The 124,374-nt window shown below is 41.5% G+C and overlaps 1 protein-coding gene across 17 annotated transcripts; it reads left to right on the top strand.

Moving 5' to 3' along the window:
* The first annotated feature begins 3,002 nt into the window (after positions 1–3,002).
* Positions 3,003–116,859, top strand: dgki (diacylglycerol kinase, iota). Of its 17 annotated transcripts, none has more exons than XM_078165252.1 (34): positions 3,003–3,451; positions 63,928–64,036; positions 68,778–68,873; positions 72,933–73,007; positions 74,370–74,426; positions 74,570–74,638; positions 74,717–74,785; positions 76,051–76,167; positions 76,622–76,696; positions 78,219–78,314; positions 78,988–79,070; positions 80,655–80,715; positions 80,801–80,914; positions 88,117–88,242; positions 90,842–90,920; positions 91,183–91,238; positions 92,829–92,891; positions 95,285–95,358; positions 96,283–96,394; positions 96,477–96,563; positions 99,053–99,165; positions 102,990–103,052; positions 105,919–106,019; positions 107,563–107,642; positions 107,922–107,966; positions 108,534–108,603; positions 108,805–108,845; positions 108,940–109,064; positions 110,569–110,594; positions 111,273–111,310; positions 113,005–113,125; positions 113,527–113,563; positions 113,798–113,897; positions 116,210–116,859. In XM_078165252.1, exons 1-34 carry the CDS (start codon positions 3,228–3,230, stop codon positions 116,318–116,320), a joined length of 2,913 nt encoding a protein of 970 aa, XP_078021378.1. In that variant the 5' UTR covers positions 3,003–3,227; the 3' UTR covers positions 116,321–116,859. The 17 variants fall into 17 exon arrangements, with proteins under 17 accessions (XP_078021378.1, XP_033470974.2, XP_078021385.1 ...); XM_033615083.2 differs by having other exon boundaries at positions 113,527–113,572; XM_078165250.1 differs by having other exon boundaries at positions 3,080–3,451; positions 72,936–73,007; positions 113,527–113,572.
* The last annotated feature ends 7,515 nt before the right edge of the window (positions 116,860–124,374 follow it).

Here is a 124,374-nt window from a genome sequence, read left to right as displayed (position 1 = left end):
CAGGAGATCTGAAGTCAAAATGTTGACTTATTTAGTCAAAGTCAGGAGAGACAAAATCAAAGTTATGTGGAACTAAGTCAAAATTAAGAGATACCAAGGCAAAGTGATGAATTATTGATTAAAAATTAAGAGATACACAATTAAATTTATTATTCTGAGTCAAAATTGAGAGATAATAATTAAAAATTAAGAGATACTAAGGCAAATATTGAATTATTTAGTCTAATTTTTGAGATAGGGAGTAACATAAAAAGATTCAAAGTCAAAATGTTGAATAATTAAGTTAAAATTAAGAGATAATCAGTTAAATGTATGATAGAAATTAAAAATGATGTGGTACTAATTACACATTGATATTATTTTGTCAAAAATAAGAGAAACTAAGTCAAAATGTCGACGTATTTAGTCAAAGTTAAGAGATAGAAAGTAAAATTTATATGATACAATGTCAGCATTATGTAATATTAAGTCAAAAGTGTGTGATTTTAAGTCAAAATTATAAGATATAAAGTTAAACTGTTGATTTATTGAATTAAAATTAAGAAATACACAGTCATGCGTGTGTGACTTTAAGACAAAGTGTTGACTTAGGTCAAAATGTTTTTACTAAAAGGGTAATTATGTAATTTCACATCAAAATCATGCAGTGCTATGTCAAAATTTGGTGATACAAGGCCTAAGTTCCTAAGATCTTCAGTAAAACTTGTCCTACAAATTAAAAATTCTGATACTTAGTCCAAATTATGAATTATTAATTTAAAACTAAGAGAAACTAAATCAAAATTTTAACTTATTTAGTCAAAATGAAGTGATAGAAAGTAAAATTTATGTTGTACAAAGTCAGACTTATGAAATAATACGTCAAATTATGTCATAGTAAGTCAAACTGTTGACTTACTGAATCAGAATTAGGAAATAAGTCAAATTTAAGTGATACAACATCAGACTTACGTTATTGTAAGACAAAATGTTGACTTATATCAAAATGATGTTGAGATGAAAAGAATGATTATGTAAAATCACATCAAAATGATGTGATATTAGGCATAAGACAAAATTAGTTGACACAAAGTCAATAATTTTCACTTATTAAGTCAGAATTAAGAGATACAGGTTCAAACTTGTGTGATACAAATGTAAAGATGTGATTTCATGTACATGTGGTGTGTTTGGTGAAACGACTCGTGGCTGATAACTGCAGAGAGGCTGCAGACAGATGCTCCCCTGCAGAAAAACAGGGACACAAAGGTCACACAGGTCACCTCGGGTCACTGATGACTCTGTAAATATGACGGCTCAGCGCAGTGAGGTGAAGCAGGAGGAGGACAGATGTGACCTGATGTGTGACAGCCAGAGACAGTGAGGAGTTAATGTGAGAATATTATTATCATCATGACAGAGCTGACATGCACAGTACGTGAATGCAGCATATGGACTGTGTGTGTGTGTGTGTGTGATTAGTGTGTGAGAGTGAGATCCTGAGAGGGGGGTGCGTGTTTGTGCGTGCACGCTCACCCTCTGCCCTACTTTCTGACTGATGATGCTGCAGAAAGGAGGAGGAGAGGGAATATCCCACAATGCCGCGCTGCTCGTCCCGTGGGCCGGATGGATGGACGGACGGATGGATGGAGGGATGAGCTTATAGATGGATGGATGCTGCGGTTAGTTGAAGTCCCGCACACACTGAACGTGTTAATTGTCGCCGCCCTCGCGCTTTCGCAGTTTTTAAAACCTGTCGTGTTACACAAAGAATAAAATACTCCACTTCCGGTCACATCTTTAAAAATAAAAGCTTCTTAAAAACAGAACCAAATCCCAAGAAAAATTGTTGTGCAGCAGTTGCAGCACAAAGTAGAGTGAGTGCAAATATAAAATATCAATAAGGTGCAAATACAGACTGCAATAATAAATGATTATGTCCAAGAAATGAGTCAGAGAGTTATAATTAAAGTAAGGATGTTAATGTTTGGACACCACTTGTGGCCACAGTGACTTCACCCCACACTTCTGCAAGTTAATTACAAACAAAGGTTTATTTATTTAACAGGGACAGTGCACTGCTAATTAGCTGCACCAGAGACAGCTTTAAGCTAATTTTCATCTGTAGTCCCTGGGCAGGAAACAGAATAATTTCTCTGCTAAAAGACACTATTGTCTTAAACTTTAAAATAAATAAATAAATAAATAAAATAAAATTAAACAAAATAAAATAAAATGAAAATAATTACAAAGGTTCAATGTTCAATATTTTAAAATTGTTAATCTATTAAAACATTGAAACAAATCATCCAGTTCTGATTTCCAATTTATTAAACAACGTTTGCACTTCTAAACTTGAGAATTTACTGTCCTGACATTTATACATGATTAAAATTACTTACTCAATTAATTATTAATTAATTACTACAGTTGTAATTCATTCTTTTTAAAACTTTAAAGAAAATTTTGAATGTATAAAAAGTTTGTAGGCTATTTGTCAAAATAAAAAATAAACAGAAATGGAGAATGGGAGCGTCGCGGCCCTTTGCTGCATGTCAGTCCCCACTCTCTCTCAACCTTTCACTCTCTGTCCTGTCAATAAAGGCAAAAAGCCCTTAAAAATAATCTTAAAAAAAAGAAATTGAGAATGTGTATTTAAAGTTAAAAAAAAGAATACCTTACAACTTTTGACTAAATAAAGAGAATGTGTAGGCGGCAGGGTGGTGCAGTGGTTAGCATTGTCGCCTCACAGGAAGAGGGTTTCTGGCACTTTTTTTGTAATAATAATAATAATAATAATAATAATAATAATAATAATGATAATAATAATGATAAAAATAAAAATGACTTAAGGACACAGAGAAAGGTCCATAACATACCACACAAAAAACCCCATCATCTCTATGTACAACTATGAAAAACTTTTATTTTGAAGGATATGACGCTCTACTTCCTGGATGACGTCCCCAGCTTGACGCGGCTCTCCTCCAGTTGGTTTGGGGCTCGTGAGTGCAGTTCAGTCTGTTGTCCAGGCGGCTGCGCGTGCTGGCGTGCCTGGCTGCAGTATATAAAGGCGGCCAACGGTCAGAAATCACAACGGTCAAGCCGCTCAGAGACGTTCACGGCGCCGCTAACACTCCCCCCCAAAACCCGTACAGTCCTCCGCTCCACCACCGGCACCTGTGTCCCCTCACAAGCCGGCAGAGAGGGGGGTCCAGAGCGGGGCGACACAGCAAGGACCGACCAGCATGGACCCCCAAGCGAAGGAGCGAACCGGCCCGGCGGCGGGGGGCTTCAGCGGGCGCCTGGCCTCTCTGGGAGCCGACGGGGGCGACTCGGAGTCCGGAGCCGGCTCGGAGGAAGCTGGCGTGGGCTGCTGCAGCGACACGTTCAGCAGTCTGCCCGACATGGAGCAGGAGACGCTGGAGGAGAAACTCAGAGGACTGGCGTTTAGAAAACAGACCTCGTATCGGTGAGTGGGGAGGCTGCTGGGAGGATGCTGGGACAGGATACTGGGCAGAGGAGGATATGCTGGTGTTTGTACTGGTCTGTTGTGGATTGTGCTAGCTCTCATGTTTATTTCATGTGAGCTAATGCTGGTGTAAGAATGACATGTAAGCTATCTGAAGCTTATGGACACAGACACAGGGCACGAGCAGAGGAGGGATTATAGCAAAGGTTATTATTTTGCTCATTTATGATTTATAATTCTCATGAAGCTTCACATGCTCTGGTGTGGTAGCTTGTCTGGGCTAGCCATGTTATGGTCATGCTGTCAACAACATGGCACACACACACACACACATACACACCAGCAGCAGCCCATGTCAGTGGATCAAAACAATTTTGCATATGCAATAATGTGTGTGTATGTGTGTGCATCTCTGTTGTGTTGGAGCATGTGAAGGGGGGGGAGGAGAAACAGTATTGATTTTTGGGCAATGTGTGTGTGTGAGATGAGTGTGTATGTGTGTGTGAATGCCAGCAGCAGCCTGACACCCTGGTGCGAATGGCAGCTGCTGTTGATAGTGAAAACTGGCCAGAGCCCAAACACACACACTCTCACTCTCACACAGCAGTTTGGTTGTCAAATGTCACTGACAGGAATGTGTGGCATCTATCTGTCTGTCCATATATCAGTCTGACTGTCTGTCAGCCTGTCAATTTAGTGCTTGTTTTGTGGCTCTGTGTGTCAGCCGAAATGATCTGCGTTTAGAGATCGGATCAATCGTTTTAACTCTGATTGACTTGTTTCGGGGAGCGGTGGCACAGTAGAGCAACAGTTTGTGTGTCTGAAATCACCGAATCCAGGTCAGCATGTAAATACTAGTTGATTTTGGACTCTTTTAAGGTCTAGTGTGTAAGATATAGGATATTTTAATGGCGTCTAGCAGTGAGGATTGCAGAATACAACCAGGTGAAACGTCTCCTGGTTAGAATTCCTTCATTGTTCATTGTTCAGGAGGTTTTTACCAGGGGCTGAATTATCTGCAGAGGTCTCCTCCTCTCCAAAACAAACAGACCAGGTGGATTAAACCAGTGAAAACACTAAATAAAGCAGTTTCATGTTAAAAATCAGTGTTTCTGCTAGGGATAGACCGATATGGATTTTTTAGGGCCGATGCCGATACCGATTTTTTTCCATCACCCTTAGCCGATGACCGATTATGGACTGCCGATTTTCTTGAGCCGATATTTGGGGCCGATACTGCTTTTGCTCCCGCAATTTACATCAATAAAATGACACAATGATAACAAATATTACAGGTCTCAAGTTTAAAATAAGAAACATTTATTGAACAGTAAAAAATACTAAAACAAGATGGAAAGTTGAGGTAGAACAGGTAGAATATTATTATTATTATTATTATTATACATTCAAATAAAAAAAGAGTTCAGTGCTCTTAAATCTTCCAGTAATGTATTTATAAAATAAACAAATATTTAAGCTGAAGCATAAATAAAACAACAACTACTGTACACAGTAGGATTCGCTGCCTGTGGATGCCTGTCTGTAAATCATGCCAGGGAAAAATAAATCCGTGAACCCATGTGCGTATCGGCCGATGCCGATACAAGTAAAAAACTCAAATATCGGCCCGATATATCGGCCGGCCGATGTATCGGTCTATCCTTAGTTTCTGCTATGCTGTTTGGCATGTTGCAGATGGGCTGCTAGCCCATCGACGGCTTATATGTGCTCACCTTTTTTTTGATCAAAACATTCAGGAAGATTTAACCAGGAGCCCAGTTATCCTCAGAAGTCTCTTCCTCTCCAAAACACACAAACCCATTGACTTAAACCCATAAAAGCACTAAATGAAGCAGTTTCATATTTAAAAAATCAGTGTTTTTCCTATGCTGTTCAGCTTGTCATATAGAGGCTGCTAGCCCAGCTCCTGCTAATGTGTGCTCACCTTTTGTCTCTAATAACTTAAGCTCCAGATGTTCAAGAGGTCTTTACCAGGAGCTGAATTATCAGCAGAGGTCTCCTCTTCGTCAGATAAAACAGATCAGGTGATTTAATGTGGTACAAACACTGAATAAAGCTGTTACATGTTAAAAATCAGTGTTTCTGCTATGATGTTCGGCTCTTCAGAGACGGTTGTGTTTAGGTTGTGTTTAGTTTGTCCATTATGGGCTACTGTAGAAACATGGCAAAGAGACATGGTAATCTCTGTGGACGTGGACCTCCTCCATATTTAGATATAAATGGCTCATATGAAGGTAACAGAAACACAACTATTTTTATTTTTTGGTGATTATACTCAAAATAAAAAACACTTATTATTTTATATTCCATTCATGCCAATATGTCCTTCTAAATCCTACACACTGGACCCTTTATACTTATTTTCACGTTTCATCATAATCTATTTATTTTAATTTGTGGGAAAGCAAAATATGTGTTCTCTAAATTATAGACAATATTAAATAAATTTCAGATAAATGTAAAAGGAAAGGTTCATATTAGATTACATGGGGCCTTTTGTTTCACCAGTAATTAACGTGTAAATCAGATTAAATATGCATCGTGTAAACACATTAAAACATAATGAACTGGCCATTTTGGGACGGATATTCATCTCATTTGAAAAAGGGATGGTGCAGTATAATCCTATTATAATCCATTTGGCAGATCATAATTTGTCCGGTTTATTATACTCATTTTTTTCTCTTTTTTAACGCCCACGTGAGCTACATGTAGTGTAAGGCAAATACATTACCAAGGCAAGACTCACCGCTCTTTCACTTTTATTGTGTCACCATTTTTCTCTCTCTTCCTCTGGGTGTTTTCCACCGGGGGGGAAACCGTCCTTGGTTAAGTGAGGTTTCCAGGAGATTGTGCATCGCGGGGAGTGCCGCAGCTGGTTGGCCCTGTCCAATTTTATAACAGCAGGGGTAGTTTGTTCTGATAAATCTGTTGCCTCAGTCAAACAACACAAAAACACAGCAGTAAACTGGTGAATGGGTGGATTTGGAATATTGGGCATGTCAGGGCTGACTTCAATCCACAGAACTCCAAGTCTTTCACAGATTTCTATGTTTTATTATCATCTGACTGCCATAATCTGTGCTGCTGAGTTTCAGCATGATGTTTCATTATTTATTCAACATAAATCCAAGAGATGAGTGACACATTTGGGGTGTTTAGAGCTGTGCTTGTAGATACACTAAATCTTCCAGGTTTATTTTGTGTATAACACCAACAGACATATTCAAATCCAGTCAGATATGAATGTGTGAAAAAGACAAAACGTTCATTTTTGACATGTGGGGAGCTGTTAGCAATGCTTCAGATATTTCGACTTACTTCTGCCTGTATAATGGTCACTGATGAGTCACTGAGACTTGGTGTTCTGCAAAACGATTTTCGATTTGGCCATTAAAAGCATCTTAAGGGACTATATTTGTCAGGTTGCTCTTAAAGCTGTTGTAACAGCTGTTGGATCTGTTTGAATGTGTGCAGTCGAGCGGCAGACTACACCTCAAAATAACCGACTGTCACTTTCTTGCAGAGAGTTAGACGAGGACTGATGCAGCCAGTTAGCTTAGCTTAGCATAGAGACTGGAAACGGAGGGAAACAGCTAGCCCGGCGCCGTCCAAAGATGAAACAAATCTGCCTCCCAACACCTCTGAAGCCCACTAAATGACAGACTTTGTTTAATCAGTGGTTTGTGGTTGTGGTTTTGAAGGGGATTATGTGCTGGACTGTGTCTTCTCTCTGCCGGTTGCCTGGCAACCTCAGTGAAGACGATGCTGTATTGGATATTTCCCACTGTTCCTTTTCTGTACAAACTGGAGTCAGATACTAGAGCTGAACGATTTTTAAAGTTTTTATTCGACTGATATTGATGTTGCGATATGATTTGTGGTGTCAGGTGGAGTGATCATTTCTAAATCATTATTCTCACTTTCATTAGAAAACATGTTAGAATGATTATGGTGTGATTTTTGCTGTAATTTGCACCAAACAAAGATGTTTTTTGAAGTCTGCAGAATATGATGTGTGGGACAGGACATCTCAGGACATCTCTGCAGCACAGAAACATTTCTGTAAAACTTTTTTTTTTTGACACGTATTTTGCCTTTAACGAATATTTGGAAAACAACGCAGTATCTCCAAACAGCCATAAAACACAGATTAACAACAGCATGGTTTAACAATGGTATCAAATTCAGCTCAGTAGTAACTGTCAAAGTTCATAGTTCATGGACAAAGCAACTGTTTTCGCTAGTGACCCATTATTAGCTTTAGCATGTTTACATTGCATACATTAGCTTAGCAGCTAGCTGACTTTTTTCCGCTACTCATAGCTTAACAAACCACATGTAACGTTATGATTTTTCTAACTCATTGTTGGTTAAAGTCACCAGCTCCGTTGAATTTCAGCCTGTATGCACGTTTTTTCAGCCCAACATTGTTAAAACACAGCGGCTAATGTTGCTGTAGTGACAAGATAGCGGAGCGAGATGGCCGTTCAGGCGGGTAATGGGTAACGCTACGTTGTGTTTTATCTCGTAATGGCATTGTTTATGTACGGCATGTGTTCTGTCTGTTGTCTCCATTTTTTGTCGTAATCCAAATTATTTCCACACTACTGATTTATTCCCAAGTAAATAATGTTATTCTCATTGTCTTTATCTTGGCTGTTTGACGGTGGCACAGACTGTCTAAATAAAAGCGTATCCTAAAGATGACACTAGCTATGTTTCCATCCAAAAGTGATTTGAATCATTGGGAAATGCGTATTAAAAGAAATACGAATCCTGTGTGTTTCCATTAAATGTACGGACTTTGGTGAAAACTATGAACTCGCGTGAGTTTTCCGCAGAACCGGAAACAAAACAAGTCTTGCATTCTTCTTCTTCTACGTTTTCTGGCGGTTGGCAACCAGCTTGTAAATGCATTACCGCCTTCCCGACCCAGAGTGTGGATATAACTATGGAGAGAAGTGCGCTATGTCAGACTTAATTCGAACATAACTGTTTCCATCCCCCGTTTTGCGAATCAACATTTTTTCAAATCAACCAAAACCCAGCTAAAGCAAGCGTATTTTAGTTTGTGCGAATCAGGGGATTTTAATTTGAATTTTGGCGTTTCCATCATAATTTTTCAATGCGATACTTGTAGATGCGCATCTAAACAGGCTGATGGAAACATGGCTAGTATGGATCGATGTTGTCACTTCGCGTTGGTGATACTGGATCGTTGATCTTTGAATTGATATTGATCCAGATTGATGGATTGTTACACCCCTAGTAGGTATCCCTCCTGAGCCAATTTTGGACATCCAGGGATGGCGTGTCAATTTGTGCTTATTGTCTCTTTTCAAAATAAACATAACAAAAGAAACAGTTTTAACAGAAAATTTACAATTTGTGCTTGTTAAATGCTACAGTCTTTTTGAAAATAAACAACTAAAGCACATAGATAGGTTTAGCAAAAAAAAAAAAAAAGATTTGTCATAAAATATGTGAGCTTGTTACTCACGTAATGTAACGTCATGTGACAGACATACGTCACATGACGTACATCACTAGCATAGTATGCTACACATACTAGCACACTGTCTCATTATTAAAACATGTAAAACGACTTTTGGCTTCACACTAGACATGAACAGCGGCCTCCTGGGCTAAAGTCTGGAGTTGGTTTGACCCACCTTCCTCGCCTCCCACCCACCAAAGGCAGACTTTGTTGCTATTCACACACTCACACTATGATAGTTGCTCAGGTCACCTCATACCGCTGCCAAGTTGTGCCTCTGTGCATTGGTGTCTAACGCCAACAAGCTGACAGAGAAAATTGCAGTTGTCCATATTGCGATTTTGATTAAATCTTGATTAAATGATCATATCAGGTGCTACAAAAGGCTCACTTAAAAGTCCTGCCTGTCATTCACTCACTTCACTCAGCCCAGGTTGTTTTGGGTAGAGGCTCTGTAATAGTCAATATGTCAAATATATATATTTGATTAAAATGGGATTGGGAGTAAAAGTGAGAGATCAATATGGGTGGAAATCTGCACCCTGGATAAAAAAACAAAACAGAATGACTGGGCAACGTTGGCAGAATATTTTCCACCCATGTGCCACCCTCTGTTCTGTATCATTTCCCAGTAATATTATTCAGTGCTTGTGTACTGCAAATGGCCTCATTGGAAATCCCCAGTTGGATTAATTTCATTTGGAAAGAGAAATTTTGGCTCATGTTACTGCAGCTACTGTTTGCTATTGTTCATAAAAATGTATTTTGGTGAAATACAAGAATTTTACTATTACAGAAGAAGTGCACCCTCACTTATTTCTAATGGATTTTTTTTTTCATAAATCCAGAGAATAGACTGCATTTAGGACTACAATGGAAATAATCTTCTGGCTTTATGTTTAATCCTCCGCAGTATGTTAATTGTATGGTTGGATGAATGCAGTCTGGCATCTGTAATTGTGTCAGATAAAAGTGTCTGTTCCTGCACTTGTCTTCTGTACCAGTCGTAGGGGCGCGTAAGAACGTCGGTTACATGCCGCCAAGTCTTGGTGTTTTTTTTTTGACCTTTGGCCTTATTGGATGAAGCTATGTATAATCTGTGAATTCTCCTCTTCATGGGATCAGCCATGTGGAGGAAATGGCATTAGCCGGTCAAGGGAGATGGTTTGTAAGAAGGTAGTTTACATAGCTTTGAAGTGGCCAGTGCCAAGAAGTGAATTACCATATGTGGCAATATGAAAGAGCTGCGAAATGATACCGTCGAACATCAAAGACTCAGTGTGTGAGTGTGTGTGTGTGTGTGTGTGTGTGTGTGTGTGTGTGTGTGTGTGTGTGTGTGTGCTTTTGCGGTATTATGTGTTTATGGCAGCGTAAGGCACGTGTAACTTATCTGCCAGACATTCGTCACACTTTGTCTGTGTGTGTGTTCCCAGAATACTGTCCCTCCTTTTATCTATTCTTAGACATCTCACCCGTCTGCCTGCATGACAGTCAGAAAGACAGTTGCTTTGTCTCTGTGTGTGCGTGCGTGCGTGCGTGCGTGCGTGCGTGTGTGTGTGCGTGCGTGTGTGCGTGCGTGTCATGCCAACCAGTTAGTCAGCACGGCAGTTAGTCTGTAAGACATTACCAGCTGGACACTCAATCTGTAAGTCACTTCCTGTCTTTCTGTGACAGTCGGCTGGTCAGCAGTTCATTTATACGTTTTTGGACAATCCAGCTGTCGTGATAGGTGGTCATCAACAGGACCAAATGGATTGAGCTCCTGCGTCTTTACAGCCTGTATTTTCACAATCCGTCATCACTGAACACGTGAAGTCCTAATGGACCTAGACGTCTTCAGTATTTACAACCTTACTGGAATGCCCTATTACTGATGCCACAATTGACTGATGGCTGTAATGAGATAAATATATGAAATATTAAATGCAACTTGGCTGGTTGGGCGATTGGAAGAATATATTGGGGAGGATTTTTGTAATTTTATTTAGCTAATTTAATGGAGTAAGAGTGGAGGGGAACACACTTGTGCGTATATATTGAAATTGAAGTTTCTATTGGTTTGAAACGGCTCAGTACATGGCAAACATGTATTATTTTCCAGGCATACAAGAATACAAGGCTCTTGATTTTTAAAATATGGAGGTGGACTCCAGTACATTAAGAAAAATTACCAAATAAGTCCTTGGCGTCGAAAGGGGTCAGTTGAGGTGGTTTGAGCATCTGATCAGGATCCTCCTGGGCGCTTCCTGCTGGAGGTGTTCTGGGCACGTCCCACTGGTAGGAGGCCCTGGGGTAGACCCAGAACACGCTGGAGGGATTACATATCTCATCTGGCCTGGGAACACCTTGGGGTCCCCCAGGAGGAGTTGGAAAGAGTTGCTGGGGAGAGGGACGTCTGAGGTGCTTTGCTTGGCCTGCTGCCCCCGCGACCTGGCCCTGGATAAGCGGATGAAGTTGGATGGAACAAATAAGTCTAGAATAAGCCCTGTTTCCACCAAGCAGTACAGTACGGTACTGATTAGGTACCTGGAACCAAAAAAGTACCCTTTCAGATACAGTACCCTGCTAGGTACCCCAACAGAAGGGGTACCAAAAATGGTAACGGTACGGAACGGTTCCATTGGTACCATCCACAACTTTTTGCAGTGGAAACCAAAAAAAGTGTACTGATCTGAACTGAACGGCTCGGTGGAAACAGGGCTAATGTGTCAGCCCTGTGATAGTCTGGTGACCTGTACAGGGTGTACCCCGAATGAATGAATGACTGAACCTGTAATACAAAAAATAAATAGAACAAAAACCTCCATTCGTTAGCGTTTAGCTACAATCAGATTTAAAAGGTAAAACCGCATGACTTTATAATCACGGTACAATTCTATTAAAAGTTGATGCATGTTAATATTGAATTATGGCTCAGCCCTTTTGCTGCTACACAACCAAGACAAACAGGAAAAACAATGACCACCTCCTCAAATACCAAATACGGTGTGAAAGAGTTCTGCCATGATCCCGTGTATGATTCTCCTGTGACGTCTCAAACCAGTCGAGTAGAACGTGGATCCACTTTGAGGCATGGAGAGCTGCCTGTGTTTGTTAATTTTTGTTTGTCCACACACAGATTTATTTGTCCCACTGTCAAACACTGACCCTGGCTTCTCCTTGGATGTGTCACCACTGTCAAAATTCACATTTGAGCCGCGCAGAGCCACACATGGCGTGACTGACTTTTAATAACTACCTGAACCCTCCACCTGGCAAACTAACCAGCTGGCCCTCACCATGACTCTGCTGGGTTAAAAATGCGACCATGGACTGTTTGCCCAAGGGGGGGGGGGGGGGGGGGGGGGGTACATAGAAACAAACACTTTGTTTCGTCACCCAGCTTATCATGTGGCGAGATTTCACCACCGCCTTTGTGGGAAACGGTGCAGAAACTAACTGCCACAGGACAGGATGTCGTAACATTATCCCCCCACTATTTACAGCCCACTTCACAAACAACAGATCACAATAAGTGCTTGTCATACCACCGTCCAATAAACTTTGGGTTTCACGTCTTCTTAGACTGCGGGACAGTGTACTTTAGGGAGCGGGAAGAAAGAGCGGCAGACGAGTAGAGAGGAAAAACATAAAAAGATATGAATGTATCTCATGTTGCTACTGCTGTGTACCACCTGCAGGGGTAAACAGTGATCAAAGGCCTTTCATCATCTGATGCTGGCAGAATATAAAACTCTCTTTTCAGCCTTCAATTAGGACAAAATACAGAGTAGAGCGAGGGATAGAAAAGGATGGGGAGAAAGGGAAAGGAAACATGTTGGAGACAAAGTCAAAGGTGTGTCACGACTCAAAGTATATACACAAAAAAAGGAGAAATAGCGACAGATTGGTGCTGACGCATTTTAAGACGATTGCTGTGTTACCCAATGGAGAACTGATGCATTAGATTTTGCAATAATGTTTAACGTGCTCTAAAAATAAAACTGATAACTTGCAACATGGTCCTCAAGCGCTAGAACAAGTCATGTAAGGTCCCTGATTTATTTTTAACAATGAGAGCCTCAGCTGCTGCTTATCGATGCTGGACTTTCTTCATGCCAAGTACTTTAATTATGTTTATCTACAACATTTACATTTTTTAAAATCTTTCTACATGAGGCTTTGCACTTGAAAGTGTACAGTAGGGAGTTGTGTTTAAGTTGAGCCTTAATCAGATTTCATAGTGGTACTTTCCTCAGGGCTCTTAAAGGCATTCATGAATTTTTAACCTTGTGATACATGTCTTTAGTTCTTCTATATAAACAACGAACGCGGGTCAACAGCCTAAAGGAAAGAGATATCTCAGATTGAGAAACCTGTAATGCCAAGCTGCGTACAGTTAATTGTCTAACCAAGCAATGCATCACGGTGCAGTACAATAGCACCGGCTCCCTCCCCGAGGGAAATTAAGTTTAAAAGGCCAACACAGAAAGAAATACTCATTAAACACAACAGGAGACAACACACAAAACATTGACTTCATCACAGGGAGCGCTTGCATATCATCTTGTTAATCTCCTGGTACAGAAAGTGAAGATGTTACAGATTTTGCTTTTGTGTTTTTGGTGTGAATAAGAAACGCAGAGTAATTATACATTTAAATATTTAGAGAAATTGATGGTAGGGCATAAAGGACGAGGATGCAGTATAACCAGAGGTCCAAATATAAATTTCACACTCACATCTGTCAGACTACATGTTTGAAAGGCAGCAATGCTTGGTTTGCTAATGCAGGATTTATACTTTTGCATCATCGAATCGACGCTGTACGCTATACCGTATCCTGACGTGCACCTCCTCAGAAATGTAACTACAGGCCGCTGAGACGCGTGATTTTGTAAGCTGAAACCATTTCCCTGAAAGCTTTTATTTACTTTAATTTCACAGATAAGAAATAATAAATTGTGGAGACAATAAATCCTCCTGTTATGGCTGTATGTGTTCTGTGCTGCTGTCCCTTTTCCCTCCCTTGTTGATCTGCTCAGGTGTGCTGCATTACCTAATGAGGTGCAGCACTCCTGGCATGGAGGAGGTGTTTAAGAGGCCGTTTACATGTACACAGTGATTTTGATGAACGGCGACATCTTCCTTCGTTTGTGCCCTTCGTTTACACGCAAACGGAAATTTCTCCTCTGAAAACAAGTCTTTCTAAAAACTCCGGCCAGAGTGGAGATTTTGGAAAACTCTGGTTGCGCGTTGGCATGTAAACTGAGATAAACAGAGATATAGGCAGCCGACGTCACAGTATGCCCCGGAACTTGTACCTGTGTCAAAAGTGCGACCTATGTTGCTATGGTGACAGTGGATACATGGAAGGCTTGAGCTTCTCGTTACACTGCCACCTACAGGTTTGGCATGCTCTTGTATACACGGGTAAGTGTAATCGAAGATCTTTTTGAAAACGGAGACGGTGAAATGTCCGTTAATGAAAATAACCGGCAACGTGTAAACGGCCTCTAAGAACTCCTGCGCCAGCAGCAGAAAGGAGAGGCTCCGGTGTGGGGACTGCTGGTCCTGCTGCCTCTCACCATGGGGTTTTTGTTGTCTTGTTTGTCTGTTTTAATTCTAATAAATCCCATGGATTTGAATGTTTTAAAGGTGTTCATGTGATTATTTTGGGTCAGTGTTTGGAGTTTTGTTAGCCCCGTAGGGCTGTCTAAGGGTGGGGCATAACACCTCCACAAAAGTAACATTTTAAGTCTTGTGTGTGATTTATCCTGGCTTCATCTGAGCAGAGGAAATCTCTGCTCAGCGCTAGGCTATTTATACAATGTAAAATGCCATAGTCTTGTGCTAATAACGTTAGCATGTTGTATTTATTTGGAAAACGTGTTTAGTATAAGACAGTTGTTTTGTCAGTGAACCTTGTGAGTTGTAATGGAGCCGAATTTTGTAACGTTGCCTTTGTTAAATGTTGCTGTTGTCCCTGGCTTCATATGAGTAGAGGAAAAGTCCGCTAGCTGCTAGGCTAATTTATACAATGTAAAATGCCATAGGCTTGTGCTAATAACGTTAGCATCTTGTATTTGTTTGGAAAACGTTAGTATAAGACAGTTGTTTTGTCAGTGAACCTTGTGATGCTAATAATGTTAGCATGTTATATTTGTGGGGAAAATGTGTCCAGATAAAGACAAGTGTTTGTCTGTGAATGCTGCGAGTTATAGCGAAGCTGATTTGTGTACTTGTGTTTGAAATAGTCTCTATTAAGCCATGTTAAGTGTGTGTTTAATGTGTTTCCAATCAACTAAACTTTACAGCATTTCACTGACACCACAAAATTTTACATATTCAGCCAAACATGTCCACCAAAAGACAAGTGCTTTGTCTGTGAATGCTGCGAGTTATAGTGAAGCTGATTTGTGTACTTGTGTTTGAAATTGTCGATCCCCTGACGTTTCATCTTGTGCTTCTTTTATGTCTCTGAGTGATTGAATTAAGAAATCCCTCTGTAACAATAATATCTAAGATGAACTATTTGTAACTAGTAGGTCTCTTCATCCTTTGTTTGTCTGCTGATTACTTCTGCACGCTCCTCTTTATCTCCTCTCTCTCGTCAGGGCTACGGTGGATTTAACCAATAAAATCAATGAGGAATGAGAGCTCTCACCTGGGAACACCTGTACACTCAGTATAGCAGCCTGTAGAAAGAGCTGTTTCTTTATGTTTTATACAAGCAGTGTATGAGTCGGTTTTGTAGCTCAGTCTGTGTTAAATTCAGTGGAACGCTTGGCTCAGAGTCCGGGCGGCTTAAAGACACTCATGAATTTTTAAGCAGACGATCAGAGCACCAATTGTTGATGAAATACAAGGCTCACTGACACAATTTTCCCACTCTCATCGTCAGGATGGATGAACAGATATACATGCATATTTATGATACTCTTTTCCCGTTAGGAGGAGTAGGAGTAGTAGGAGGAGGTGGAGGTGGAGGTGGAGAAGAGTAAGCTGTATGGATGTATGGATAATTCAAAAGACATCATGGGTCAACAGATGAATTTTTAAAACCAGTGTATCATCACTGTGTGCAGCTATATAAAGCTGTGGTTGGCTTTTTGTCAGCGGTCTTGTTAATTCCAGTCATAGCTGTCCGTTTTATTGGACCACTGTTACGTATCACTGGAGAGCTTTAGTTTCCCATGGTTTACTTTGCAAGACTGTTAAATTTTTTACTGTCAAATACACCAGAGAAAGCCTCATAAAAACTGTCATTAAGGAAGTTTAACAAGATTGTTTTGATGATCACTAAATCTGTTTATTTTCTCAACCAGTGGATTACTTATCTGATCTATTAAGTGTTAGAAAATAGTGAAAAATGTCCATAACTATTCCCCAAGCTGGAGGTATGACATTGCTTGTTCACTAATCGTTTAAAACTTGCCTGGGTTCAGATCTTGGAATGCGTTAGTGCTGGGTATCGTATGAAAAAAATTATGATACCAGTACCAATACCAGTACCCTTAAAGTGATACCGATACCTATAGAGTCATTCAATGCTCTTTAAGGCACGCTAAGCACCGTTGGGTGATGTCATTTCTATTTACGTTCAACAGTGTTATCAAACACAACGGAGCTAGCTGGTTCTTTCTCCTGTTCCCTCTTCTTGGCCAGATGATCATCCGAATGTCTCCTTTTTGGTCGCGTGTCGGCCATATAAAATCTCAATAAATGTCAATAAAACACTAATCGATGTGACGCTGTCTCTAGCTAATGCTGCTTTGTTTTGTACTCGGAGGGCGGAAGTCGGAAGTGGGAATGACGTCGCCTCCGAGTTGACAACAGTTTTTGCATTCTAGTTGACAATGGTGGACAAGTCGGATGAACGCAGCAGATGTGGCTGACCTAATGTAAAACAAATAAGATAAAATTGCTATAAACAGCACTTTAGCAGAGTGTTTACCCTATGGTTTACTCACTGTGTATGTGACCGGTAGCCATCTTGAATTCGTAAGTCGGGGTTGATGCAGTTGCTCCGAGTTTCCGAGTTGGAAATCTGACCTCAGGGTGCGTTCGAGTCTAAACTTCCGACTGGGAACTGGGAATTTCTGACCTCCAAGTACAAAACGAACGCAGCATAATTTTCTTCTTCACGGTCCTCTCATCTACTCTACTCCCCACCCCCCTTCATGAGCACGCACGCTAACCCCCAAACCCCACCCCGCAATCGGTGATTGGCTGGTTGGTGCAGCCCGGACCAAAATGTTTTTGTTACCATTTGCGGAGCCTGGGCTGCCTACAGAGGCCAGACTTTTTCACAGCAGATTCAGAGGACATGTAGCTAGTGGATCGTGAGGAGATGTTTGCTGTATGTGACAAAAACTTTTCAAGCTTAGGAAGACTTAGAGAACCTTTAATGTGAATAGACTGGCGTGTAGTACAGCCATAATTTTGAATGCTTTGGTGGCATCTTGGCGACTAAGCTGCCAACTCTTTCAAATACACTGCACTTAACTTCACCACACTACTGACTGTTGGGTTGTAGCTGCTGCTGTGGGAGTGTGAGCTCCACGCCTGGCCACACACACACAGTGACAGAGCTAACTTTTAGCATCACATGGTTAAGTGACCTAACAGTGACTAATGGGTTTAAAGACAGGGTGGAGCCACTTCACTGTCTGTGTGAGTTTGTAGGGAGTGTTTAAGGGCTCTTTGTTGGATGTTAGCTGCTGCTGCTGTTGTGTTAACTCATGCTAAATGGGCAGATTCACAGGGAGGAGAGTGGCAACAGCAGAAATTTTGTTGATCCAGCAGGAAGTTGGGACAGTCCAGGATCAGACCCCCACAGCAAAAAGGATTTGGCTGGAGAAGGTTTGATACTATTTGGTACTGGCTTATTTTCGATACCTATCCTTAGAATCCTCCCACTCCATTGAGTTCACTGATGTTTTTTTTTTTTAAATATAAAACAGTCCAATGAGCGCTACATGGGGGACTAACGATGAGCCAATCAGCACCACGAGGAACTAATGCCATTGTCAAGCTACTGTCAAGTGTTGTCAAGCGGTGCCCTAGAACCAATGACAAGTAATAACAACAATGGCGAACGCAATAGACAAGATAGACGCTGCTGTCTTCTTAACATCTCCCAACATTGTAGTTTGCTTTTTCTTTGCCCCACTCCACTCTTACAGCAACACAAGTATGTCAGCATGGCTACTTCCTGTGTGAACTTAAGATGACATATGTTGGTCTCTGGTGATTAGTTAGGGAAAATTGATTCCCTCTGTCCCATTGAAATTGGTGAGAGTGGATGCAGTGTTAAACTGATGATTGAAACAGAGCGTAACAAGTTGACAGTTCTGTCTGATATCAGGCAAGTTCAAAACCTGAAGGTCTTCCTTTACTATTGTAGATGTGTAGAAAACCAGCGATCTATAATCAGTATCTGCATTGTTGAACAGGTTATTTCAACTCCAGATGTTATGCATGCAGATTTTTAGGTGATAGGTATGTACCCTGTGCGATATTTTTTCCTCTCGACTCTGAACCTACACAGTCAGTCAAGATTTAACAAAATTAGACCGCTGTATAAAGTTCAAATGTGTCTATCACTAGTTTCATGCAAAACTCTTCATCCTCTGACACTTTGATGTGATAAGACACATTTTAAGGCAGTACTTTCCTCATTAATTTTCCTCAGATGCACTCAGAAGCAGCCATTATGAGGCTGTTTATGGAGTGTACAGACACCTCAGGGTGCAATTTAGCTTGTTAGTTGAAAATGATGAACTTAGCTTGTTAACTCTCCGGGGCAAAACATTCAACGCTGCCCGCATTTTCCAGAGCCTTTTAGGATTTTGTTGAGTGAACAGATGAAGTACGATGCAACCTATGAAGCATCTCAATCACTGAAACAATTTTTATTATTTCTACATTTTTTGGCACAAAAACAACTTAAAGTTCGTCTTAAACAGGAAGAGACTGCCCACTTAGGGTGAAGGTGAGGTCAAACCGAATATGAGCAGTTAGTGTAGGACGGATGCTGTGATACTGAGTTTACCTTTTCCTGGTGAATAATGTCAGTGTGAGCGTAAGCCTGCGTTAATCATGATGATGTTGGTGTGTTTCTCTGCGCTCTCACTTATTTTTCTGTACACACACATTATAGACAGAGGCATGAGTACATCCGTCCCCTACCTTCTCTGAGTAACGCTGCTCTGGTTGGCTGGGTGTGTGTTTGTGTGTGCTTACGCATATCAGTCATTTTCTGCTGAGAAGAAGAGAAACGATGATGTCTGTTTTAGAAACTCTCTCTCTCTGTCTCTCTTTTCCTAGCCTTTTCAGGAGTGTTTGAGAGTGTGACTAGTGTGTGTATGTGTGTGTTGGGGGGTTATTTTGCCCATAATGCAGTGTGCTGAGGCATTATGGGGGATTGGCTGTCAGGAGCCGCTCCTTATTAGTCGTCTGGCTGGCCGTAAGAGGCTTTTCCTGCTTGGAAATGGAGCTGAAAAAAAAGAAAAAAGAGGGTGAAAGGCAAAACAGGAGAAAAGAGAAGTGGATCTTCCTGGTGTAATCGAGAAGAAGAGGAACCTTGTTGAAGAGAAACCTTGACGGGATGGAGATTAGTCAACGACTTCCTTCTCCATTAGACAGAAAGGATTCTGCAAGACTTTAACTGTAAATCTATGTTCAGAAAGAGACCTGTTGTTAAAAGTCTTGATATATTTAAGGAATACTGCACCTCCTAAATGACCATTTGTAAATCAGTACTTAACCTCTTGATACAATGAACTCTCATACCTCAACGGTAAATGAAGAATCCAAAAACAAAGAATATTCTCGATGAATGGACCCTTTGCTAAATCCCGCCCCCGGACGCAGACTGGTCAATCATAACGTAGCATCAGGCCGGCTCAGACCAGGGTCCGACAACAACACAGCTGTGCTTCATCGTTTCAGATTTCCTTTGTTTTCAGGCTGGTTTTGTGGATTTGGAGCTAAATGTTGTGCCTGGGGCACGTCGTGTATTAATGATACTCGTTACCTGGAGAGGTTGGAAAAAGATATACGTTTCTTCCCTGTTCCAAAACCAAAATCAGACCCTGAAAAGTGTAGGGTTAGCTAGCTAGCTACTGAAGATATAGCCTACTGAATGTATACACATGCTGCTTTTGCTTTGTCATGATTATAACAGTGAAACAAAGACCGACCCTGCTGTACAGGAACCAGTGAAGGGAAGCAGGGAAACTTTGCTGATATTCAACCAGCTGTGTGTCATCACAGTGTGCACAGATGAATGTTGTTTGACTTCCCCCAGAGATCCCTCCCTGGCAGTGGCACGGGGCTGAAGCCAAACACTGTTCATCTGCACACACTGCGATGACACACAGCTGGTTCAATATCAGCAGAGTTTCCCTTTATATTCATTGTCTTGTGTGGCGATCAGCAGTGATGTGGTGGTTCACTTTTACACTGTGATCTGTAGCCTATAGTTCGGCTTTAGCTTCTAACTATCTTTGTCTTTTTAACCTGTTGTTGCTGCTGAGTCAGTTTGACATCCTGGATATATCCTTCAAACACAGACTGTAGACCCCTCTGTCTGCTTCTCTCTGGAATCACTCTTTCATTTCTCCAAAAATATGATAATATTACTTCAGGGAGTGCAGTTAGTTACAGTGTGGGCTCCATGCTTACTTCAACAGCTTGTCAGACTATCACAAAGGGGCGGGACTTAGCAAAAGCTCAGTTCAAGTCATAGGGGTCCATATTTCACAACAACAAAACTGTATTAAAAGCATCTGTTTACAAACTCTCACACAACTTGTACAGTATAATCCAAGTCTCATTTACCCAGTCGTATGCTCAGTACTTTCAGTTTCATTCTCCGACCTGTAGGGTTGGGATCCAGATCCGGTTCTTTTTTGGAACTGGGTCCAAAGTTCCGGTTCCGGAACCGGTTCCATCACATTTGGAGTAACGGTTCCTGCAAACGGTTCCTAGATTGTAAAAAAAAAAAACGTCACATGCATTTCCATTAACGTGCGGCACGGGCCGCATATTTCTGTCCGAACCCGACCGAGCCCGACATTATTTAATTACTAAAGCACTGAGTTTGTGTCACACAGTTGTCATGGTTACAGGCTATTTAACAGGCTGGGCGTGCGCCGTGGGTGCTCAGCGGAGAGGGAGACCTCCGTGTTTGAGACGGGAGCGGGCAGCGGGAGGTCCGAGGCTTCCAGCGTGAGGAGCCGTAGAAACAAACAGCCAATGTGTGTATGTGCGTTCTGTTCAGGTGTTGTCACGTAAATAACAGTGCCCAAGCATGAATGATTATAAGTATTTTTTATTACATTGTTGTGGTTAATTTTAATAGTGTTACTGTAGAAATCAGAGAATCACTTTTTGTTGTTATATATTCTCAGGGAGATGATACAAGCTCTAAATCTGAAATACACACCACACACAAATGTGTATTTTCATCTAATTGTGCTGTGCAACAGTTAGAATACAGTTTTTGTATTTGTATGATTGCATTTGTATTTATTATATACTTGTTTAAGTATAGCAAGTGTAATGAATATAATGGAGGCATCGGTAAGAGGAATCGGTAAGGAATCGGACCATTAAGAAGCAGTCGGTAAGGAATCAGAATCGTTAAAATCCTAACGAGTCCCAACCCTACCGACCTGTCAGTAAACACAACAAAACTACAAACTGTCTCCTCTCCAGCTACAGAAAATGACCTTGACATAGAGTATAATCACCAAAAATGCAACAGGAAGGGAACTAAATTGACTGAACCAATGCCAGCATTAGAACTACAGTCATCTAATGGTCCTGAATGTTCTGTAATGCAATGAAAGTCTTGTGATTTTTTGGTGAAAGACAGGACACCCTTCCCTGAACGCTCCTCCCTGCAGTGTATATGCTGTAGGTGTCTGTTTACATTCCTCACATGTTAAAGAAAGAGGCACAGGACAGGAGTATGTTGTAAATTTTGTCAACGTACAACACAGTGCAGTATTGAAATACACAGTCCATACACTCATCGTAGAGTTTCCCATTGAAACAGACAGAAAAGCGAATACACTAGAGCAAATTCTTTGTTATATTTTTACTTAGCTCATGAGTCACTGTTCAGAGTGATTAAGCTGTAAATATTAGAATGAAGTAATTACCACTCTGCTAAATTATCATTTTCATCATACACAACACATAAAATGTCATGACAGCGCAGAGCTACGGTACCTGCTGGTTTTTTTCTGTTTATAATTGACGTTGACTCGCTGCTGTATAAAACATGACCTGAGAGAAGCTGCCAGTAACAGCCGAGGTCTTGCTGTGATGCATCAGGTTGTTTTGAAAGGTTGCGCTGATTTGATTTGTGTTCTGTATATTAACGTTCATCATTGAAAACAACCAGAGCTACACAGGACAGAGCCGGCGACATTTATATTGTGTAAACGTGGCTGGACAGACAGCTGGCTGAATGATTGATTGAATGGCTAATTGACTGACTGAGTGAAAGGACTGGGTCACTACCTGCTGGCGAGATCGTCTCTGTGCTGGAGGTCCTTGGATGATCGTCTCTCTGGTTGGTGTGTTTGCTGGGTGTGTGGCTGGTTGTGTAGATGTCGGGCAAGATACAGTAATTATCTCTTTGAATCACTTTTTATTATTGGATGAAGCCTTGTGGCGATCTAGTGGAAGAATCAGGATCGCAGGTAGACCTAAAATTGGTTATCTAGTTACAAAAGAAACAGGACCAATGAGGGATTTTAAGTGTTTGCCTTTGGCTTGCTTTTGTTCTAGTGTACTGTATATATATTTACAGCCTCGGCAGATGGGCTGGTATTGTTTTGAACTTGTGAGTGTATGTGGTCTTGGGGACGCCAACTGTTAAAGCAACCACCCCAGAATCCTATACATAAGAATGCTTGTACCATACAGAACCCTAACGTGTACTCTGACTTGGCTTTAAGGGTGCTTTCACACCTGCCCTGTTTGGTTTGGTTCAATTAAACTCAAGTTTGTTTGCCCCCTCAGTGCGGTTCGTTTGGGCAGGTGTGAACACAGCAATCACACTCAGGTGTGCACCAAAACAACCAGACCGAGACCTTCTTGAAGAGGTGGTCTCAGTCCGGTTACAAACGAACTCTGGTGCGGTTCGTTTGTGGTGAGAAGGTGTTTCGACCTGGATGTGAAGCAACTGCAGTCACATGACACATTGTTAGGGTTAAACATGAGCATGTTACAGTCCTGGAGGATTATTAATGTGCACCTCCTCCTGTACTGCCTTAATATGCACATTCAGCACATCCAATGCATCAAAACATTGTTTTCTAGTTGGAGCCGCGCCTCGTTTTCAAACTGTATGGTTTGACTAAAATGAACAATGACAGCAATATAGTCCACGATGAGCAGCGCTAAAATCAACCTGCGTAGTTGTCCCTCCATTGTGACATTAGAAAGTGTCACATTTATCTTGCAAATGTACTCTTCTTCAATGTTTGCTTTACTTCCTGGATTTTTCCTGCATGGAAATTCTGACCAATCAAGAGCAGCTTTCTCACACAAGGCATTTGATCTGGTCCGCTTGTAAATGCTGCCATGAGAACACGAACCAACTCTAGACAATTATACAACTTTGTACAAAATGAGTCCCTGATTCAGACCAAAGGAGACGACTCTAGGTCTGAAAGCAGCCTATAAAGTACCAGCCTCTAAACTATTGTGCAGCCAAGTAATCAGCAGCCATGTTTCCATGGTTTGTACTCTTAAAGTAGCACCTCCTCTCTCACTTCCAGCAAGCCCATCTGTCTCATTCGAGCTGATAATGAACCTGTGGAGTCGACCGCTGAGGTGACACTGACTCCATCACTGCAACTCTGTCTTCCCTCTGTCTCACTCCTCTATCAGTTTCAGCTCGGCATGACGTGCAGACATTTGTGTTGCCTAGGAATATTCACAGGGGAACTGAAGATTGGCTTTTTTATATATAGCTTTTTAAAAAACATGAAATGCTTGTTTTTTTTTGTATTTTTGTAAAACTACACAAGAAATGTATTTTTATTCCACTGGAGGTAGAGCAGACGTTTTCCACATGCCTTCACAGTTTTAAATTCCCACCACGATTAACCTCCCTCACGTTTCTGACCTCTGATTCTTTCATGTGACTTCTTATTCGAAGCTCTTCTGCCAGATGGATTCCTCAGCCGAGGGACTGACAAAAGGGCATTTTATTTTTAGACTTCATTCTCATCGCTTTATTGTCGGGTGTAATCATCTTTTAAATGTATTTCAAAGGTTTTTGATGGATGAGAGAGAGATCCGTGGCTCCGATGCCAAATGGTTGCGCTGACTAATTTGGTGCGAGCTCACAGCCAGCTGCTCCGTCAGCTCCACATCCACAAAGGAGAGATTTGGGTTTTTATTCTGGCCGGTTTGTTCTTACTTTTCATTTTGGTGGAATATACCAAACTCTGTGTTACACACTCTCTTTCAGTTTCCCTCCGTTACTGGACATCTGCATCCCTCTCTATTTATAGGGCTCAATTAATAAACATATACACTAGCATGATTGTGAACATGTATGTGCTGCATGGATTAACAGCAGGCTTTTGGAAGTGTCTCTTGTGCCTGTGCAGTGTGTGTGTGTCTATGCAGGTAGGATTACTGAGCACCGATCATCTCTCAGCTCTCAGAAAGATGAGTCCCCACTCAAACTCAAAGCTCTCTCTCTCTCTCTCTCTCTCTCTCTCTCTCTCTCACACACACACACACACACGCACTTATGTGCGCACACGCACACACACACACACACACACACACACACACATTGCAATATAACTCTACAATTAAATATCTTTGTTTATAAATTTTTCTCTGCAATTAATCGTTTCCTTTGCTGTTACATTTTGTCCCAGACATAGACACACACACACACACACACTCACACACCCACACACACACACACACACACACACGCACACACACACACACACACACACACACATACACACATTATAATGCAATTTTCTACTTAAAGGTCCAGTGTGTAGGATTTAGGAGGATACATTGGCAGAAATTCAATTTAATATAATAAGTATGCTTTCTTTAGTGTATAATCACCTGAAAATAAGACGTTTATATTTACATAGTGAGTGGGTCCATGTCCATGGAGATCAGCATTTTGCACTGCCATGTTTCTACAGTAGCCCAGAACGGACAAAAAAAGACACTGGCTCTAGAGAGGGCCATTGGTGTTTTCACGTCAGCCTCAGCCGATAGCAACTCCTTCGCGACAAGAGGATTTTTGAAATGTTGAACTGCTTCATTCTGTGTTTTTACCGGTTTTTACCAGTTTAAAATCACCTCTGTGGATAATTGGGCTCCCACTAAAAACTTCCCGAATGTCTAGAGCTTAAGTTATCAGAGACAAACAGTGGGCACACATTAGCAGGAGCTAGGCTAGCAGCCTCTTCATGACAAGCTTAACAGTGTAGGAGAAATATGATTTTTAATGTGAACCTGGTTTATTCTGTGTTTTTACCGGGTTAAATCACTGGGTCCGTTTGTTTTGGAGAGGAAGAGACCTCTGAGGATAATTCGACTCCCGGTAAAAACCTCCTGAACGACTGAATCTTAATCAGAGAGCAAAGATTAGCACATATTCGCAGGTGCTAGCCTGTCTCTAACATGCTGAATCGCATAGGAGAAACACTCATTTGTAACATGAAACAGCTTTAATCAGTGTTTAAGTGGTTTAAACCACCTGGTCTGTTTGTTTTGGAGAGGAGGAGACCTCTGTAGGTAATTCGGCTCCCGATTAAAACCTCCTGAACAATGAACAGTGAAGGAATCTTAACCGGGAAAAGTTTCAGATTGTTGTAATCTGTAATCCTCACTGTTAGATGCCACTAAATCCCTCTAAAATCTTAGACACTGGACGTTAACTGATTTTCATTTTGTCCCTAACTCAAACTGATGCACAAACACACACGGACTAGCTCACCCACACTCACACACACACACACAAACACACACACACACACACACACAACCTAGCAGACCTCAGCTGCAGAGACACGCTATAATTAGTGAGACGGCATCTCTAGCTCGCTCTCTCTTTCTGTGTGTGTGTGTGTGTGTGTGCGCGCGCGCACTAATTGCTCAGGTTAGATGAGAGTCATTAGTAAATAATTAATTTTATTAGGCAGCTGTAGCCTGAGGTTACAGAGACAGTGCACTTACCTGCTTTCTTTCACTTTCTCTGTTTATACTGTAAAGATTTTACATTTTTAGGTAATTATTCTTGCTACTCGCTCTGGCTTTCTGTCTCCGAATTCTCGTTTTGCCTCTGCTTTGCTTTCCCTCTCTCCTTTTCAGTTCACTTTTGCCCCCCCCCCCCCCCCCCCCCCCAGCTTCTGCCTTTTCTTCTTTTATCTTGTCTCTCCATCTCTATCTGTTTCTCATTTTCTCTGCTCTCCTTCTCTCTTCTGTGTGTGTCTCTATTCTAAGCAGTAAAGGTCAGATACAGATGCACAGCATGGATCTGATGCCTCCCCCACATTACATGCTCACTCTCTCTCTCTCTCTCTCTCTCTCTCTCTCTCTCTCTCTCTCTCTCTCTCTCTCTCTCACACTCACACACACACACACACACACACACACACCACCATGCATACACACTGACTGTGTAATTATGTAGGTGTCAGAGGAAGATGTGAGACAGAAGGAGAGTGAGGGTGAGGTGAGGTGAGGGTAGTATCACTCCTGTGTTCTGCCTCTGGTTCATGACATGTATTAGCTGATTGTGGAGTGGAATATATTTTTATATATATTCATACTATACATTTTATCATTGCTGTGACATACCACTTTACACATCTGTTTGAGTGTGTGTGTGTGTGTGTGTGTGTGTGTGTGTGTGTGTTTCAGATCAGTCAGAACATACTATAAGTGAACAATCTGCATTGAGACGTAATGCTCCTTTAATTATGTTTAAGCTATTATATAATACTTTTCTAGCTAACCAGTTATGGGAAGTAACTAACTATTTACTCAAATGCTGTACAGATGTAGAGCTCTGTGTAGCCCTGCACTAACAAGATCAACTTTGAGAAGGGAAAAATATCTGTCTGCTGTGATTGGTTGCTCCTCGTCACATGACATGCTGTGCGTGCTGCTGCATTCCAAAAGGTGAACTCGGTTTATCTCAGGGCGCGAGGCGAACAGAGCTCCCTGAAAAATAAGCGCTCAAGGGCGGATGCGGCATGTGTACGGCCACTTATACTAATACTCCACCATATTGTGGAGGCAAAAATTGTACTTTTTACTTCACTACATTAAAGTTTTTGCAAAGTTAGATATATAAACAAAATATAAATTGAGTATGTATCAGGATGTATCACACAAAGAAGTGTATATCTCTGCTTCTGAACATGATATTTTCTTGTAATTTATATCTAAACATTAGTTTTTTACGATGTTCTTTCACATGTAACCATCAGATATCACCTGTTCTTAATCTGTATGTGGAATTAGGGGGTGCCTATCAATCAATCAATCAATCAATCAATCAATTGCTTTATTTGTCCCCAGTGGGGCAATTAGTTTCCCCGAATACCCCGAAATGACCTTTTTTGAATCCAGAATCAGTGAAATTAGGTCATAAAGCATATTATCATTCAATTTTCAGCACATACAAATGTATTTGTTCATGACAACCATGATGCATGATGGCCTAGACCAGGGCTGTTCAATTACAAATTCAACTGGGCCGGATTTTTCAACCAGAAAATGACAATGGGCCACATTTTCAGCAGCGAGCAACATATCCACTTTTTTTTTTTTTTTTGCTTGTACATGTATGTATGTATATCAGCAGCAGCCAACTGATCAGAATCTCCATCTGTGTTCCGTGTCACAGAGCATGCAGCCAGTGCTTAGCAACGGTTGCTAAGCTGCAGAGGAGCTTTAGGGGAGGGGTTTAGCAGATGGTCTGTTGCTTCGATGACATCACATTCTAGTGTGCCTTTGTGACATCACACAACACAGAAAGCAACTAGGTAAACAGGACCTTAGGTTAATAAAACAAGAGGCACGCCCAGTTGGGGTTATTTTTGAGGAATCTACATTTCTGGACAGCGTAAATCAAAAGGACTGAATTATCATTGACCCTACCCATCGAAAGAGATAAAATGCAGGCACCCCAGATTGGAGTGGATGACCTTCGTCCTTTTATCGATGGATTTTTACAACGCCTTACAAGAACCCAGTACCAACAGCTGAGGGATGGCAGAGCTGATAACGCCACTAATCTTATGATGGCAGATATGCTGTTGGAGCTGATAACATTCACATCAGACTCCATCGTGGCCAATGTCAGCGACAGGACCAAAAAGATAAGTGAGGAGTATGTTGAGTACGAGCTGGGCAACACTGTCCCTGAGGCTTTTGCTCAAGCTCTTTATGTAGATGCGAAAGATCCCGACATTGACTCAGAGGGCTTCAACAAGATGATGTCGGCTCAGGTCACTAGATGCGTTAACTCCGCTCTCGGCATGAGCAGTCACATGTCGTCATTTTCATCTTTTGACGAAGTGTGTCTCTCTGACACACTAAATTACATGATTAAGCACACCAGCTCCATGTTAAAATCAGTCATGCACAAAATGACATCTTTTTTGTGCAAACTGTCACCTTCATCTGAAGATCCCATAATTATCAATCCAGATGATGATTATGATGAAGATGATGATGTTGGTGACGCAGATGATGAGTACTCCGATGATGATGACGATGATGACAGGGACCTCTCAATGGCTGTAAACATAGGAAGCATTGACAGTACCGCAAGTAAAATATCTGAAGTCCAGAGCATACTTTCAAAGGAGATGGGCAGCATCATCGACGTTTTTCTGGGTGACGCCTGTGATTCGGAGCTTGATGTGCTACTCAGTGACTCTAGCCACAGCTCTGACAGTGTTGCAAATGAAATCAGTGAGTTGACTGGGTCTGAAGAGGAGTACACTGAGAGCTTTCAATTGAAGAGCAAAATACGGACATGTCTGGTCAAACAGTACATGAAACAGGCAATTCATCGCACTGCAAGACAACTGCGTAAAAGTTTCTCCTCTAACTCTGATGGTGTAAGCAGGGAATCACTGCAGGCCTTTGCTGATAATGTTGACAGACTGCTTTGGCCACAGGGTGGTGAGAAGCAGCAAGTTGGAAAGCACCTTTCTGAATTGACAAGATTACAGAATATTTCCGACGGTAAAGACCCGGCTTTCAGGAAAGCACTCAGTGATCTCCTTTATCTTTACATCACAGAGGGGATTAGTCGTGAATCCCTGGGACCACAAACACGTGATAACATCCGTGATGTTATAGACAGGAAAGAGAAGCATTTTCAGGTACTGCTAAGGTGGTGGGCGGTCACTCAGGCTGACATCCATTGTGACAACATAATACGGGCTTTGAAGAACATGGAGCCAGCCTCACCGCCACCTGCAGCAACTGAGACAGGTCGTGAACCTGTGCCATGTGTAACACCAGAGCAGGACTTAGAGACAGAGAAAAAGAAACTATCTGTCTTAATACTTGTAGAGAGAGTGGTCATGAGAACCTTTAAGAAGGCTAAGGTGAACAGTAGCTTCCGCGACCCATGTACCATCATTGACAAGCTTTTCAAAAAGATATGGGCTGTAGTCGAGGGAGTTGATTTTGAAATCACCCCCGAAACTTTGAAAAGCATGCACAAGGCCATTTTTAAGGACCTCTGTCAATACCGGGGCTGCGCAGAGCTTGTGATGGTTTCAATGGTTCTTGGAGGACCAGAGGCTGACCAAATAGCTGGCACCTTTAAACAGCACCTGATAGCACCACCAAAGAAACCTAATGCCATATGCAGGTTCTTTATCAGTCTGGGCAAAAGCATCTCCAAGCCCTTTACTTGAGCCTTCAGATGCCAAAGAGTGAGTCCTGTTTAGGTGACAGGTCACAGGATTCATGTTGAAGGGAAAAAATGGCGTGAGGCTTTTTTCCTTCAACATGAATGTGATAGCGAGTTCATGTCCTGCCTCCCATCCAGGTTTCCTCCAGGTTACTTTTTGCTCCACTGGCTTCTGCCCTGCAGAGGCAGGGCAGAAAGTCTGAAGTCTGCTTGACTGTCTACACAGGCAGCGCATTTCTCCTGCCATTTTCATCGTTTTTTATAACGTAATAAGTTAATGACAATTTGTCATTGCATGTCCATGTATTGAGCATGTTGGGTAAACACTGAATGAATAGGGCATATTTTTTGCAGGCACGGAAAGCAGCTGTCCCTCCCACTTATCTCTACCACCTTTGCGAGTTGTGTGTTGTTGACTCTGGGGGAGAGGGTTTTCTCCGGGTGCTCCGGTTCTCCCGCTCTTAAAAAGCCATGCAGCATGAGCTAATTGGTTTTATGTTTAACAATTAGGAATTAAAATTGAAAAACATCAATAAAAAAAGAAAAATTGGAGAATTTATCTCTGTCATCATTATCTGTCATAGCTGTAAATATTCAACTCAGGCTGAACTTCTGCTGATTCAGTTTCACTCAGGTTAAAGGTTTTGTGTAGAAAATACAGAGAAAAGAGTTGTTTAGAAAGCTGTTTTTTTCCTCATGTGAAAAGCATTTTTTTAGCATGAAAGTTTGCTTTGATACTTTAACTTTGTTTTTCTGATAATACCTCTTCTAGCAAGGTTCTGTTTCATAGTCAAAGTTTTAAAAAGTTTTTTTTTAAGTGTAAAAATCTGGATCATGTGATTTAAAAAAAAAGTGAAAAAAATGTATAAATAAATAAAAATAGACTATATACAAGATTACAAAATATTACAAAGTTCATCAATAACTTGTTTGTCTTTTGAAAAAACAATAACTAAATAACTTCAATCTGTTTGCAATGTTAGCATCCTTTAGCAAATATTACAGCGTGCTAACATGCTAAACTAAGAGCTGAATATGATATATATACACTTGCTAAACAGTCTTAACGTTGGTTTTACTCATATTACTCCCAGTACTAGGATACACAAATAAATATACTGTTATTAAGAAATGTTTGTGTTAGCATTAAATACAAAACAAACATTTCATTATCCTTTAACAAATGTTAGCATGCTAACACTTGAAATTTAGATGGTGAACATGGTATATACAGGCTATCTGTTAGACATTTTATTACATAACTTTTACCAAAGTTAACCAAAACTTTAAAAAGTAACGATAAGAGCCGATAGCATCAGAGCTTACTATTATTACGGTCTTGATTAAATTTGCTTCGGCCAATTTAATACCGGGTCTCGGTACCAATCCCTACTTGGGCCACTCAGAGGTTGCTTCTGGGCCACGTGTGGTCCGCGGGCCACTAATTGAATAGGCCTGGCCTAGACCAATAAAACACGATCACCACGGATTTCCCATGTTTTCATCCGTAACAAATAGAAGTTTCTACTACTGCACCGCACGTGTTTCCTGTCCCATCCCATCTAAGATGCACAGGATGTCTTTTTTCTGGTACATCATCATGAGGCACAGCGTTCTGTATTGCTTTTGCAATTTATTTAAATTGAAATAAATTGTTTTAAGTCAATTAAAAAAGTAAGATGATGACAATAAGAGTAAAGGTGCTGATAGAATAGTTGAACAGAATATAGTAGATTAGAATAGTTAGAATAGACACACTGTATCTCCACGTCAACCCAACCCTTCACCTCCCCTGCACTACAGTCCCCTACATAACTCTCAAACTTACGCCAAATGATGACATTAGAGATACAAAATATGTACAGAATTAGTTTAGATGCACCCACAGCAGTGTGGCACAAACTGTAAGTGGGCAATTTGGAAAAAAAAGGTTGTTGTGCAGCCATACCCCAAAAACAGGTACAATACATAAGAATATCCTTTTAAAAGGTGTTTTATTGAAAAGACTGACCCCAAAAACTTAAGAAAAGACACCAGATATGTTGGATAGGTGCACAAAGGTATACTTTCAATATACGATGCAGGAGAGTATTAGGACAAATAAAAAACAGAGACATTACTATTGCAGTCTCTCCTAGGTTGGGCCCATTTCTGAGTTAGACTGACTGGACTACCAGTCCTCGCTCCATACTTGGACCATATGGGGACTTGATCTGGTGACCCTCTGGTTCCAAGCCAAGTCCCTGTGGACTGAGCTACATGTTTTTAATACTTTTGAGACCACAGGAATAACATGTATGAATTCTGAAAATGGGTTCAGTTCCCCTTTAAGCCTCCCAACAGCCAGTGGAGATGTTTCCTGACTGCTGGTGCAGAGGTTTGCCAAAGGTGGAGCCACATGCTGAGATTGTTAACCTGATTATAGTTATGATTTGGGTCTTGCAACCAGTTGGACCAAGTGGGCGCGAGCCTGCTCTCCTCTGGGCCGGCTGGTGTTGACAGTCAGGAGAGAAAGTGATTCATGACTCCTCTGATCTGGCTGCTGCTCTTTCTCCTCATTAAGACTATTTTTAAATCTGAACAAACTACCTGAAAATGGTGGCGTAATGATAAGCCTGATCTGTCATACTACCTGACTAGTGTGGCAGTTTGTCATGATAATCCTGGATCATGGCGCAAACAGTGCTTTATGCCATGAGTGAGTGAGTTCAGCAGGTTTCAGTGCATATTCACAGTTCACATAAAGTGCACCTCGTTCTTACGTGGTTCCCCCACCTCCATCTTTCTCCACAGAGCTTAGTCCTTGTTTCCGATGTTTCTCCGTCCACCTTTTCAACTGATCTTATTGGCTCGTGTACTTTCTTTCAACTGTCAAGGTTTAAAAATCTGTATATGTTGGTGGAAGCAGTTACTATGTGTGGGGAGTCTAGTCTCAGTATGTGTCAATAATCTTATCAACAACTTAGTGTGTGTGACAGCTTAGAAATATGTGTTTCAGAACTTCTCAGGAACTCCAACAGTTTCTAAACTCCAGGCCCTGCTCTTTCCGTCTCTGTCTCCATGAAGCTGTGTCATAACACAAGTCTTTGACTCCATTTGCATCTGTTAACATCCATTTGCATCTATTTGTGTCTTCCCATTGACTTTGTGTGCGTTTGTGTTGTCTAAAGTTTGCATCTGAACACACCTTTGGAAGTGTTTGTGTGTTTAAAAGTCATGGAAGCTTTCGAGTCTTGGTGATGGAATGGTTTCACCTGTGCAAACATGCAGGCTTAAAGCAAACAATCCATAGTCCCACCGCACTCGCCTCAGAAATGCTTGGCACGAATATGCAAAATGAATCACAAGCGAGAAATCTAGTCAGTGTCCTGTCATGGTGTTTGAAGAGGTGTGATTGCTGAGTGATGGAGTGTGTGGCCAAAATTGTTCATTTTGTTTTGTGTTATTTGAAATCAATATCTCTCATTTTTTGCCTCACAAGTCTGCAGTAATCACCTTGAGTGTGTGTGTGTGTGTGTGTGTGTGTGTTTTATCAACAGTTGATTTAGAGAGTGCAGTATGTTTCTTCAGGCACTAATGTCTCCTGCTGGGGCTGACATTGACAAACTGGAACATTACCTGTCTATTACACCCGTCTTGTTGTCGACACTTCGGTGAGGCGAGTATAACATGTGGCTAATTATAAATGGGTACCCAGTTTAGTATGACTTCATAAGCCGTGTTCTAAATCAGCCTCACACCTCTGGAGAGGAAAAGGTTCTTCTTTTACGTGTGAACGTTCATAAAGCTTGAACACTTATGGCTGTCACTTTCTTCGTCTTTGCCTTTTCTACAGTAAGATGTAATTTATATTACTACACGTCGCGGCAACGCAGACCTCCTGTCTATTTCTGTAAGCTGAAACCATTTCCCTCAGTGGAAACTAGGGTTGGGACTCGTTAGGATTCTAATGATTCCGATTCCTTACTGATTCCTCTTACCGATTCCTCCATTATATTCATTATACTTGCTATACTTAAACAAGTATATAATAAACACAAATGCAATCATACAAATACAAAAACTGTTGCACAGTACAATTAGATGAAAATACGCATTTGTGTGTGGTGTGTATTTCAGATTTAGAGCTTGTATCATCTCCCTGAGAATATATAACAACAAAAAGTGATTCTCTGATTTCTACAGTAACACTATTACCACAGCAATGTAATAAAAAATACTTATAATCATTCATGCTTGGGCACTGTTATTTACGTGACAACATCTGAACAGAACACACACACACATTGGCTGTTTGTTTCTACCGCTCCCCTTGCTGGAAGCCTCGGACCTCCCGCCGCCCGCCTGCGCCTTGATTAAAATGCTGAAAATTAAATAAAAGAGGGAGACAGGTTTTTCCTATTTTATCTTACTTTGTTATATTTCTCCCTCTCCCCTCGCTGGAAGCCTCGGACCTCCCACCGCCCGCTCCCGTCTCAAACACGGAGGTCTCCCTCTCCGCGGAGCACCCACGGCGTACGCCCGGCCTGTTAAATAGCCTGTAACCATGACAACTGTGTGACACAAACTCAGTGCTTTAGTAATTAAATAATGTCAGGCTCGGTTGGGTTCGGACAGAAATATGCGGCCCGTGCCGCACTCTAATGGAAATGCACATGACCTTTTTTTTTTTTTACAATCTAGGAACCATTTGCAGGAACCATTACTCAAAATGTGATGGAACCGGTTCCGGAACCGGAACTTTGGACCCGGTTCCAAAAAAGAACCAGATCCAGATCCCAACCCTAGTAGAAACAAAGCTTTTATTTACTTTAATTTCACAGATAAGAAACAATAAATTGTGAAGACAATAAAGCCTCCACTAAAATAACATTTTAAGTCTTGTGTGTGATTTATCCTGGCTTCATATGAGCAGAGGAAATCTCCGCTTGTCGCTAGGCTAATTTATACAATGTAAAATGCCACAGGCTTGTGCTAATGACGTTAGCATGTTATATTTGTTTGGAAAACGTGTTTAGTATAAGACAGTTGTTTTGTCAGTGAACCTTGTGAGCTGTAATGGAGCTGAATTTTGTAACGTTACCTTTGTTAAATGTTGCTGTTGTCCCTGGCTTCATATGAGTAGATGAAAAGTCTGCTAGCCACTAGCTAATTCATACAATGTAAAATGCCATAGGCTTATGCTAATAACATTAGCATGATGTATTTGTGGGTAAAATGTGTCCAGATAAAGACAAGTGTTTGTCTGTCAATGCTGTGAGTTATAGTGAAGCTGATTTGTGTACTTGTGTTAGAAATTGTCTCAGGCCATGTTTAAAGTGTGTTTAATGTGTATTTTGAATCAAACTTTACAGCACTTCACAGAAACCTTGCCGCCAACTAGTGTTTTGGAGGTGTCACTGCAGAGTGACACAGACACATCACCGCACAAGTATAAAAACTCATAATGGTGTAGGGCACGGCGTAGGGTCTGTGGCACAACTTTAAATCCCCCTTAATACTGTGATATTATCCCACTGACTTGTGCCGGCTTTATTCTCCTTCTTTTTACAAACCATCACTCTTTGTATCTGTGTGTGTGTGTGTGTGTGTGTGTGTGTGTGTGTGTGTGTGTGTTTGAGCATTATGTTGAGTTGACACTCCACTCCACCACTATGACTGTTAGTAGTCAGTTCACAGACAGTAAGCAGTTCTCTCACTCTCGTCCTCTCTTTCTTCTACTTATAGAAACAGAGTGGGTTTTCTGAGTGGGAGTTTTGGAAAAGATACTCTGCTGACTCTGCTGGACAAAGAGAGACAGACAGAAAGAAACGGCTGGTGGTGAAGCAGCAGTCTTTGGCTCTAAAATATCAGCTCTGACAGTGAAAGTTTCAAAAAGCGTGGGTATGCATTTCAGTTTTTTGTGTTAATTTCAGTAAAATTAAAATAATCTTTAAAACTAATTGAATTCTGACTTTGTTGACCAGTTACCAAGAAATCTTAGCCTGGCATCGCCAAACTCTGAGTTCATTTTCGATTACAAAAGGGGCGTTAGCAATGACTGTAGACCAAAATGCCCCTGGACGTAATCAGATAGACCTGTAACCAATCAGAGCATTGCAATGTGACATAGCGCTAAGCAACGTACAAATATAAACATACTACAGCATGCAGAGAAGAGCTGTGATAATGTAGCATCAATATGCCTGGGTACAAGTCCTTTTCTATCAGAGTTTGAAAACACTACTTCAACAGAAAGTTTTCCTATCAGCTGCAGCCATCTTGGTTGTTTTCGAAAATGTGTTCTTCCTTGCTAAGCTAGGTTTATGCTTGCTGTCACGTCCCTGGCACAAGAGAGCACAAACCAAAAATGACCGCATCATGTGTTTAGCATTGGGTGCCAAGGCTCTGCAAGTTTTCAGTCATTGTACCAAACCCAGTCTGTGCATACTTAGTTCCGCGAGGTGATACGGTTGGTAGGTTTAGTCTGATAAAAAGAAAATAGTTCCTTCATGAAACTGCTCACAACAAGGTCTGTGGATTATCTTGAGTAACCAGGTCATGATTTCTGGAAAGAGACATTGCTGTTTCTTGGCGCTTTGAGCACCACAAAGCCATTATATTGGAGAGAAGGCAGACATCTCTACAGCAGATACAATATCTCCAACACTCTGCAACTCACGGCAAAACAATCTAGACTGATAAACAGCACTACAGGTAAGAGGGAAAATATGTATTTTTGATTTTGGGATGACTGTCTCTTTTGAGGATTGTAGTCTGGTTTCCATACAGAAATAGTCCAAAGTGACTTGAGGCACATCGTGTTTATTAACATTTCATTCAGGAGAGACAGAAGAATGAAGTTAAGATAATATTTAATACAGAATATGAGTGTACAGATTAACAGATGATTTAATAGAATTCTTTGGACACCAGAGGGAGATATTTTGTGATGAGTGACATCTGAGCTCTCATGGAGCCCAGATACTGGTGGTGGTGGCTGATGACTCTGAGGCTGCTGACTGCTGAGGCAGATGAGGCTGATGAATCCGTAAAGACTAGGTGGTCTTGGGGAGGTGGAGGGCGTGCACGACAGCAGCAAGAAAGAATTACAGCAGACAAAAACCATATTTAAAATGAGGAGCAGTAAGATGATAGGCTGACAGAGAGGGTGTGTCACTGTACTATCAGATTGTGAATCAGCTGATGACTCAGTTGACAGACCCTGACAGCCTGAGCATAAGAAGTATTGTCTTCCTGACTGAACTTTAGCTTGAGCTTCATTTAACAGAAACCATAATCTTTCCTTAACCTTAACCAGAGAGCTTCTGTTGCCCAAACCTGTGCACAGACAGGAGTCTGCTATTTAAATTTGATTTTACTTGGGTTAAAAGCCACGTAGAAAGACATGATTGCTTGTTGGTTGAGAGATACTTTACACAACAATGGCCGTGGGCATATATTTTACACTTGTAGCAGACTTCTGGTCCATCATTTCATGTTTTTGTTCACTTGCTGGTGTGGCAGCTTTTCCGATGATGGAAGAGATTAGTTGGTATTGATTTCAAATGTCAGATTTGGCCTCTGTGTTTGGACCTTGATGCTGTCTGTCTGTCGTGTTATCAGTGGATGGCCACACAAACACAAACCACACAAACTGTAGCATGATTTGCTGGATTCTTAATGTTGCAAGAAGCTTATTTAATGCAAATGTCATCATGATGTGGTTTTATTGATTGTTTTATTGGAGCTTTATTTCAGCTGAATAAATTCTAATTTGATTTTGAACCAAAAGAGTGAGTGAGTGAGGAAAAAGATGAAGAGAAAATAGTGGGAGGATGGAGGGATGAAGATGTGAGCAGAGAGGTAGATGAGGTTGAGGAGGGGAAGGAGAGAGAGCAGGACAGAGTGAAAGTGTGAAGGAGAGATGATGATGATGATGCTGAGGAGGAGGATGAGGATGAGGAGAGAAGCCAAGGCCTTTGGGCAAAGCCAAGACCGCCTACAGATGCTCTCTCCTTCACTCCCTCTCCCGTCTCCTTCTCTCTTCTCTCAGTCATCCCTTCTCCTCTCTCTTCACGTGTCCTCTTGCCCTCTCTTTTTCTATTTCACACTCATTTCTCCTCCCGTCCTCTCTAATCTGACTTTCCCTCCCCTCTCTCCTCCTCCTCATCCTCCCCCAGAGGAGGAATAATGTAGGCCAGTGGAGAAGTGAAGTGAAGGGCAGGCAAACACACACACACACACACACACACACACACACACACACATGTGGACCTTCACCTTGTCCAGCGGAGGACAGCATCAGATGTGAACATGTGGTCTGTGCTGAAGTCCTGAAGAGACGTAGAAATATTCAGACATAAATTGGAGCATGGTTTTTGTCTTGTCATGCCAGGGAAGCAGATTGGAAGTGAACAGAACTGAGAGAAAGGCAGAGACGTGGACTGTGTCCTAACTCCACAGTATATAGTGATTCTGTGCAGCGGACAGCAGCGCTTTGAGGCGTCAACGCGCTAATATGCTCACATTGTCAATGTTAAACCTGACAGCAGCGGAAACAAGTCATATATCATCACCTTATATCACCTTTATCCCATTCATGATAATACCGGTATCACTTTTGATGTAATGTGAAAATTCATATCGTGCTACTCGCGATATTTCGACTTGTTGACATGTGATGTCACACTGTTACCCACAGCAACAACAATCATGGCTGAAAGAGAAATTATTACCGACTCCTTGGTGGTTCCAAAAAGAGGAGCAGCTTCAGTAGTGTGGAATAAACTGTGGCGTCCTGAATGTTTTATGAACAGCCCCAGACTCTTTTAGTGACTTACCGCTCAGAGAGAACTCAGTCAGTGGCTCCTCTAGCAGCAGCACAGCGTCTCTCCCTCTCCTCTCTCGCTGTGTCGTCGAGTGATTTTGTCATAAACCTTTGGTAGTGTAAACCTACGTGATGCTCACGGCTTGACAAAAAAAATCCATATATGTGACTGTGTGATAGTTGTGGTATCATAACAGCCTGTCACAGGTTACAGCGTGATGATAAGAGGAGAAATGGCAGAGCAAGGTAAGGGGGGGACAGAAGGATCTTGCCTCTAAGCTGGGAATGGCGGTAGTAACGGAGCCAAAACGAAATCTCTTCTCCACGGGCGGTCTGAAACTTTGGCACTGTGACACTGTGTTGTGTGTCCACTAGGGGTGTCCCCGACTAAGAATTTTCATAGTCGAATCTGATTTGACAGATTTTTCCTTTAGCCGACCAATCGTCGAATCATGTTGTTTCCCCCTCATTGATCAATGAGCTCATTTGCGTCAGTTTCCGCTCCAGAGAAAAGAGCTAAAACACCCAAATCAACAAATTTAATTCTTCAGTTGGCCTAATAAAATAATAATAATAATAATAATAATAATAATAAAAGTAAAAGGGTTATCATTTTATCTTTATCTTTATTCCTTTCACTTCATCAAGGTATGATGCTCTAGATGAGCCCAGACGCGCTGCCCAGCCGGGGACAGCCCTCCATTCCATAACACCGCTGTTCTGAACCACCCCCACTCTGAAACTGATTTTCAAGTCCATATCGAGTTTCCTGCATCAAACACTTCCGCCCGCTCACCGGCCGCACTCACACAATTCTGAAATTCGTTGTACTACAAAAGCTTGAAATGAACGTTCAACTGTCTTCATTTATTCTGTATAATTTCGCTAGCAGCAAATACATTTAAAAGCATGTCAAGTCTTTTTACGCGCGCTGTCCTTGGTGCTGAAATTCCCACTCCTGGCCTCACTCGCACAACACGTGTTGTACCCCCCCCCCCGGTCAGACGGACTAGTGATAATAAATAAATAAAAAAACAATCAGCTGTGAAATTCGTTTCAAGACACTTCAGGTAAACGAATTATAGGACATTCTCATCTCCATCCATCCTTTTCCTTATCTCACTCATTAATCACCGTAGGCCTCGATGCTGCTCTGATGGTCCTGCAGCGCACTCACTCACCTCAGCTTATTTGGATCAAGCAACTGGGTGATTCATTCCTGCGTAGTAATGATTATGCCCACTGATTAAAAGCGTGCATCATTTTCAATTTTTAATTAACAGAAATTAGGCTGATGTTTGTATGAAAATAGGCTATATATTATGAATTACTAGAAAACAAATACATTCTATGTCAAATCAAGATGTTCAGCAGCAGTGAGCACCCCCATATAGTCAGAATGGTACGGTCTTGTTTCATAACCACATTTTGCGACGATTCGACGGCGAGACTGGCTGTCAAATCAGACTTCTCCGAATCGAATCACCAAATCATCGACTATTCGGGGTCACCCCTAGTGTTCACCATGGAAAACTTAAAAAGCAGTTGTTAGCACATAGCGGCTAACTCAAAGAAGAAGAAAAAATGCAAAGGGGGTACAAAAAGGGGACTTCATAGTGGCTCTATAGCATGATCTGTATGTAAAAAGGGCTGTAGACTATGTTGACACCTATAGACCAGTCTATAGTGATACACCTACTTCTGGAGCCAGCCTCCAGTGGCCATTCAAGGAACTGCAGTTCTTTGCAACTCTGTAATGGCTTCATTTTTTTCCGCCCAGGGGGGGCGGAACCAAATTTAATAGCGATCCATCCAATAGTTGTCGAGACATTTAACCTAAAACCAAAAATGTAATCCTCATGGTGGCACCAAAGGAAAAGTCAGAGGATCATCCTCTGGTGAACATTAATGACTGACAGACATTGTCATCCCTGCATGTGCTGCTAGTGTGGCTAAAAAAAGTCAAACAGCAGTGTAACATCTCAGAAACAACAACAACAACAACAAAAATCTGTAGCTTATCTGTGAAATTGATTTGGCAGTAGTTTGACTGACATGCATTAGTTCTTACTAACTGGAAATAATGAGATTGAAATACTGTTCACTATATGATACAGTCATAAAGATTAAATTCAAAGTATAAGGGCACAGACAGTTGAGAGGGTAAAACTGACATGCATGTTATTGAGAGAGAAAATGCTTATAAATAGAGGGAGGAAGGTCAGAGGGAAAGAGTCAGACTTCCTGTATCCAGCCTCACAGCCGGATACACACACACATGCACACACACAACAATGTAAATGTGTTCCCAGTTATAATAGATTTTTTTAAGAGCTTTTATTGTTATGTTCTGTTCTACTGCCGTCCTCGTCTGCTTCTTTGTCATACACTTTTTCGTCCAAAGAAATGTAGCAAAAACTCACATTTGAGAAGCTGGCACCAGAAAATATTTGGCAGTTTTGCCTGAAACAATGAATCAGTTATCAAAATTGTTGTTGATTTTTAGCTGATGATCAACTCAAAGATGTTTTTTACGGCACGTATATCGTCTCTCAGCATCTGTGAAACTGTTTGCTTTGCATGTACGTCTTCAATATTCCTGCTATACGCCTCTTTTTCAGTGTGTTTGTGTGTTATTGGGCTCATTGCACTGGCATTCACAAGAACAGTGTGTTGTCCAGAAGTGCCCGCATGTTAACTTTGTGTGTGTGTGTGTGTGCGCGCGCGTGTGAAGAGAGTGATCTAATAAGAGTTGATAGTGTACCCGGCTGCAGCTGCTCTCACACACCCACTCCCTGTCAGAGACACACAGAGAAAAGAAAAGTAGCCTGTAATTAAATATATTATACTTATTAAAGTAGAGTGGAAAAACCAGCTCAGCGAGAATCAAACTCAAGAACAGCTTATCTATAGAAATATGAGCACAGGCAGCAGATTACAAAGCAGCACTATTGAATTCAATCAACGATAAAACATTTATTAATGCTGGGGATGCACTGCGGTATCGGCCGATATTCCTCTTGTTGACTACCATCAGCCTATCAGCAAGTAAGATGACATTCCCCGCTGGCAGAGTCATATTGGTTTTGCACAGGCTGAAAAACAGAGCTTGAGACGGCTTCCTGTCATCCATAGGACAATAAATATGTGTTTTGGACCAGAAGAGATCTTCCTTGGGATGCGTTAAGGACACAAGGACGCAGTGAACTCACTGTTAACCCGAAAAACAAATCCGTGTTGACGTCGGCAGCAGAACTAGTCATCGTTGGCTGTTAGCAGCCAGTGGCAAGAACTAAAAGCTCATGGAGGTTGCATTGAGTTACAATATGATGCATTCAAGGTCTGTTTCGTAAAAATGAGAATTCGGCAAAGGTACACAATATAGAGACACAAGTATTCGGACGCCTGACCACTACACCAAAAGGGACTGTTATGACATTGTATTCAAATACTTTAATATGGAGTTGGACCCTTTTGCACCTATAACAGCTTCCACTCTTCTTGACTTTCCATAAGATTTTTGAGGTTTTTTTGGGAATTAGTGCCCATGAGTAATTCTGTACAGCATTTATGAGGTCAGGCACTGATGTTGGACGAGAAGGCCTGGCTCGCCATCTCCGCTCCAGTTCATCCCAAAGGTGCTCGATGGGGTTGAGGTCAGGTTCTTCCACACCAAACTCATCAAACCATGTCTTTATAGTCCTTGCTTTGTGCACCAGGGCACAGTCATGTTGGAATAGAAAAGGGCCTTCCACAAACTGTTGCCACAAAGTTGGAAGCATAGCATTGTCCAAAATGTCTTTGTATGCTGAAGCATTAAGATCGTCCTTCACTGGAGATAAGGCGCCCCCTACCATTATCCCTCCTCCACCAAACCTCACAGTTGGCACAAGGCAGTCAGGCAGGTAATGTTCCTCCGGCATCTGCCAAATCCAGATTCACCCATCTGACTGCCAAACAGAGAAGCGTGATTTGTCACTCCACAGAACATGTTTACTGTGCCACAGTCCAGCGTCGGTGTGCTTTACACCACTCCATCGGATGCTTGGCGGTGGACTTGGTGATGTGAGGCTTGCACGCAGCTGCTCGGCCATGGAAACCAGTTCCATGAAGCTCCTGTCGCTCAGTTTTGTGTAGTTTTTAAATCTCTTAATTCACTGGCTCCTGGCTATGTATCTGATATGTTGCCCTAAGATCCTCTACCTTTAGTCTAATAAATGTCCTCCAGAGAAGAACTAAAATGTACGATGATGCTGCGTTCAGTGTCGCTGGCCCTTGTCTCTGGAACAGCCCTCCAGAGGACGTCAGACTCTCTGATTCAGTAGAAGACTTCAAATAAAATCTTAAAATCTTTTTAGACTTAATTAATTGGTCTCAAAGCTAATTCATATTTTTTGTGTGTTTCTGTGTGTGTGTGTGATTTGTGTATCTTATAACATCTTTTATGTGTATTTTCTCATTTTATTACGTAAAGCACTTTGAGTTGCACTTTCTGTATAAAATGTGTTATGCAAATAAAGTTGTTAGAGGCAATTATGTAGGACTGCACCTTCAAAGTTGGAAATTTGAGTCGGTGACCCCTAAGTTGGCATGGAGTGAGCGAGTTTTATGATACTCTGGTACAGACAGCTGCAGACACAATGCAGCAGCCTGGAGCAGGAGAGGCTGCACCCCGAGGCTCCCAGATGACATTATCTTAACTTTTCTGCTGAGAAGTGGTGAATTTACAGCTCAGAACAACTTAACACGACACAGTCTCTAGCTTTTGTTTTATATCTAGTGTCTGCAAGAAATGTTGTTGCTCATTTCCAGTCCGCCGTTAGCATAGTTAGCTTGTCGCACTGAATGCTGAGCCTGTCCAAAATTAAAACTTTACATGGGGAAAAAACATGAAACAATTGTCTAATATTCATTTTAACCGACAAATCTGATTTGACTGGCATAATTTGGAGTTGGATACAGCCCTAGAATTATGGTATATTATATGTAGTATGAAGGCCTTTCTAATGTCACAATGGAGGGACAACTATGCAGGTTGATTTTAGCGCTGGTCATCGAGGACTATATCGCTTGCATTGTTCGTTTTAGACAAACCATACAGTTTGAAGAGACCACCTCTCTTCTCTTGGTCCAGTTGTAATTGCTGTGCTCACACTTGCCCAAACGAACCGCACTTAGGGGGCAAATGAACTTGAGTTTGACTGAATCGAACCAAACCGGGCAGGTCTGAAAGCACCTGAAGTCCCAGTGTCGAAGAAAAAAAAACAATTTTGCAAGTTGGAAGAACAGAGACAGACAGTGCTGCACTGCGGGTCAGACATCAGGCTAAAATTAGTTTGATAATCACCAGTTGGACACATTTTATCAATGTCTCAGTGCTAGAGGACCAAATCTGAATCTAGGACACCTCGCCAGGCCCTGACGGAAACACTGCCATGTCAAAATTTATCTTCTCCACTGCTTCGTCATGACCCTGATCCCCAACAAATGTGTCTCCTGCCTCTCAGCCAGGTCACCTCTACACATCATGCAGGTGGCGGTCAAGACTCAACGTGTACTCGCACATGTCTGATATCCAGGTCACAGCAGGGCCGTGACCACCTGATCAGACAGTGACCATGTGGAGAGACGGCGGTGTTGTGTTGGCTGATCCTGGTGTAATTGCGCCGGTTTGGGGCTTTCACGGCCCGCAGGTGCATCAGGTGTTTTATTTCATAGATTAACAGTGTGGCTTTGCAGGGTGGGAGAACAGCTGGGTGAAAACATTCAGGCTGGTGGTCAGTCGTCGCTGCATGGTCACCTACAGACCCAAAGAAGACATTTGCCTCGCACATGACACACACAACCAGGAGGTGGTTTGCAGAGGGAGAGGTACAGCACACACTGTGCAGGCGGACAGACAGACAGGGAGGAAGACAGACAGACAGGGGAGTGCTGTATGCTAAGATAAAACTGGGAAGGAAGTCTGAGTGGGGTTGCCATGACAACCACACCCTGCCCCCCCATTTTAAACACATGTACACACAAACACGTTGACCAGTGTACAGCAGGGAGATGGGAAATGTTTGTGTGATTATTGCAGCGTGTGCGTAGATAAGAAAGTGTTTTGTGCAGATTGACAATAAATTACCACACGAAAAGAAGAAGAAGAAGCAGCACTATCTGTGGCTCGCCATAGTTACTCTGTGTGTGCATTAGTGTATTGATGTCTTCCTGCTATTGTGTGCAGTCACGTTCCTGTGTGTTTCTGTGTGTATGTTTGTGTGCTGTGGGGTCAGACTGAGGCTGGAGCTGGAAGCCACAGTGTTGTGTCACTCAGCTGCAGGGTGATATATAGGTTGTGTCTGCTCGCATTGTTTTCTGATTTCCACGTTTGTTCTTGCTCGTGTTCTTGTTGAAAAACCCAATGAATTATTAGAAGATGAAATCTAATCCAAGATGTCCAGTTTGAGTTTGAGCTCCATCAGTCTGAAGGCTTCTTAGCTGCCAAAACACTAGTTCATAATACTATCATTAAGACAGGATTTTACAGCTCTATCACAGCAGCGGTTATTGTATCCTCCGCCTCGACGATTGCAAGATAAACAATTACACCATTCACGTTCTGACAGGAACTCACACTTACATGTATTTGATTGGCCAATGCAGTGCTTTGCTGCATGACTTTGTTGCACTGTGCCAAAGTTCTGCAATGTTATTGTTGGTCTGAATATAGCCTTACGCCACACAGCCTGAAGGCAGCACATTGTCTACATGTGATGCGTTCAGGCACAGTATTGAGAGTATGTCATCTGTGTTTTGACAGTGTTAACGTCAGGGCCCAAAACACAGTTAGAGCCAGGCTCAGCCAGATGGCCTCCACAGTATCAGCTTGTTGCAGATATATTGGTGTTGGTATATATAGTCTGAGAAAAATTGTAGTTCAGAAATGCCGAACTTGTTTGGTAATTCAGAAAAAGTGTCACCATTTTATAGTCCACTAGAGTGTGAATACCGATACCAGTTAAATTCCACAACTCTAGATACCCAATTCATCAGTCATCAATCCCAATCCTTTATTAAAACATTTAAATTAGATTAAATTTAGATTTTATTATTCAGTTATTCATCCCTAAATAAATGATTTTGATGTATTGATATATAGCCTACAGTATATAAACATATTCCTTCTCCATTGTTGTTGTTGTTTGGCACTTGTACATGTAGAGCAAGATTAATACTTTGACACCATAAACTACGCAGTAGCCTGACGTGCACCTCCCCAGAAATGTAACTAAACGTTGTAGCGACGCAGACCTCCTGTCTATTTCTGTCAGCTGAAACCATTTCCCTCAGTGGAAACAAAGCTTTTATTTACTTTAATTTCACAGATAAGAAACAATAAATTGTGAAGACGATAAAGCCTCCACAAAAATAGCATTTTAAGTCTTGTGTGTGATTTATCCTGGCTTCATATGAGCAGAGGAAATCTCTGCTAGCTGCTAGGCTAATTTATACAATGTAAAATGCCATAGACTTGTGCTAATAACGTTAGCATGTTGTATTTGTTTGGAAAACGTGTTTAGTATAAGACAGTAGTTTTGTCAGTGAACCTTGTGAGTTGTAATGGAGCCGAATTTTGTAACGTTACCTTTGTTAAATGTTGCTGTTGTCCCTGGCTTCATATGAGTAGAGGAAAAGCCCACTAGCTGCTAGGCTAATTTATACAATGTAAAATGCCATAGGCTTGTGCTAATAATGTTAGCATGTTGTATTTGTGGGGAAAATGTGTCCAGATAAAGACAAGTGTTTGTCTGTGAAGCTGATTTGAGTTCTTGTGTTTGAAATAGTCTCTATTAAGCCATGTTTAATGTGTGTTTAATGTGTGTTTTGAATCAACTAAACTTTATAGCACTTCACAAACGTTTACCGCCGACTAGTGTTTTGGAGGTGTAACTGCAGAGTGACACAGACACACCACCGCACAAGTATAAATGCTCACAGTGGTGTAGAGGACGTGTGTAGGCTTTGGCTTTTGCATAGGCTCTGCACAAGATGTGAGTTATACTTTGTGGGAGCCTATTTGTCCCACCCCTCCTCCACTGTGATTGTGAAAGTGGCAGTGACAAGTGCAGCGTTTTACACCGTTTTAAACGGACCTTTTATTTTGACGGATTGAGGCAGAGCTGTCACTGCTTGTTGCCATCTTCCACATGTTCTTCTTTTTCCTTTGTGCTGGTAGGCGTTCTCTTTCTTCCTTTGGTGTTTAACGGCAGACGACAACACTTGTAGGTGTCCATACTGCCCTGTCAGGTCTGGAGGAATTACATCCCGGTTACCTATGGCACTGCAATGTTGGTATCAGTTCTCATGACATCCCCAAAAAGCCACTAGTTGGTTTTTCAGCTTCAAAATGTTCCACACAGTTTGTATTTGGGTCACAATATAAAAAAGAACGTATCCAAGGTTCCGTTTTAAAATTGTTTGTTTATGTAATGTGTTTCGTAAACAAATTGCAGTATATGGGCCGATATCAACTGAGTATTTTGGCTTTCCCTTCTTTTGCTGGAAGTGTGTTAGCATGCTAAACTATCTGAGCAAAACATGCGTTTCGTTGGTTCTTCGTTTAAGACAACATATCAGTTTGTTTCTTGTTTCTTTGTGTCTTTCTGTCGGGCTTTTAGGTCTATGAAAAGTGTGTGTGTGTTTCTTTTTTTTTTATAATATGCTAAAAATGACAGCCATCGTCATGAGATGCTCGAACCCTCCTGACTCCTGTCTGTGTGTGTGTGTTTGATGTGGTGATCAACCTTTATCCATCACAGTCCATTACCTGAGGCTTTGAGAGGAGGTCTGTAGAGACACAGGCTCATACTCTGTCTCTTGTCTCTCTGCACACACACACACACACACACACAGACACAGACACATACACACACATGTACACACTCTGGGCATGCTGTGTCACCAGCGGCAACGAAAGAGCCTTTCACAATGACCCACATAGAGCGAGAGAGAGAGAGAAGGAGAGAATGAAAGGAGGAGAAATTGGATTGAGACAGAAAGAAAGCGGAAGATTGAAAGGAGAGAGATAAAGAAACAGAAGTGGAGCAAGAGAAGAAGAAGAATAGAGCGAGTGTTTGTTAGATTGTACTGAATGAAGGACGGGCTGCTGAAGTGTCCTCAGCTGTCACCTGTAATGTTTGAGCTCCATGTAAATGATGATTTAACATCTGTGTGTGTCCATATAAAGATAACGGCTGAACCTTTCTGCTCAAACACTGCAAGTTATGGACGCTACAAAGCTGGAGGTCACACTGGGAGTCACAAAGGATCTTATCTCACCACTAAGAGCTCTTCTAAATGCCATAAAAGGGTTTTTGGAGGGAGTTTTTCCTTATCTGAATCGAGGCTCTAAGGACTGAGGGTGCACAGTAAAGCCTGTTGAAATGTGTGATAAAAGGCTATATAAATAAAATTGACTTCACCAAACTAAGAGTTTTCGTGAAGCTGCCAGGAGCAAGTTTTACTTAAAAACTACAAACTAAGAGAGGGTTGAAAATTAGCACCAAACACCCGCCAAACGCTGGTAAAATATGCAAGTGGCTGTTAGATTTGCTTCACTCACCAGCCAAAAGAAAAAACATGATAATCTATTGAGTGGCTGCTAGATTTTAGAATCCACCACCCACAGTTGTAATTGGACAAAAACAAAAAGTTTCCACTGTGAAAAGTTGTGGAAGGTACCAATGGAACCGTTCCGTACCGTCCCCATGTTTGGTCCCCCCTCTGTTGGGGTACCTAGCACACAGATCTGGTACTAAAAGGTGGAGCTGTGAACACTGCAGTCTGATTGGTCAGTAGAGGACGGTCACTCTGCTCAGGGCTGAGTTGTGTCTGGTTTTGAGGCTCATGTAACCACTGTTCATACTGTGTAAAGTTTTATTAGTAAACTGTAACTATAAAATGAAAGGATGTTTTGCTGCCTCTCACAGCAGCTGGAGTCTGAGAAAAAATAACTTCATTCACTGGGCCGACTGCCGGAGACTTTTAAGGTGGAATGTCTACTTGTAATCTTACTCAATGCATGAGGTGACGACGTGAATCCATCAGCACACCTTAAATTTCCCTGTGACAACTTTGACCATTACTTTAGTTTTTTCGACCGGATTATGTGAACCCAGTCTTCACTCTGAGAAAAAAAGCGTTGTGGATCATCGTTCCTGTGGGCTACAGCAACACTAAACCCCTGAGCTTGCCTGAGAAGGATGAAATGCACAAACCTGCTTTTTTTTAAATATCCCATGGAGAGAGACTCTCACTGCAGCCTGTTCTGCTTTGTTCTGAAAATGTCGGCGTGCAGCCTCGTTCTGTGGACAATAAATGAGGTGCAGACTGATAAAGGAGGAAATACAGTGAGTGCTGGACGGAGCAGTGAGTGACAACATCCCCGCCCACATTTAAGAGGACTGTTTGTGGTGGAAACACTAGGGTCTAGGTACCATGTCTGAAGGGTTACTGTTGGTTCCAAAGGTACCATACTGAAAGTATTTGGTAGAAACGGGACTTTAGATAGAAGAACTTGACTCAAGCGGCAGGGAAGTGCAGCTTGCCGCAGGAAACATGGGACAACATGTCACAGGAGTCATAGGACTGTTAAACTATCCCAGACTCTCAGTTGGCTGCAGCTCGCTGAGCTTGGAGCAGCCGCCACAGCTGTGTGTTTCCAGCTGTCACCGTCTCTCACTTTGGAGCAAAAGTATACGTTTGCTGCAGAGTTGTTATCTTCAGTGTTATAACGTTTTAACCCTATGGGCCCGAATGATGCATAGTGCGTCCAAATTCACACTTGTTCTTCTCTTTTGATTTTCTCCGCGACACATATCATGTGAAACAGCGGAATTGTAGCTTTCCGACAAGGCCAAGCACTTGTCGGTAATCCAATGTTTTCACATCGAAAAACAATGATAAAGTTACACTAAAATGATGTATAACAGAGCTTTCATACAGCTTTGCACACACATTACTCTTGGATGGATTACTCACGAATCCAGGCTCACACTGAAATGCCACGCATATCACATGAAAGTGCAGGAGCAGAGCTTTCCAGTGATACCACACACATCATTGTGCTGTCATCCCACCATGCTAGAAATCCAGATTAATTGTCTACAAAATAAAAACCTGACGAATTTCTTTACAATCCATTATACAGATCTTGTTATCAGTCACTTCATATAGTGAGGAATATCGTATCTTACCACGTCTTAGGCTTGCGTGTGTTTCTCCCTGTCTATCCACATTTGTAGTCTGGCTTTCAAGATGCAAATATCTCCATATTGTCCAGTTGACACGCCATCAAACTTTGTATGACAAAACCAGCCACTTCACCTTTGCGCACCCAGACAACTGTAGCCTAATGTATGCTGACAGGGCTGTAGTCACCATATACATTGAGGGGGACACGTGCCCCCCCCCCCCCAATGCCCAAAATGTCCCCCTAATATATAACTGAAACTGAAAAACAAACTTTGTTTACTGCAAACAAAGTGGCAAATATTATCTTGGAGGACATCATTGCACTTGGGTGACTATTTTTCTATGATCTTAGATGTAAATATTGCATGTTTCTTTCAGATGAAACACATTTTTGACTTGTGAATGAGTCAATGGAATTTCTTGCAATAATGATAAAATACTGGCAATCATGTCCGCCTGGCACAAACCACATGTTTTGGACAGCTGTGAAGTGAGAGAATGTCCCAGCATCATGGTTCTTATATTGCCAGATTCCAGAGAGTCTCCCCTCTTCATATATGGTAGAATATGTCTTTTTCCAACTTGCTATGGTGAGATACATGTAAAAATGTAAGAATTTAGTAACACGGATTTGTTTTTTTCATTGATATAAAAATTAATATAAAATACAGGCACATAGAAGGACATGAAATGATGGCAAATCTGGTTAGCCCAGATTGTCCTGAAAAAAAAAACAAGATATAGCATGTGTATGTAGCCTTTATAATGACTGTGATGTGAGCTTAAAAGTAAAGGCAGTAAAAATACCCCTTGGTGAGCCAAGTCCATCAAAATATGGACGGCTTATGAGCAGGTCTTAGTGACTTTGGATGTTGTGCACTGCCTCTAACGTCACAGGATGGATAATGAATATGACATGAATATGAGGTTAGCAAGTGCTTTGTCCTTTTGCTAACTTACGTGCCAAATTGCTGTCCTCCTGCCTTATGGAAAGGATGAATATAAAGCTATAAGTGAAAACAGAAAATACTTATAGTTGGGAATGTGTTGCACAGTGGCACAATTTAAGAATAACTTTTATTTTATTATTTAAGAATGAGTTTCATCAGCACTTTAGCATTTAAACCTTGAAACCTGCTTTTTTTCCGCACTGTCAAGAATTAAATTCTCCATCAGCATAAAAGGCTAAAAACAAGTCTTCTTGGCCTTTAAATCCCCCTATCAGTGTAACTCTGCTGCACAAACATTCAGCTAAATGCCTCTCCTAATAGACCTGAGAAATGTGTGTGTGTGTGTGTGTGTGTGTGTGTAGTAGAAGCATGAGCTCATGTATTTGTGTCTGCGTGTGTTTCTCAGGTTGCCTTTGCCAGGTTATCTCTGTTACGTAATGATCTAAAAATAGAGCAGATTCACCTGTAAGGGAACGAAGGGGGAGAGGAGACATAGAGGAGAAGCAACGAAAGAGCGGAAAGAGGGGTGAAAAACAGAGGGAAAAAAGTACATTTTGTCAATTTATAAAACTAGAAACTGTCGATTTATCAGGCAACATTTTAAACCAATGTCATGATCTTAACAATGTGATGGTATTTTGGGATGAATACGATGTTACTGGTCTCTTTGATATCGCTAACCCTCTTTAATAATGGGTTTAAAATGTGGACTACGTGTGTGCGGATTTCGTTACTGTCTACGTCACTTCCACTAAACGTCAAAGGGCCCCGTGCACAGTTATTACATCAGCTTTAGTGTGACAAAGGTAGAGGAGAGTTGAGGACGGAGGTGAGGTGTAGTGGATCCAGTGTCATAGTTCACTGGACACCACTGCTCTCACACTCACTATTGTTTCCTCCTCCAACTACATTCATTTCCTATGATCTTAACCTTAATCCCACCACTGCTTTGGCCGTCCACAAACCTGACACATAACCTTAAACCGAACCATCGAGCTAAATCGTAACTCTGAACTGCCTACGTAAAGTTCAACCCTTACCGAATCAAAAAACACACACACACATTGTTACACAGCAGCGCCGAGCTCAGATGACTGGTATCAGGTCTCCGCTGCCTGTCATGTTGATTGGCATCATTACCTGACCTGTGCTGCGAGTGTGCCGGGGAATAACTGTCAGTTGATTCAGTCCGGGAGACGAGAGGATGTCAGCGGCAGAATAAGTGAGAGAAGCTTTGAGGATAATAATGATAAATGTCGGAGCAGGTGGACGAGGAGGGAGGAGAGGGAGGGTGAAGAAGGTGCGTTGGTTTCACCGGCTTCTTGGCTACAGGTGAGTGAGGAGAGTGGCTGCCAGGTTCACCTCTGAAATTCTGCCTGTGACTGTGTCTTTTATAACCACCTTCATATGATGTCTTTCTCTATTAACTAGTAGTGAAACACATTAATTGTTGAGATGTTGCTTCGTATGCCCCAGTCTGAATGTCTTTTTTGTTCAGCCTGTGTTGGTGCTGAATGCTTGTATTAAATGCAGAAGTGCGGAGATGTTGTGGAAAACGCACCTTCTTGGCTTTTACTCATATCGTAACTGAAACGTCTGTAGGTCACTTTTAGTTCAGCTGAGGTTAACTCATGTTTAAACAAACCAGGAGCGAAGTGTGCCCGTGTGTCAGCGTGGTGTCAACAGCACTTGTGTCTCTTTTACAATCAAAATATAAGATGAAATCTGGACGGGCACACTGTTCATCTGCACACACTGCGATGCCACTCATAAACAAAATCGGGGAGTGCAGCAAAATGCTGCCTACCTACTTTTGTTTACACAGAATGCGTCTTTTTCGGGGCATTTGGGGGTGTGAGTACGTAACAAAAGTGTAGCTCAGCGTGTGACGTAAACAGTGACGTGGGAGGGAAGCTGCGGCTGGTCAGTCCTTCAGCGAGTCTCTCGTAAGTTGGCCCGTTCTTCACCGTCCCCGTCATCTGACAGTTAATGGCCTCTTTGTTTGCGAGGACAAGGACGGCACATGTGTGGCGTCATCAGCAGCTCCTCCCACAAATCATCAACAGCCCCTCCTGTGGCTGAAGGTTGTTCTGTTTAAACCAAAAAAGGTTCCGGCAATATGACTACCCTACGAGGTGGAAAATCGGGCACCTCGGATCAACTCGCCAATCCAGCTCTGTGTGTCTAAACGCTCGCAGCTTGCCAGCAAAATGGCCTAACAATCGCGGAAAATCGGGCAGTGTAAAAGGGTCTATAGCATATACCTACAGGTGAGGGAGGAAACTGCGCTTTTACAAAGACAGGTTCTCGCAAAAGGCCAAATGTTGGATTCATGTTAATGTGTATTTTCAGACAAATTTTAATTTTAGAAGAAGAAAAAAGAGGTCCAAACAATATTTTAGGAATCGAAACAATAAATTGGCAGCCCCCCTGCATTAACCCTGACAACCCTCTAGGGGTCCTGCACCCCACTTTAAGACCCATTAGTTAGAAAACTTGCAAATATTCACATTTAGTTTTTGGCATTAGCTTGAAAAAAAGATATAATAACTGACAGTTAAAGTCTCACCTTCAGTTCTCATTGATGACTAGACAACCGGTGTTGACTGCCTCTCCCCAACCATGTTCTCATCCAGACCCGTTCAACCTTCTGCTTTTGTTGACATAACAGCAAGTTCTTGCACCACGTCAGGTCAGTCTCCATTTTGTTTACATCTGCTTGATTTGCTGCGAGACGAAACTGTTTTAGAACGTTGCAGAGAAAAGTTGCAGCGGTGTGAACCGGCTGCTCTGAGCTCGACTCAAGCTGGCTGATGGTGTCACCTGCAACTCAGCTGGTCAAATTGCCAGCGGCTGGTTTTAGAACGTGAAGTAGTCAACTGTTTCATCAGCCAATCGGCTTGTAGTGAAGTCCACTGGTAAAGTCAAAATGACCATCAATGGCGTGTTTGCTTGCTGCACACACATTGTCATTGACAAACTAATTGGTGCTGCTGATTTATATGATTGTGGCATATTTATTATGAAGACAGTCCACCTGATGTTCGTTTTTCACTGTTCCATCACTACTACAAATGCAGCTGTAGCCAGTATCTCACTATTACTATCCTCATTCATATTTTAAGAAGGTGCAAATTATATTCAGCCACAAAATAAGTCTGAAAAGCTGCAAATCAGAACAGAAGTACAGAGAGTTGTTGCATAGAGATGATACACCATCTCATCTAGTTGCATAGGTGTGAACCGGCAGGTTTTTAGAACGTTGCAGAATGCCCCATTGTAAGTATTTGCCTTTGTTCTGAACTTGGCACAAGATCATATGAGGTGGTGATAATAATAAAAATACCCCATAATGTGAGGGGTCAGCTATATTTACTGCTCTGAGTAACATGAGCAGTGGTTGCATTATGATTTGGACTGATATACATGTCTCTCCTCAAAGAAAGTAGAAGCAGAAATAAAAGATTGTGGTTGTTAAAGTATTGTATAGTCACATCTGGAGCACACAGTGATGACACTGCATAAAACTCCACCACTAAACATGACAATGACTCAGTCATGATCTGAATTTAACACTTGCATGACTCTTTCACATTGTCAGATATACTGGCACAATTTCAGACGAAGAAACAAACATGTCTCTCACAGAATCTTTAACCACACAAGAAGAAAATGGTTATGAAAGCATAAGTTACCACATAGTTAAACTTCTGTTTAAAAAAAAACTGCAAACTTTGAAATTTCCATTATCCCCCGAACAAAGATTTGCCTGCACAGAGAAACTGGTTTAACACCAAACCCACACTGGTGCAGTTGTGTCTCTTTTGTCAACCAACTTCTTCCCACATATAATCACAACATCCTCTGCTCCACGAGTCAGAAGATGTTAAATTTGATTCCTCCCACTTGCAGCTGCCTTCTCGTTGGTGCCGCGTTTACTTTTGTTCTTACTTTATCATTAATCACAAAGTGTGTGTTGCCTAGCTGTGGCGAGGCACGCTGAGCAACCACAGGCTGCTTTAAATGACTGGTTTGGGGAGGATTGCACCCGTGTGGGCTTGTTACCCTTTGTTTCCACCTTAATCACCAGAATACTACATAAACAGTTCTGCTGTAGTAACTGCCGACCCCTCCCTTCATGGTTACCGAGGATCTGTATTTAGAAAATAGTCGAGGTATTGCACAGATTACATCATCCTCAGAGTGTAGGCTGTAGAATGAACACAGTATATGTGCTGCGTATGAGTGTATAAGTATATACAGCGTGTGCACACACACATACACGTCATCCCACATGAGGTGATGAGGCTTCTGTCAAAGTAACTGCATTTACAGTTTACTGTTAAAGTTGCTGAAACACACACACACACATGCACACACGCATGCATAGAGCAGATTCTCCTCCAATGTAATTACTGGATGAGCTGCCGATGCTCCCGCTGTGCCGTCGCCATGGCAACGCTGACAACCCACCTCTGCTGGAGGAGGAAGAGGAGGAAGAGGAGGAGGAGGAGGAGGGAAAAATAAGGAGAGGAGACAAGGCACAGGATGAGAGAGAAGAGCAGAGGAGGAGGAGGAGCGAAAAAAGAAAAGATGTTGGATTAGAGTGACAGGAGGAGGGCGATGCAGAAGACAGAGAGAGTTGAGGAAGAGGAGGAGGAGGAAGAGGAGAGTGGAGGAGGAAGAGGAGGGCGATTAGTTCCAGAGACAGCAAAGGGTAAAGGGCCAGATAAAGAGAGAGGAGAGAGTAGGTGGTGTTGGAACTGGGAGCAGCTGCGTTCAACTCCACTCTTCAGGGTTCAATTTAATCTGCTCACCGGAGGCTTTAACACACTCAGCGTCAGTTTCTCTCTCCCCCTACCTGACCGGGTTTAGACGTGACATCAGCTGAGCAGACGCCACTCTCTCAAGACCTGAAGAAATATGTACAGATGATCATTCTGCCATTATTTTAACTGTTTGACTTTAATTACTTTAATCTTATCGAGTCTTGATGCTCTTCTTTGCTGTAAATATTTGATATTCCAGAAACGTTATGTGTTGTCAGAGTTGACAGCTATAGTTACCACATACTTCGTAGTTCAAGGTTTTGTATAACTATACATGAGGTCAGTTTAAAAGTATAATATATTGCTTTAAATAAACTCCTCAGAGATATATAAAGAAGTTAAAGGAATACTTCACCCCCCAAAATGATTGTGTGTATATCAGTTACTCGCCCTGTGTTACGTCTAATTCTTTTAAAAAAACTTTGTTTTTCTCGCATGCCTCTACGGTGAATGAAGAATCCAAAAACAGAAAATTCTTGATGAACTGAAGTCATTGGGGTCCACGTTTAACAACGGCAAATCTATATCAAAATATTAATTTACAAAGTCTCACACAACTCGTGCAGTATAATTCAATATCCAGTCGTATGCTCAGTGCTTCCCAAACAGACGGCCTTTTCTGATGAGGAACTAAATGAAAAGTGAAAATTCAGAGCCAGACTCCATTGACAAAAACAGAAATTATACCTTGCTGAACACAGGAGCTAGCGGTCTACCACTGCCTCTTATGGTTAGTTAGTGTGTGTTATTTTGTGACTCTGGTGTTTTAAAGGGTTCGTTAAGATTTAATCAGTTGGGGCGCTGGTGGCTTAGTGGTAGAGCAGGCGCCCCATGTACAAGGCTGTTGCCGCAGCGGCCTGGGTTCAACTCCAGCCTGTGGCCCTTTGCTGCATGTCACTCCCTCTCTCTCCCCCCTTCACGCTTGTCTGTCCTGTCCATTAAAGGCTAAAAAAGCCCCAAAAAATATGTAAAAAAAAAAAAGATTCAATCAGTTAAGAAAGAATTTCTCAGTTTTTGGATTCTTCGTTTCATGCTAGAAAAACAATGTTTTCTTTTTAAACAAATTTAGTGTTACACAGTGACTAATGCTATGTTACCATTACAGGGTTCAATTCCAATTATTTCTCCAGATCTGATCTTTCGGCCTAAACTGTTCACATTCTCGTTTGAAGTGACCCAACAGAGGAAACGCCTCACATGTGTTTGAACAACAGTGTGGGAAAAAATGAATGTCATAGCCAGTGTTGGGCTCGTTACTCTAAAAATGTAATGTAGAACTCATTACTCATTACTTTTCAAAAGTAATTTCATTACTTATCAATCCCTTCCAACAGTAATTCATTACATGACTTACTTTTCTGTTACACCCCATAAAATGGTTATTGAGTATCTCCCCAAAATTCAGGTGCGTACCTCTGTGTGAATGTCAGTGTAGTTGCCGGTAAGTGTAGCTAAGGCGAGATAGCTTCTATTTACCTGGGGGGTTTCTGTGGCCTGTGACCAGTATTTCTCCAATGCTCTGCCCAAGAGTCACTCATGGAGCAGCATTTTATCCACCCCATATCCAACCACAAGGTTCATCACTTCTTTGTAGCTGCAGCTGTCCACAATGTTTGGTTGTTTAGCCAGTGTAGGGCTACAGCCGACCTCTGTAGCCGAGGACAGCTCACCTTTGGTGGGGTGTATTTCCTGGAGCTTCACATTGTTGTGTTGTCGGTCGTATTAGCCGAGGTGTGTCAGACCGGAGGTTTGGGGACATGTTGTTCGCAGTGGGGAGAGTTTTAGTCCGACTACCTGCAGCAAAAGTGTTCTTGTTATCTTTCCACCGGACAAAATCAAAGTAATGGGAATATTTCCAGACACGCGTGCCGTGTGTGCGCAGTGTGACGATTACTAAAATGAGTCCGCTGATGTTATGTTGTATTTCAAGTCAGTAGTGATGTCTACTTGTCAACTAATATGTCTATTATTTCTTCGATTAGTTGACTGATCATTTTATCAAAAAATGTGTTAAAATGTTGGTCTGTCTCTCCCAAACCCCAAAATTATGTCATCTAATGTCTTGTTTCGTACTCACGCTGAAGGGTTTTAGTTCACCGTCACGGGAGAGTGTGTAAAACTGCCAATATTTGAACGTAAGAAGCTGCAGTAAGAGTATTTTGGGTACTTTTGTAGTACTTTTCTATGAAAAATGACTCAAACCGATTAGTTGACTTCTAAAATAGTCACCGATTATTTTAATAGTCGATTAGTCTTCGATTAGTCGACTAATCGTTGCAGCCCTATACATATGTTTAATGGAGATGGCTTCATAACAAACATGTAACCGTTTATGAAGTTACTATGACGAACATTGTCAGAGGTCAAGGTGGACCGATACAGCTTGAGTAAACGTCCCGACCTTTTGCAACACTGATGAAATGGTTTTTAATTTCACGTCATAATTTCCCATAAACACCCTGGTATCTCAACAACTCACTGCGTCTAATCTCTCTTTCTGTCTTTCTTTTCTGCTGCTGATAATTCCCATTTTTTTCTCATCTGTTCATGTAAACATTGCAGTTTGACATGCAGAGAAAACCATGCAGTCTTCGAGTATGTTTTTTCTTTAACCGGACAGATGATTACATAAAAGATAACAAGAAACCGCGCTGATATTCTTGGGTGACGTGGTGTGATGTGCTTTGTTTGGCTGTCACTGCTGTCATTCATCTGAGTGCTTTTAAACCTTTATTTTTAGATTGATGCTGCTTTTAACTGGTTTTTTTTTTTATGGACAAATCTACTTAAAATAACTCAGAGGCAAAGTAAGTGAGTGTGTGTGTGTGTGTGTGTGTGTGTGAGCAACATGGTCTCTGTGTGCAGGCCACAGAAAAGCTTCACACTGCAGAGTTTTTGTGTGTGTTTAGATTTTAGGAGTGAGCCTTAATGCCTATGATCCTGTCTGCTTTTAGTAGATTAGGACTCACTCAAATATAGTGTTGCCCCTTGACCTCTGAATGAGAGTGTGTGTCTGTGTGTGTGTGTGTCTGTGTGTGTGTGTGTTTGCATATTTTACCTTGTTTTGTGATGAGTATGTCGAGTACATTGATGCTGCTGGGTCTGTTTTGTAGAAGCTCTGTCTTTCTGCCTGTCACACACTCAGGAGCACTAGTTTCATTATGAATAAACATTCAGCGCACACACACACACACACGTACACACAGAGTCTATTCATTCATATCTGATCAGCCATAATCAGTTTATTATAATCCACACCGCTCAACACTCAGATACGGCAATAAGCAGCAGGGTTAAGTGTGTGTGCGTGTGTGTGTGTGTGTGTGTGTGTGTGTGTGTGTGTGTGTGTGTGTGTGTTCAATCAGGATCTTATTTCCATAGTTTCGGCCATCATTTCTACTAGTTACACTCATATTTTACTCACCAACTTAACAACTGAGAGCAGCAAAACTCTCAGTCAGTCAACATAATTAATTGCAAGTGAACATGAAGGTGAAAACACTGGAATTATTCTTCTCAGTAATTCACTGTGTTGGAAAAAAATATGCGTCCATAACAGGAAGTAGAGAAGGTCAAAGCTGAGTCAGAAAGTAAAACGTTTTCCTTATTTTCACTTCCTGTTTTAATGTAGATTTTCAAGCAAACCTCACATGGGCACAGTGATGGAAAGTAACAAAGTACACCCAAATGCTGTACTCAAATATACAGGGTTAAAGATGTATTTCCCCACTGGAACGATGGTCTTTTCATGAAACTGAGCCGTCTGTGCAGGAGAAGGATGCAGATACTTTTGAAATTGGTGCTACATGAGAAGAGGAAACAGAGGAAAAGGGCTGTGGTGTTTGCTTTTGCTCAAGAGGTAGAAAACCTACCAGAATGCACTGCAATGCACCAGATTAATAAACTCCTGCTGGTGGGGGATGTAATGCAAGCTGCCCATTCAAAAAAAATGGCTGGTACCAAAGATCTCATATTACAGTTAAACAGTACGCTAAAATATTTTTCTGAAAACATCTGAGATGAGAAATATGCAGCTCAGTAGCAGAATTCTGCCTCTGTACAATTTGATCTGCTTTTTCAGCCTCTGTTCACAGACTTCCTGTTCACAAATTCTCGTATTACAGCCAAACAGTGCACTAAAATATGTTTCTGAAGACATTTTAGGTAACAAATTAGGGCTGCCCGCTAACAGTCGACCAGAAAGGTCATTAGTCGGCAAGCTTTCATTGGTCATTAATTGGTAATTTCCATGGCTGGTGCCTGCGGTTATTCCACAGGCTAGTTAATAACATGTCGGGCAGGAAATCCAAAGTGTGGGATCATTTTGAGAAGGTGAAGGACGAACCCAAGGTGATATGTAAACTCATCTTCATTGGTCGACTAGAAACATGACGTATCATCTGAAACATGGAAGTAGCTACATGCCCATTAGCCCACAGCGTCATTAACAGGTGTGATGTGCACTTGTAGATGAAACGGTGCATATCTCCTTCCATGTTGGGAGAGAGTTACTGCCTCAAGTGAGAGAGTTCAAGTATCTCAGGGTCTTGTTCAAGAGTGATGGTAGAATGGAGCGTGAGATGGATTGGCAGTTTGGCCCAGCACCTGTGGTGATGCAGGACCGTCGTGGTGAAGAGGGAGCTGAGCCGGGACGAAAGGCTTTCGATTTACTGGTCCATCTACGTCCCAACCCTCACCTATGCTCATGAGCTCTGGGTAGTGACCGAAAGAATGAGGTTGCTGATACAAGCAGCCGAAATGACTTTGGGCTCAGTCTTAGAGATAGGGTGAGGAGCTCGGACATCTGGAGGGAGCTCAGAGTAGAGCCGCTGCTCCTTCGTGTCGAAAGGGGTCAGTTGAGGTGGTTCGGGCATCTCATCAGGATGCTTCCTGGGCGCCTCCTGCTGGAGGTGTTCTGGGCACGTCCTAGTAGGAGGCCCCGGGGCAGACCCAGAACACACTGGAGGGATTACATATCTCATCTGGCCTGGGAACATGTTGGGGTCCCCCAGGAGGAGTTGGAAAGCGTTGCTGGGGAGAGGGACATCTGGGGTGCTTTGCTCTACCTGTTGTACTCACAACCCGGCCCTGGATAAGTGGTTGAAAATGGATGGATGGATTTTGGACAAGGTAACATGATTTGGCCATGACTTGCTCTTCTGGTGAAGTGACTTTTACTCACCTGAAATTTTGAATTCAGGGCTTTTACTTGGAAGGAAGTATCCTCAAACAAAACTCAGTCAGACTTAAAGCTACATGAAACAGAAACTACAGCAAAGATTAATAAATATATTAACAAAACAAACGTAGTGTGTCTTTTCCATCCTGCTCACGTCATACTAACTGCGGATGTCACACACTCACTTTCTGCCTCTGGTTTCACTTCCAAACAAGTGGTTTCAATAAAACTGTGGCTTCGTTAACACGACCTGTCTGATCGTCTGACTGCTTGTGTTACTTCCCTTAATGGACTCGGCGTTAACGTGTTTCCATGTCCTCAGATGTCAGCGGACTGCGAGTTATTGAACCTGAAGGAAACGATGACCAGGATTGTAAAAAATGAGAAACATCCTTTATCATTCCATCCAAACATATATTTATCAGGATTAATTAATGACATTAGACTTGTGATGTGTGTGTGTGTCTGTGTGTAGTTATATGTGGCATATGTCCAGTCACCATACGTCCTTGCATTTGTGCTGTTGTCACCCACGCAATGCTATTTTTATCCCCAAGAGTCGTGAGGGTGTGTGTGTGTGTGTGTGTGTGTCAGGGAGTGTCATCAGGTTACAGTGTGTGTAAGTGGACTCCTCTTTGTCCCCTTTGATAATTTTAGACAGACGGCCGCTGAAACTTTCAACAGGGGGGTCAGATGCTCCTGTGCAACCTTTTCCACTGACAGACAGACAGACAGACGGATGCACACACACACACACACACGCACACACACACACACGCACGCACGCACACACACACACACACACACACACACACATACACACATTCACTCATTACCATAATTACCAATTTACTATAAAAGTTGAGTCTTTGAATTCAGGAATTCTGAACTCCTGGAAAACAGTAACTCAGAGTGAGATTCAGATTCTTTTACAATATTAATAGTTCAACAAAATAAAATCTACCTCAAATTACACATTTAAACAGCTCCCAAATACAAAAAAATGTCCCCTGGGATCTATATATATAAACCAACAGGTGATATTTTTCCACCTGGACTTTTATGCTCTGCCATTTCTCCTCTAATCATCACGCTGTAACCTGTGACAGGCTGTTATGATACCACAACTATCACACACTCACATATATGGAGTTTTTTGTCAAGCTGCGAGCGTGACGTAGGTTTACATCACCAAAGGTTTAATCAAGTTCTGCTTGGTAATTCAGGAAAAATTTGAGTTTATGAGATTTTTATTTTGTTAATTCAGAAAAACAAGAGCAGATTTATTTTCATGAAAAGTTTTCTCATAATTTTAAAATAAAAATCTCTTTAATTCAGAAAAACAGAGCAGATTTTCTTAACTTTTATCTTTTTTTTAATCTTTTCAACTTTTCTCATTTTTATCTCAAATTTTGAGGTATTGATCTCATTGAGTCAGAAAAACAAGAGTAGGTTTATTTTCATGAAACCTTTTCTCATAATTTTAAAATGATTATCTCGTTAATTCAGAAAAACAGGAAATTTATTTTTTCATGTAAACTTTGCTCATATTTTGAGATAATTTGTGTAATTAAAAAAAACAAGATTTTTTTGATTATTTTTTGTTAATTTAGAAAAACAGCAGATTTTTCTAAACTTAATCTTTTTTTAATCTTCAATTTTTCCTCACAGTTTTGAGATATTGATCTGATTGATTCAGAAAAACAATAGTAGATTTATTTTTTCATGAAAAAGTTTCTCATAATTTTTAAGTAATAATGTTATTAATTCAGAAAAATGAGAATCTATAAGATTATTTTCTCTTTATCTCATAAAAATGAGCAGATTTATTTTTTCATGTCAACTTGTCTCATATTTTGAAATGATAATCTCATGAATTTTAGAAAAATTTGATTTTTAAGACAAATTTTGTAGATTCAGAAAAACAGATTTTTCTTAATTTGTCTGTTTTTAATCTTTTCAACTTTTCTCATAGTTTTGAAATATTGATCTCATTGAGTCAAAAGAACAAGAGCAGATTTATTTTTTCATGTAAACTTTGCTCATATTTCTATTTCTATTCAAGAATTTTTTGACTATTTTTTGTTAATAAACAAAAACAGCAGTTTTTGTTTTACTTTATCTTTTAAAAAATCTTTTCATCTTTTCTTGTAATTTTTTCAAGTTTTGCGATAATTTTGAGATATTGATCTTGCTAATTCAAAAAACAGAAAAATAGCAGATTAATTTTCCGTAAGAAACTTGTCTCATAGTTCTGAGATAATGATCTAATTAACGCAGAAGAACAAGATTTTGTTAGATTCTTATTTTGGCAATTCAGAAAAACAGAGCAGAACTTTTTCATGAAAAGTTTTGTCACAACTCTGAGATAATAATTTTGTTGGGCAATTTTTTTCTTAAGTGGATACCATAGAAAAGTACAGATTGAAACACCAGTACAGAAGTTTGTCATGTGACATAACCAAAAATCATGAGCAGAAAGTGTCAGTGAGAGTCTGATTGAGAAGATATGTTCAGGGTCTTTAAAGACACTCAGTTGTTACTGATGGATGCTGGATGGACAGTTAATACATGAATGTGATGGTGAAGAAATCAGAGCACAGAGAACAGATAGATAATCATATAGGTGACAGGAAATGGTAAGAGGATGTATAGCAGAGCGAGAGTCAGACACTGTACCACAGCGAGAAAGAGCGATGAGTGCTGACTCATCCTCTGTCAGAACAGATCTGTCTCCGTCACCCCAAAGTGCTGCTGGCAGTCTCTCCTCCAAGCTGTTCCCACTTCTCCTCAACCAAATATCTGCAGCTGAACCCACTGAAATGTGGTCTCACACCATGAATAATTAATTTACATCCTAAATTATACTGAAATCTAGTTCTCTGTGATTTAGCTGCTGTGTGGTGAGAGGGCTGTGTCAAACACGACGACTGACAGAGCTGATTTTTGCATCTCTCTTTAGGGCTTTTGTTTGTGACTGTTAATAAAGTTTTCTTTGTTTCGTGTTGTTTTCAGGAAAGCGATCTCCCGTTCAGGCCTCCAGCACCTCGGGCCACCCCAACCCTGCCTGCCTCCTGCATCCAATGGGCCCAACAAGGAGCTGCGCACCTGTGTGGACTGGACGGTCAGAGACATGCACACACACTTTCTTATTTATCCGTATTTAGTGCATTTAAATGTATGTTTTAATCTAGATTTCACACATGCACATTCTTAAAAAAACCTAAATGCAAAATGTTCATCGTGCATATATTCAAATGCTGCACAGAGAGACAGTCGTCCCTGTCTCCGCTGTCTTTGTTCTGTCTGGCTGAGTCACTGAATGACATTTGGATTTTTTCATGCCAACAGATTTGTTAGCAGACTGCTTTCAACAGCCGTATGTTCATGTGGAAATGAAAAGCAGCAATTTTCTTTTGGGTTTTTGATCATTACGAGAAAATGCTTTGATAAGCGAGCGTGGGAAAAAGAAAAATTTTATGTGTCAGGACTTTATTGTACGTGACTTTTCGCTGGGCTTGGATTTTAATGGATTTCATTGATGCAGCACCTCACAAACGCTCTCTCTGCTTTGAAATGTAGCAAAGGCCCGATGCTTAGAGAAATGTCAAGTTGAAATGGAAAGTGCTCTGAAAAATGTCACGAATCGACTCTGCAAATTAGACGGCAGTGGTCAAAAAGTGCAACGAGGCGTCTTCGTTTCGAGTGAAGTCCGTGTGAATGAAAGGAGGACATTTGTAAAGCTGTTTCACCTCACAAAGACGATGACGAAAACTCATTTCAAACCCGATATCTAGAGTAGTTCATGTTTCTGTGCCTCACTCACAAGACGGTGTGATGTTGTAAAATGCCTGAATTTCAGCAGGGAAAGGTCAAATCAAGGGAAAGTTTAGAAAAAGTTGTGTAATCTGTGACTTTTTTCCTCATGAATTGATTTAAAATCTTTACCTCTTTACCTTTACCCTAAACTGACCCATCTGAACCAGGCCTTATCATGATAGTTATCAGCTTATCATGTGATATATGGACCTCAGTCATTTTGCTGACCTTGATATTGCCCGTTTCTTCACATAAGAATGTCACCAACATTTTAGCCAAAGTGACACCAGAATAAACAGCAGGGTTTTCCCGACCATTTTAAGACTCGGGCGCAGCGATTCTCCCTTGTTATGCCTCCACACTGGTGATAGCTGTAGCCAGAGGCTTTATGTCTTCGGGTGGTCCAGCCGTCCGCCCCTCACATTCATGTGAATTCGATGTCTCAAGAACTCCTTGAGGGAATTTTTGCAAATTTGGCACATATTTTAACTTAACTCAGCGATTAATTGATTAGATTTAAGTGGTCAAAGGTCACCATGACCTTGCATCCATCTCACACATGTGAACACGATATCTCAAGAACTCCTCGAGGGAATTTGTTTAAAATATGGCACAAATGTCCACTTGGACTGAACGATGCACTAGTTAATTTTAGGTGGTTATAGGTCCAGGTCACTGTGACCACTTGCACTCAAGGATGAACTGATTAGAATTCAGTGGCCGAAGGTCAAGGTCACTGTGACCTCGTCAGTCGCTTTCTTGTGAATGCGGTATTTCAAAAACACCTCAAGAGAATTTCTTGAAATTTGGCACAAACGTCCACTCACACAAGGATGAGCTGATTAGAATTTGGCGGCTGAAGTTCAAGGTCACTGTGACCTTGTCCTCCACATTCTTGTGAATGCGGTATTTTAAAAACACCTCAAGGGAATTTTCTTGCAATTGTCCACTTGGACTCAGGGATGAACTGATTAGAATTCGGTGGCCGAAGGTCAAGGTCACTGTGACCTCGTCAGTCGCTTTCTTGTGAATTTGGTTTTTCAAAAACACCTCAAGGGAATTTCTTCAAATTTGGCACAAATGTCCACTCACACTCAAGGATGAATGGGTTAGAATTTGGTGGCTGAAGGTTAAGGTCACTGTGACCCTGGGTAATGACATGAACATCTTATTGTTCTGCAAAAACACTTCTGGCCATTACTCAACGTCTTAACTCAGGAGCAGTCAGATACTGAATTGGTGACACTAATCTTGGGAGCCCACCTTGAAACTGCTGATTTTTTAGATCTTTCCCTAGGACACTCTGTCTAGGACACCCTGGACAGGTCACCAGACTATCACAGGGCTGACACATAGAGACAGACAACCATTCACACTCACATTCACACCTATGGACAATTTAGAGTCACCAATTAACCTGCATGTCTTTAGACTGTGGGAGGAAGCTGGAGCACCTGGAGGAAACCCACACTGACACGGGGAGAACATGCAAACTCAGCACAGAAGGGCTCCCCCACTCTGGGTTCAAACCAGGAACCCTCTTGGTGTGAGGCGACGATGCTAACCACCACTATTTCTGAGGCTTTATCATCAAACAACATACATTAAATAACTACCTAGACATGAGTTATTTAAATGAGTTCTTTTCAACCAAAAATTCAAGCAATGTAACACAAACATTTGTAGGTTGCACCATAATCTTTCAGACAACCCACTGCACACTCAGTCACTCTGCTCTGCAGTCATCACAAAAACAATCTACGATCCTGTGAGAACTGATTCTGATGATAGTCTGTGCAGAAATAACTGCTGCCAACTTTACCTTGTTTGCAGTGGGCCCAGCGGAGGGGAGGCAAAGCTTCTATTTTTATCTGATTCAACAAGAAAAGCACGGCTGTGACAGAGGGAGGTTTTTATTCCGAATCATCAGTGTATGAGCATCTTCAATTTGGATCAGGCAGGGCTCAGAAAAGAAAACAAAGACGGCACTTTGGGCACCAACACGGCATCGTGAACACTTCAGACTCATCGCAGAGAATCAGGAAAACGGTCAAAAATGCATCCCGTGGAATCATGTTTAAAAACAACAACGTCAGCGTGGACGACTTAAAGTCTCACTCTTGTAACAGTCTGTTGTGCTGTATAGTTCAGCGCAGCGTGAATCATACATGCATAATGAATATGAAATAAAACATGCTGTATTATTAATTTGAAGGTGTAAGTAGACAAACCCACATCTGAGATTTCCCCCTGGCTCCGTCTGCAGGGACACTTCCAACACGTCATCGCTGGCCTTTAGCTCTCTGCACGACACACATACACACACACACACACACACACACACACACACTGATCACACAATCATTGTACTTAATCACTCATTAATAGACACTTAGGGGTTGATTTACTATGGCTTCATGGCTCCCTTTTAGGTGCTAATGAGTCACATAGTGTTTGTCTTTTACTCACTGTGAGGCCGCTCTGAGGTTTTAGCAAACTGACAGAAGACCTGGAAATGGAAGTATTTGCTGTTATGTGGGAGAGGCAGTAACGGCTGTGGTCTACCATCAGAGGGAAGTGAGAGACACTGAGAAAGATCAGAAAGCTTTAGCTCTTCTTTTCTCTTCATACTCTTAAGCTCATTTTGGTCAGGGTTCCTGGTTTAAACCCTGGGGTGGGGGAGCCCTTCTGTGTGGAGTTTGCATGTTCTCCCCGTGTCAGCGTGGATTTTCTCCAGGTGCTCCGGCTTTTAAGGTTAATTGGTGACTCTAAATTGTCCGTAGGTGTGAATGTCCAGGGTGTGCACCGCCTCTCACCCAGTGTCAGCTGGGATAGGCTCCAGCCCCCCCACGACCCCCAACAGGATAAGCGGTTACGGAAAGTGAATGAATGAATTTCTATGACGTCATCACTTAGGAACAGAAGGGGAGACATTTGGGCCCAATCCCATTTCTACCCCTTAGATCTTCCACTTGGTTTTGAGTGCCCTCGTTTGTGAGATAACCCTTGATGAGGGAAGTGAGAAATATTAGGGCAGAGATCTTTCCCTAAGAAATGAGACACCACTTCATGCAAATCGGCACGGCCGATATGCAGGCATACTTCACGCGTAGTAGCGACACAAGATACCGGTAGTCATTCATGTTCGAAAATGCCGGCTCTAGCGATTGGAGGCGCCTATGACGTCTTCTAGGTCCAATCAATTTTGTTCGGGTAAGCTGCTTTGTTTAAATATTTTGACGCTGTGTTCAATCAAGTTGCTGATGAGTTTACGCTAGTCCAACCATCTGTTGTTTGCAGTAAGAAATTGTTTTCCAAAACTTGCCGAAGTTGCTGACTTCGCAAGGTGTTCTGTTAAATTTCATCTTCCACTTCGTTGAAAGTGTGGGTTGGGGCTCCCTTGAGATCTAGGGCAGGTTTTAAGTGTTGGAAACCACTTCCACTACCTCCATTCTGTTTTGGGACACCACTTGCCTAAATGTGAACGCGCACAACCAAGTGCAAGTGGGTATTTCTAGGGGAATTGTGGGTATTGGGACAGGCCCTTGGTCAGATACTGAATTGGTGACACTTATTTTGGGTGCCCAACTTGAGACTGTGTTGATTGTATAGATCATCTATGCTGCTGGGGGGAATATGTGTGTGAAACATCCATGTTTAGCTGCATGTGTACATCAGTCATGACGGCTGTACAGTGAACCTAGTGACATCCTTTACTGACGCACACATACATGCAGCCATACACACTGACATGTATGTGTGTGTGTATATGTGTGTATTTGCACTTGAATCAGTGGCTCCTGTAGTGTTTTGATTAGCGCTTTAAATTAACATGCACCGTGAGATTACCCACCCACTCGGCAACGGTAATTATGTGCTTGACACACTTGTTGACCGCTTTCACTGTGGAGTGTTTATGTGCATATGGTTACAGTTTAATGTGACTGGAAAAAGATCTTGAGTGAGAGATGCAGGAGGATAATGTGAGTTATTATATCATTGTTCCCTCTGTGTCACCCCGTCTGTCTCTGTCGGCGACTCTGCAGGAGAACGCAGTGAACGGGGATCACCTGTGGATGGAGACCAGTTGTTCAGGAGAGCTCTGTTATCTCGGAGAGGACACCTGCCTGCTAAAGACTGCAGTGAGTAGTGAACACTCTGACCACTCCTTTGTGTGTGTGTGTGTGTTTAGTTTTAAATGGCTATTGATTGACATTGACAGCAGACATCAATTAAATTCCCTCGTTAAAATGGAAAGAACCGTTGACTTTTAGAATCAGTGGGATGTTCAGATTTTTTAAAGTGGGAAAAGGTAAACAGTATTTTAGCCTCCTAAAAAAAAATCAGTTGTTTGTTCAATTAACATTTTTCTAAGTCCCGCCCCTTTGTGATGGTCTAACAAGCTGTCGCAGTAAGCATGGAGCCCACGCTGTAACTAACTGCACTCCCTGAAGAAATATCATCATATTTTTGGAGAAAATGAAAGAGTGATTCCAGAGAGAAGCAGACAGAGGGGTCTACAGTCTGTGTTTGAAGGATATATCCAGGATGTCAAACTGACTCAGCAGCAACAACAGGTTAAAAAGACAAAGATAGTTAGAAGCTAAAGCCGAACTATAGGCTACAGATCACAGTGTAAAAGTGAACCACCACATCACTGCTGATCGCCACACAAGACAATGAATATAAAGGGAAACTCTGCTGATATTGAACCAGCTGTGTGGCATCACAGTGTGTGCAGATGAACGGGGTTTGGCTTCAGCCCCGTGCCACTGCCAGGGAGGGATCTCTGGGGGAAGTCAAACATTCATCTGCACACACTGCAGTCTTTGTCTTTGTCGGTCTTTGTTTCACTGTTATAATCATTACAAAGCAAAAGCAGCATGTGTATACATTCAGTAGACTATATCTTCAGTAGCTAGCTAGCTAACCCTACACTTTTCAGGGTTTGATTTTGGTTTTGGAACAGGGAAGAAACGTATATATTTTTCCAACCTCTCCAGGTAACGAGTATCATTAATACACGACGTGCCCCAGGCACAACATTTAGCTCCAAATCCACAAAACCAGCCTGAAAATGAAGGAAATCTGAAACGACTGCTTTGGAGTCAATGGAGCACAGACCCTGGTCTGAGCCGGCCGATGCTACATTATGATTGGCCAGTCTGCGTCTGGGGGCGGGAATTATAAGGGTCAGTTGTATGTGATATTAAGAATATTCTAATTGCTTAGTCTTGCTGTCTGCAGCCCATACCATCTGTGTGTCATCAATGCCAAACTCCATTGACAAAACAGTAATTTTACCTCACTGAACACAGGAGCTGCTGGTCTACCTCTGGCTTGATCATTTGGTTAGTTTGTGTTACTGTGTTGGTGAATCCGAGCTAACTCTTTTAGAAGCTAAAGACACACAGTAACACAAACAAACTAACTGATCGAAGCAGCAGTAGACCAGCAGCTCCTGTGATCAGCAGTGTTAAAATACTGGTTTTCCCAGTGAGGTCTGGCTCTCGAGAGCTGTCAGACAGCAAGGTAGGGGTAAAAATATTCTAAATATAGTGCAGACTAAAGGCCTTTGCACACTGAGTCAGTTTTACTTTACTTTTTACATCAAAATGTGCGCTAAAGATAAGAACATGCTGAACTTCCATTTCTATCATCTCAAGTTTCTAAAATCTATATGCTAGTATATTTTGGATTTGTTTACTGATGCCGACTGATGAAGTCCAATCATGGTTGCTCACAGTTCATGCACACAGCACGTAGTCCCGGCGCTCTGTAAATAAAGTAGGATTTATCCTTCCAGTCTGAAATGCAGTCAAGTTATTTTATACAGGATGCCAAACTCTTACTCTGATGATCCATGTCTACAAAGCAGCTGAAGAAGTTACTCAGATACAGAGGCAGTGAACTTTCAAATGAGCCTCGAGTGCGCAGAGTGATGCAGAAAGTGTTTAAATTACAGGTATTATGGACCCTCTCTGAGTCCACACACCCTCTTACAGAGAATAAGAGCACTGAAAATGGAAAGCTGAGAAACAACCTTTAGCACTGACAATGATATAATGGCATATGTGAACATTTTCACTAATGGTACGTAATTACAGTGCGTGTACAAGAATACTGTGAGACGGCTGCCTGTAAGACGGAGCAGCAGCAGAGAAAACAAATTCACTATAATCTCTCTGTCACATGTTTAATTAGATAAATATTCCATCAGAGCCGATGCTTTCAGCTACTTAAGAGAACAGCGTAACCTCTGGGATTGCTTTGACAAGTCACGGTTGACACGAGCGAACATATTCCTACCTGTGCTCGGCGAGATAAAGGCTGATTAAGTCTTCGTCATCAAGGAACAAGCTGAGAGTCTGAAGGATGCTGCAGAGACTTAAACTCATGCGAGAGTCACGCTGCAGAAGATGCAAGACGCAAAGGGCTGCACGGTGTGAGGAAAATATACAATAGTGTCAGACTTCTTTTCCCTTTCTTAAACATTGTGGCCTCAAAGGACCTCCTGACTCACTGATATTAATTCTTTATATCAGCTGTCTGCTCAGAAACTTCCTTACAACCATGATTGTAAGATCACGTAAACCCTCCGCCCAAAGGAGTCGTGAAGATGATAAAGACACACCCTCGTGTGGTAAACAAGTTCCTCCATTGACGCTTTTGCAATCTATGTGTCCAAACCCATCGTTCCCCTGCGTCTTATCAGTCAGAGCATCTTCAGAAAGAACATCTTGCTTCCTTAATGTAATGTATTTCTTGTTAAAGGAGAGGTTTGTGGTCTGTGTTTTGCACTGTGAAAACACCCAGAGCTGCTAACCAATGAGAAGGAAAGACTATTTTTTTAATGTGAGAGTAGCACTGTGTTGCCGTTAAGTGTTGCCCGCTTTAATGGTTCAGAGTGAACCCACTGACTGGAGCTGAGACCGCTCAGTTATCAGCTGTCTTATTATTGAACCGTAATGAGTAGTTTATGTGTTTAAGAGCAGGGGCAGCAGGGCAATATGATTTATTTGAGGCAAACAGCACTTAGCTTGAACATTTGCCTATTATCTTTCATCACCAATCAGACTGAGATAAATGGCTGAGGTTATCTCTGAGCCATCTTACACCTGCATATTTATTGTTATAATTGGCCATGTTTACTCAAAAATAGTGTTTTTTTTTCAGTAGTTAAAGGTGCAGTGTGTTAGATTTAAGTGGATTTAAACACACATAATGTTCCTTCAGTGTTCATTTTTCAGGAAGATTTTACCAGGATCCCGAATTACTGCAGAGGTCTCTTCCACTCCAAAACAAAGGGACCCGGTGATATAGGGTGCTTTCACACCTGCCCTGTTTGGTTCGGTTCAGTTGAACTCAAGTTCGTTTGCCCCCTCAGTGTGGTTCGTTTGGGCAGGTGTGAACACAGCAATCACACTCAGGTGTGCACCAAAACAACCACACCGAGACCTTCTTGAAGAGGTGGTCTCAGTCTGGTTACAAATGAACTCTGGTGCAATTCATTTGTGGTGAGAACGTGTTCTGACCTGGATGTGAACCAACTGCAGTCACATGACACATTGTTTGGGTTAAACATGAGCATGTTACAGTCCTGGAGGATTATTAATGTGCACCTCCTCCTGTACTGCCTTAATATGCACATTCAGCACATCCAATGCATCAAAACATTGTTTTCTAGTTGGAGCCGCGCCTCGTTTTCAAACTGTATGGTTTGACTAAAATGAACAATGACAGCAATATAGTCCACGATGAGCAGCGCTAAAATCAACCTGCGTAGTTGTCCCTCCATTGTGACATTAGAAAGTGTCACATTTATCTTGCAAGTGAACTCTTATGGAGCGCAGTTTAATGGAGCTGCAGGTGAAGGCAGTAACTGTGTTCACCCGTACATGTAATGGAAGCTTAAGTCATTTTTGTTGATTCTGAATCATGACTGGTGCAGGAAAATAACAAATTGTCACATGTCAAGGTGTCACTGTGCTGTTCATGCTGTTCAGACTGAATGGGAAGAGACGTGAAATGTGTGGGCAGCTTGAAAACATCTCTGTGTGTTTTTGTGTGTGCTTTTATCTGTGTCTAACAGGGTATATGTATCATCAGTGCGCCTTCCTTCCCTGCTGCTGTTTGTTGTGTTGTTTGTTGTTGTGTATCTCACTGCCCTCTGTGCTGTGTGTCTGTTTTTCTCCTTTAAGAAGTCGGCTCCCAGGAGGAAATGTGCTGCCTGTAAGATCGTTGTTCACTCCGGCTGCATAGAGCAACTAGAAAAGGTATCACACACACACACACACACACACACACACACAGTTAAGGGGATTTATACTTGTGCAGCAGACCTGACACCCTAGTCTACGCACGTGGCCTACACCGTTGTGAGCATTTATACTTGTGCGGTGGTGTGTCTGTGTCACTCTGCAGTTACACCTCCAAAACACTAGTCGGCAGTGGAGGTTTCTGTGAAGTGCTGTAAAGTTTAGTTGTTTCAAACACACAATAAACACACATTAAACATGGCTTAATAGAGACAATTTCAAACACAAGTACACAAATCAGCTTCACTATAACTCGCAGCATTCACAGACAAACACTTGTCTTTATCTGGACACATTTTCCCCACAAATACAACATGCTAACGTTATTAGAACAAGCCTTTGGCATTTTACATTGTATAAATTAGCCTGTCAGCTAGCGGACTTTTCCTCTACTCATATGAAGCCAGGGACAACAGCAACATTTAACAAAGGTAACGTTACAAAATTTTGTTCCATTACAACTCACAAGGTTCACTGACAAAACAACTGTCTTATACTAAACACGTTTTCCAAACAAATCTAACATGCTAACATTATTAGCACAAGCCTATGGCATTTTACATTGTATAAATTAGCCTAGCAGCTAGCAGAGATTTCCTCTGCTCATATGAAGCCAGGATAAATCACACACAAGGCTTAAAATGCTATTTTTGTGGAGGCTTTATTGTCTTCACAATTTATTGTTTCTAATCTATGAAATTGAAGTAAATAAAGCTGTGTCTCCATTGAGGGAAATAGTTTCAGCTTACAGAAACAGACAGGAGTTTTGCATCACCGCGACGTGGAGTTACATTTCTGGGGAGGTGCACGTCAGGCTACGGTGTAGGGTACGACGTCAGTTCAATGCAGAAGTATAAATTCTGCTTTAAGCTTACAGTTTAATGCAGACTTGACACACTGTCATTGAAGATAATTAAATTTTCTGCAGTATTGTCCTGTCGAACCACATTTGGGCTTAAAATGATTGCAGGCAGGTTACGTACTGTAGGACAGATGCATGCTGGGTAACTTGCACAACGCTGTTGCAGGCGATGCTGTTCTCAGTAGACCTGTCAATGAAAAGAAGAAGTGCAGTTTCACAGATTGTGTTGCCAAAGCTACCCACAGTTATGGCTATTTATAGCGCCTGTACCACTAAATCATCACGTCAACCCTCCATAACTGTAGATGATGTATTAATGTATTCCAGCTATTGAATACTCATGAGGTCATATCACATCCTGGTGCCAATATTTTGGAATAAAACTGATATCATGTGTTATGTTGTGCCAGTGTTCACTGTTTGTTTATTGTTGTCTTTGTTTCTGTGTCTCTCTCCAGATTAACTTCAGATGTAAGCCAACCTTCAGAGAGGGAGGATCGCGGTGCCTCCGAGATGTAAGTGTGTGTGTGCGTGTGTGTGTGTGTAAATATGTGGGTGACTCTGTTCAAGAGAGACAAAGAATTTTGCTTCTCGTGTTCTCTTTATACTTTGTGTGAAGAGGAAACGTGAGCGTGACGAGCATTTCTCCCTCTGACAGCAGAACATCCTGAGACATCACTGGGTTCACAGACGGAGACAGGAGGGGAAGTGTCGACAGTGTGGAAAGGTAAACACACACACACAGACACGTTGTTATCATTGTTCATACAGACTTACTTTGGTGTATTTCTGTCTGTTTCTGCAGAGTTTTCAACAGAAGTTCTTCCACAGTAAAGAAATAATCGCCATCAGCTGTTCCTGGTGTAAACAAGCGGTGAGTTAACACTAAAGATCAGGGCATGTGTCCCTCATAATAACATTGTGGCCACTTTATTAGGTACACCTGTTCAACTGCTCATTAACGCAAATAGCTAATCAGCCAATCACGTGGCATGTAGACAATTGCAGTGTCTCAGTTCAGGGGCTGCAGCCTTCGAAGGCCGTCCCACTCTGGAGGCTCCTTCGAATGCTGCCGAGAAATGCGCAGCTGGTTGCTAGGTAACAGTAACGCCAACGGGTCAGGGCGAGAACAACTGGTGACGCAACTAGGAAATCCTCCGCAAACCAGACTGTCCGATTTTGGAGACTGCTCGGTTTGGCTGATGTGGTTTGCAAAGGATATGGCCGACGTCGACCGCAAAGGCTGCAGCTCCTGAATTGAGACACAGCTATGGGGTTCATCCCTACATCCCTCCTCGACTCCTCTATCCTCGATCACTTGACCTAAGCACTTAAACCCGCCATCTTGAAGAATGTCTCAATACGCTATAGAAGGAGTCGAGGACAGAGGAGGCTTTCATAGAGGAGGCAAGCAAGGATACATGAGTGGAGCCTTTGCGGAAGTCTCACACTGACCAGCATGGGATATCAGTTATTGATTGGACAGTGCTGAAGCTGATCGGACTGATCTGATACATCCCAACATCAGTGGAGTTTCATACCAGAGAGAGGAGGGATAAGAGATTAAACCGAGTGTATCACTCCCAAGTTATATGTTTTGTTTGTTTTCTGAGTCACCATTAAGTAAAAAATCTGAACAAGAAAAGGAGCACAAACTATCTTCATTTATTAGAAAGACTTTTTTTCACAAGCTTTTATTTCTCTCATCAACTTTTATTAATTGCAATCAAAGTCAGAGAGTCTGTCTGTCACCAGGAAACACTTTTACATCAGTGATCGTCATGTGAGGCTGATCATTCCTGAGCGTCAGGGTGATGAGTTACAGAATTTCCATTTTTCCTGAAACATTCAACCTAATAAATCATTAACAGTGTTCAAAGGACACCACGGTCATATTCTGAGAAATTAGATAATGTACTCACAATCAGATGATCAATAGATACAGGAGCAAATAATGAATAGATTATACAAAGGCATTCTGTGACTGAATAGGACTCTGTAAAATATAAAACGCAGATTCATGTGTAACAGAGACAAAACATAGGTACATGTTACTGGGTGAAATGAGCCTTTAACATTTATTTCTTTAAAATAAAATGATTGATTAATAAATAATAACAGTGAGTGTTTTTGTTTCAGTTCCACAATAAGGTGACGTGTTTCATGCTGCACCAGATTGAGGAGCCGTGTTCACTCGGGGCCCACGCTGGAGTCATAGTACCGCCCTCCTGGATCATCAAAGTCAGGAAACCACAGGTGCACACACACACATATATAAATACACACACACGCACACACATTCCCATCACAGACATCCCTCACCAGTTGGTCCACTGGTTAATAAAGTTCACTAGCTGTCAGTTTGTGACAGTAATGAGAAACGACTTTGTTGAATCTAAATATAAAAACTCTAAAAGAAGGCGTGTGTCAAAAAGTGTGTGTGTGTGTGTGTGTGTGTGTGTGTGTGTGTGATTTTGGCTATGATGTGATATGAGCTGACACATGTCTGATCTGTCTGAGGGAACTCTGGGTTTGTGTCTCCTTCATGGCGCACACACACACACAGACATGCACACACATACACATATATCCCTCAGTCACATCACATGCTTCATTGCACTTTTAATTACCATCACAAGGGACATGGTGACAGTGAACTAACCACTGAACTCTGTGTGTGTGTTTGTGTGTGTGTGTGTGTTTACCCTAGAGCTCACTTAAGAACTCTGCCAGGAGAAAAAAGCGGACATCTTTCAAACGAAGGACAAGCAAGAAGGGACTGGATGTAAGTAACACTATGAGGACTTTATGTGCTCTTTAAGTGTGTAAACACAGAGGAAGGTTCACATTTAGATTTTCCTCTCACCTCAGGCTGACAAGTTTTACTTCCTGTTCAAAATGTCTTCACTGACCTGTCTCCTGCCTACACGTGTTTATGTTTGAGTGAATTTATTTAACTCAAAATAAAATCTTAGCCACAGAAAGTTTGTGAGCCGCCCAGTTTGACAGCCGACAATTCAAATAATCAGTCAGTGAGATGGAAGAAGCTGCAGACACAGACCCAGGTTGAGTCAGAGTGAGACAGAGGAGGCTACAGACACAGACCCAGGTTGAGTCAAAGTAAGACGGAGGAAGATTTTGACATAGACCCAGGTTGAGTCAGAATAAGACAGAGGAGGCTACAGACACAGACCCAGGGTGAGTCAAAGTAAGACGGAGAAAGATGCAGACACAGACCCAGGTTGAGTCAAAATAAGACAGAGGAGGCTACAGACACAGACCCAGGGTGAGTCAAAGTAAGACGGAGAAAGATGCAGACACAGACCCAGGTTGAGTCAAAATAAGACAGAGGAAGATTTCGACACAGACCCAGGTTAAGTCAAAGTGAGACGGAGAAAGATGCAGACACAGACCCAGGTTGAGTCAAAGTGAGACGGAGAAAGATGCAGACACAGACCCAGGTTGAGTCAAAGTAAGACAGAGGAGACTACAGACACAGACCCAGGGTGAGTCAAAGTAAGACGGAGAAAGATGCAGACACAGACCCAGGTTGAGTCAAAATAAGACAGAGGAAGATTTCGACACAGACCCAGGTTAAGTCAGAGTGAGATGGAGGAGGCTACAGACACAGACCCAGGTTAAGTCAAAGTAAGACCGGGAAAGATGCAGACACAGACCCAGGTTAAGTCAGAATAAGACAGAGGAAGCTGCAGACACAGATCCAAGATGAGTCAGTGTGAGATGGAGGAAGCTGCTGACACAGACCCAAGGTGAGTCAGAGTGAGATGGAGGAAGCTGCAGACACAGACCCAAGGTGAGTCAGAGTGAGATGGAGGAAGCTGCAGACACAGATCCAAGGTGAGTCAGAGTGAGACAAAAGCAGCTGCAGACACAGACCCAAGGTGAGTCAGAATAAGACAGAGGAAGCTGCAGACACAGACCCAAGGTGAGTCAGAGTGAGATGGAGGAAGCTGCAGACACAGATCCAAGGTGAGTCAGAGTGAGACAAAAGCAGCTGCAGACACAGACCCAGGTTGAGTCAGAATAAGACAGAGGAGGCTACAGACACAGATCCAGGTTGAGTCAAAGTAAGACGGAGAACGATGCAGACACAGACCCAGGTTGAATCAGAGTGAGACGGAAGCAGCTTTCACATAGGTGCTGAAGTCAAAGAAGAAATGTTGAATAATGGCCATATTTACAGTGTGAACAGCAGTTTATAAGCATGATCATTTATTGGAGTGTCAAAAGTGTGTTTCCTCGTCTAACTTCTCTCTCTGTTTCTGTCTCTTTCTTTCTGTCTTCAGGAGTCCAAATGGCGTCCGTTCATGTTGAAGCCTCTCCCTTCACCTCTCATGAAGCCCATCTTGGTTTTTGTCAATCCCAAAAGTGGAGGCAACCAGGTCAGCAAACTTTAAAATCTTTCTGTAATGTATATAGTTTTGTAATATTCCAACTTCACTGTAATTTCAGAGGATATTTTTAGAGAATCCACTTTAGTTTATCTGCATCCCGGTTATTCTAACCTGCATTATTCAGCACTATTTTCTCCATGTCTATAAATAATTTTCATTGATAATAAAAATTGTGTGACCCCCGAATTTTAACAGCTTAACAGCCTTTCTGTTGAAGACTATTATACAGGAGATATCAACATGCATCATGACATTATCGGATTTTAATAAATGATTGTCTTTTATTAATTTACACCTCCATTGTACAGGTCTCAGCAGGGAGTCAGTGTCTGATTCATTTAATTTATTTAATGGTGTAATGGAACCTTTGTGCTCAGCCTCCATCAGGCTGTTTGAGCCCTGAGTTATTACGGTCTGCCACAACATTTAATTAGGAAGATGACAGTTCAAACAGGATTAGTTTAATCAGATAACCTGAGTTTGCTTCATCGTGACATCATGCTGGGTTTAAATTACAGAGATTCTTGGGTGTAATCACAGTAACAGGAGCTTCATCAACAAAAACAATGCAGTTAGAATGCGGTTTGACAATTGTTAATGTACTCATCGAGCAGTTGTAGAAGAAACCTTAATGTATGTTTCTCTGTGTGTTTCTCTGTAGGGTGCCAAGGTGTTACAGATGTTCATGTGGATCTTGAACCCTCGACAAGTGTTTGACCTGTCACAGGGGGGGCTGCGAGAGGCGTGAGTACCCTTCAGATGGGACAAAGTTTTGTTTTTTTTAGTTAAAATCCATCCCCTGTACCACATTCTGACTTTGACTGTCTGAAATAGACTGACTGACTTTTGTACTCTGCTTTATTTAAAGGGGACCTATTGTGCTTTTCTGTATTTTCTTTCATATACGTCATGTTACAATGTTAGATGTTCATATTGAATGTCGCCAAAGTTTCAAACAATGAGTTAAACATATATAAAAGTAAAGAGTGATCAAAAACCTCTACTCTCAAGATATTATTTCTTTACATGGTGATCTGCTCTAGGTACGCAACTGCAAGTGTTTACGTTACATACACTGCTACATGTAGCTACATGCTAACGTCAGAGAAACCTGTAATCTTGGTTGCTGATGTTAGTAGTTTCTCCCTGATTTTGGATCATATTCCTTAAAAGACAGGTGCTAAACCAGAGTGTCTGAGGCCATATCCACACTTATAAAATACATTTTTAAAATGGTTTTAAAATTTAACATATAATTTTTTTAAAAATGTGTAAAATTTTAAAGCAAAACCTATTTCTGTGCACACAAGAGTTTCAGAAATTATCTCTGTCTGTGCTAACACGCCTGAAAATGCATATCACATGGAGATTCACGTACACTAGACATGTGCATGCTGATGTAAACAGGAAGCAAATACTCTACTCTGCGGTTGGTTGCTTCGTTACAGAAAATACTTGACAGCAGAGATTTCTTTGCTCGTACTGACGACGTAGCTGAATGGTTACTAAAAGTAAGACATGAGTATAAGGTGGCCAAGGTGGTGGAAAACAAATTAGGAGTCTTTACAAAGCGAATACAGCGACATGTCAGAGCAGTAACTGGATCAGTATGCAAGACTGGAGGAAGCCACGGCGATGATAAAGCAGTATCCAGACAAGATAGATGAAATCACAAACTGTATTTAGACTTAGCTGCAATGTTTTGTATTCTGACCAATCAAGAGCAGCTTTCTCGCACAAGGCATTTGATCTGGTCCTCTTGTAAATCCTGCCGTGAGAACATGAACCAACTCTAGGCAATTATACAACTTTGTACAACATGAGTTCCTGATTCAGACCAAAGGAAACAACTCTAGGTCTGAAAGCAACCTATGAGGAAAGTAAAGTGTTTATTTGGCTATTAACACACGTGAACATGCTCTGGTAGAAACCCAAAATAAAAGTAAGAACCTGAAAAGCAGCAGAATAGGTCCCCTGTGACTATAAGACACTTCATGAGTGTGTAACGAATGCACTTGTGGAGAAACTGTTTTTTTTTTTGTTTTTTTTTTTTTTGTAAAGCAATTTTGTGATCATTTCCCATTTAAATCTACATTTTACATCACACTTTTATCACAATCCACCCCTGAGGGAAAATGCTGCATCTTCTCACTTGAGTTTCAGTCATCATCCTCTTTTATTCAAAACTCGTGGGTCCCATGGGTCGAGCAATTTTTCATGAAACTTGGACCGATTACACCCACTCAACACCAATCAGCACTGCTTTCTGCTGGAGAAGCCTCTTTTATGCTACAACCAGGCCTCTCTCTGCTTTGTGCAAACTGTCAGGTTGGAGTTGTATCGGAAAGTGCCAAATCTGAGGATCCTTGCCTGCGGAGGGGACGGCACGGTAAGACTCTCTTCTGCTATGATCTGTTTCTATATGCTCCACCATAGATATCTGCAGCTCATACTTTCTGTGTGTGTCTCTGTAGGTGGGGTGGATCCTGTCCGCTCTCGACGAGCTGCAGATGAACCCCCAGCCTCCGGTCGCTGTTCTTCCTCTGGGAACAGGAAATGACCTCGCCAGGACGCTCAACTGGGGTGGGGTGAGTTGCTAGCCTTGACTTGTGGGCGGCAGGACGTGGCAGCTTCTCCTCCCTGTGCATATTCATTCATTTTAGTGTCTGTTTAATGACTTTGAGCTCAGGTCGGGATTAAAATAACTTAGATGAAAGTGTGAGTATCGCTGTGGGGTGGTCGCAGCTGGAAAATGATATTAAGATACGTTTAAGACAAGCAGCAACAGCAACAACACTTCCAACATCATTTAAATAGAGATGTGAGGATAAAATTAATATATATGTATATACAGGATATTTGTATAGACATCTAAAAAAGCAAGGCTATGGCCTGGACAAATATACAGAATGCAAATATCTAAGCGTGAATTATGGTTGCTATGTAGTTAAAATAAATCTGATATATGCCTCTCAGACACCTCTGGGAGCTACAGAAAAATGCACAACATTCCAGGAAGTCTACGACAGTGTTCTTCCTGCGTTACTCTTCCTCTAAACCCCGACATGTAGCCATTGTCTGAGCGCTTCAAGGCACAGCACGTCATGTAAAGATGACACAGTTGTTGTTGTTGTTAACACTGTACACGTACCCTTTAAGTCTGTCTGATCTGTTGTATGTGTCAGTGCAGCATTAACATGTTGTCTTCCTTAATGCAGTAACATTAGTGCAACACAAAATCAGAGTCACAGCAGAGGGACCTCTTCAGCAGGTTTTATTGGAATCAAACACAGAACTTAACTTTCCAGCAGCTTCTTTTTAGATTGCAGAGAGCTGAAAAATCTATAGGTCAACTTTTGCAGTTCACATTAGTCATACTTTTTGAGTTTGTCGACTGCACTGACATTGATTTTTCTTTCAACCCTTCAATGTCCACACTAAGAAAAAAGCAACAAAAATATTTGCACAATTATTTCCTCGGGGCAAAAAATAGCAAAAATCATTTATTCTAGATATTTACTATTACTGTGCTTCAAAAACATCTCAGAAGTGTTGAAAAATCTCACAGATGTAATTATTTTCATCAAATATAAAATGGAACAACCACGCTGTTGGTAATATCATGTATTTAATGTTATCCCATTTTATATTTGATGAAAATAATTATATCAGTGTCCTTTTTTTTTACTTTTCTGACGTGTTTTTGAAGTACAGTAATAGCAAATATCTAGAATAAATATGTGGAGATAATACTAGTACTGGTAACACTACTAATTCCATGGTAAAAGAAATTGTATATGATGCACACATGGGCTACTCCATTGTGAGCATTTATACTTGTGTGGTGGTGTGTCTGTGTCACTCTGCAGTTACACCTCCAAAACACTAGTCGGCGGCGGAGGTTTCTGTAAAGTGCTGTTAAGTTTAGTTGATTCAAAACACACAGTAAATACACATTAAATACACATTGAACACACATTAAACAGGGGTTAATAGCATCAATTTCAAACACAAGTACACAAATCAGCTTCACTATAACTCACTAGCCTGGAAATCCAGACTCACATCTAGAGAGATTTTGAGTCTGGCCCTCACTGATACACCCTTCCTACCCAAGGGGCGCCACTAACTGAGACATTTCAAATGCCGCCGCACGGAATTGGATAGCACGATGGCCAATCAGAGCAAAAAACAAGGTGACGTATTCATTGCGCTAAGCCCCATTTGTTTGCTGAACAGTGGGGCTAACCGATATATTATGCTTTTACTGTATCCCGTCTGCAAAACAGCAAAAACGTCCTTCCTGGAAGTGAAGGCTTCAAGGGCAGTCTTCTGTTCCTCTCTCAAGGAAAAAGATAAGTGTAGTTGGCTTAGCATTTCTTCCAAAGTTAAACTGAATGACATTTTCCCCACAAATACAACATGCTAACGTTATTAGCACAAGCCTGTGGCATTTTGCATTATATAAATTAGCCTAGCGACTAGTGGACTTTTCCTCTACTCAAATGACAGCAGGGACAACAGCAACATTTAACAAAGGTAACGTTACAAAATTCAGCTCCATTACAACTCACAAGGTTCACTGACAAAACAACTGTCTTATACTAAACACGTTTTCCAAATAAATCTAACATGCTAATGTTATTAGCACAAGCCTACGGCATTTTACATTGTATAAATTAGCCTAGCAGCTAGCAGACTTTTCCTCTACTCATATCAAACCAGGGACAACAGCAACATTTAACAAAGGTAACGTTACAAAATTCGGCTCCATTACAACTCACAAGGTTCACTGACAAAACAACTGTCTTATCCACCTTATTTTTCACGGAAACACGGAGGCAAAACAGAACGCAGCCAGCTTCCGTTTTTTTGTGCGACACTTCAGGTCCAGCACTCTTACCACTGTGTAAATGGGAATCCCCTTGTTGTTTACCTTGCTGAGTTTAGCTATATATATATATATATATATATATATATCACATTTTTCACGTCACTATATCACCGTTTAGACTAATCTGATGTTTGTAAAGTCTATAAACACAATGACTGAACAAACATTAGTATTTTCTCTGTGTGTAATTAATAACATGGTTATCGTAGATTAGCTGGGCTAACCGTTAGCTGTTAGCCGTTAGCCGTGTCTGTAATAACTCACTAAACTCACAAAGTGGCCCGTGAAAAAAATATTTTCTCCAGCGGATGTCTTAGTTACAACATGATTGAGCTAACTGGAGTAGTTTCATGTCATATCCGACAACGGGAGGCTTTTAACAGATGATGATCCTGATGTTAGCTTTGCTGTTAGTGTTAACGTTAGCTGTCCCTGTCAGCTGCAGCCACTGATGCTTTCTAGACATCGTGATTTCCCAAAACTGAATAAATACCACACATAGCAACACAAAACTGCTTTGCTAGCTCAATCATGTTGTAATGGCTGGATGGTTGATGCGTACATGCTGATTCAGGTGCTATCAGAGCTGATCCGCACATCACTATGGCTTAATGATCAACTCAGTCAATTAAAACAACCCGTCCTGTGTTAGGAGTGTATGTCGCTGACAGAAAGAAAGAAAGAAAAGGGAAAAAAGATAGAAAAGCAGCGTACACCTCACATATTTATTTCTCACAGGTGCGCACACGTGTGGCTGGCATGCAGAAGCACCGTCTGTGTGTCTGTGTGTCGAGGGTGCGAGCCGCAGCTTCAGCTGCTCAGGTAGAGAGGCTGTGTAGCCCGGTGTGTTTTTTCGCTGATTCGGTTCTGCAGGTTCTCTGCTGGTACACTGGAGACGGGGATCAAGCAGTTTGTCTCACTCGGGATAGATTGTGCTTTTTTGGTTCATAGTTTATGATTGACGTGCGATTTATTCGCGTTTAGAGGGAATAAATTTCCGTTATAACGGAAACGTGGGCACAGTTATCTAACGTTATACAAAATACACAGACTAACTAACTAACTAACTGATTGACTAACATAAACAACTGAAAATTGAAAAAAAATTAGCTTGCACCGTTAGCTCTGGTAAGGGAAAGCATGAGGGAAAGCGGCTGACCGGAAGTCACACACAAAAAAACGGAAGTTGATCACTATTTACTTCCGTGTTTGAAAATAAGGTGGATACTAAACACGTTTTCCAAACAAATTTAACATGCTAACGGTATTAGCACAAGCCTATGGCATTTAACATTGTATAAATTAGCCTAGCAGCTAGCAGAGATTTCCTCTGCTCATATGAAGCCAGGATAAATCACTAACAAGACTTAAAATGCTATTTTTGTGGAGGCTTTATTGTCTTCACAATTTATTTTTGCTTATCTGTGAAATCAAAGTAAATAAAGTTTCGTTTCCACTGAGGGAAATGGTTTCAGCTTACAGAAACAGACAGGAGGTCTGCGTCACTGTGATGTGTAGTTACATTTCTGTGGAGGTGCATGTCAGGCCACAGTAGGGTACGGCGTTTATTTGATGCAGAAGTATAAATCCTGCTTAATACTATTGAACCTCTGCGACACCAGTACTATCCTACAGTACATACAGGACCTGACAACAATCACAAACTGCTGCGCGAGTTGTTTTTCCCTTTTTATAAAAGTACGAGCCGCCCAGAGGAGGTGGCTGAAACTTATAAAAGTAGAATAATATGCATCATCCTGCTGTATGAGGGCACTTTGGACTCTCTCAGTTTGTGACTAAAATAAGGTGAAGTGCTGAAACATCCAGAATCTGCCCTTTGACACACACACACACACACACACACACACACACACACACACACACACACACATTGCATAACTGTACTGCAGCAGAGAAGGAGAGACCTTTACAAGCCCACATTCTTCCATTAGGCTTGTCTTTGGACCAGTGGTGTGGGCATGTAGTTATGATAATACATCTAATACCTCTGCATGAGTCAGAACCTCAAATGGGTTTCACTTATTTGACTTTGCATTTCATCATTTTCTTATTTTATTGACTTGATCAGAGGCGATGGCGTCAACCTGAATCTCACTGACTTCAGTTATGATAATGCTGCTAGTTTACTGTCACTGAATGTGCGTGTGTTTCAGTTTTTGTGTGCACAGTGGAGAATAATGGTCGAAGGACGAGAGAGTGACTTTGACAGGATTGTGCAGAGGAAGTGTGATGCAGAGACAGATTGATGCTTTGAACAGAGATGGGACTGAAACTTCATATCTACCGTGTGTGTAATTAGTGTAATTAGTGTGTCCCTTTGTCCTCTGTTTCACAGAGTCTCTGACTGCAGGTTTTTTTATCCACTTTGTCCTGTTCCTTTGTTTCTCCTTTTCCTGTCCTTTCCTTTCCTTTGCCTCTTTCTCCCTTTCTTTCTTTTTTCATATTCTTTGCTTGTTTCTCTTCCTCGCCTTCCACTCATTTCCTCTCAATCCATTTCCTTTCCTTTGTTTCCTACAACATCCCATTCTTTTCCTTTATATTCATTCCTTTGCCTCCTTCTCACTTTGTCCTTCCTTCATATTATCTTTCCTTTCCTTTCCTTTCCTTTCCTTTCTCTTCTTTCATTTTCTGTTCTTTCCTTTCCTTTCCTTTCCTTTTCTTACCTCCTCTTTCCTTTTGTTTCCCTTCCTTGCCTTTCTTCCCCTCTCCTTTTCTTTCATTTCCTTTCCTCTCCTTCTCTTTGCATCCTTCCCTTCTCCTTCTCCTTTCCTTTCCTTTCCTTTCCTTTCCTTCTCAATTCATGTGTTTCCTTCTCCTTCCCTCTTTCTTTTTCCTTTCATCTCCCCACCGCGTTTCTCTTTCTGCACCTGCCCTCTCGCTCTGTGTGAGTGTGAATGACCCTGTGACTCACTGTGTGTCAGAGTGTGAGCTCTGCTGTGTGTGTGTGTGTGTGTGTGTGTGTGTGTGTGCCTCAGAGGAGGCCCCGCTGATGAGCGCTACTATCATCAGATTGTTGTTTTCTCCTGTTCTTGTGTGTGTGTGTGTGTGTGTGTGTCACTCACTGCAGTCCTTGGTACATTGATTTCCTGACCCTGTCCAATAAAGAGCAGACGACAGGGAGACACAGGATGGAGAGAATAATGAAAGAGAGACAAAATAGTGTCCATTAGAGGGACCTGGTCTGAATGAGTAATGTGACAGAGGGTAGAGAGACATGGATTGATGACAGGATGAAAGGGACGAGCAAGTGTATGTGTGTGTGTATAAAATGCCCTCATGTATACACGAGGTTTGGTGTGTGTCTATGCTCTTAAGGTAATCATGGTGTCAGTGAAGCAGCCTCAATGACCACTTATTGAGAGCCAATCATTACAGGCTCTCTCTGTCTGTTCCACTCCTCATCCTCTCACATCATTTGTACGTGTGTGTGTGTGTGTTGTGGCCTTTTTAGCAAAGAGATGAGGGGGGATGAAGAGTTGGTGGTCTGACAGGTAGAAAGAAGGAGAGATGCTACAATTTAGCTGCAGACGACATCATCCTTTCATCTCCTTTTCCCCTCCCTCAACATAATTTCTCCAGTCCATCTGCATCTCAACACCTACTCATGACTAAGAATTTTCCTAGTCGTCCAATAGTCGTCATTATAGTCCATTAGTCGACGAGTCGCACGCATGTTTACAATAATAATGAAATGATTAAATGATATATTTTGGTAGTTTGAGTTGAAGGTGTGAGAAAGAATAATATCAGTAACATTGTTAACACTGTGCTACATTACAGAGAAATACAAAACCGTACTAATGAACCTTCATTAATATAGGCCTATATTTTATCTACAAGTGCACGTCACACACCGAGCGAGCCGCCTGTTAATGACGCTGTGGGCTAATGGGCATGTAGCTACTTCCATGTTTCAGATGATACGTTATGTTTGTAGTCGACCAATGAAGATGAGTTTACATATCACCTTGGGTTCGTCCTTCACCTTCTCAAAATGATCCCACACTTTGGATTTCCTGCCCGACATGTTATTAACTAGCCTGTGGAATAACCACAGGTACCAGCCCTGGAAATTAACCTGACTCCTGTCTGACTGCCGAGCGTGGACACTTCAAATTGAATTCCCACAAGTTTCCCCGAACTGTTGCCACAAAGTTGGAAGCATAGCATTGTCCGAAATGTCTTGGTATGCTGAAGCATTTAGATCGTCCTTCGCTGGAGATGAGGGGCCCCATACCATTATCCCTTCTCCTTCAAACTTCACAGTTGGCACAATGCAGTCAGGCAGGTAACGTTCTCCCAGCATCTGCCAAACCCAGACTCGCCCATCTGACTGCCAAACAGAGAAGCATGATTCGTCCCTCCAGTGCAAGCTCCGAACTCTTCAGCTGTGGAATCAGCAGAACGTTGGCGACTTGTACGCATTGTGCGCCTTAGCAGTCGTTGACCCTGCTCTGTGATTTTACATGGTCTTCCACTTTGTTGCTGAGTTGCTGTTCTTCCTAAACACTTCCACTTTCTAATAACATCACTTACAGTTGACCGTGGAACATCCAGCAGGGATGAAATTTCATGAACTGTCTTGTTGCAAAGATGGCATCCTATCACAGTACCATGCCTGGAGTCACTGAGTTCTTCAGAGCGACCCATTAAATTTTGTTGAGGCAAAAAAAAGGAACATTTTTCTGCAAACTGGGGTCCCTGAACCCTGTCTCTGTCTTGGAATTACATAAACTGGGTTCAACAGCTGACCCGTCTGTAGTGGAAGTACTGGCTCAGCGCTGTAACTGCTGACTGTGTATGTAACGTAATGAGAGTTCACTCCTTCTCTGCCTCTGTTTGTGTTGGTTGAAGTACGTTTGATTCTCTCTGCAGGGTTACACAGACGAGCCGGTGTCCAAGGTCTTATGTCATGTGGAGGACGGTTCAGTGGTGCAGCTGGACAGGTGGAACCTCCTGGTGGAGAAAGGTGCTGGGCAGCCAGAGGAGGGCACACAGAAGGTCAGGAGTCAGCTTCTCTCTTCTCTCTGCTTCTCACTCCTTTCCTTCTGTTTGCTTCCTTGTCCTTCCCTCTGCTTCCATTTCCTTCTTCTTTACTTTGCTTGCTTTTCCTCCCTTTTTTTCTCTTTCCTTCTAGCTCCCTTTCCGTCTCCTTTCCTTTCCTTTGCTTCCTCCTTCCCTCACCTTCCCTCTGTCTGTCTTTTCTTTGCTTCCTCCTACTTCCCTTTGCTTCCCTTTTCCCCTTCCCTTTCCTATTCTTCCTTCTCACGCCCTCTGCTTTGCATTTCTTCTTCTTTCCTTTCCTGTTCTTTCCCTTTTTCCTTTCCTTTTCTTCCTTCTCAGTCCTTCTGCTTCACTTTCCTTTGTTTCCTTCTTCCCTCACCTTCCCTCTGTCTCCTTTCCTTCCTCTCTTTCCTCTGCTTCTGTTTCCTTTCCCCTGCTTCTCTCTCCTTTTCTTTGCTTCCTTCTTCTTCTCTTTCCTTTCCCTTCTTTCCTGTCCTTTTTTTCCCTTTGCCTTCCCTTTCCATCTTCTTTTCTTTCCTTTGCTTCATTCTTCCCTCTGTTTCTCCTTTCCTTCTTCTCTCCTTCCCTTCTTTCCTTTCCTTTTGTGCCCTTCTTCCCCCTGCTTCCCCTTTCCTCTTCTTCCCTTTCCCTTTTCCCTATTTCCTTTCCTTCTCTTCTTTCTCCTTCACTCTGCTTCCCCTTTTCTCCCTCCTTTTCTTCCTTCTCGTGCCCTCTGCATCCCTTTCCTTCTCCTTTCCTTCTTTCCTTTCCTTTTGTGCCCCTCTTCTTCCCCCGCTTCCCTTTACTACTTCTGCCCTTTCCTTTCCTGTTCTTCCTTCTCCTTCCTTCTGCTTCCCTTTTCGTCCCCATCCTTTCCTTTGCTCCCTTCTTCTCTCACCTTCCCTCTGTTTCCCCTTCCTTTGTCTCTTTCCTTCTCTTCTTTCTCCTTTCCTCTGCTTCCCTTTTCTCCTTCCTTTTCTTCCTTCTCGTGCCCTCTGCTTCACTTTCCTTTCCTTTTGTGCCCTTCCTCTTCCCCCGCTTCCCTTTACTTCTTCCCTTTACTTTCCTGTTTTCCCTTTTTCCTTTACTTTTCTTCCTTCTCAGTCCTTCTGCTTCGCTTTCCGTCTCCTTTCCTTTGTTTCCTTCTTCCCTCACCTTCCCTCTGTCTCCTTTCCTTCATCTCTTCCCTCTGCTTCTGTCTCCTTTCCCTCCTTTGCTTCCTTCTTCTTCCCTTTCCATTCCCATTCTTTCCCTCTTTCCTGTCCTTTTCTTCCTTCGCCTTCCCTTTCCATCTTCTTTTCTTTCCTTTCCTTTGCTTCTGTCTTCTCTCACCTTCCCTCTGTTTCTCCTTTCCTTCTTCTCTCCTTCCCTTCTTTCCTTTTGTGCCCTTCTTCCCCCTGCTTCCCTTTTCTTCTTCCCTTTCCCTTTTCCCTATTTCCTTTCCTTCTCTTCTTTCTCCTTCACTCTGCTTCCCCTTTTCTCCCTCCTTTTCTTCCTTCTCGTGCCCTCTGCATCCCTTTCCTTCTTTCCTTTCCTTTTGTGCCCCTATTCTTCCCACGCTTCCCTTTACTACTTCTGCCCTTTCCTTTCCTGTTCGTCCTTCTCCTTCTTTCTGCTTCCCTTTTCGTCCCCATCCTTTCCTTTGCTCCCTTCTTCTCTCACCTTCCCTCTGTTTCCCCTTCCTTTGTCTCTTTCCTTCTCTTCTTTCTCCTTTCCTCTGCTTCCCTTTCCTTCCTTTTCTTCCTTCTCGTGCCCTCTGCTTCACTTTCCTTTCCTTTTGTGCCCTACCTCTTCCCCCACTTCCCTTTACTTCTTCTTCCCTTTACTTTCCTGTTCTTTCCCTTTTTCTTTTCCTTTTCTTCCTTCTCAGTCCTTCTGCTTCTCCTTCCGTCTCCTTTTCTTTTATTTGCTTATTCCTCTTTCACTCTGCTGCTCTTTCCTTTACTTTGCTTCCCTTTCCTTCTTTCCTTTCCTCTTGTGCCCCTCTACTTCCCCCGCTTCCCTTTGCTTCTTCTTCCCTTTCCTTTTGCTTTCTTTTCTGTCTTCTTTCCTTTGCTTCCTTCTTTGCTTCTTCCTCCTTCACTCTGCTTCCGTTTCCTTCTTGTTTCCATTCATTCTCTCCTTCCCTCTCTTCCTAGTCCTTCTCCTGAACTTCCCCGTGTACAGTAAATAATAACAAATAACAGCAGTGATCTGCAGTGACGGCTCTAATTCAGTGACAGATACAATCATATCATGAAGCTGCATCACAGTAACACAACAGCATTTCACCCCCGCTGACGTTTCAACATGAAACACGAGCAGCAGGAATGATCACTGAATTATCTTTCAAGTGAAATGTATTGTGATTTCCATAAAGACTGACAGGTTGGTGACCTCTGACACGGTCTCCTTACAAGTGGCAAATATGAATGTTTGAGTGGTGGAAGTAAAAATCCTTGTAGAAATGTGTTTACATAATATGCAAATCTGGATACAAGTGCCACTCAATGGGTGGACATTATGATAGGCACTGAAAGGCGCAGCATATATTAATGTGTTACTGTGAACTATTTATGCAAACGTACTCACATTATTGTTTTCCCTGTGTCCTCAGCTGCCTCTGAATGTGTTCAACAACTACTTCAGCCTGGGCTTCGACGCTCACGTCACCCTGGAGTTCCACGAGTCCAGAGGTCGGGGAAATCTATTTTTACATTTCATCCTGTATTAACTCTGTTTATATTCCATTAAGTCCTTCTCTTTCCCGTTAATGCATCCTACTCCACTGAAAGATGAGCAGAATGAAATCAAATATTAAAAAGGACACATCAGGGGCATTCATGCATGCACAAATGAGTCAGGTTTTCTCACTGTTGTACACTCCACGCCTCTCTGCTGTTTTGCAACATATTTAATGTATTCTCTTTCCCTGCCTCTCTGATTGTGTCTTTCCAGAGGCCAACCCAGAAAAGTTTAACAGTCGCTTCCGCAACAAGATGTTCTATGCAGGAGTGAGTGTCCTACTTGACTTATTGCACACACATTTACACTCAGACACTCATGCAGCCTAAACTTTTCTGGTTCCGACTGCTCTTCCTGTCTGTCTTAGTAAGACAAACATGTTGAGAGTTTATACAGCTTTACTGAGAGGGGCAAGATCAGAGTGGATCAAGAGAGTTAGAAATGATGCAGGAGGATAAGGAAAGACACAAAATCAGGAGATACAGATGAAGGGAAAATCGAAAAGCGGGATTTATACTTGTGCAGCAGACCCTACACCGTTGTGAGCATTTATACTTGTGCAGTGGTGTGTCTGTGTCACTCTGCAGTTACACCTCCAAAACACTAGTCGGCAGCGGAGGTTTCTGTGAAGTGCTGTAAAGTTTAGTTGATTGAAAACACACATTAAACACACATTAAACACACATTAAACATGGCTTAATAGAGACAATTTTAAACACAAGTACACAAATCAGCTTCACTATAACTCGCAGCATTCAGAGACAAACATTTGTCTTTATCTGGACACATTTTCCCCACAAATACAACATGCTAACGTTATTAGCACAAGCCTATGGCATTTTACATTGTATAAATTAGCCTAGCAGCTAGTGGACTTTTCCTCTTCTCATATGAAGCCAGGGACAACAAACATTTAACAAAGGTAACGTTACAAAATTTTGTTCCATTACAACTCACAAGGTTCACTGACAAAACAACTGTCTTATACTAAACATGTTTTCCAAACAAATATAACATGCTAACGTTATTAGCACAAGACTATGGCATTTTACATTGTATAAATTAGCCTAGCAGCTAGCGGAGATTTCCTCTGCTCATATGAAGCCAGGATAAATCACACACAAGACTTAAAATGCTATTTCTGTGGAGGCTTTATTGTCTTCACAATTTATTTTTTCTTATCTGTGAAATTAAAGTAAATAAAAGCTTTGTTTCCACTGAGGGAAATGGTTTCAGCTTACAGAAATAGACAGGAGGTCTGTGTCACTGTGACGTGTAGTTACACTTCTGTGGAGGTGCACGTCAGGCTACGGTGTTATTTCAACGCAGAAGTATAAATTCCGCCTAAGTCTTACTGTAAGCCAGAAATAATTGTAGTCCTAAATCCAAATGGAAGTGGTGTTATCTTGTCACCATGTAATGCCAAATTAATTGCAGTTATTAGTTAATTTAGATAAATAATGAACAGTGATGCAACCTGCAGCGTTTGGATGTCTCTTGTTATCAGTAATTCATTTTGATATTTTGTTCTTGTACTTGTGTAGTTTGTAGATTTTTTTTTTTGTTCAATCAGAAATTGTTTGCTCAGCTTCTTCTTTATGTTGGTTTTGAATCAGTCTGAAAATCTTTAAACAGTTCTCAGAACATTTAGAAACCTGCAGATATTCTGTGAGGGATTAGAGATGTGAGGAATAAACGATGGGTGGGAGTCAGAGAGGAAGCATGCAGAGGAGTTATCACTTTTTAATGAGGGAAATGTAATGAACTGTAATTCTGTTTGATCGGGTTCTTTTCTTTGTGTGTGTGTGTGTGTGTGTGTGTGTGTGTGTGTGTGTGTGCGTGTGTGTGCGCGCTCGCAGGCTGCGTTCTCAGATTTCCTCCAGAGAAGCTCGAGGGATTTGTCCAAGCACGTCAGAGTGGTGGTGAGTGTCAACACTCTCTCTCGGTCTGTATCGTTTTCCATGTCGACATGTCTGGGCGGCCGGGTGATTAAAAAGGCTGTCCTTCAGCTCCTCTTTATGCACCCGCCATGCTGAAGTGTCCTTCAGAGAGATATTGAATCCTTACCACAGCCGCTGACCTCTGTGCTGGGATCAGAACAACAGCTAACAATCATGTCCATCATTGATTTTTCTTTTCTCATCAGAAATGTCAGAAAGTAGTGAAAAAAATTTAAATCATAATTTTCCAAAGCCAAATTTAACACACTTTTTTAAGTTAGTCTGCTCAATTTAAAGTCTAAAACCCAAAAATAAAATTGTTTACCACAATATTAATTTAACAAATGAATAAAAATATTCAAATTTAAGCAACTGGAACCTTTTTTGTGGCATTTTTGCTTAAAAAATGACATCAGTTATCGTGTGGGGCGGCAGTAGCTCAGTCCATAGGCACCAGAGGATCGCAGAGTCAAGTCCCCGCCCCCCCTTTAATCCCTGCATAGGTCTTGTTTGTGCATGTGTGTGTATATCAGGCCTGTGTGTATATGACAACAAAGTGAGGGAGGTCATAAAGTTCAAGTTTCTGTCACTTAACTTCTTTTATTTCAGTATCACAACATGTCACACGGCGGCCTTAATCTAACTCCGCCAGGACGCCAACGTCCTCACCCTCCCCCCCCTCCTCTGTTAAATGGAATCTCCCAGGCGCACTACGTCATCAAACCATGTGATGTTTGGTATTGCTGGATTCAGGAAGCTCTCGACTTTTCAAAAATAACATTGTTTTTCTTTTATTTATTATGTATTTCACACCAGAGCAGCTTAAACACACAAAGTCCAAAATCGCAATGAGTGGTGACAAGTCACGTCATGCCGTTTTTCAATGGCAAAAGTTAAAGGATTACTCGCGATCTTATGTGGAGCTGTTAGTGGGGACTTAGCTCTTTTATAAAAGGTAAGAGTCTCACTCCTACCACTAAAAGTGGGATTATAACTTTCATGTTTCATATGGCTTTGTTTGGTGATATTTTATGGTGTTTCTGTGTCATAAACAACATCAGCTATCATAATCACACCTGATTTCAATAAGGTACAATGTTTGAAGCTGGCTGAGTGTTGTTTGATCACTGATAGTGCTGTTTTGAAGCCGAGTGACCGACTTGTCATTTGGAGCTCCGCCTGGATCTTTTCATGGAAAAAACACTGTAGAATGGTCATACTTTGAGCAGTCTTCTTCAAATTTGAAACAAACGTTCACTGATAGTGTGCCTACAGCCCCACAGTGTCATTTACCTGCTCAGATGAAGCCACAGTTATTCATCCTGAAATACATTTTTTATTTTATTTTAGGCAAAATCTTCAATTTTTTACTGACTTCAGAGGCCCATTACTCTGTCTCTGTATCACCTACAGTGTTTCTGACACTTTCACAAGAAACTTCAGAGACTTTTCTTTCTGGCAAGACCTCATGCATGCATGTAGTCAGAGTGGTTCAGAAGCTACAGTCATTTTAATGTGGGTATGTCATTTTAGGCGTTTTTGCTACAAAATGGGGGTGGAGTGCATGAGGTTAAATAGCACGTTATAGTTTTTATACTCTCAAAGTGTCATGCCAGTGCTCACATTAGCGATTTGTGTTAGCAAAGCATGTACTTTTTGGTGATAACAGGTTAATGTTAAAGGTAAACTATGTAGGTATTGTCTAATATTATTTGCAAACAGAAAATAAGTGAAAGTAAGTGAAAATAAATGCCAACGTTAGATCCGTCATATTTGCTTTTTTTTGCCGTTGTGTTCGTGATTTTTGTTGCTTCCTCTTAGATGTGTTCTAATATATGTGTATATAGAAAAAAATAAAAAGGATAAAGTGACAAAAGTATGCAGCCATGTTTTGGAATAAAGGCTAACTAAATGTCTTGCACGTGCACACATGCACGTGTCCCTGAAGTTAATTTTTTCTTCCGAAAGATTTTATTTTGTCGAACATAAAATAATAAAGTGCTTTGCTGGTGACTTGCATCCTCACTGAAAGACGACACATGATGCCTCAGGTCTGCAATGCCTCAAATTCCTTGTTGCTGCATTAGCACATGGAGGGTGTCCTCGAGTGGGCAGCTCTGATGTGACCTTTGACCTGCATCAGTCAACCTGCTACACATAACAACAGGTGTGAGATTGAGACTGAGAGCATTCAGTCTGAGAGTCTGAGAGTGAAAACTGAGAACTGAGAGTTAAGCTTGATGTGACGTTTAAAAAGTAAGCAAAGGATCTGAGAGTGAAAATCTGTTGTTTTGTACAGTAGAGTCAAAAGAAGGAGGGCATGTACCACCACTCAAAACATGGATCATACATTACTCCGTCTCTGTCTTCCTCAGTGTGACGGTACCGATCTGACTCCCAAGATCCAGGAGCTGAAATTCCAGTGCATTGTGTTTCTAAACATTCCCAGGTAGGTGCTCCAGCTTCCTCCGTAGGTGTGAATGTGAGTGTGAATGGTTGTCTGTCTCTATGTGTCAGTCCTGTGATAGTCTGGTGACCTGCCCAGGGTGAACCCTGCCTCTCACCCAATGTCAGGGTCAGGGTGCCAACAGGATAAGTGGTCACGGAAAGTGAATGAATGAGCAGTCTGGATGAAAGTTAGACATATAGGATGTTAAATCTGATCATCAAAAAAATACAAATTATTAGTTTGACCAATATATTTTATTTCTGACATTTTGTGTCAACAGAAGCAACATCTTTCAAAGGGCTCCTTTTCCTTCCCAAACATTCAACCTAATTAAAATTTTTCAGTGTTTCCTGTTGAAATGAAAAAGCCTTTTGAAGCAGGGTAAAGAAAATGATGAGACACTTGAGCTCAGCAATGAATGCAGGACTAATGAAAGTGGGTTAGAAGCTCCTTAATGCAGGAGCAGGAGGTCTCTGTCAGGGTTTGTTCTCTGACGACACCGAGTTAAATCCTCCCACACCTCCCTGCAGGTACAATATTTCTCTGGTCAAGCGTCGGAATAATGAAAACAGATTCACAACCTGACGTTACAAAGAATCTCCACCGTTACAGAAGCTGATGTGTGGGTTGAACCTTTGTGCGTCATCAACGGAGGTTGGGTTTAGGTTAGAGAAATTACTGTGTTTAGGTTTAGGTATAGAAACATGGTGAGGATGTACCTTGAAATAACTCAAGGCATCAAATCCTCACATTTAAGAAGCATGAAACAAGCAAATGTTTGGATTTTGGCTTAAAAAGTGACTAAAACGATTATTCGATCACAATAGTTGACAATTAATTTTTCGTCAATCAACTCATGAAATAATTGACTAACTGTTGTAGCTCTAGTTACATAATTGAAAATTAATATGTGTGTGTGTTTAGGTACTGTGCTGGCACCATGCCGTGGGGAAACACAGGCGACCATCGGGACTTTGAGCCGCAGCGCCATGACGACGGCTGCATCGAGGTTATTGGCTTCACCATGGCCTCACTGGTGAGAGGAGCAGGGCATCAGAGAGGAAAAATAAATACTGTCACTGAAACCCTGTGGTGTAACTCTCCCTGTTGTCCACCAGGCAGCGCTACAGGTCGGCGGTCATGGAGAGAGATTGCACCAGTGCAGAGAAGTCGTCCTCACCACATTCAAGACTGTACCTGTTCAGGTGAGTCGTCCTGCTACAATATTAGACTGTTGAGTGACTAAATGTGCTGTGTTATAATTATATTCAGATTAAAGCTCACAGTCCAGTTAAAGTTTGACTCAGGGAAAACTGCAAAAGTAATCACTCAAAGTTTTTTTGTGATCTCTTGGGACATCCAAAGGACATATTAAAAGTATACCATTACATATTTAGTGGATCAAGGTAAATTCGGGGCTCGAAATTTTGGTTCATTATGTCACAGCGTCACATAAAGAAGTGCATATCTCTGCCTCTGAACATATAATATAATATAATCTAGGATGTTCTTTCACGTATAACCATCGGATATGACCTGTCCTGAACATAAATGTGCAGTTACGGGGCTCTCTTACCCCAGCGTGACTTTTCTGAATCCAAACAAAGTCAGTTAAATTAGGTTATACAGCATATTACCATTAAATTTTCAGCACTCAGACTGAGACGTTTAATGAGACCAAGCTTGAAACATGCCCTGGCTGTAGGCCTACATGTAATCCTCACTTCATGCCCTCTTTCAAATGTCGTGCTGGCATATTTGTGCAAACACCTTTGCATTCCTATCAGGCTATAGGAAGCACATATTGCCACAACTTGACTTAAAAGTGCAGCTGGCAAACTCCAACAAGGACTAAGGAGCAGGGTCCTGGTCGAATAGGAATAAAGCAGGATTTATACTTGCAGAGCAGACCCTACCCTAAGGGCTTTTGTGACTTGCTAATTATTGTACTTGCCATTGTCACAATCGTAGAGAGCTTACTCTTGGATATAACAGTGAAGGTGTCAGTACCAGGCAGGAAGTTGAAAAGTTACAACACTCTCCACCATAGTTTGGTGCACTAATTCTAAAATCTGCTGACCAACACAGAGGCCATTCAGTTTCCTAAAAAGATAAAGTCGCTGTGAGCGTCTACTCAGTATTTCCAGAGAGGCTCACATGGGAGTCCAGAACCGTACTAACCATCGAGTGAATCTGGCTCTCCACTCATCCATTTTCATCTGCTTATCCGAGACCGGGTCATGGGGGCAGCAAGCCAAGCAAAGCACCCCAGACGTCCCTCTCCCCAGCAACGCTTTCCAGCTCCTCCTGCGGGACCCCAAGGTGTTCCCAGGCCAGATGAGATATGTAATCTCTCCAGTGTGTTCTGGGTCTGCCCCGGGGCCTCCTACCAGTGGGACGTGCCCGGGACACCTCCAGTGGGAGGCGCCCAGGAGGATCCTGATCAGATGCCCAAACCACCTCAACTGACCCCTTTCAACGTGAAGGAGCAGTGGCTCTACTCTGAGCTCCCTCCAGATGTCCGAGCTCCTCATCCTATCTCTAAGGCTGAGCCCAGACACCCCACAGAGGAAACTCATTTCCACCGCTTGTATCCACAATCTCATTCTTTTCCATCACTACCATCTCACGCTCCATTCTACCTCCACTCGTGAGCTAGACCCTGAGATACTTGAACTCCCTCGCTTGAGGCAGGAACTCTCCTCCAACCCGGAGAGGGCAATCCATCGGTTTCCGACAGAGAACCATGACTTCAGGCTTGGAGGGGCTGACTCTAATTCTAATCTAGTGCTAATCTAATCTGGCTCTTCGTGCAAATAATCAGTTCTTTAGTCTCGGCCACATTCATTTAAAACTTGCTGGTGCGACACCATATTTGAAGGGCTTTGGTGTGGGTCAGGTAGACAGCTTCACCCGATAGGTCTGTGTGCTGTAAAACAACCAAGGCCATGTCATCAAAAAAGACATTTTTTGGCATTGATCTCAGCCTGTGAGCCTTTTTTGTGGCTGTCTAGCTCAGTTGAATTGGTGCAGGTATTTCTTCTGCCATCAGCATATTTAAGCAATCTAAAATATTTGTCATTGATCATAAATTCATTAGTAGACAGAGAGAAGGGGAAAGAACACATCCTTGTGGGCAGCCTGTGATCACAGTGAGCTCGTCTGACATGTTCCCCCGACTCTCTCTGTGTAGGTACTATCTAACAGTTTTCGTCTTCTCTACCTTTGTGGGTGCTTTGCTGCACACATCGTCTTGTTACCAGCACCTGCTGATCAGGAGAACAGTGTGAAAGCATTAATAATAGCTGTAGTATTGTGTCACCTGCGTATTTGCATGCACAAAATAAACAGGGGCCAACTTATAGATAAACAGCTTCATAGCGCTACAAGAGGTCTGAAACCCTCCAGGGGAACTTAACATTGTCATAAAATGAGCAATCAAATCACATATTGAAGACATTTCTTCTCAGGCACACCGTGAGACCTTCTTTTTCTACCATATAGCTAGCAGTAACGTGTCTAAGTGTGCACATGGTGATCTGTGAGTTTTGGCCCCACGCTGGAGTTAAATGATATTTTCTGGTCATGTTTGTCTGTAAAACATGTCTATTTTTCCTGAATTAAGGTACAGAAAAAAAGTATTGTGTCATGTGTGTGTTAAGTTTTCTTTGTGTGTCTTTGCGCGTGCACGCAGGTGGACGGTGAGCCGTGTCGACTGGCTCCCTCCACGCTCCGCATCTCCCTCCGAAATCAGGCCAACATGGTCCAGAAGAGCAAGAGACGCACCTCTGTGCCCCTGCTCAACGAGTGAGTCACGCGCACGCACACACACACACACACACACACACACACACAGGAACTAGGCCAGCAGTGTTGTAAAAGCCCGGGCTGCGCTGAGTGAGTCATACAATCTGTTTAGTGGGAGCTGACATTCACTCCTCTCCATGTCCCACATCTCCCCTCTGCTCACCAAAACCACAGTCAGAGGAGGGAGATGTATGTTCAGCTTAATCCAAACAAAAGCACCGGGGAGGCCTCTGGTCACACTCTGACATATTATACTGTGTGGTTATGTCAACTGAGAGGGAGAATGAAAAGAGATGTTTATTGATTTCTATCAGGGATGAAGCAGCGGTGAGGAGTTGTGGTCACCTGCAGGGGAGGAAGAGGTACTCAGATCCTTTACTTAAAGGGGCACTTCACCTTAAAATCAAAAATACATATTTCTCTTCTAACCTGTAGTGCTGTTTATCAGTGTAGATAGTTTTGGTGTGAGTTGCAGAGTGTTGGAGATATCAGCTGTAGAGATGTCTGCCTTCTCTCCAGTATAATGGAACTAGATGGCATTCAGCTTGTGGTGCTCAAAGTGCCAAAAAACATCAATATCTCTTTCCAGAAGTCATGACCTGGTTACTCAAGATAATCCACAGACCTTGTTGTGAGCGGTTTCATGTAGGAACTATTTTCTTTCTACTGAACTACACTCAATAACTGTATCACTGTGCAGAAGGAAGTGTGCATCTACTCATAGACGAGAGGCTCGTGCTAATGACAGTGTGAGACGTAAACATAAATGGTGTCCTCCTTGGCTGAGCTGTAACGTTAGCTAGCTCAGTGGTGCTACGGGTGGCGTTATTATTAAGGATAGACCGATACATCGGCCGGCCGATATATCGGGCCAATATTTGAGTTTTTTACTTGTATCGGCATCGGCCGATATGCGCGTGGGTTCGCGGATTTATTTTTCCCTGGCATGATTTACAGACAGGCATCCACAGGCAGCTCTGTGTTGCTGGAAGACCCTGCAGCGCACATGCAGCGAATCCTACTGTGTACAGTAGTTGTTGTTTTATTCATGCTTCAGCTTAAATATTTGTTTGTTTTATAAAGACATTACTGGAAGATTTAAGAGCACTGAACTCTTTTTTTATTTGATTGTATAATAACAATAATAATAATATTCTACCTGTTCTACCTCAACTTTCCATCTTGTTTTAGTATTTTTTACTGTTCAATAAATGTTTCTTATTTTAAACTTGAGACCTGTAATATTTGTTATCATTGTGTCATTTTTTTGATGTAAATTGAGGGAGCAAAAGCAGTATCGGCCCCAAATATCGGCTCAAGAAAATCGGCAGTCCATAATCGGTCATCAGCTAAGGGTGATGGAAAAAAATCGGTATCGGCATCGGCCCTAAAAAATCCATATCATTCTATCCCTAGTTATTATATAGGACAGAAGGCAGACATCTCTACGGCTGATATCTCCAACACTCTGCAACTCACACCAAAACTATCTACACTGATAAACAGCACTACAGGTAAGAGGAGAAATATGTGCTTTTGATTTTGAAGTGAACTGTCCCTTTAACTAAAAGCATAAATACGACAGATAGTCTTAAAAAAAAAAAAAAAGTAGACTATAAAGTAGCATAAAATGAAAACACTCAAATAAATACAAGTCATCGAAATTGTACTTAAAGGGTAAGTTTGTTATTTTTCAACCTGGACCCTAGTTTCCCATGTTTTCGTGTCTGAAGCCCCGTTTCCACCAAACACTTTCAGTATGGTACCTTTGGAACCAACAGTAACCCTTCAGACATGGTACCTTGACCCTAGTGTTTCCAGCACAAACAGTCCTCTTAAATGTGGGCGGAGTTGTTGTCACTCACTGCTCCGTCCAGCACTCACTGTATTTCCTCCTTTATCAGTCTGCACCTTGTTTATTGTCCACAGAACGAGGCTGCAGTGAGAGTCTCTCTCCATGGGATATTTAAAAATAGTAGCTTTGTGCATTTAGTCCTTCTCAGGCAAGCTCAGGGGTTTAGTGTTGCTGGAGCCCACAGGAACGACACTCCATGATGCCTTCTTTTTCTCCGAGTGAGAATTAGAGTATATGCAGTTCACATAATCCGGTCAAAATTAATATATATAAACGCTTGAAGATTGGTCAAAGTTGTCACAGTGAAATTTAAGGTGTGTTGATTGATTCACATCGTCAACTCATACATTGAGTAACATTACAAGTTATCGTTCCACCTTAAAAGTTGCCGGCAGTCGGCCCAGTGAATGAAGTTATTTTTTCTCAGACTCCAGCTGCTGTGAGAGGCAGCAAAACATCCTTTCATTTTATAGTTACAGTTTACTAATAAAACTCTCCACAGTATGAACAGTGGTTACATGAGCCTCAAAACCAGACACAACTCAGCCCTGAGCAGAGTGACCGTCCTCTACTGACCAATCAGACTGCAGTGTTCACAGCTCCACCTTTTAGTACCAGATCTGTGTGCTAGGTACCCCAACAGAGGGGGGACCAAACATGGGGATGGTACGGAACGGTTCCATTGGTACCATCCACAACTTTTCACAGTGGAAACAAACTTACCAATTAAGTACCGTTAATAAACGGATGTAGTTTCCAGCACTGATCACCTGCAGTATTAACACGATGCTTATATCTGGCTACTAACACTCCTCCATTCCCTGTATCACTAATACTTCTTCATGTATATCTCTGTGTTTATATATGTGGGTCTATTTTATTTGTGAAAGTCCAGCAGTTACAGTAAATGTGTGCACGTGAGAGAAGGAGAGTGCACAGTAGATCTGAACACGTAGCTGTAGCTGCAGTAACTAGTGTCTTTGCTCGATGTACTGCTATGCTACTGTACTCTGTGCTATCACTGTCTGTCTACTTACCTCTGGGCTTTTCTCCGTCTGTCCCTCCTCCTGTCCCTCCTGTTCTTTATGCCAACATGTCTGTAATCTGTCTGATTATTTATTATTTCCATTTGTTTACCTTCTTGACATCTTTTGTTTCATTTTTTCTCCCCTTCCCCTCTTTTCTTTTTTCCTCTCACCTCCTCTTCCTCTTTCTTTCCCCTTTTTTCTCCTTTCCTCCATTCCCCCATCATCTCATATGTCCGTTCTCCTTCTTTCTTTTTCCATTTTCTCTCCTCATCTTGTCTCCTCTCCACTCCTTTTCTTCTCTCCTCCTCCCTATCCTTCTCCTTTTTATCTTGTTTCTTTTCTTTTGCTGTCTCCTACTCTCCTTTCCTCCTCCTCCCACCTCCTTTTGTCTCCTCTCCTTTTCTTCTTTCCCCCTCTCTCTTTTACACTTTACCTCTCCTTGTCTTGTGTCCTCTCCCTTCCTTGTTTCCTCCTCTCCTTCTCATCTTTTACCTCTCCTCCTTTCGTCCTTTTCTTGTTCCCTATACTCTTGTTCCCTCTTCTCTTCTTACCTCCTTCTGTCTTCCTCCTTTTCTCTCATCTTCTCATCTTCTCTCCTTATCTTCTCTCCCCTCCTCCCTTTCCATCGCCTTTCCCCATCCCTTCTCTCTCCTTGTTTCCTCCTCCCTCTCTCATTTCTCTCCTCTCTTCCCATCTCCTTCAATTGTCTCCTCTACTCTCCTTCCTTTGTCTCCTTTTACCTCCTTCTCGTCTCCTTCTCCTTCCCCTCTCATCTGTCTTTTTTCCTCTTATCTCATCTTTGTTCTTCTCTTTGCCTCTTCTCTCCTCCTCTCTTCCTCTTGTCTCCTTCTCACCTCCTCTATTCTCTGCCATACATTCCTCCTCTCTCCTCTCTATGCGTGTGTGTGTGTGTGTGTGTGTGTGTGTGTGTGCGGCCGTAGTATTCAGAAGGTGTGTGCAGCTGATCTGCGCCGCCTCTCTGCTCCCCCCGACTCCTTCTCTGTGTAAGTACCTGAGCCCTCTGTCACTGTATGAAACGGTTTGTTTATGAATGTCTGAGGGTTGTTGTTGTTGTTGTTATTGTTTGTTTATTTGTTTGTTTGTCTGTTTGGGTTCAACCAATATTTGATCAGGTGATACTGAAGCAGTGTTTTCAACCAGTGAGAAACTGGAACCAATAATTATTTGGCTTTTTGTGCCTCAGAAATGACTGGAACAATTGATTACCTAAACAGACAAAGGGAACAGGTTATTGTTCTTGTGGGAATAAGTTGCTGTTTTGTGGGAACAAGTCATTATCTCGTGGGAAACAAGTTATTATCTTGGGGGAACAAGTTGTTACCTTGTGGAAACCAGTTGCTAACTTGTGGGAACAAGTTATTATCCTTTGGGAACAAGTCGTTATCTTGTAGGAAAAAGTTATTATCCTGTGGGAACAAGTTATTATCTTGGGGAAAACACATTTTTGGGTGCACACAAGTTATTATCTTGTAGGAACAAGTTGTTACCTTGTGGAAACAAGTTGCTATCTTGTGGGAACAAGTTATTATCCTTTGGGAGCAAGTTGTTATCTTGTGGGAAAAAGTTATTATCCTGTGGTAACAAGCCATTATATTGTGGGAACAGGTTATTATCCTGTGGGAACAAGTTATTATCCTCTGGGAGCAAGTTGTTATCTTGTGGTAACAAGCCATTATATTGTGGGAACAGGTTATTATGCCGTGGGAACAAGTTATTATCCTTTGGGAACAAGTTGTTATCTTTTGGGAACAAGTTACTGTATTGTGGGAACAAGTTATTATCCTGTGGGAGCAAGTTATTATCCTTTGGGAACACATTATCTTGTGGGAACAAGTTATTATCCTGTGGGAACAAGTTATAATCCTTTGGGAACAAGTTGTTATCTTGTGGGAACAAGTTATTATCCTTTGGGAGCAAGTTGTTATCTTGTGGGAACAAGTTATTATCCTGTAGGAACAACTTGTTATCTTGTGGTAACAAGCCATTATATTGTGGGAACAAGCTGTTACCTTGTGGGAACAAGTTATTATCCTTTGGGAGCAATTTGTTATCTTGTGGGAACAAGTTATCCTGTGGGAACAACTTGTTATCTTGTGGGAACAAGCCATTATATTGTGGGAACAAGCTGTTACCTTGTGGGAACAAGTAATTATTTGGTAGGAAGACGTTTTGTGCATACAAGTTAATATCTTGTGGGAACAACTTATTATCTTGTGGGAACAAGCTATTATCCTGTGGGAACAGGTTTAATCCTGTGGGAACAAGTTATTATCTTGTGGGAGCAAGTTGTTATCTTGTGGGAACAAGCTATTATCCTGTGGGAACAGGTTTTAATCCTGTGGGAACAAGTTGCTATCTTGTGGGAACAAGCTATTATCCTGTGGGAACAGGTTTTAATCCTGTGGGAACAAGTTGTTATCTTGTGCACACAAGTTGTTATCTTGTGAGGGCAAGTTAAATTTGTGTGGAAACAAGTTGTTATCCTCTGGCAACAAGTTAATATCTTGTGCACACAAGTAAATATCTTCTGGGAACAAGCTGTTATCTTGTGGGAACAAGTTATTATCTTGCAGGAACAAGTTATTGTCTTGTGCACACAAGTTAATATCTTGTGAGGGCAAGTTAACATCTTGTGGGAACAAGTAATAATCTTAAGGGAGCAAGTAATAATCTTAAGAGAACAAGTTGTTATCTTACGGGAAAAAGTTGTCTTGGTCACACAAGTTAACATCTTGTGGGAACAAGTAATAATCTTGTGGGAACAAGTTTTAAGCTTTGGACCTTGGTAGGGGCTCCGTACATGTCATGTCTCCTGTAAACAAACTTTTTGTCAGATGTGGAACCCTGAAAACTCCAAAGGTAACATTTATACATTTATAGTCAATGTATGTTACAATCTACATGAAGACTTTCAAGGTTTTAAATACTGACACACAGTAAATCAAACTGGCAGCATCAGTTAACAAATTTGTGTCAGTGTTGGCTTTATAAACACGTACTGGTCGAACCCAAGTTGAGTCGTATTGTGTTGGATGTGAGTTGTTGTTCTGTTTGCACTGACAGAGAGAAAGAGAGTGTATGGCAGCATGCTGAAGCATCTCCACTTCTAAATGTGCTTCTGCCTCCTGTCTTGATGTTTTTCCCGCTGTAGTCCCTTTACCTTTAACTTCACCCTGAGCTTATTATACCTGCACCAGCCCTTTTGCTCTCACTTGATGTCCACGCCTTCCCTCAGAAAAGCTGTTTTTATAATATTCCTTCAGCTGTGACTGAGAAGAACAAAAGTGGTGTTAATGAATTTTAGTCTGACACCTTGTCTGTTCCTTTGCAGGTGAGGGTTTGAGCATAGGAGGCTGGATACAGTAGATCTGTCACTTAGTTTTGTTTATCACCCACCATGTTTTCTGATGTCAGTATTCAACCTCTGTCCTCGCTGAAGGCATTAGTGCCCACAAACATTGAGTTAAAAATATGTTGGCCCGCCTCAGACTCAAACACAGACTTGGGGGCGTGTTGCAGGAGGACAGCAGAGCGTCATGCCTTTACAGTAAAAGCTCTGCGACTGGGAGGAGTTTGATTACTGTTTATACTTTTTGCAAACTTCCAGTTATAAGTTTAAAAACTGAAACGCAACATGACAGACGAGGAATTAAATGGTCTTATGTTGTAAAAGCTGCAGAATCTGGTTTGTGATGTGTGTCTATGTGTGCCTGTGCGTGTGCATGTATGCATACATGTGTGTCCTCATCACTGTACGTTTGGACATGTTTGAATTGTGCGTGTGTGTGTGTGTGTGTGTGTGCACGTGTGCGTGTGTACATGCACTTGTGTGTGGGTTGTTTTTTCCAGCCCTCACGCAGTTCCTGATCGTCTGCGTCTTCGAGTGAATCGGATCAGCCTCCAGGAGTACGACAGACTGCAGTATGACAAGGAACGACTACGAGACATCTGTAAGGATCTTTTTCTTTTAACACCAAAGTTTATTCAGCAATTTGCATACATGATAACACAGTAGTAGAGTGTCATGTTTTTCTTTTTAAACAGAAATATTAACCCTTTTACCCCCACTAACACCCCCACCCCCCAACAGTACCCTCCAGCTCATAACAGCAAAGTTATAATGAATAAAATAAATTAAAATGACTGAATAACACACATAGACACAAAGCGGGTGTGTCATAGTCATAGATTCAACAAGGTGCTAGAAACATTCCTCCAAATAAGGAGATTCAGCGTCCGGTACATTTTTTCCCCCAGCTGACTGTAACCAGGCCCGAGGTTGTGTGTTGTGTAGACTCAAGTAAAAGCCCCAACACTGTAGCCTGACGTGCAGCGATGCAGACCTCCTGTCTATTTCTGTATGCTGAAACCATTTCCCTCAGTGGAAACAATAAATCGTGAAGACAATAAAGCCTCCTCAAAAATAGCATTTTAAGTCTTGTGTGTGATTTATCCTGGCTTCATATGAGCAGAGGAAATCTCTGCTAGCTGCTAGGCTAATTTATACAATGTAAAATGCCATAGGCTTATGCTAATAACATTAGCATGTTAAATTTATTTGGAAAACGTGTTTCGTATAAGACAGTTGTTTTGTGAACCTTGTGAGTTGTAATGGAGCCAAATTTTGTAACGTTACCTTTGTTAAATGTTGCTGTTGTCCCTGGTTTCATATGAGAAGAGGAAAAGTCTGCTAGCTGTTAGGCTAATTTCTACGATGTGAAAAGCCATAGACTTGTGCTAAAAATATTAGAATATTAGAAAATGTTTTGTATTTGTAGGGCAAATGTTTCCAGATAAAGACAAGTGTTTGTCTGTGAATGCTGCGAGTTATAGTGAAGCTGATTTGTGTACTTGTGTTTGAAATGGTCTCTATTAAGCCATGTTTAATGTGTGTTTAATGTGTGTTTACTGTGTGTAGGGTCTGGTGCACAAGCATAAATCCCGCTCAAGGCCTAATTTGAAATATCCAAATGTAATATCCTGTTCACATGACTGTTATCAAATACAGAACACTGTCATATTCCGAATAATAGTGGAATATTGTATTTGAGTCAGTGATTAACTTGACTCTGGGGGGCGTTTTAGCATCTTTTAGCTCATTGTTTTGGTTTATCAGCCCACAAGCTTGCTGTTATGGTCCAGTCTAAAAAAACACACTGTACACTACCTGCTCAGCAACAGACAGATGCAGTTGGAAACAAGTCGGTGAACATAGTGGAGAATTTAGCAGATACAAAGAAAACGTCTTCATGAGGAATTGGTGGAGACCAAAAACAGAGCTAAAAGAGAGCGAATACAGGACTTACATTCATCAGGTGGGCACAAACACAAGCACGCTAATGTTGTCACGTCTGTTTCATGTGTAAATTAGCAACAACTTCACGTATCAACCTTTTAAAATGATAAAATGTCTATAAATGCTGCCAAAAAACTCAGATGTTTAACCTACTTGTCAGTGCATCATGATCCAAAGTGCGTGTTTGTGTTTTTCAGCCATCCCAGTAGGCATTGTGGTGGTGAGGGGCGACTGTGACCTGGAGACATGCAGACTCTATATTGACAGATTACAGGAGGCAAGTTTCCCTGTTTATGTCTATTATCATGCTCAACATCACTTAAATTTTCTTCTGTTTTCTCCTCTCCGCTCTTCTGTTTTCTCCTCGTCGTCATTATTTCATGACGCTTGCAGCGTTGTTTAAAGACGGAGAAGTACCCAGCACCGGTGGGAATGCAGAGCTGCTCTTTAGCTGTGTGTCTCACGTGGGAAACGTTTCACTAACATCTGTGGAAGTTCTTGATGTAAATGCTTTGGCTGTGTGTTAACCTTGAAACCTGTCTGCTGTGCTTGCTAGGACTTACACCAGGCGCCATCTACTGGCCACAGAGTGCACTATCAGGTATATCACTTTTGGGTGTCTCTCTGCAGGAAAGGTTGGGTTCATATCAGTTTACACTGTCTTGCTACATATTTAAAAATTCTAAATCTGACTTTCAACAATACCTAAAATATGTGCAATAATATCAAGAACTTTGCCCCAGAATTTTACTCTTACAATGTCAAAAATAATTATACATAAAGCATTAAAATAAGATTCCTTGTTACACTACACTTTCAATTAGGAATTCACCTACAAAAACAGACTAAATGTAATTAATCAAATGTAGTTTTTACAGACTGACACCCGTGCTGAGTAAAGTCCTCGCCCACCACACTGGGAAAAAACATTCCTGTACATATAACCAGTGATATTATAATCAGATATATTAGCTATACTATACACTGCCTCATCGTCCTGATTGTCTCTGTCTTGTTATGGATCGTTCAGCTGCTCAAAAATAAGCACAATACATTTTCTCTGTCTGGATTTCTCTCTGCTGCTCCTTTCAAATGTAAACGCGTCTCTGCATTTTAGTTTATTGTTCAGTAAAGTGATGATGACGATGTGTGGTCTCGTTGTCTTCAGGATGAGAGCAGAGGCGTCCCCAGGACCAGTTCAACCAGCAGACTCTCTCCCAACTGGAGCTTCTTGGACTGTGAGTGACTGAGACACAAACACTCAAAGATTTTACACCTGAAATTAAAACTAAATCTCATATCTTGTGTTTTTTACACAACTAAATATGAAAGAACCTCGAAGAGTCTGAGTCAGGTTTATCTTTGTTGTCTTTAATAACTCAGTCAGTCCCAGTAACTGTAAAAGTGACATAAGCTTCCTGTATGTCTTCTCTCTGCAGCCACATCAGCCGACCGCTTCTATCGCATCGACAAGGCTCAGGTAAACAGCCTCAGTCCACTGAACTGGAAATGGATTCATGTTTGCTGGTTTCACCTGTTTGTATTTATTTACGTGCCTCTGTGTGTGTCTGTAGGAGCACCTCCACTTTGTGACAGAGATCTGTCAGGATGAGGTGTTTATCCTGGACCACGAGGGACCAGTGGTGAGCCAGGGGTCGTCCACGGGGATGCCGGATCTAGTGGTGGAGCCCACTGCTGGGTATGTGAGCACATACAAGAGAAACCATGTCCCATTGAAGTCAAAGATATCACTTTGGACTCTGGGAAAATGTGAATTTAAACATAATATTTCCACTCATCGACCACTTTATTAGGTACACCTGTTCAACTTCTTGTTAACGCAAATAGCTAATCAGCCAATCATGTGGCAGGACCTCAATGCATTTAGACATGTAGACATGGTGAAGACAAACTGAGCATCAGAAGGATAAAGAAAGGTGATTTAAGTGACTTTGAACGTGGCATGGTTGTTGGTGCCAGACGGGCTGGTCTGAGTATTTACTGGGATTTTCAGCACAACCATCTCTAGGGTTTACAGAGGATGGTCCCAAAAAGAGAAAATATCCAGTGAGCCAAAATGCCTTGTTGATGCCAGAGGTCAGAGGAGAATGGCCAGACTGGTTCAAGATGATAGAAAGGCAACAGGAAGTCAAATAAGCACTGGTTCCAACCAAGGTGTGCAGAAGACCATCTCTGAAGCAACAACACCTTGTCCAACCTTGAAGCAGATGGGCTACAGCAGCAGAAGACCACACCAGGTGCCACTCCTGTCAGCTAACAACAGGAAACTGAGGCTACAATTCACACAGGCTCACCAAAACTGGACAATAGAAGATTGGAAAAACCACATTCAGATGGAAGCATGGATCCATCCTGCCTTGTATCAACGGTTCAGGCTGCTGCTGGTGGTGTAATGGTGTGGGGGAGATTTTCTTAGTACCAACTGAGCATGGTTTAAACACCACAGCCTACCTGAGTATTGTTGCTGACCGTGTCCATCCCTTTATGACCACAGTGTACCCATCTTCTGATGGCTACTTCCAGCAGGATAACGCACCATGTCACAAAGCTCACATCATCTCAAACATGACAATGAGTTCACTGTACTCCAATGGCCTCCACAGTCACCAGATCTCAGTCCAACAGAGCACCTTTGGGATGTGCTGGAACGGGAGATTCTCATCATGGATGTGCAGCCGACAAATCTGCAGCAACTGTGTGATGTCATCATGTCAATATGGACCAAAATCTCTGAGGAATGTTTCTAGCACCTTGTTGAATGAAGGGGATCCAACCCGGCAGTAGCAAAGTGTACCTAATAAAGTGGCCAGTGAGTGTAAATGGTAGACATAATCTATATGGAGCTACAAAATGTGAATTCATACATGAAAAAGTGTAATTGAACAGATTAATTCTGATTTTATTCACTTTAAACTGGTAGAAAAGACTTGCACACACACACACACACACACACTGACATGTGTGCAAGTGTTTCTGTTCATTCTTTGAGCTTTTGGTCTAAAGCTTAAAGATAAAAGGGAAACACTGCACAGATCTAAGTGTACACAAATCTTTCCTACCAGTTTGGAGTCAACTATTGTTCAAAAGTTAAAAAGAAGAATCACTTCCTGTTGCACTGAAAAGATTTTGTCTTCATGTTGAGTGAAAAACATTTTAACTGGCTGTGTCATTGTTATTTTCAGTGTTCCCTTGACGCCCGATGAACAAGGTAGAAAACACAGACATACACACACACACACATTTTATAAAGGTTTAAAAACAGATGTGTAAGTGTAGTTTAGGGCACGTTATCACTTTAGAAACTAAATGTGAAACCTATTACACTTTTCAGAATGATTCAATATTTCCTGCTGGATGGCTTAATTTTTAGCTTCACATGAACCGTGTCTGTGTGTTTGTCACACACAAACATAAAACGCTGAGACATGTGAGAGTCACACCGTAGAGTCCCAGGAATTACAATGACTTATTACTTAAATACTTATGGAGTCATGATGTCATTGTAGAGCACATACCACAGAGCCGATTCCACTCCAACAAACTGGTTGTCGTACATTTTATTTTCAGTCGGCTTCAGAGACAATGAAAATACTCCACTACAAGGAAACGAGCTCAGCCTTCACCTGACTGGACGAAACACAGACAGGCGGTGGATTTGTGTCAAAGTGAAACTGAAAGTTCAGAGAGTTCCTGCAGGAGACGTAAAAAACAATCTCTGATGATTCATGTTTGTCATCAGATATCTTTAGAAAGAGAGGAAGGTGTTGACAGACAAAGAGGTGTATCCATGGAAACTTAGAGAAGTCAGCAGATCAGTGAATGGAGGGTGTGTTCTGCATGATTGATCTCACATGATGATGACATCTGTGTGTGTGTGTGTTTACAGCTCTGCTGACAGCTGCCAGTACAGGAGATCTGTCAATGGTAAAGTCTGTTCAGCTTCTCTTTTTCACCAGCTGATGAACATTCAACATGAAGCCGCTTTATTTGTTCTAAATACTTGTTGTCCTAAAGTGTTTTTTCTGCACTGTGAGACTGTGAACTTTATATTTTAGGGCCCCGATCCTGATTAAGAAAATGTTTTCTGCAGACACTTAAATATTTACGAGCATTTCCCAAAACAACTCTTAAAGGAACAGTTACCCCCAAATATAATCTACATATTTTCCTCTTACCTGTAGTGCTGTTTATCAGTCTAGATAGTTTTGGTGTGAGCTGCAGAGTGTTGGAGATATCAGCTGTAGAGATGTCTGCCTTCTCTACAATATAACAGAACTAGATGGCACTCAGCTTGTGGTGCTCAAAGAGCCAAAAAATACGTTTGAAAAACTCAACATCAATGACTCTTTCCAGAAATCAAGACCTGGTTACTCAAGATAATGTATCACTGCACAGAGAGGAAGTGTGCATCTGCTCATGGATGAGAGGCTCGTGACATATGTGACAGAGATGTAAACATTAATGGCGTCCTCCTTGGTTGAGCTGTGACGTTAGCTAGCTCAGTGGTGCTAGCAGTAGATGCACACTTCGTTTTGCACGGTGATGCAGTTGGTGGGTGTAGTTCAGTAGAAAGAAAATAGTTCCTCCATGAAACTGCTCACAACAAGGTCTGTGGATTATCTTGAGTAACCAGGTCATGATTTCCACTTTATTTGTTAGTTTCCACATTGAAGAAAACATCCAAAAATATAGGAGAGAACTTTTTTTTTACCCCCCTCATATAAAATGCAGTATGAAATAATAATGTGCCCACCATAAAAAAAATAAAAAATTTAAAAAGTGCCCCCATTAAAAAAAAAATATTTTTTTTAAAAAAAATATTTTTTTTTAAAAAAAAGTGCCCCTTTAAAAAAAAGAATTTTTAAAAAAGTGCCCCCATAAAAAATAAAGATTTTTTTTTCGAAATTGCCCCCATAATTAATAAATAAATGAATATATTTTTTAAAAAGTGTCCCCATAAAAAATACATAAATGTTAAAAAAAATTTAAAGTGCCCCCATAAAAATATATTTTTTTAAAAGTGCCCCATAAAAAAATGATTTTTAAAAAAGTGCCCCCATAAAAAATAAATACATTTTTTTCGAAAATTGCCCCCATGAAATGAATAAATAAATAAATACATTTTTAAGAAAAGTGCCCCCAGAAATTTTTTTTTGTTTTTTTCAAAATTGCCCCCATAAAAAATAGATTAATATTTTTATTTTCAAAAATTGCCTCCATAAAATAAATAAATAAATACTTTTTTGTTTTAAGTGCCCTCAGAAAAAAAAAAGATATTTTTTTAAAAAGTGCACCCATAAAAAATAAATAAATAAATGAATATTTATATAATTATAAAATGTGTGATCTTGATTTTGGGTTGAACTGTCCCTTTAAAAGCCAGTGTATGAAGCCAGCTTTCTGTAGTGCTGAATGCTGAATATTCTTAAAGTTGAATGGTGTATTGAACATTGCTATAGGATAAGGAAAAAAAATCACAAACAAAACAAAGAAATGTTTCATACCATGTTTTCATCTCCAGTCCCATTTAAACTGCACATGAGGAGCACTGATTTCCTTGTTGTCTTTCTTCTAAACCCTAATCTGCTTCTTTTTTCTGTTTCTGTTTGTGCCTCCAGCTGTCGGAGTGTGTGCGCCGAGGTGTCAGCTTGTTGGTCAGAGACTCCGGAGGTTGTTCAGCGTTACATATAGCCGCCCAGAACGGACACACAGAGCTGGTCAGCTTCATACTGCAGCAGGGTGAGAGTACACATGGCTCACAGGAAGGTGATGGTGTGTGTATTTATCATAAGGGGGCGCAGCATGAAGCATCTTAAATCAGTCGTGTTTATTCCTGTAAACAAACGGCTCCAACAGACTTTTTATGTTCTCGTTCAAACATGGAATGACATCTGCAGCCGAAACAGGAAGCTTGTGAACTCTTACACGTGAACGCTACTGATTTCCACCCCTTGACAATAGGGGCTACAGCAGCACCCTCAGCACCCACCTTCCCCACCTTCCCCGGCCCGTGTCACTGAAGACTACAAGTTTAAAGAATGAAAACAATCTGTATCTGTGATGTGTATTTTCTCGACTTATCCTTGTGACGTATCAAAATCTACAAAGCTTGTTTTGTTTCTCCTGTCTCTCCTCCTCAGGCTCTAAGGTGCTCCTGGATTTGACAGACAAAGAGAAGTATGTTGGGTACTTTTCATTTTGTTTTTCCTCTATGATTCTCTGTGGAGGTTTTGTGTACATCAGATCGTTGTTGACATCACATGCCCTGATAGTTTTACATGCCAACCTCACACCTCCTCCTTTATCTGCTGTGGTTTTCTGGCGATGTCAGGTTGTGACAATTTGCAAGTTCCCATTGCTTACGTATCTAATTGTGTGTGTGTGTGTGTGTGTGTGTGTGTGTGTGTGTAGAGGGGACACTGCCTTGCACAAAGCAGCCTCGGAGAAGCAGCACGCCGTGTGTCGACTGCTAGTGGAGGCCGGGGCGTCGCTCGAGAAGACCAACTTCCAGGTAAACTCACACATTGAACTCCAAACCTGCACACACACACACACACACACACTTCCTGTAAATCCAGCTGAGTCATGTCAAGAGGACCAGCACTACGTGTGAATGATCTACAGAGATGTAGGTTTGCTGGCGTGTAGGGTGTGTCAGTCTGTCTGCAGTGCAGGGGAAGTCCTGACCTGATCTGTATGAAGGAATTTCAGCTCCAGAAACATCTGTTTGTTTGTTCTGGGTTCATCAGCTGGCAAAGTCCCTCACTAACACAGAAATGTGAGAGGGGAAACCACAGAGTGTATAAAACAAATGAGCAGAAAAAGTAAGGACAGAGAAGGAAGGGAGATAAGGACAGAGGGTGTCATATGCTGTATGGATAAGGATTGTAACGCCCTTTGAGGGAGATTTGTGACGTCTGTGTGAGCAAAGATGGTGAAAATAAAACAAGTGTTGTTACTGGTTAAATAAAGGCATTAAACTACTTTTTCTTATGAACAGAGCTGTCAGATTCAAACCCTCTGCCACAACAGATCAGAATCAGGAGCATTGTATGTACTTATTTGATGGTGGGGGGGCAGAATCAAACCCAGCACACTAGTTAGATGACATAAGCTGTAGAAAACCACACAGTATACTCTTTGAGTTTTTAACAAAAATAGATACACGGGTCAATAAGTAATTATTGCCGTAACTAAAATAATACTGGCTGAATAAATCAGTAAAGTAGTGGACGCTCTCTGAGGCCCCTCTCTCCCCTTAAAGGCTCAAATGGTTTAGTCCGCCCCTGCACTAGGATTCATCTCTAAACACAGCTTAAGCCGAGTGACTGACTGCTCATGCTGCCGGAGCGCCAACGTACAACGTCATGTCTTTTCCCAAGAAGGAGAAATCAGGGTTCCAAAAAAGAAATGGATCGAGAGACTTAGGCCCCGTTTACCTACCCTAGTGTTTCCACCACAAACAGAATGTGGGCGGGGTTGTTGTCACTCACTGCTCCGTCTAGCACTCACTGTATTTCCTCCTTTATCAGTCTGCACTTCGTTTATCGTCCACAGAACGAGGCTGCACGCCGACATTTTCAATAAATAAAACAGGCTGCAGTGTGAGTTTCTCTCCATGGGATATTTAAAAATAGCAGCTTTGTGCATTTAGTCCTTCTCAGGCAAGCTCAGGGGTTTAGTGTTGCTGTAGCCCACAGGAACGATGATCCACAACGCAACAACAAAACAAACCTTAACACATTTCCATACCACAAATAATAATAAATATAAACCGTATAACTATGTAAAATTATGTTGGCACATTAACAAAGCATATGACGGTATGTTGACATACAATATAAACAAAACACCCCGTCACAGTCAAACACCAAACGCAGATCCCAATACTGTGCATTTTCAGATGATCATACAATAAAACAATCCTACAATCAGATTTCACATACCTTGTTTCCATATCAGCGAAACACTTACATGTGGCTTGAAACAAAGGGAGCCGAGCTCAAAAACAAACCACAGGGAAAGGTTTGGTAATTAACGCCAAAAGGTGTGTAGCCTCTAGCATCCGGTAAAACAAGGAGTCAAGGGTAACCCCAACCTTCAAAATAAAAGCCCATGACCCCACTGGAAGAAAATACAAAATTCATAAACCTTCAAAACAAACATTAAACATTTTATTCAATAACCTAACTTAATTTGAAACCTTCCACTTTCCGGGTCATTTACAGTGGTCGCTGCGAAAAATTACATCTCAGGCACATTCATCAGTGAAAAGCAACTCAAAGACACGAACTGCTGCTTTTGTCACAATTTTATTTTCAAGATAGGATGATGAATCATTGAAAAAAATATACGCACAGTGCCCACAGGACACCACTGCATCAATCTGCAATTTTAAAACAAGTGGTGGCCAGAGGCGTAAAGTGGCGGGGCAACGGTCCCTAATTCCCTAATTCAAACCCCCCCCACCTCCGACCTCCTCGCTCTGACCACGGGCATCTTCAAACTCAGGCATACATTTTTATCTCAATAGCAGCCGTCAGGACGTCGTTGCGGCTGTGGGGTCATTTTTGAAAGCAAAAGCACAATTTGTTGGTTCAGCTTCTGAAAAGTGACGATTTCCTGCTTGTCTTATTTTTCTGTGTGAGAAACTGGATATGTTTCAGTTTTGCACCGTTGGTCAGACAATTTAAATACGTCCGCTTCAGTTCTGGTAAATTTCCTTGTTGAAAAAATGGTTATTGGGAAAGGAGTTGTCCGTTTTACTTTAGTGACAGTGTGTATGTGTGTGTGTGTGTGTGTGTGTGTGTGTGTGTCCACCAGGGGAAGACACCAGCGGACCAAGCAGAGGGAGACTCGGAGCTCGCCACCTTCCTGAACACCCAACAGCACACGTCCTCTGCCACCCACGAAGACTTGGAGACGGCTGTCTGAGGCGCACACGCACACTCTCACACACACACGCACTCGCTCGGTCTCTCTGGACTCTGCGCACACTCGTAGTGGAGACGAATCTGGGAGAGAAGAGTGTTTAAAAAAAACCAAACGATCAGAGTCTGGTTTGTCTCTGCAGAGATGAACGGGACAGATCAGAGGAGTGAACTGCTTCAGCTCACAGCAGCACCGCAGTGGAGATTTTAATGGTCAACTATTTATTTGTATTTATTTATTCATATTCTATTTATTGGTTGTGCTGATTGATTGATTGATTGATCGTTGGACTTTTAACGGTTCAGGATGCAAGTGCACTTTGAGCAGCCGTGGTGAGTTCACTTGTCGTTTAGGAGAGACGAACTCAAGAAAACATATTTTATTTCGGTCACAGTTCATATTTGAAGAATGGGTTCACTCAGTAAAAAAATATGTGTTGATCAAGTATTTAAAATCAGTTAGAAATTACTTCTGCTGAAAATAATTAAAATGACATAAATACTTAAGTTTTATATGTGTTTGCCCCATAAAACCTGTGTGCCAAAGACACTGATGTAGTGTCATATCTGTCTCAGTAATGTTCCCACAAGCTGTCACAGTGGTTTCTTTTCACATTCTCATAAATCTTCAAAATGTTGCTTTCATACCAAACAATGTAATGTTAATGTTATTGATCACATTACAGGGTCAACGGAGGGCTGTGAACATTACAAAGCTAAAAAAAAAAAAATCTAATTTCAGCTGTCTCACATTAGTTTAAGTACAGAAGAAAGGAACAATGAATCTTAATTAAAAACCAGAGCTACAAATTGCCTCTCAAGTGAAACTGTTTCTCCGACTCAGCTGACCTGATAACTGAGTGCCTGTTACTCCACTAATTCCTAACCCTTGGGGGCAGTGTTGTAGTCAAGACCACTTAAACTTAAACCAGACTTGAGGTTGAGGCTGATTTTTATTTGTAATAAAGCTCTACGCAGAGCTGACGCTGTAGCTTACACAAGTGGCCTGTGTTGTAATGAGCATTTATACTTGTTGGATGGTGTGTCTGCGTCGTTCTGCACTTACGCCTCCAAAACACTAGATGGCGGTGGAACCTTTATGTCTCTGTTTTGATCTTCTGCAACGTTTAATTTGTCTGCTCCATTATAACTCACAAAGTTCACAGACAGAACAACTGTCTTATACTAGACATGTTTTCCCCACAAATACAACATGCTAATGTATTTAGCATACACCTATGACATTTCCCATTGCTTAAATCAGCCTAGCTGCTAGCAGACTTTTCCTCTACTCATATGAAGCCTGAACAACAGCGTCATGTAACAAAAGTAATGTTACAAAATTTGGCTCCATCATAGCTCACAAGGTTCACTGACAAAACAGTTGTCTAATGCCGCATACACACTACACGATATCAGCCCGATTATAGCTCAACGCAGTGCCGTACCGTGTTGGCTCGGATCATGTATGACAATGAGCGTAGTTGATTCATTCCTAAAGCTGGATTTGTACTCATGTGGCAGACCCTACGCCGTAGCCTACGCTGTTGTGAGCATTTATACTTGTGCGGTGGTGTGTCTGTGTCACTCTGCAGTTACACCTCCAAAACACTAGTAAGCGGCGGAGGTTTCTGTGAAGTGCTGTAAAGTTTAGTTGATTCAAAACACACATTAAACACACATTAAACATGGCTTAATAGAGACAATTTCAAACACAAGTACACAAATCAGCTTCACTATAACTCGCAGCATTCACAGACAAACACTTGTCTTTATCTGGACACATTTTCCCCACAAATACAACATGCTAACATTATTAGCACAAGCCTATGGCATTTTACATTGTATAAATTAGCCTAGTGGCTAGCAGACTTTTCCTTTACTCATATGGCACCAGCAACATTTAACAAAGGTAACGTTACAAAATTCAGCTCCATTACAACTCACAAGGTTCACTGACAAAACAACTGTTTTATACTAAACACTTAGTGGATAGAGCAGGCGCCCCATTTACAAGGCTGTTGCCGCAGCGCCCCGGGTTCAAGTCCAGCCTGTGGCCCTTTGCTGCATGTCATCCCCCTTCTCTCTATCCCCCCTTTCAAGCTTACGTGTCCTGTCCATTAAAGGCAAATGCCCAAAAACATATCTTTAAAGAGAAAAAAAAAAAAGAGAGAAAGAAATGTCTGGATAAAATAATCAGAAGGCATCACAGAGGGGATTTTTATTTCCTTTGCTTTCTGTGAGCAAAGAACACAAAGGATCAACTGAAACATCTTTATTCAGTGCTCCTTTTTTGCACTTATAATTTAGTGATATCCCCACAACCGTGTGTTTTTTTAAATTAAAATCCAGAGTTCTCTTTGTCTGAGACCGACACAGGGCCGAATAGAAGCGCGGTCGAGACTCTCAAACCGTGATCTGAAGTCTGGTCTTGTGTGCTACAACACTGCCTCAGGGTCTGACACATACATTTCACGTGTCACAAAATGAGTTTAAGAAAGAAAAAATACAAGTTTGCTTTTTATTCTTGTGAAACACTTGATACTTCCACCTTTTTAAGCCTCCAAAAACTCAAGGAAAAAAAAAACATTAGTCTTTGCTCCAAGTTCTCCCAGTTTATACTGGTTTGTTTTAAGGTTTAACAAGCTAATAAAGGTTGGGAAGCACTGGTTTATTCCACAAACACCATTCTCCCTGAACACTGAACTATAATTGGTTACCAGACATGTCAGATATCGATTTAAAAAAATCGGAAATATTATAAAACGAAGCCAGTGTCGGCCCAGAGTGGAGGAAAACCAACACATTAGTTCAAGTGAAACCATGAAGCAGCCGGTTGGTTTGAAAGGACAGAGCAGACTGTGTTTAAAGCAGAGTCACTAATCTGATCATTTTTAAACGCTGCCGTCACACAAACAAGTATTTTAACTTTTCACAGTGTGTTTGTGGTACTTCTGACCCAACAAGGCTTTTCACATGCAGTGTGTGTGCGTGTGTGCGTGTGTATGTATGATGATATTCTTCATTCCATATCAAACCCTGAAGAGTCAGTACAGCTGCAGCAGAAAGTTTTCACCGCTCTCTGTGCAGCTTGTACAAAACTAGATTGTGTTATAACTGTGTGTGTGTGTGTGTGTGTGTGCGCAGCATATATCCAAGAAGAAAAGAAGAATCTGAGCCATATTCAATGCAATATGAATAGATTACGTCTTTTTGCATTTCTATATTAATCGTTTACATTACATTAATGTTTTTAAACATAGTTGACCATTTAGCACCGAGGAGTATTGAATGTGCAATTTTACTTCAGTGCTGGTTGGGTATATGATTGTTTTATGTTTTTATTTTTTTTTTCTTTTGTGTGCATGTATGTCGATGGATTGAACTTTTAAACAGCCCTGTGAGGTCTCTTTTGATATAACCTGTTGTAAACAAAATTCATATATAAAAGAGGAACTGCTTTCCCCAGAGTGTTTGCGGGGAAACATTTTAAAGATTCACATGTAGCCATCGTAGAAGTCTGTCGGCTTTTAAACTGCACTGCATATTAATGTCATGTATGTTAACGAACAACATGTTGAAAGTCCCGTTTTCGGCTGCTACTAATACCCAGTGTTATTTGTTATATTGTGTGTTTCTGCAGGGTTTTTAGGGACATTTTTGTGAATCACTAAAGGATCGTTTTATTTGAAGAAAGAGCGGTCACACAGTGAGGCAGCATCTTTTCCAGTTTGAGGTCCACTTACTATGTTCTTTCAGAGCTTTCAGCAACATTTCATGGCTGAAAACTCCAGACGAAAGCTAGTAAATGTACCTTAAAGGGTGGGACCATTATTGTCAATGTTACTTTAAGTAATTTTTAAATCTTTCTGTAGCTTCCCAGTAGTGTTGCTCATGAGTTCAAATCCAGACATTTAAATTTTGGTTGTCTTAGCATCAAAATACTGTTTTCCCAAGCTCTTATAAAAACGCTTTCTCACACGCCCTGACGCAGGTTTCTGCATGATGACATCACTACATATAAACCCTTTTAGGGCCGACGTCACAATGATGTCAGTTCAGTTCGTTAGCTGCCTCCCCCCCACAGGGCTGTAGGCTACATAGGAGTCTTAACATGTGGTCTTGTTGTGTTATTGAGAGCCAGAATAAAAGCAGTCATGGCTCAAAATCAGCCGCCACTGCCCGTCAACAAAAACAAAGATGGTTAAATGTGATAAGACCAAAGTACTGGATGGAGACCATCAGCAAAAATGCTCACATGTGCAGCGCACACTTCATATCAGGTTAGGGAAAAAGTATTTCCTGTTGTAGGGATGAATAATGTTATGTGTGTTAAGGGTTATCATGTCCACCTCATCAGACACTGGCTTTAGAGCCGACATGCCACATCCAAGCCTAGTTGCACCACTAAATTTGAGTAACAACTAGTGTAAACATGGGTGCAATGTTGTGAGTTTGTGTGCATCTTAAAGTCAAACGTGGGCATAAAATTAAAATTAGAGCACAAAATGGCTGACATGCTGTATGATGGAAAAAAAATGTGCTATGTTCTTAAAGATAACAGGAATGATCTCAAATTTTGTGAACATCAAAGTTACTTTATCCCAATTCTAGTGTGCATTTGGGGGCGCTATAGAGCCCACTGGACACACTTATAAACACTGCGTACGCACTAAAAGAGGCGTACACCACTTGCAACGCAAACGGTGTGATGTATAAAAACAGGCTTCATGGGAGAAACTTTGACACATGCTTACGAACATTTTGGAAATGGTAAAGTTAGCGATGCACATCTAATATTTTTTTGGATTGTGTTTAGTATAGGTCCTATGCACTGTTTTATAAATGAGACCCCTGATGTTCATGCCAATTTACGCAAGTGTTCAAGCATCCTAAGCCCCTTTAGGTTCGTCGCCCTTTTAGAAATCATAAATTAACGTCAGCATGTTTCTTGACATGACTTTAATTTACACATTTCCTCTCATGATCAGTAAGCTTCTCTTGCGTATTTGCAGTGATACTCTCTAAAATAATGTGTAGTCTGGTAAACAAATGAAAAGTCAAATTTTGCCTTTAGATCAAAAATATATTTTTAATTGACACTTTCCAGCCAATCAGACGTTGATTCCATGGCCGTGGTATACATTTAATTACACTGAAAAATATATTTAGAAAAAGATACATGTTTTTTTTGTCTGTGGGGTTTTTTTTTGTTTTGCTTTGTAAAGTGTTACATTCAGGGGCGTTGGAATATAAAAAGTAGAGTGATTACGTTTTTGTTTTGTTTTGTTTTTACAAATTTGAATCCCAAACTCACACGACAGTATTTTTCTTTTATGATGTATGAAATGCTCTGCAGCACTTGTGAGGAATTCCTTGACTAAATCCACATTTCAGACCCCTCAGATCAGAGTGTATTCCTTTTTTTGCCATTGATATGTTTATGATGCAAGACTTCTACGATGGCCACCACCGTCAGCATCCACCTGAGACATTCCTCTGAGTGTCTCCAGACAATAAAAGACAAAAAGTGTAAATGAAATCCTTGAACATCTGTGAATGGTGATGACCTTTTCTATGAAGTGACTGTGGTAATAAGCTCGGCCCGCTCTGAATGACATGCACACACGCTTCTTCTTATCACTCTTTCTATTGAGTAGAAACTTTGTATTAAATTGTGTCTCTCATCAGCGTTGGTTTATGCATGGCATTTTCTTACCTCCTTCCTCTGGATTATTTTCTGGTAATGGCATAAAGGATGGCATTATTGTTGTTTAAACTATTCAATTATTATAGTTTTAAATGATTCCTCCCTGAGGTTCCTCTTAGGTTGGACATGTGGTTTTCTTTTGCTTTTGTATTTCTTATTTCTCTGCTGATGATGACCATGATGATGATGATGATGATGATGATGATGATGGGATTACTTGAAGTTTGTTGTTTTGTTTTATTTGTTAAAAGAAGATGTGATGCTGTAGTTTTGCCTCTGACATTATTTCCTGTTTCAATGATTTGTGGTAAAATCCACCGAGGACAGTTACTAAACTGTGTTTCCTCTTTCTAATGGGAACCAGTCACTATTATGCAGACGCATGCAAATTTAAACTTTCAGATGCAAAAATTCCCAGTAGTGTGCAGTCACTATGTTTTTTATTTAGCTTTTGTGTCACATCTGCACACTGACTGCAAACCACAACCCAGAATGATTAAACATGTTAAAACAATTCAACCATTCTTTGTATACAATGACAATAATACATATAATAAATAAAATATATCAAAATTATCGCAAACATATGAAGACTGTCAAGTTCACAGCCATGCTAGCAGCTCTGTGTGGCTGCACTTTGAGCTAATTGCTAACTTCAGCATCCTAACATGCTCACAATGACAACATGACAACATGTTTAGCGGGTATGTTTACCATGTTCACCATCTTAGTTTAGCCTGTTAGCATGCTAACATGTGCACGATGACAACATGTTTATGCGTCTGAGATAAAATGTTTACCATGGTTACCATCTTAGTTTAGCTTGTTAGCATGCTAACATGCTCACAATGACAACATGTTTATGCTTCTGAGATAAAATGTTTACCATGGTTACCATCTTTGTTTAGCTTGTTAGCATGCTAACATGCTCACAATGACATGTTTATGCTTCTGAGGTAAAATGTTTACCATGGTTACCATCTTAGTTTAGATTGTTAGCATGCTAACATGCTCACAATGACAACATGTCAACATTTAGCAGGTAAAATTTTTACCACGTTCACCATCTTAGTTTAGCCTGTTGGCATGCTAACCTGCTTATAATGACAACATGTTGTTTAGCAGGTATGTTTACTATGTTTACCATTGTAGTTCAGCCTGTTAGCATGCTAACATGCTCACAATGACAACGTGTTGAACGTGTTGACGTTTAGCAGGTATATTAACCATGTTCACCATCTCAGGTTAGCCTGTTAGCATGCTAACATGCTCACAATGACAACATGTTGAACGTGTTGATGTTTAGCAGGTATATTAACCATGTTCACCATCTTAGGTTAGCCTGTTAGCATGCAAACATGCTCACAATGACAACGTGTTGATGCTTAGCAGGTATAATGTTTACCATGTTCATCATCTTAGTTTAGCCTGTTAGCATGCTAACATGCTCACAATGACAACATGTTGATGCTTAGCAGGTATGTCTATCATGTTCATCATTTTAGTTTAGCCTGTTAGCATGCGAACATGCTCACAATGACACTGTGTAGATGCTTAGCAGGTATAATGTTTACCATGTTCATCATTTTAGTTTAGCCTGTTAGCATGCTAACCTGCTCACAATGATAACGTGTTGACGTTTAGCAGGTAGCCTATAGGGTGCGTTCATAAATCTAATCTGACACTGTTCAAAGAAACCTCTGTAGCACCACACAGAGTTAAGTCCATTTATCTTTTAGTGAAGTTGACATAGAAGCTTTTTGCTCATCTGGCACTTTGGTGGACTTGTCCAAAATTATATTTAAACAACCTTTTTTCCTTCCATCACTCTGATTTGACATTTAACCTCCAGACGTTGGCACTGTATAAAACCTTAACAGACTTTTAGTCGAACAAAATGTTACAGAAACATGTAAAGCTGATACTCTCCTCTTTAAAGTCATTAAAATAAAAAATAATCCAGGTAAAATGTACAGTAGAGTGTAAAACCTTTTAGTCTTTTACAGTTAAAATTTGCATTACCTTGACTTTAGATATGGTTTTGGTCCTGTCAGGATTTATACGATAAAAAGATGCCCTGAGCACATCAGCACAGATTACTAATCTAGTAGGCTACTTACAAACCACTGGAGTTCTTAATATATGATGACTTTCAGTACAGCTCATTTCTGTCAATCATTATCAGCCATTATTAAAGGGTGTGTAAAGTCATGTCAGTGTTTGTAATGTTGGGTACAAGGTCCACACGCGCATCCAAACCACAAAAAAGGGCAGGTGCTGAGCCGAAAAAAGACAAAGAATGCAAAGAAGAAACAGCTCGCGCACCGCAGGGCTCCAATGTTCAGTCC

Source organism: Epinephelus lanceolatus, chromosome 23 (genome assembly GCF_041903045.1).
Source record: "Epinephelus lanceolatus isolate andai-2023 chromosome 23, ASM4190304v1, whole genome shotgun sequence".
Classification (NCBI taxonomy): Eukaryota; Metazoa; Chordata; class Actinopteri; order Perciformes; family Serranidae; genus Epinephelus; species Epinephelus lanceolatus.
Note: the sequence above shows the minus strand (reverse complement) of the source record. Positions and strands in the feature narration are given on the sequence as shown.

Coding starts and splice junctions, on each gene's coding strand:
- dgki (XM_033615083.2), top strand. CDS start 3,228: ATGGACCCCCAAGCGAAGGAGCGAACCGGCCCGGCGGCGGGGGGCTTC. Junction 64,037..68,777: donor GCACCTGTGTGGACTGGACG/GTCAGAGACATG, acceptor GCGACTCTGCAG/GAGAACGCAGTGAACGGGGA. Junction 109,065..110,568: donor GTGGTGGAGCCCACTGCTGG/GTATGTGAGCAC, acceptor TGTTATTTTCAG/TGTTCCCTTGACGCCCGATG.